The 123,657-nt window shown below is 43.4% G+C and overlaps 2 protein-coding genes across 7 annotated transcripts; one reads left to right on the forward strand and one right to left on the reverse strand.

The window, feature by feature from the left end:
- Positions 1-7,473: 7,473 nt before the first annotated feature.
- Positions 7,474-75,831, reverse strand: LOC139320838 (calcipressin-3-like). 6 transcript variants are annotated; one of them, XM_070949299.1, is made up of 12 exons: positions 75,758-75,831; positions 67,569-67,778; positions 65,407-65,475; positions 65,154-65,325; positions 61,123-61,182; positions 60,116-60,237; positions 54,375-54,471; positions 51,133-51,268; positions 48,614-48,702; positions 47,806-47,869; positions 44,678-44,772; positions 41,875-42,910 (listed from the first exon to the last, which is right to left on the reverse strand). In XM_070949299.1, exons 2-12 carry the CDS (start codon positions 67,659-67,661, stop codon positions 42,732-42,734), a joined length of 1,176 nt encoding a protein of 391 aa, XP_070805400.1. In that variant the 5' UTR covers positions 67,662-67,778; positions 75,758-75,831; the 3' UTR covers positions 41,875-42,731. The 6 variants fall into 6 exon arrangements, with proteins under 6 accessions (XP_070805398.1, XP_070805396.1, XP_070805397.1 ...); XM_070949298.1 differs by having other exon boundaries at positions 60,116-60,261; XM_070949297.1 differs by lacking the exons at positions 41,875-42,910; positions 44,678-44,772; positions 47,806-47,869; positions 48,614-48,702; positions 51,133-51,268 and adding exons at positions 7,474-9,047; positions 10,045-10,216; positions 12,489-12,662; positions 25,260-25,504.
- Positions 75,832-83,554: 7,723 nt separating this feature from the next.
- STPG1 (sperm tail PG-rich repeat containing 1) lies at positions 83,555-120,448 on the forward strand. The gene is made up of 8 exons (XM_070949935.1): positions 83,555-83,627; positions 84,967-85,070; positions 98,563-98,664; positions 101,837-102,010; positions 107,712-107,823; positions 110,320-110,491; positions 113,470-113,660; positions 120,372-120,448. The coding sequence occupies exons 1-8, from the start codon at positions 83,555-83,557 to the stop codon at positions 120,446-120,448; spliced, it is 1,005 nt and encodes a 334-aa protein (XP_070806036.1).
- Positions 120,449-123,657: the final 3,209 nt, after the last annotated feature.

Raw genomic sequence — 123,657 nt, forward strand, 5'->3', positions numbered from 1 at the left:
ACTAAAACGCTGGTAAATAACCGAGGGAATCAGCTTAGGATCCCTTTGGAGGTGGGGGGGGGGGGAGGTCCGCTTTAAAAGATTTGGAAAAGCGGGAAAGCGGGATATTTATTTATTTATTTGTGACGAAGTGGGGAGGTGGGAGGGGGGCTGTGGGGGAAGCCTGTGTGGAGGTTTCTTCAGGGTGAGGCTGCAGGTGTGTCGGGCGTCGCAGTCCAAAGTCCTCCGAGAGTTCTGAATAGGGATGGAAAAGCGGGGGGGGGGGCGAGGGGGGGGGGACCCCGACCCACCTGAGGGACCCAGATGGAGAAGGGCTCCGAGCACCTCTCGCAGAAGGCAGGACGATCCGCCTCGCCCGCGCAGCGCTGGCTGAGGCTGGGCTGAGGGAGCCTCTCAGTCAGGTCCCGCTGCTCCCGCGCCCCTTCTCCGGGAAATCCACCCGCGAAGGGGCGGCGGGGAAGGGAAACGAGGCAGCTCCAAGCGGGCAGCGAGCGCCTGGGCGTTTCGGCAACCGGGGCTGGTCGACGGGCAGGAGGTGGGCGCGCTTCCCTTGGGACCCACGGGGATGCCCGGCCCGATATGCGGCTGGCACTCACCTTCTCCCGGGCAGGACTCTTAGCGGAGCGCCCTGGAGCGGCTTCTGGCACCGCTCGCCGCCATGCTCGGGGTGCGCACCAGCCGACCGGCCCCTCCCCGGGCGTCCTGGTTCAGGTGATGCGGCGGGCTGGGCTGGCCCAGGCGGGGACAAGCCCGCTTCCTCCTCCGCCCCGGCTGCTGGCCCGAGAACGAGCGAGCCTCAGCGCCTGCTTTTGCGCCCAAGAGAAGGACGAGGGAGCTGGTCCTGCGCCCCCTTTTTATCTTCAGGGCGGGGGGCGTGGTGGACAGGGGAAATAGCGCTCTGAAGCATGTGCAGAGTGCGCCTCTCTACCGTTCGCCGTGAGGGTGCACCCCGCCAGGCATCCAGCTGCTGGCGTTTTCCTTCTCTCTCCCCCGGTAGTGTTTTGACTTATTAAAATGTATTCAATTCAAAGCATTTGCTTTTTGAAACTACTAATAACCTATGTATAGGCAGAGAGACAGTAGACGTCGCTGTGTAAAAACTGAGTTTTTATTATTATTATTATTTTTTTTTCATTAAGCATAAAATCACCCAGGTTGCCCCGAAGCCTTATCATCTTGGGTTTTTTTCACCCAAATAGCTTTTTCTGGGTTTTTTTAAAATTATTTTATTTTGCATGTCATCTTGAGGACTAGTCTGTGAATGCCCAGCAAAATTAAAACACATACACCCACACGAGTAAATTTTCCTTTACAAGTTGAGAGCCTAAGAGTTGTGGAGTGGGTGAAGAGGTGAAAGGAGAATATTGGAGTATCTACAAGAGAGTTAGGCACTTTTCTGCTGTAGTTTCTGGGGCAGGAGTTCCCAAATGTTTGCAGCAGAGGAGATAAAAGTCACTTCCGAGTTTCCCAGGTAAACCTGTAAGGCGATAAATCATCTGCTTTTGTCCAACGAACAGGTGGGAGGGAGGAAGCTTCCCTTGCTTCCAGTTCAGGTGTGGCTGGAGGCAAAGTTCCTAGGTAGCCTTGGAAGTTTGGTTGTGCCTGGACAATAGTCCAAATCAGAACATGGCCCGGTAGTTACAGACTGACTTCATATAACTTAAAGAGAAGCCACATTTTCCACATTTATCGAGTGGTACCTAGATAAGTAGGTACCACTTTTTCCATACGCCTCGGCATATAGTCATAGCAATAGCACTTAGCACTTACATCAGTGATGGCGAACCTTTTACACACCAAGTGCCCAAACTGTGTGCGCACGCATGCCCAAACTGAAAGGGTTACATGTAAACGCGTACATGAGTGGCCATGTGCGTGCATGCGCAGCAGAGACCCAAAGACCAGCTGGCTGGCAGGAGGCGAGGCATCCCAACACCGGCAGCGCAGCAAGAGGTAAGATCTTTTTCTTCTGTGAGCTTCTGTTTAGTCATTTGCAGGAAAACAGAAGCTCACGAAAGAATCGCCACGGAGATCTGACCTGGGGCAACGGCGTGCGTGCCAGCAGAGAGGGCTCTGGGTGCCATTAGGTTCGCCATCACGGACTTAAGATTTATATACCACTTCACAGGCTTTACAGCCCTCTCTAAGCAGTTTACAGAGTCAGCCTATTTCCCCCAACAATCTGGGTTCTCATTTTACCGACCTCGAAAGGATGGAAGGCTGAGTCAACCTTGAGCCTGGTGAGATTCGAACTGCCAAACTGCTTGCAGCCATTGATCAGCAGCAGTAGTCTGCAATACTACACTCTAACTACTGTGCCACCACGTTCATGCTGGCCACATGATCACAGAAAGTGTCTTTGGACAATCCTGGCTCCCTCAGCTAAGAAATGGAGAGGAGCACCGCTTCCCCACCCCCCAAATCGGTAACAAGTGGACAGGGCAAATCTTTATCTTTACTCTTACAATCATCTCCAATTTGGTGGGCCCCAGCATTGGTGTCCAGCCCTGACTATGATGAGGCCACATGCATCATGTCATTCATGTGCAACATTCCTGTTGTTGTTTTGTGGGACGATGTCATCTCACCACTGATGCCACTTCCCTTGAGGGGGCCTTGCGCTCTGGAAGGGATTTTAGTAAAGGATGTGTTGGCTAAGAATTCTGGGAATTGAAACCCATACATCGGGAAGGTATTGGTTCCAGTCCCTTTGTGGGAGGTGGGCTTAAAGAGGTCCCAGCTCACGATCTCTTTGCGTGGTGGGAGACTTCATGTTTTTTCTGTTTAGATTATATTCATGATTTGAAAAGATATGTGCAGGTAGCCTTGACTTATGAACAAAAATAGAGCCTGCTCATACGGTGCGATGCTGGTGAAGTGGATCATCATGCGACGGGCTCAATTGTACAACTTTTTGTTGCAGCAGTCGTTAAGCGAATGCGTTGTTCACTGTGGAACATTTTTACCAAACACTGGAAAACGCCATAATTGCCGAGCACCCAAAATGCAAGTCCAATAACCATGGGGTGGGGGTGGTTGGGGCCATCAGAACTTTGGAACCAATCATAGCTACATTTTCGGGGTCCTGCTCACTGCTAGAAGTGACCTGTGGTGAGCATCCATGTTCTTCCTGGTAGCCTTTCAAACATGGCTTCTCTTGGAAACTGACCTTGGTGTTCCTTAAAATTTCTTGGCGCTCAAGCAAGCAGGATCTTCCTCCCCCACTCCCGCCCCATGCCTTGAAGGTCAGAATTGGATTTTCTTTCCTAAAGCAATGGTTAAAATGCACTTTAAAACACTCATACTGGCAATTTTTCTCAGAAACTACATTTTAATGTAGGAGGGGGAGCAGGCTTCCTCGAAAATAAGACCCAACTGGAAAATAAATCCTAACATCATTTTTCAGGATGATCGTAATATAAGCCCTACCCCCCAAAATAAGCCCCAGTTAAGATTGTCAGCCAGATGGATGCATTTAATACCGTATTTCCCCCCCAAAATAAGACCTAACCAGAAAATAAGCCCTAATGCGTCTTTTGGAGCAAAAAATTAATATAAGACTTGGTCTTATTTTCGGGGAAATACGGTATTTATCCAAACATTTGAAGGAGTCTGCTAGCTCCTTTTCAGATGGACAAATCTTATTTAAAAAGCACAAGTTTTGCTTCTGGGTTTCAACATGGGCTCGTTTTGAAACAAGGAAGGGCTGTAGGGCACACAATATTAGTTTCTTCGCCTTCTGACTCCCTCCTACACAAGCCGAGTCCTGCACAAGCAGTTTAACTCTCTGCTGGCATTGCCGCCTTCCACCAAAGGGCCACTTTCTACATTTAGATGAATGGACCTATTGATTGAGTTTCTCTCCTCGGCCTAAAACTGAAGCTGGAGGGACCACATGGCCAAATTCTCTTTTCGTGCATTGCTGAACTAATGCCCCTTCCTGCAGATTTAAAACAAGCATGTTTGCCCACAAGCTATTTTTACTCCCTGCGTAGGGAGCTTTTGCTTTTTCCACACAGGGCTGCATTCCTCATACTGTACCATCTTTCTCTCTCTCTCCCACACCCCCACCACCCCAAAGGCGTCTAATCCAGCAAAAGCTTCTTAGTTGATTTTGTGGAACGTTTATAAAAACGGGATAGGGGTCTGTCTCATTTCAGTTTATTTTTTCATTTTTCTCTTCTTTAATGGAAATGAGAGTTCTCCCGTAAGTCAAGGTCAAAATCCTGTTGTGGACATGTCAATGATTTTTTTTTAACCAACTGATTTGATTTTATTTAGCAAGTTTTTAAGATGTGTGGACCTCCCAGAATTCCCCGATTGGCACAGCAAACACTGGTAGTCTCACACCAACTAAAGAATATTGAAACCTATTGAAAGGTTTCCTCATTGGCATGCAAGTCCAAAGTTTATTCGGAGCTGTGCAGGGGTATTCGATTCTGTTCCTCCTCCAAGTGGCCTGTGCAGCTCCATTTCACAAAAGACTCTTCCACCTTGTTTATTTTCACAAACATGAATACAGCCATTTATTTATTTATTTATTTTTAACTGCAGAAGAGGATTAGCAGTTTGCTGGCAAGATAATAGCATAATACCCTGGAAATGCAACAACAGCTATGCTTGAGTAAACAATAAGTAAATATTTACAGTTCAGGAAGAAAGAACTGTCATAGTAAAAGGGAGCCAAAGTTTGTTAAGATTTATATAAGGCAGAATAGGCCTAAATTAGCCCTGGCTGTTTAATGATTCGCAAGACTGCCGCTCCTTATCCCTTTAATTGAATTGTGTTAACTGGGAAAACAATTATGTTTCACAATGGCAGACTCCACATCCGGATGATTTTGTCATTTGTTCAATCAGATTCTCTTTATATACTTTACTGGCTGTACAACGAAGCCCTACTAACACACAAAAGCAAAGATATGCAATATTATTATTTTTTTTTAAAAAAAACATTTTTTTCCATAGATTGAACATCTTTCCTGCTGCCGTTGTTAAAAGACAGGATTTTATTTATTACCTTATGAAGACTGGATCCCTTCCTTCTATTGACCTTGAAACTTGCAAAATACTGGACTAATTAACCAACTACAGCTTCAAGAGCACTGATAATTCTGTTTCCTGATCAGCCTAAACAGAAATAAAAAAGATCACAGAGTTTTTTGAAAGATAATACAGATCACATCACATCCCCTGGCTGCAAATGTTATGTAATGCAAGCCATGAATATGTTAAGCCCTTACAAAGCACGTGAAGGACAGATAGAGAATATACAAAATTGTGTCAAATCAGTCTCAAGGCCAGTTGTTCTGTTTTCAAAATGGCCCATCAGGTGCCCAAAAGGTTGGGGGTTGCTGCATTAGAAGTTCTGCCATTATGAAGGTATTGAGGAATCTGGTAAGGAATTACTGTATAAGATGCACTTTTTCCCCCCCCTAAAAGGGGGTGAAAATTTAGGTGCGTCTTATACACCGAATGTAGCCCCGCCCACCCGCTGGCCCCCATCCTTTGGCCTCTGCCTTCCAGCAATTCACCTCCTTGCAGCAAGCAGAAGAAACAGCTCATTTCAGCTTCAGCACAGCCTAATTAGCACAAGTTGATTGGATTGGCCTCCCGATTCTCAGCTGTTTTGTGCGGACCTCTGCTACTTGCTGCAAGGAGGTAAATTGCTGGAGCAGATTTTTTTTCCCTTGTGCTAATCAAGCTATGCAGAAAACGAAAATGAAAGTAAAGCAGGCTGTTTGCTGCAAGGAGGCAAAATTGCTGGGAGGCAGAGGCAGATTTTTTTTTCTTGTTTTCCTCACCAAAAAAGGTAGGTGCTTCTTATACTCCGAAAAATATGGTATCTCCAAAACAATGACCCAACTCACTTGTTATCTAGTACCAATTAACATATATAAAAAGCAGACAAAATTAAACCAAATTTCATACTTGGGTATGGCTGCAATGATTTTCTCTGCTTACTTTCCTTTTTCCTGCCCTCAATGGTGTTGAAAATTCTCTGCCATAACAATTTTACAGAGATAACAAGGGAACTCAATGGCCACATATTCTGTTGTCCTCAGAAAAATTCTGCTGATCACCATTAGCCTGGCTAGGTGGCTCAGTAGCTAAGACACTGAGCTTGTTGATCAGAAAGGTCGGCAGTTCGGCGGTTCGAATTCCTAGTATAGGTCTCCTGCAGGAGATTGGACTAGATGACCTCCAAGGTCCTTTCCAACTCTGTTACTGCTACAATCAGTAGGGATAAGCAAATCTCTCTCTCTCTGTGTCTCTGTCTTTCTCTCTCTGTCTCTCTCTTCGTACAGAAGGCATTTGAAAGTAGGTAGAGGACCACATGGCCTCAAATCATATACTACCAAGGTGTGTTGTATCCATTTTCCTGATGGATGAATAAAAGAGCGCACCCAGCATGTTCAGTGTTCTTCAACTGCGACTCCCCACTAGCATGTTAAGAATGTAGGAGGTAATGAAAGGCTGAGATCCCAATCTTCACATTTTACAACAGTAAATAGCAAACCTCACTACTGTGAGTTTCTCATCACATTACCCTATAATCCATCAGCAACAAGAGAACTAAGCACACAACTTCACAAATGCAGAGGGCCAAGGAAATTCCTGGATATCATTTAATGGACTCTTAATTTTGCCCAAATGGTGTTCAGTTCTCCACAATATACCACTGCAGCAGAGACAAAGCAGGGTCCTCACCATTTTACTGTCAATAATCAATAAATCTGTATAGAATAAGTATATTGACTTTTGTTTTGACTTCATATCAGAATTGCCATAAGTCACATTGGGAAACTTCAGCTGGGTTTTTGTTCTTAAAATAACAGTAAAAACTAAGATTTACTCTGGCAGCCTTTAGTCACCTCCTTATAAATTAATACATTTGCACCAAAAGAGTTTAGTCCAATGATCCTTTAGATTATCATATATTAGACGGAGAATTTAACTGCTTCAAGACCATCCTATAAAATTTAGTGATACAGGAGTTTTAAAATGACCAGACATTATTCATCTACTACCAATGCAAAATTCTGCTTAAAATTAAATACTATCCTGAATCACTATAAGCATCATTTGTTGTTTCCTCACTTTTCCTTATGGTAAAAATGCAAAGAATTCAGAGGGATTTTTTTCCCCTGGGAATTGGGCCAAGAAGAGGTTAAAAGATGAGCAGCAGAATTAGAGCTGCTCATTTTTTAATCTCCAATTTTAACTCTGAGATACAAAAAATCAATGACCACTAGGGGCAGGAAAGAGAACAAGAAAACTGTATGTGCTGCCATCTGGTGGTCATCTGCAAATCTAGCAGTTCTAAGAAAAATAAGATAACCATGTCCAACTCTAGGCTGCATCAATAAAAAGAGAGATGAAAAACGGACTGCCTTGAATTCAATCTGGATCACAAAGAATCTGTAGTACTTGATGATTATAGAGATAAAATAGAACCCAACACTTCCTCTATTGGTTTTTCCATTTATTTCAGCCATAAAAAGTATTTACTTTCAGACATGTAGTATTACAGAAATAATTGAATAAAAGTGGTATTTTGCAGAAAGACATTGGGAAGAGAAAGGCAGGCATTGAGAACAATTTGCACAACTGGTCTAACCTTATTTCTCAATAAATAGGGTCACCTTCCTCCTGCACAGCAGAATGCAAATTATCTTGATGTACCTCTTCCTTTCTTCCTCAGAAATAATTAAGCTACATGATTTGATGCCAGGGAGAAAAAGAAAATCAGGCAATAAACAAGCAATTCAACCAGAAGCTCACTGGGAAATGTTGACTTGCATTCTCTATAAGACAGCAGGCTGATTCACATATTGCATAAGACATAATGCAGCTGGTTTCTTTTTGGCTTAGCTTCATCAATAAACCAGATTACTATGGCTTGTAGAACAAACCATGGCTAAACATCTTGGCACAGCATGTGTGACATGATCCTAGAAATGATAAATACATACACAAATGGAAAACAGTTACAGTGACGGGAAAGTGAAGATTGAAAGGGCTACTTGCTTGGCCAACCAGAATATTCTGAAAACAGGCAATGAAGAACAAGCTGCAGGAGAAGACACTCCTTGCTTTGGAAATATCTCATGTAGGACATAACCATAGTAGGTGGAAAACTACGGATTAAGAAGATGTGCTCCAAAGGTAATGAATCCATTCTCCACTGTATCCTTATAGGCATTTCAATTTTTTTAAAAATTTCCTAATTGCAGTGGGCAGAAAAGAACTATTACAACTCCCAATTTGTTTTTGTTTTGTCTTAACATCAATTCACAATAATACCTTGACATTCAACACACACAACTATGGCACCTATAAGAAGGAGAAAAAAAAGCCCAGAAACCACAAAAACAAACCTGCTTGAATATTTGATTCTATCACCTCAAAAACAGTTTGAGATTCTCCTACTGATAACAATGTACATTGTACATTACATGTATAATTTGTCACTAGATTACTTAGAACATCAAGTGAATCAGATTCATGGTATACATCAGCACACAAAAATATGCATGAGAGACTCACATACAAAACCATGTGGTAGCCCATATAAATGGCAGCAGCCAAGTTCCTTCGGCCTTACAAACACCAAGAGGATGGTAACACAGATTACCAGAAATGGCACTCTCCTAGGATTGGCAGCCTAGTGGATTTGCTACATCTTGGAAGTTGACCTTAAAAATTAAAGTGCTCTTCAAAATGTCTTCTTGATGTGAGATGACAGCAGGAGGAGTCTGTTGCTGCTATACAGGATGCAGCAATGCAAATGGGAGTAATCATCCACTGCCATGATTAAAATACTTCGAATCAGTAGTGCATCCCACTTCCTACTTCTAGCATACATTCAAGAGTTTTTGTTTCACTTATTAAGGCGGGTGGTGGGTCCGGGCGCCGAGTTTGCACTATCTTCTGCTTGGGATTTTTCACTTCATCTTCCTCTTCAGTTTCAGTTTCACTTTCACACACATGGACCACGACGCTTGGAGTGGATTCGGTTCCAGCATGAAGCTCGTACTTTTCCCCTAGAGAGTATGACAGGCATGGTAAGCAACCCTTTATACCAGTGTTCCTCAACCCTGATGACTTTAAGATGTATGGACTTCAAGTCCCAGAATTCTCCAGCCAGCTTGCTGTACACTTGCCATAGTGACCATAAATTCCCAAACTGCCTCTAATTCTATGTCCAAGGAAGGCAGAGTCATCCAGAACCATAAACCCGGAGAAGTCTGCTGCCAGTCCAGTCAGGGCACTGAATAGCAAAGGTCTGTTAAGCAGCAAGGAGGCTGGTACAGGGGCAACAATCCCCTTTGAACTCTTATGTCCCATTTCACAAATAGGGTCTCAAATTCAGTACTCTGTGGTGGAACAGCATCTCTTCAAGCCACCAGAATCTCACAGGTAACTATAGCCACTCTGTTTTGTCTCCTCTGCCTGGGATCGAGAGTGGTGCCATAGTCAAAACTTGGGTGGGCACATCATCTCAAGCTCTTGAATGATCATACTTATTGTATACAGATTGATAATTTCTGGGGCCCTCCAGAGATATTAGACATCAATGCCCCATTCTGAAGCTGGAAGAGGCCAAGGTCCTACCAAGACCAACAAATTATGTTGGCCAATTCATGGAGCTCACAAATATGAAATGAAGATTAATTGGTTTATTTTATTATGACTTAAAAGCAGGGGTCTCCAACCTTGGCAACTTTAAGACTTGTGGACTTCAACTCCCAGAGTTCCTCAGCCAGCAAAAAGCTGTGGAGTTAAGTCCACAAGTCTTAATGTTGCCAAGGTTGGAGACCCCTGACTTAAAGGATATTTCAAGACCTTTAACGGTTATTAAACATCCATCAAAGTTCATACTCATTAATAGCCTGAGTCTTCTACAAACATGCCCATTTCCCTTCTGAAACATGTCATCACCATCATCATCTTTGACAGAGGTGAATTACTCTGTACTAGGCCTTGTATAGAGATAGATGCATCAGTACAGAACATGGGAGAAAAATAAAACATTCCTACCAGGCCCCAATTTTGAAACGGCGCAAAGCAAGTCATAGTTTATCATAGGAGTAGCATCTTCACTCTGCTTCCATCCTACGGGTGGGGATGCAGGAGGAGAGATCAGGAACTGTTTGGTAGGTTTGGGGGGCAAAAGGTAAGCTTTGTCTCCCACTTCTCTGGGCACCTGAACCTGAAAGAACAAATGTTGTCAGAACAGTAAGACACATAATATATCAGATTTATTTATTTATTTATTTATTTTACAAAGTCTCTCTAGTCCTGCTTTCTTCTTTAATATTTCCACTAAAAATGCTGGGAGTTGTTGTATAATATATCACATCCAGAGCAGGGGTCACCAACCTTTCAGACCTCAGGAACCACTAAATTCATAATTTTAAATTCCGTGGACCACTATGATCTGCCTAACGACCGGCTGGGTGGTCATGACTGGGTGGGCATGTCCAACTCAATGTCACTCACATCAAGGGGCGTCTTGCCAGCCTCTACTTGCCCCTTCCCTCCCACCCATTCCTCGCCTGCCTGCCCGGGCTCCTTAGAGCCTCAACAGGAAGCAGTTGTTGGAGCTAAGCAGCTACCTTGAGAGTTGGCAAAAGAGCTGGCTCAGTTCAAATTGGATCTGACCGAGAAGGAGGCTCAGCAGAAGCACCTCACTGAGAACTACGAGCATTAAGTTTTCCAAGCAGAGGGAAGACCTGCGGGAGTGCAAGGCCAGATACCAGTGCCTGGAGGCTCAGCGGGCCGAGATGGTCAGCCAGTTCCAGGCCATGATGCAGTCCCACTGGAACAAGGCTCTCTGGCTCTTCGCCACCAGCAGCACTTTCCTCCAGCCTTCGCCCAATAGGCTGAAGCAGACCCCAAGTCAGAATTTCTGCCCTCCTCCTCCCCACACAAAAAGATCCCGAAGGGGGAGATTCTCTGCAACAACACAAATATTCATTGCATGTATCCATCCCAGGGGCCGTAGTTTGAGGACCCCTGATTTAATGCAATATAAAAAATGCAAATAATTCTTCAGCGGACCACCAAAATTTTCTTGCGGACCACCAGTGGTCCATGGACCACCAGCTGGTGACCGCTGATCTAGAGGACACAAAATTGGGAAAGTTATCAAGGTTATTTGGGGTTGCATTTCACCGATTGGACAAGACACTGGATTCCAAGTGCATAGTTAATTTTCTTCTAGCTATTTGAGTTAAACAGTTACCAGGGTAGTTAGTAAATAACCTATTGCTTGAGCCAAATTAAGGGTCTATTTAAGTACCCATCCATTAAGTATCCACTTATTCAGTATTCTAGCAAGAAAGGTCACTCCTATTTTATGCTACAGCTGCGCAAGCTGCTGAAGACTCCCTGCTGAATCAGTGGCTAAGCTAAGATTTTATCTCCAGCCATGGATGAAGTAGAATTTTTTGTGACCTTCCGATATTTTTAATAGCCTGTATAGCCATGTAGACAGGCCTACAGTTTACGGGGAACGTTGTTGAATTCTGAGCAGATGAGAAGGAATCAAAAAGAAGAAGGTGGGAAGATTCCGTGTAGGATTTCATACATTGCAGAGTTACTTGCCTATTTGCAGGACTACCACAGTGGAAATAAAGAAGAGAGACATTCTGTGAAACTGATGCAGGGCACAGAAATCATCATCATCATCTTTTAATGATCCCTTGCGGGGTGGAGTCTGGGCAACTGAATGGAGCAGAGTATCTACTGGATGGATGCCCTTTCTGTCACCAATTTGTATCCTATGACTTATCATTTAAGTGTTGTACCTTATGATTCTTGTCGAATGTATCTTTTTTTTTTATGTACACTGAGAGCATATGCACCAAAGAGAAAGTCCTTGTGTATCCGATCACACTTGGCCAATAAAGAATTCTATTCTATTCAATGTGGAGTTTTGTTCAGCAGATATATTCTCATTGAGGGCACAGAAATAATATCTTGTAAAAAGTAATCTTTTTTTTAATGCAGTGTTCTTTGCCAAGCCCAGAACACTGTGTGTGCTTTGTGTGTGTGCTTGTAGTATCAAGCTGATTTTCTGACCATTGATATATAGCACATCACAGCACATCTGCAAGAAACGTAATGGTCCACATGCAGATGACTTCCCAGTAGACAGGATTTTCTCTAGCCATTTTGTTTGTCAGCTGTCCTGATGAGTTATTCGTGAAGATGCATTTAACTTCTCCAAGCCTGTTTTTGTGGTGAAAGGACTGCAGGCATCCCATGAAAGCAGCTTCTTTTGCCTCAGGGGCATCATAAGGTAGGCAGGGTTTACCAGTAAGGATTTCAAACGTACTTTTAAAAGGCAAGGTAATTATACTAACTAACATGAAAACTGTTGTACTAGTAAATGATATAGAGCAGAAGTGAGGAGGGCCCCTGGGAACTATTTGTATTTTTAATAGAAAGCAGGGGATTCAAATAAGAAACACATATACCTGGGCAAAATATAGCTTCATTTTTTTCCCGTTGAAATCTGCCTCGTGGAGTTCTATCCGTGCTCTGGCTGCTGCTTCTGGATTGCTAAAGTTTATCCTTACTCTTCGGAAGCTTTTAAATAACTGGAATGTAACATGAGCATCGTAGATTGTGAAAAGTGCTTCAAATCTTTCCTAAGGATAGGAGAAAAAAAACACATAACAAAGGTACCTCAAAGCTTACTTCAATAAACAAACTTATCTAGAATATTGCTTAGTTAGTTTTTCTTCTTTTCCTCGGATACCTTTTATTGCAATATCTACAGAAAAACACAGGCTCATGTAATTACAGGTTTTCTTGTATTTAAATAACCTGTATTTAAAAGAGCATATAATGCTCCATTCATACTGCCATCTAGTGGTTGCTATTATCATTATTATTGCTTCTAGAATAAAATATATACAGTAATTGAATAATGTCATCATCGAAATTGACTCCTAGCAACCACATAGATAGACCTTCTCCAGGATGATCAGTCTTGACCTGACCCTTCAGGCCTACCAATGATGCACCCACTATAATCTGCAACTAGCATGATTTTCAAATATATTAGCATCAGTCAGATTTTCATTAAACAACTAACTATAACAATTCACACTTTGAAAGTCTTTTAATTCACTATGGAGTTAACATGGTTGCAGATGAATCATGCATATAGAGAAATTTTATCTGAAAATGCTTTACAGCAGGGGTGTCAAACTCAAGGCCCGCGGGCCGCATCCGGCCTGCAGGGTGCTTAGATCTAGCCCATGGGCCCGCCCTGCAAATAGCAAAGGATTAGCCCGTGGTGCCTCTGCCAGTGAAAACGGAGCTCAGGAGGGCCACGTGCGGGTCTCCTGGGCTCCGTTTTTGGCTGCGACAGCCTCTTGCAGTCGCGGGCTCCATTTTCACCAGCAGATGGCTGCAGGAGGCCGTCGCGGCCAAAAACGGAGCCTCGATGAGTGATGTTGAGCTGGCCACGACCCCCGACCACCACCCCCCCGAGGTCAAACACAACCCCGATGCGGCCCTCAATGAAACTGAGTTTGGCACCCCTGCTTTACAGTGTTATCACAATCATAGGAATCCCATGAAACAAAACACTGGAGTCGAGATATTATGGATTTAAAATGTAATCCAGTGATATTAGCCCAACGAGCATTTGAATCCAAGTTTCAGACTTGCAAAGCTAAAGAGTTACTTGGAGCAGGCTGAATCTGTAACATGAAAAATGCCCTTTATGTTTGCTTCAAGGCAAAGTTGTTGGCTTCTCTCACAGATGACTGGTTTGTGCAAGGCATTAAGCTCATTTAATTTTCATACCTGTACATATTAATAGGTTGGATATTACACGAAGCCCATGATTTTCAAACCACATGCCAAGGTGCCTCAGGCTACCACAGTCAACTCACAGGAGCAATGGAAAATAACACAGTAACAGACTTCTAATGGATACTGCACAAACTTCCAGGAGCGTGGTGAAAAAAATTATTGACACACTAAAGGGCAGGACGAACCAAGAAAGTTTGAGGATTTCCGCATTAAAAATGACGAATCTCAGCATATAACAGCGGAGTTTGCACAACTTGCCCATGGTTGCAAATCTTGCCTTACCAAGATTTGTGAAGCCTTTCAGTGACTGCCTTGGTATGAAAATTGCTTCTCATCATCACAGTTTCCCTCTCCCAGTATTCCAAATTTAGAATTGATGATCCTTCACAGGCAGATAAGAATCACAGTGTAAGCAGAATTCAGTAAGAATTCTTCTGCGTTTATTATTTCTCTAAGTCAGGAAAAAAAGGAGCGGCCTTCATCCTATTATCTTCCAGATACAGTACCATATGCTGCTTCATCCAGATAATGAGTATTAATGTTGTTTTCCCCACAAACAGCCACGCTGCATGCATTTTAGACCGATCCCTGGGTAGTCAGGGCAATCAGAATTGTGCTGTATTTCCAACGGTGACCTGCTAAGCTAAGCATTTCTGTAGCTCTATAGGCAAGATCACATTGACCATGAGAAAAATAAACACAGTACTGTATGTGCATGAAGGCAACACCTTTCTTAAGCCAAGGAAGATTTACTGGAGAATTAACAAAGGTACAGTATGTTCTCCATGTCCAATATTGCTGTACATCTTACTTACAAATGGAAGGTTTTTTATTTCTACAGATTGTTTTTATTTCCAAAAATGAGGGATTAGCGATTATTTTCTTTCTTTCCTGCTTTCTGAAACAATAAATCAGGGGTGAAATGCTCCGGGTTCAGACCGGATCGCCCGATCCGGTAGCGATGGCAGTGGGGGGGGGGGTTTCGGAGAACCGGTAGCAGAAATCCCTGCCCTCCCCCCATGCCCAGATGAGCTGCACGATCATCAGAGGCTTTTTTTTACTTTTAAAAGCATTTTTTTCTACAAATGCTTTTAAAAGTAAAAAAAAAAAAAAAAGGTGGCCGCACCCACCCAGTCACATTATCCCCCCCATCAAGCCACGCCCACAGAACCGGTAGTAACCAATTTTATATTTCACCACTGCAATAAATCCATCAGTGACCTTAGCTCTGGCTTCCTCTCTCAGCCCACACCATCTTACAGGGTTGTTATGAGAATAAACTGGGAGAAGGGAAAAGAGAATCCTATATGCTCCCCTTAACTTTCAGCAAATCAGAGTGGCTTTGGCGTAGTGGCTAAGATGCTGGCCTAGAAACCAGAAGACAGTGAGAGTCTCATCTTGGGCATGAAAACCAGCTGGGTTTCCCACCTCACAGGGCTGTTGTGGTGGGGAAAACAGAAGCAGGAAGGAGTATGTTTGCTGCAGGGGCAGGTTTCAAAACCCGTCGCTACCGGTTTGCTCGTGGGCACGCATAACGCTTCTGCGCATGCACAGAAGAGTCTGGGCGGGTAGGCGGAGCCTCCCTCCGCCGCCGTTACCGATTTGCCTGATCTGGGCCGAACTGGTAGCAACCCACCACTGGTTTGCTGCCCTGAATTATACATTAAAAAAGGTAGATTTTTTTTAAAAAATGGGGTGGGGAAGAGAAATCACCTCTTATTTATTTATTTATTTATTTATTTATTTATTTATTTATTTATTTATTTATTTATTTATTTATTTATTTATTTATTTATTTATTTATTTATTTATTTATCAAATTTCTATACCGCCCTACTCCCGAAGGACTCAGGGCGGTGAACAGCCAAGATAAAATACAGATAATACAAATATTATGATCTAACTCTGAATCCTAGTACAGACATAGCTAAAAATACCCTATATCTATCCTATAGTCTGGGATATCCTAGTTTCCCACTCAGGTACTAACTTGGTTTGAGCCTTGAAAAGTCAAGTACAGCTTAGTGCTGCTACCTGCTACCATCAAATACGGTCAATATTTGCATAGCTACCACTTTTTGTTTACTAACATGCTGGGGGCATCCCTAAAATAATGGAATTTGCGGTCATTTTCATACATATAAAATTACAGGCAATCCTCAAAATCTTGTTAATTCTCTGCCTAATGTTTCCTATATGCAATGTACAAACAGAACAGTGGCAGAAATCACCAGAACCCAGACTGGTGAGATCTACCAAGTCAACTGCCTGTCCTCTGCATAAGCCAAATCTGCCATGTATTGGGGTTCGTTTTTCATTACCATGTAATTTTGAGAGCTAGGAAAGTACAGAGTAGTCTGGATGTTGGCAGTGGACAATCCTGAATAAGATTCGCACCTCACATGTCATCTGCCAGGGCACTCTGTAGAAATGGGGCATAATATCGTCCCCTCAGGGTGACTACAGGGTCTTACGTCAAACTGAAGATCATCATCGTAGCCAGCTATAAGCTGAGGGCATATACCAGCCCAGTAACTGATTTTTTAAAAATATAAACAATGTTGTGCTTCAATGATTAGCTGGCCTAGATATTGGTATTTGAACACAGATCTTTTTAATATTTATATTTTATTGTGTTTTGTCTAATCTAGATGAAATGCTAATATATATTACTAGTCCGTGGGTGATATATCATATGCTAAATAAATAAATAAACTAGTCTACCTTGTTAACCATGCAGTATAATCTACATTTAGAATTCCCCAGTCAGCAAAACTGGAATGCTGGGAGTTGAAGTCCACATATCTTGAAGTTGCTGAGGATGAGAAACATTGGTCTAAATTCTTAACGTTTCCACTTCATGAATCACCAGCACTGAGTACATTTCCTGACTCATTTTTACTAGAGGTTTAGTTTTTCCACACATAGGGCTAAATATGAGGTTTCTAGAAAAAAAAAGGGGGGGATAAAGGGGGGTGTCTGGCATAATCATCCTTCCATTAGTGACATGAGACGGTAATGGCTGTATTGATGATGCCCTTGTAGGTGACTATTGGAGCATGATTAGTGACTGAACAAAAATGTTTAACCCCATACTAACATCACAAATGCAGGTCGTAGGAAATCTCTGGAAATCTCTTTGCCCACAAAGCTTCACGAGAAAGAGGACCCGCTTTTGATTACAGAAATGATGCAGTGAGAAAACATTAAATTTGTTATCTTTATAGCCGATCAACTCCTCTAACTCATTTTACGTGAGTTGTACCGGCCGTAATATTGTACGGCCGGTACAACATTACCCATTAAGTGAATGGAAATACTGGACTATCCTACCTCTGCAGAAAAGAAACCTTATAAAGCCAAGGTCTGCTTCACTCACGCAGACCCCACTCCGCTGACGGAACAAATACACACCAGCCTGTTACATTTCGTGATTTCCCAGCCACCGCCTGGAATGTTATTACATCAGCTATTACATAATTCCCCTCTTCCATCCGAAAGCTGTTAAGTCAACTGCTTTAAAAAGTATACACGTATCTGATTTAGGGCCACATGTTATCAGTCTTTTTCCCAGAGCGCTGGACCAACGCTCAGGCTTTCTCCCGCTCTCCCCCTCATCTATTTTGGAGGTCATCAAGCTAAACAGCCACCTATTACATGTGTCCTTGGCAGAACCACTGAGGCAAAGAAATTCTCATTTATGGATGCCCAGAGCGATGTGCAGCCAAAAATAAAATGCCACCTTCTTTCTCCGTTCACCCTCTTCCCTTTTGGCCCTAGTGCAAGAGGACTCTCCCCACCCTACTGTCAAGGTCAGGGGAGGGGGCCTATGAATTAAAAGAAGTAAGGAGCCCTTGCACGCGCATACACACACACACACACACACACACACACACACACACACACACAGAAGTTCCATAGCACTGCATCATCTCTAGGTAGGCTTGCTCAAGACGACCTCGGGCACCATTTCATTAAGTCACCCTGTTTTTTTGGAACACCGGAGGGAGTATCCTGCAGAGGCAGCCGAGTGAATAAATCAGGATTATGGGGACAACGATCAGGCCAGGCCGTCATTGAGAGGAGATGGAAAGGGTCGCGGGGAACCAGATCAGCATAATCAGAGCAGGTTATTTTTTGCAATGGAACATTCCCAGGATTGGTTGCTGCCTCTTTGCTCCATGCAATGAACAAGGGAAAAAAATAATTATGGGGGGGGGGGGTGTCGGAAGAGAAATGTGCTACACAGGATACAAATCAAAATAAGTATTCTTATGATGGAGGGAGGAGCATCATTCCAGGTATGTATAAATGATATTAGAGTACGGTAGAAACCTTAAACATGGCTATTTCATTTTTAAAAACCCAGTTAGCAGAAAGCACCAGTCAGGCAAGAGATTCTTTAATGTATCTTTTCCTCAAACATAGAAAGATCAGAGGCCACTGATCCCACAATAATTCGACAGGATGTAAGCAAGGCTGCTTTCAGATGGTGGAAGATCAAATCAGATCAAATTCTATTTCTGTCATGGACTATGTACAAAAAGCAAAAAGACGAATACCCGCAACAAGCAGACGACAATATATCACGTAAGGAAACAAATACTACCATCAATGACCAGTATTTAAGAAGTGCAATACTGTATATGTTCAGGAGAAACCTGGCATCTCTCAAAGATATTTCATAACACAGAACAGATATATGGTAATGATCATAAAATGCATTAGATGGGGATATTTTGTTACAGAAGGAAATGCTGGATTTCACTTCATCTGATGATGAAATAATACTTTTAGTAGCTGACTCCCTTCCCACCCTCCCAGACAGTGATTATTGCACAGTCCAACTTCAATATGTTTGGGGGACTATGGGCCAGCCCCTCTCTCTGAACCCAAACCACCTCAAAGGCAGTGGTGGTATTCAGCTGGTTCTATCCAGATCGCACGATCCGGTAGCAGCGGCTGCGGTAGGCTCCGCCCAGCCGCCTGGATGTCATCACCTCCTGTTTGTGACGCTCTGCGCATGCGCGTGCTCACATCTGCGAACCGGTAGCGAAGGTAAGTCAATACCACTCCTGCTCACAGGGTTATTGTGGGGAAAACAGGAGGTGGGAGCATTATGCACACTGGCCTGAGTTGAGCAAATAAAGTCAGAATACAGGTAGTCCTCCACTTATAACAGTTCATTTAATGACCATTCAAAGTACAACAGCACTGGAAAAAATGCTGTTTTTCACATGGCCGTTGCAGTATTCCCAGGGTCACCTGATCAAAACTCAGATGCTTGGCAACTGAGTCATATTTATGACGGTGCCAGTGCCCCAGGGTCACGTGATCAACTTTTGAGACCTTCTTATAAGCAGTCAATGGGGGAAGCCAGATTCACTTAACAACTGTGTTACTAATTCAACAACTGCAGTGGTTCACTTAACAGCAGTGGCAAGAGAGGTCATAAAATGGGATAAAATTCACTTAACAAATGTACATACATTTAACAAATATACATACATACAATATATATATATATATTAAGTTCTGGAGCTCGCAGAATGTCTGCTTCTTTCTTTACTAATATACCTGGAACTCGTAGAATAGAATAGTTTGTAATACATACACACACACACACACACACACACACACACACACGCTTCCACGTATTTGGCTTTTTATTTTGCTCAGCCTTAGAGGCTCTGAGTGGGTTGTTACACAAGCTTTTTAAATTCATCTCCTCTATCCCAATTCCACATTTTTATCCCACCTCAGGAACAGAGAGCGCTGTCTCTGGATCGTAACCCAGTGCAAGGAAACAGGCTGCTCCATCAAAAGCACTTGGCCTCTATGCCACTCCATTCCCAGGCTTTTGTGTCCCACGTGTTAAAGCAGCCTTCTCTTACCTGGGTTGGGACTGCCGGCTGGCCAGTAATTCTGGAAACCACAGCCCATCCCACTGGGCAGCCTCTGGATGGAAACAGGTGCTCGAAAAACACATAGCGTGTCTTCACGTCAGAGCCCTTCCCTAATAAGGTCCGCCTGATTCTCCAGTTGCATCCCTTTCTGGATCGGGACTCCTTACGCACAGTCACTCAGGCACTCGTCACTTCTTGCCTGGACTACTGCAATGCTCTCTACATGGGGCTCCCCTTGAGGAGTACCCGGAGGCTCCAACTGGTGCAGAATGCGGCCGCGCGGGGGATTATGGGAGCGAGGGGGCGCTCCCATGTGACACCTCTCCTGCGTGAGCTGCATTGGCTTCCAGTGGTCTTCTGGGTGAGCTTCAAGGTGTTGGTTACCACCTTTAAAGCGCTCCATGGCATAGGACCTGGGTATTTGCGGGACCGCCTTCTGCCGCCGATAGCCTCCCACCGACCAGTACGCTCCCACAGAGAGGGACTCCTCAGGGTGCCGTCAGCCAGGCAATGTCAGCTGGCGACCCCCAGGGGGAGGGCCTTCTCTGTGGCAGCTTCTGCCCTCTGGAACGATTTGCCCCTGGAGATACGAAGGATATCGGATCTCCGGGTCTTTTGCCGTGCCCTGAAAACTTTTCTTTTCCATCAAGCAGGGCTGGCATGAAACCCCCCCCCCCACTTTTTAAGCTTTTTTAGCTTTTTAAATTGTCAATGGGTTTTAGTTTGAATGTTTTAAATTTGGGCCAAAGTATGTAATTCTTTTAATAATTTTAAATTTTGTACTGGTATGTGTTTTAGTTCTGGCTGTGCACCGCCCTGAGTCCACTAGGAGAAGGGCGGTATACAAATTGAATAAATAATAATAATAATAATAATAATAATAATAATAATAATAATAATGGATTCCTTCTGCTGCCTCTGGGTAAAACCTACCCCATATCAAGCCATTCCTTTTATTCTTTCACTCTGGATCTAGTTTCCATCCCCCCCCCTCCCCCCGCCACACACACTTTCCGTTCAATCATGTCCAATTCTTGAAGAGTGCCTGGACAAGTCTCTGTAGTTTTCTTGGCAACGTTTTTCAGGGGTGGTTTTCCATTGTCTCCTTCCTAGGGCGAAGGGAAAGTGACTGGCCCAAGGTCACCCAGCTGGTTTGTGCCTAAGGCAGGACTAGATCTCCCGGCCTCCCAGTTTCTAGTCTGATGCCTTTATATCAAACTGGCATAGTCCATTCCTTTCCAGAGGGAAATATATCTAATAGAACTATGCTATTCTGTTTCCAATACTGTGTTTAATGTAGTACCTAAAAGGGCCAGGTTCAGTTCCCATACCATTATCTAGCTCTTCTATAAATGTCTAAGAAATAAGCTGCATTTTATTCAATGAACCCGCTTCTAAGTAAACATGCACAAAACTACATTCTGAGATCGATCGGCTCCATAGTCCAGTATTTATCTGCCTGTCTATCTTTCCGATGTAAAACAAGCCCCAAATGGCCATAATTATTTAGTGAAGTTATAGCATGATCAAACAATGTAACAACAATCACTGGCCCAGCAGGCTGGCTCAGGAATTCTGGGAGTTGAAGTCTACAAGACGTAAAAAGGCCACGATTCCCCACCCTGATTTAAAGTATAGTCCTTGGATCTGTGAAAGCTAAATGATTTGCCAGCCTATGTTGAAAAATAATACAATATTTTATCCATTTATTAAATTTATATGCCACCCATCTCATTATCCACAGCGACTATGGGTGGCATATGAATAATTAAAACCCAAGTTTAGGAAACACTGACGTAGTGAACTCCACTATCTAGTGAGGATTCAACCAGTTCTTTCTGGATCCAGTCAGTGGTGGGTTTCAAATTTTTTTACTACCGGTTCGATGGGTGTGGCTTAGTGGGCGTGGCATGGCTTGGTGGGCGTGGCAGGGGAAGGATACTGTAAAATCTCCATTCCGTCCCCAATCCAGGGGAAGGATACTGCAAAATCCCCATTTCCTCCTGATCAGCTGGGACTTGGGAGGCAGAGAAGAGATGTGGGCAGGGCCAGTCGGAATTTTTATTACCGGTTCTCCAGAACTACTCAAAATTTCCGCTACCGGTTCTCCAGAACTGGTCAGAACCTGCTGAAACCCACCTCTGGATCCAGTCCAACTTTCCAACTATTGAATATGACTATTCCCCCATTCATTTAACTTCTATCCTAAGCAACAGCATTTAAAGCAATCTATATCGCAATGAATCATATTTTTAAAAAGACTTTAAATAAGATGTTGGAAGAGTTTATTCCGCTTTCTAAATTTCTTTCATGAATATAAAGGAGCACACAGAACTCCTTTAAAACTGTTATTTCACACCACACTTACAACAAGGAAGAAAAAACATGTTTTGTCACCAAAGTATTATAGACAATTAAGTCCCAGTTTCTTCAGAAACAAATTCAGCCTCAACTAGAGCTGTCATGGAAACATGCCTGCCTACGCATGATTAACCTTGCTTTATGACTGTCAGGACAATGAAAAGTAATAACAGCGTTCCATTTGGCGTTTCAGTCTCTCTCTGTTGCAACAAAAACTTAAATAGTTTACAGAAAGGTGTACGGGGATAGAAAAAAAAACCCTGCCTCTCGATATTTAAATTTCTTAAATTTTGAGAATTATGATATACCTTGGTTCTATGAAAGAGGGCTATTTGTTAATAAAGAATATGTTTCTTTGAAGAACTGAATTCCAAATGAAAAGTTCTGATACTAAGCATGGCTTCAAGGCAGCTTTTATCCAATATCTGAATCAGGCTTTGAAGTATGATGTGGAAGTTAATCTATCTGGATTCTAAGACGTACAAGAAGTTCCTGCAAGAGAGGCCAGCTTACAGTACCCATCCTGTACATAGGAAAATAGCTGTGGGGCCCTGTGCCTTAACTTGGGAGAAGGGAAAGGGCAGACAGGATTATCACAAGAGCGTGGAACTAGGAGAAGGGAGGAAGCATGGCAGGGAACTAAGGGTTGGGACATGGGGGCCACAGCTTGAAAGCAGTTGACCACTTGTCCAGCCCTTGGCTTCCATCCACTATCCTCCTGTATCCTCAGTGGCCCTGGGCTCCAGCTGCTGATCCTGAATGCCAAGTTGGGATGTAACAAAGCTGCCTTCATTCATGATTTACTATGGATAAGGATGCCGACCTGGCTTGTTTAACAGATGCTTGGTTTGGCCTGGGGGGGAGACCCCCTCCAAGAATTGTACTCAACCAGGTTTTGCACCAGTTGAGAGACCCCAAGCAGGGAAGGAGGGTGGTTTTTGTAATCTGAGAGGAAGTGGCAGGTGTGCCCAGGAAGGTATCTGAACAACTTCCTCTAGTGTACTAGTTGTGCCCTTCCCCTGGACTGGGAAGCCCTTCAGACGGTCACTAGTATAATGGTATGTTGGAATGACCTTGGGAGACAGCAGGAAGAGCCACGGCCTGGGGAGCACTCTAATAAAAAGCAGCTAAGCTGGCAAAAGTAATGGCAGCATGGCAAATGTCTCCGAAGGGACCCACCCTAGTTTCTTGGGCTGCAAAGGTGACAAGGGAGAAGTGTACTTTCGAATTTGCAAGATTCTGTTGATATAACATTACAATAAAGTATATTTACTTCACCTGGGCATGTTCCCTGTATGGACTACCTCACAAGGCTAACACCTCATCACTTCACATCTCAACTTCTGCATGCAATTCAAGGTGCTGGTTACGACCTATTGGAGGGACCACTTACTCCATGCTCAGCCCAGCCAGTTCAATCTCGCAAATTTAGCATGTTCCATGTTCCTTCAATTTACAGTAGTGTCATCAATAGGGACCTAAGAAGTGTGCCCTTCTTGTCTAGAATGAAATCTCACTTGATATCTGTCTGGCTACCAGCCTACTGGTACTTCCAAAAAGTCTTAAAACCTGGCAATTCTCCAAGACCTTGGGCTGCTGGATTGGGTGGTATTTATTTATTTGTTTGTTTGTTTGTTTGTCCAATTTATATGCCGCCCTTCTCCGTAGACTCAGGGCGGCTTACAATGCATTATAGCAATAGCCTGCATACTTTTATGTATATACCTGCTTATTAGGGCTTTCGGCCCCCCCCAAGCAGTGTTGTTCTATACAAAGCTGGCTTATTGCCCCCACAATCCGGGTATTACCAGTTCTGCCATTGGTTTTTGTGGGTTGTTGTTTTATTCTCTTATAATTATTGTATTCTGTTTTTATATTATTGTTTTATTGTATGGGACCGGGTGGAATCAGATGGTGTTTCAATTGAATAAATTAAACTACTAGGGAAATGTCTACTGAGTGCCTTAAATTTAAAAAAAAAATCACAATTAGGAGCTTCCCGATTTTGCTTGGAACTGAAAATAACTAATCAGGTTCTCATCATGCTAAGTCATGGTTCCCTTCATCATGATCAATTGTATAGCTGATTGGTTCACTTATAACATTTGTGGGAATGCAAAAATGTTTAAAAAGAAGAAATGGGAATGACGAGCCTCCCATTAAAGTAAAACAAAATTGAAAAAGGTCAAAAATCTTCAATCCTTCCCTTTCTGGGTGATGTTATCATAAGCCTCCAATGGTCCATCAGCTGAGAGGAGAGCAAGTTGCAATTTCTGATCCAGAAAAAGATGCCTGTGCCCGTCGCTAAATTTCACCCATTTTACCATGCCAGCACCAAACTACACAATGGCTACACAACATTTGTGAATCTTTGTAAAAGGAACCGTTTTTGTTTACCTACAGATAACCGATTACATTGAGCTAGGTGGCTCACTCAGATTACACTCTGCACTAGGTGGCAGTGATTTCAAAGAGGAATAGTTTTTTATTAGGTTATCTCTAAAATATCAAGAATTGAACCTGGATTTTTGCTTACAAAGCAGATACTCCACAATGAACTGGAAAGTTTACAACACTTGTTTAAAATATATCTGAGGACGCATGCAGTAATCTACTTCAAATTTCAAATCTTTATTGTCAGTGCACAACATATGTGCAATGAGATTGGTTGAGCTCCCTTAGTGCACCCCCCCCAACACAGTGAAGACAGAAAATCCCATACCCAATAAATCGTATTAACAAAACTCTACTTCTAAGTAGAGTTACAACTCAATACTGGATCCCAAAGCAATCTTCTAGACCAGAGGTCTTTAAACTTGGCAGCTTTAAGACTTGTGGACTTCAACTATGCTGGCTGGAGAATTCTGGGAGTTGAAGTCCACAAGTCTTAAAGCTGCCAAGTTTAAAGACCTCCGGTCTAGACTGTGGTTAGGAGCAGAAATCAGCATTTTTGGGTTTTTTTATACACTATCTAATTATATAATTCACCCATCAGTAGAATTAAATAACTAGTATTAATCTTTTATCCTATGGTAAAAGAAGCATATATTGTTTGAATAAAGCCCCATATTTGATTTTCAATAAATTTTACATTGATTTTAATAAACTGGAACTACATTTGCCAACAGTACTGTTGTTCTTAAAACCCTTTACCTTTTGCTCTTGAGCTTCGAATACTGTTTCATGAACACTGCAAGCAAAGAGTGAGGTAGGAAGATCACTTAAATCCATCATCTCTTCCAAGTCTTCTTCGTTTTCTCCAAAAATCATTTCTTCCTCTTCTTCTAGGTCACTGCTATAAAGGTCTGACTGACTATCACTCCAGGCCTTCATTGTATCATTAATCACTGTCCATTCAAAGCTTCTTTCTGCCTCTGTATTCTGCGCTTGTAGGAAGTCTTTCAAGTGAGCCAAGAGAGGGGGGGGGGGAGAGAGAAAGAGAGAGAACAAAAACAGTAAGGAAGATATTTTTCTATCATTTCTTATTTTGGCTGTTTTTAATGGTTTAGTCATTATGTGCAGAAATAAGGCCTGACCTTAGATGACCTGGCTCATTTTACAACTCGTTGATTCCTAGTGTAGGAAGGAGTCACTGGTTATTCAGATATGAATAATAAGCTTGATGCAATATTCAGTCTTTTATCATGAGACAGGCCTAAATGAGACTCCCATGCACTGGGCTGCATCCAAAGACTTAAACACATTTCCTGTTCCCCCCCCAAAAAAAATCAGTTCTGGAAATAGACCAACCACCTCTATAAGTGCACATTCTGAAAGAGTAAATTGAACCTTCCAGGGAACACATGAAGGTTCTAGGAACAGATTGTACAATTTGATCTCAGGGCATCCAAGAAACAGTAGATCACCCCCTTTTCCATGGTGAGGACGACGACTCATTAGCAACTCCTTTGCTCTGATGGCAGAAAACTCTGCCACTTTCTGATGTGGGGGGAGGGCAAGGAGTAAATGTGGATCAGACTAAAGAATATCTCTGATCCACCAAACAAAGCTCTTCTGAGTTTCCAACTTTCCTTCAGGAAGAAACGACAATTAAGACAGCACTTATGACACAGAGGGGAAAAATTAATAATAGGAATCCTTTTTTCCCTAACTTTTTGCTTTGCTGACAGGAATCTGACAAAGATATCATAGATCCTCCCCAATATCACATGACTCAATCAATTAAATCCAACCAATTTATTTAGAATTTATTTTTGTTTTGTGTCCAAAATAATATTACGGATGAGCAACTGAATTTTCCAGGAAATGACACATGCTCATTTACAAGAAACCGATACTGGACAAAGGAAGACGTCTCTTCTCTTTCTTTCCCATACCCACAAGATCACCACCACCAGCTAGCCTCTGGAAAGGATCTAGAAGCTTCTTGCTTCATGCTTTTCTTTTTCAAGTATTGCTTCTTATTCGTTTATATTCTTTGCATGATGCTTTTGGAGATTATCTTGAAAAACTGCATCTAAAAAATTATAATAAGCTCAGATGGGATTTGCAGATGACACCTAATGGGTCCTGAATTCAGAAGCAAACAGGCTTTAATACAGTTTTCTCAAACATAGCAACTTTAAGATTGTAGACCTCAAGTCCCACAATTCCTCAGCCAGCCTAGAATATGAAGTTCACATGTCTTAAGGTTGCCAATGTTGAGAAACATTGCTCTAACATGTTGGCTTTCTATATGGAGTTAGCCTTTGTCCTGTCTTAAACCTGACATGTAATCTGCTGGAATCCAGAAACCCTAAGACCGTGATGGCGAACCTATGGCACGCGTGCCAGAGGTGGCATGCAACGCCCTCTCTGATGGCACACGAGCCATCGCCCCAGTTTAGCTCTGCTGCGCATGCGCACGTGCTTCCCACTGGCCAGTTGGTCTTCGGGTCTCTGCCATGCATGCGCGGGGCACATGTGGCCCCCCCGCATGCATGCGGGGATAGGGTGCATGCATGGGGGCTGTATGTGCATGTGCGGGGGTGTGTGGGGTACATGCACAGGGGCCATGTGCGCATGTGAGGGGGTGTGTGGGGTGCATGCACAGGGGCTGCGCGCGCATTGCATTTTCAGGTTCAGGTATGTGCACTTTGGGCACTTGGTCTGGAAAAACCTAGCCATCACTGCCCTACGACATTCCAAGGTTGGATGAAGGCCTGTGTAGTTAGGTTGATGTTGTAGCATCAGAAATATGTACTACATCATGATAGGCAAATTGGCAAGCATCCTGACATTCTTTACTATGAGACAAAAGCAAATAGAATCATGGTCTGAAAATTGCTAAATTCTTTAGCAGGACCCAGTATCTGATATTTAAACATTAAATTCCTTTGCAATCTGAATGTTTCCAGCTTAATAAAAGGTGCATAATGGATACCAGTTAAATAGCTTTCAGAAACAGTCAACTTTATTTTCCACATAATCCATTTCTCTAAAAGTACCATATTTTCTATTTACTACTCAGATGTCAATAATGCACATTTAATTATCAGAAATTAGCCAGTTGCATGAACTTTTTATTTTAAAGCCCCTTATATATGATATCTGAGACATTGTGCATAAAAATGAATCACAAGCACTGTTGTACACTATGAGCTTGAAGAGCTTTTAAAGGCAAGGGTTGGCTGGCCCAACAGAGTAGACACAATTTACTTAAGTGTCTGTCTACTACATGTACCAGACTGAAAGGAGAACAGACCTGGCAAATGGTTTCTCTCCTTCCCTCTGCTTGCCCATTGGAAAACACGGTCTCTATAGTGATGGGATTTGATTTGTGCTCGGGAAGAAAGATTACAACAGGTTCATTTTTAATTCCAGAATATTAATATTAGACCATGCTTTTCACACGCCCTTCAAGGAAAGTCACAACTGGATGACAATAGAAGTTTAGTTATATTACTTTAAAGAACGGGTGTAAAACTTGATCGCATCACGTGACGTATCGTGTATTGCGGGGCCAGGGTGGGCGTGGTCTGTGTGTGATGCATCCGGCCTGTGGGCCGCCAGTATGACAGGCCTGTTTTAAAAACATATTTAAAAATAGCCTCAAAGTAGAAATATTACGTTAAAACCAATAACATTACATAACATTTTAAGAGAGAAGTAAAAAGCCCACAATAAAAGTTAAAATCGCTACAGATGGAACACCTAGGTAGGATAACAAAACTTTAGAAGTCAGCAAAAGATGTAAATGTGTAAGGTCAGGTGCATATCTTGTGTATATGTATATATGTATAAACACTGCACTTCCGATGTAAATAGAAATGATATTTAATGTATTTCATAAACTTAATAAAATATAAAAAAAAAAAAAAGAAAATGTGTAAGTTCAAGAAAGGTCCTGCTTGTTAAACATGACGTTCACATCAGACTTAGTAAGACACTAATTGTAACTGAGCAAGGCAGGCATTCAGCAATCAAAGTCTCTGTATTGAGACAGTTCATTCCTGCACAATATCTCAAGTGTCACATTTGAGGGACTTTTAATAAATACAATTTATTATAGGCATATTTGCTAATTCCAATATTCAATTCATTATGCAATCATAAACAATCATTTATTCAATTTATATGTGGCCCAACTCCCAGTGGCTTTGTGCAATTTATGAATTGTTAAATATATTTAAAAACAAGGAGACAAAAGAAAAAGATGGCAGAAATGATGAAACTGGATAGGAGCAAAGGAAAAAAAAGGGTCTTCAAACACCGTCATCAAAGGGTGAGCTAGTTCTTCAGGACCCCTGAAACACTAATAGGATGGAGGCACTTTGAATGTGGGGAGGGGCCCTCACTCCAGAGAGATGGCATAAGGCAGAAATCAAACATGTTGAGTTTTAAAACATCAGAGCAACCTCTGAATTTGGCTTGGATCAAATTCAAGGTGCCGCTTGCTCAGAACAGACATTATATGTTTCCAACAGGCTGTTCCTTTTAGCAAACTAACCAGACAGTGCTACCCATGTTTCAGATTCTGGGCCAGCCTTTAACAATTTCATTGGAGGAAAACACAGCATAATCTGATTTGCAGGTTATCAGGGCCTGGAGCATGACTGATACCTGGTAAACCAGGTCAGTCTGAGGATTGAGGCTCCTGGACACAAAGGCCATCTGTGCTTCTACTGACAGCAAAGGATCTGGAGGAATTGCCAAATGATGACCTTGGGTGTTGCCTATACGCCAAAATTAGCAAAGCAGATGGATGGAAGGAGAAAAAAATTATACAAAGAAATATACAGCAATGTTAAAAATGAAGTTAAGAATCTTCAGAGAACACAAGGGCATTCTGTATTTCTGAAGAAAGAATGAAAATTAACTTGCAGCTATGATCACATTGCGAATTTGATGACTCACAATTCCAAAATATTTCGATTTATAATACCGCAGCATTAACGTTTTTAGAGTGTTCAGTAGCTACAGGAGAAAGATTCTATAGTCAAAATAATTACTGCAAATTAGGCTATTTCTCTACGCAGAGATCACTGAGAAGCCCAGTTGTTAACTGAGTGTTTTAGTGTGAATTTCTATATTCTAACTCCCTAAAAGTGCATTTCATTTTCTCTGAGTGGGAAGGACATTTAAAAAGAGAAGAACATAGAGAACTGAATTAATTTGGTAAACAGATTAAGGCCTTGATTAAAGAGCCATATTTCAACAATCTCCCTTAACAAAAAGGGGATTGCAAACTGACTTTTCTAGCATAAAGATCTTTAACAGAAATAAAATGTTGATTTACCAAGAAATCTACAATGCAAACAAAACACAGTGAATTAGTAGATGAAAAGGAATCTTCAGTTTCAGTCCAGAATGCTGGATTCTTGCTCTGAGGAATTACCAAACTGAGATGACATAAGCCAGCTCCAATAGCCTCTGTTTCAGTTTTTGTATTTGCAAAGAGATTAACATATACCAACAACTGCAAGAGAACCAGAAAGCTTAACAGAATTTAAATTCACTCATGACTGGTCTATTTTAATAACTGAATAAAATGACTAATATATTTGATCAGAAGATTGGGATTTTATACATTTATAGGTTGTTTGTGTTGAGCAGGTACCTCAATGGAAAAACCAAGTTAACATTTTTTCCTACTAGAATTATCAATCAAAGTCAGGTGTAAAACTATGAACTATGCATCATAATTTTTTCATATAAAAACCCTACTTTTCCCCTAGTATCCTTTTCAAGCAAACATATACTGGTAGCACTGTTACCATTAATGCAGGATTACTATTGATCATCATGGATTCCAAAGAAAACCATGTTATATATCCTTGTCTTCCCCATAGATTGTGTTTTTCAGTATTATGCAACAGAAGAAACAAGAAGCTAATAAAAAAATCTTCCAGAATCAATCTGCTATGCTAGGAAAAGTTGCTGAAAGCAACACAAGAAACTTATGTTTTAGCAAAACAAATCTTGTCAAAATAGAGTTTATAGGTTTCAAACCCTAGGTGGCAGCATCTAGCTAAAGTTGCTTATTGTCCAAAACTTAAGCATTGGTGGGCCTGGTAGCATTTGGATGATAGACCAACAGGAGACTCCAGAGTTCAAGGTTAGATGGGAAGTTGAATAAAAACATCTCAGAAAAATAGAATTGAGCTCAACTTGAAGAATTCTAAATTAGAAAGGCACATGCAGCGGAATCAATTACCTAGCACACTCTTCTATATGGCTAAGGGTATATATCTCAATTTGTTGGTTGAACATTGACTCTGAGCATCCTTGATTCTGTGGCAAACTCTGACCCTGTAACATGATTGTGCACAAGATTGTGACTACTACTGTAATCCAATAGAATTATCCAATATTCATGAATCTGAGAAACCAGTTTTGTAAAGTGATGAAACTGAACAATGAAAAAGCTAATTTCTATGCTAATAAACAGATGTTTATCAAAGCCTTAGCCTCAGGGACACATGACTGCACAGAGTTTGATATTAAAGGTAAGTATTTACCTTCTCAAGCCTCAAAATTTGAGGATTAAAGCATTTTAAAAATCACCATCTTTATGACGTACTTGCTTGTGCTGTCAGTTCTCCACACTCATGAATAAGGAAATTATACATCCTGACTAAGGCAGGGCAAGCACTTAATTTTTTCCTAACAGAAGGTCTGTTTATTTTCCCTAGCACACTGTTTCCTCCTTCACCAAGGCTGCTTTGAAAGAGAATGCTAAAGTGTTATTCTGTCAGATGCCCACTACACAGTGGATAAGTCTCACTCTTCCCACATGGCAGGAAAGAAAAACAACAAAAACCTACTTTATGTTAAGTAAGGTTAGTGGATAATGTGAATGTTTCCCTCCAGAAAGTAGGGGATTCATATTGCTCATTCATATTGTGTGAAATCAGTTTCCTGTTTTAATTAAATCAGGCCAATCAATAGATGGGGTAAAAAGAATCAAGTCAAACAATTATTGTAAAAAGAAGAAAGCTATAAAAAATAAATTGGCAATAAACTTGTATCCATGTGGCAGAGGAAGCCACAAAAATAAAGGAAATTTCCTTAAAATGATAAACAGCCCCCTCACCCCTAAAAAGACTAGCTGTGTCTGAAAGTACAAGGACATAAACTGGAGACAGTAAATATAATAAAGAAGAACATAAGGAATCAATGATATGGATATCTTTCATGGAGGGGGGGGGAAGGAACCTTGCTACCAATCCTCACATTTTCCACCTTCAACAGATCTGCAAAGGAAAGGGAAGCCGAGAGCTAAAGGATCAGAAACACAGGGCAGTTTCACTCAATGACCGCTTCACTTAAGAACTGAGTAATCCATCACCATAGTGGTTGCTAAAATAAGGACTACTTGTGTAGCTAGATTCCAGCAATGCTTTGCTTTAGGAGCGGAGAACATGGGAAAGTAAGAAACGCCAAGCAGAAGAAGAGGAAACAGACATTTTAAAAAAAGGAGAAAGTGGAGCAACCCCACTCCCACCCCCCCAAATACTGAAAGAGCAAGAAGGTGGGGGGGAGGGAGCAGTGGTGAAATCCAATTTTTTTTACTACCGGTTCTGTGGGTGTGGCTTGGTGGGCATGGCAGGGGAAGGATACTGCAAAATCCCCATTCCCTCCCACTCCTGGGGGAAGGATACTGCAAAATCCCCATTCCCTCCCCACTCCAGGGGGAAGGATATTGCAAAACCTCCATTCCCTTCCCACCCCTGGAGGAAGGATACTCCAAAATCTCCATTCCCACCCCACTCCTGGGGGAAGGATACTGCAAAATCCCCATTCCCTCTCCACTCCAGGGGGAAGGATATTGCAAAACCTCCATTCCCTTCCCACCCCTGGAGGAAGGATACTCCAAAATCTCCATTCCCACCCCACTCCAGGGGGAAGGATACTGCATAATCCCCATTCCCACCCCATTCCTGGGGGAAGGATACTGCAAATCCCCATTCCCTCCCCACTCCAGGGGGAAGGATACTGCAAAATCCCCATTCCCCACCCCATTCCTGGGGGAAGGATACTGCAAAATCCCCATTCCCACCCCTCTCTGGGGCCAGTCAGAGGTGGCATTTGCCGGTTCTCCGAACTGCTCAAAATTTCCGCTACCGGTTCTCCAGAAACCTGCTGGATTTCACCCCTGGGAGAGAAAGACAGAGAGAAATGAACAAGAGCCCCTAAGAGTAGGAGGAGAGATTTCCTAACTGTGGGAAATGCAGCAGAAGGGCTCATCAACCTCCTGTGGTAATATTGGAGAGGGGTTGGTGGTGGTGACCCACAATCAGCAAAAAAGGCAGCTCTCCCCCTCCCCCCACCCCTCCCCCACTCCCTTCATCTTTTAATGGAAGGAATAAATTCTGGGGCTTGAAAAGATACCGTTTCCTCGGTTAGCTCCACCATGCCTTTCCAAGAGGAAAACTGAAAACCGAAGCAAGGGGGAATAAAAAGAGCTTCAGGTTTGGCGGGGGGGGGGCAGGTCGGCCCTAGAGTCACCGCAGGAGCCCCCCCTCTTCTCCACCCTGGGGCCCTTCAGGAAGCAGCAGCAGCAGCAGCGCAGGGAAGAAGAGAAAAGCCGGGGGGGGGGCGAGGTATACTACTCCTGCCCATGGAGGTTCCCCCCCCTGCCTTGCCACGGGGACTGACTGCTGTGCTCAAGGATGGCGGCGGCGGCTGCGAAGGCGGCTGGAGTTGTCCCCAGCGGAAGCTCCTTAAGAAAGACCCCCGTTCTTGGGCTAGTCATCTCCTCAGCTCCGGCCCACCTCACGGGGTTGTTGTTGTTGTTGTGGGGACGATGGCAAGAGGAGGAGACCCCTCCCCCGCCCTTAAACCTGCCCGGGGTGGGGAGGGCGGCCACAGCCAAAGGAGAAGGGCCCCCCGCCCCCACCCCCACATCCCCCTCAGGAACGGCGGGGGTCGCGAAGGGCAAAGCCGGCGAGGTCACCGGGATTGCGTCCCTCCCGTTCTTCTCACCTTCGGGCCGCGGCCACCTTCTCCCGGCCCAAGAAGTCGAGCCAGCCACGGGGAAGCGCCAGCGCCTCACGAATCACCTGCCTCAGCTCTTCTTCTGCTGCTGCGGCCGACTCGCCCGCCTTCCTTTGCGGGGCTGACGGAGGACTCGGCGAGCGCGGCGCGAGCGCGCGCGCGCCCGACCTCGAGCCCGAGCCCGGCCAACCGCGCTCGCGCCTCCCTCGTCGCCCCTAGCAACCGCCGACGCCCCGCTTAGCCCCTCTTCCGGTCGTGGATCTCTAACCCGGAAGTGCCTCTCTCTCTCTCTCTCTCTCTCGAGTGCAGGAAGCCCGGCGGCGGAATGACAGGTGGGGGTTGGGGGTGGAGGGGGGTGGGGTGGAAAAGCCTCTATTCCAATTGGAAGAATGGCATCTCGGGCTGTAAAAAAAACTCTACACGACCTCTAGGTGGCAGGCAAGAGTTGGGCAGCTCTATTTAATTGAAGCCGCCAACTTCTCTCTCAAGCCGTAATGTGGCTAATTTTGGCGCCCTGAATAGAATAGAATAGAATAGAATAGAATAGAATAGAATAGAATAGAATAGAATAGAATAGAATAGAATAGAATTTTTATTGGCCAAGTGTGATTGGACACACAAGGAATTTGTCTTGGTGCATATGAATAGAATAGAATAGAATAGAATAGAATAGAATAGAATAGAATAGAATAGAATAGAATAGAATAGAATAGAATTTTTATTGGCCAAGTGTGATTGGACACACAAGGAATTTGTCTTGGTGCATATGAATAGAATAGAATAGAATAGAATAGAATAGAATAGAATAGAATAGAATAGAATAGAATAGAATAGAATAGAATAGAAAATATGGAATGGAATATAGAATAGAATAGAATAGAATAGAATAGAATAGAATAGAAAATATGGAATGGAATATAGAATAGGAAATTAGAATAGAATAGAATAGAATAGAATAGAATAGAATAGAATAGAATAGAATAGAATAGAATAGAATAGAATCAGGGTTTCTCAATGTTGGCAGTCCCAAAACTAGATAAAGGGAACCCAATGAAAGAAAGGATGGATGAATCGATAATATATGGTATCTATTTATTGAATTATTGACCAAAAATGAGCCAAAGTGACAGATACGTGTCTAGCAAAAGAAGCTTTCCTTTCAGTACCTGGGGTGCCCCCTTGGGCAAATGTAAAGGTTAAAGTTCCCCTCGCACATATGTGCTAGTTTAAGGTGACCAGATTTTAACATTGGTAAGAGGGACACCATTGTGGGCGTGGCTTATTGTGTGGGCGTGGCTTGGAGGCCATGTGACTGGGTGGGCATGGCTAGCTGGTCATGTGACCGGGTGGCCATGGCTATGTGTATAGGGACTACTCAGAGGGCTGGAAAGTCATTTCTGACAGGTCCTCACACTTTTGACTGGTCCTCACACTTATGACCATCCTCACATTTATGCCCATGCAGCATTCTTAACAACCATGTCACTCATTTCACAACTGCTTCTCTTCAACAAGGTGACAAGATAGGGCAAAAATGTAAAATGTGAGGACAGTCATAAGTTCGAGGACTGGTCAAAAGTGTGAGGACCAGTCAAAAATAACTTTTTCAGCCCTCTGAGTAGTCCATATGCATTAAAGGATTACAGCAATAGAGAGGGATGAAGGAATGGAAATTAGAGTAGGAGTGAGGGTAAGAGAGGGAGGAAGAGAGGAGGAGAAGGAGAAAGAAAGAGGAAGTAGGGAGGAGAAAAAGAGGGTGGGGGGAAGAGAAAGTAAGAAGGAAAGAAAAGAGAGAGGTGGTAGGTTTGAGGAGAAAGATTGCTGTACAATAAAAAAGATGAAAGGGAAGAAAGCCAACCCCAAGCAAATATAAAGATATTAAGATAAAGAATGAATTGTTAAACTTTAAAGAATAAAAGAGAACAAATATGAATAAATAGCAATAATTAGAAACACACATACAAACATACAATGTATTTTCTTTGAACAGAATATTTGGCTGGTTCACAAATTTAAACAGCGTTTAGTCATTTCAATTAAATTTACAATTTCTATATTTCCTTTTTGCCATATTTATTCCTCATCTATTTTTTAAAAAAACCAATATTACCCTTCATCCTCATCTCTAATCTTAATCAAATTCAATTTTTCCCTTCTATTCTATATTATACCCCTTCCCATTGTCATCTATTTTTATATCCATCCTCACATTGTTTAATTATGTAATTATGTAATACAGTTGTTTAATACAAATTCAACATTTTAATATAAATCAATTAGTTATATAACTATCTTTTTTGTATATTAATCAATATGAACATGAATATTCCAATTATTTCCATGCAATCCAATTTCTTACAAATCAATTAATTATATTTACCAATAATAATAAACCAAATAATTTCTCCCATATATTCCTCCGAACCACAACTTAACCATTTCTGCTTTCAACACAATATACAATTAATAGTATCTCAATTATTACAATTCCCTAGTTAAATACAGCTTTTTTTCCTTTGTGTTTTAAAATCTTGAACTCTCCTCCTAAATGTCCCATTGTTTGCAGTTTTTCACCTACCTTTTTTGGGGAGGAAAAATAAAAATAAAAATAAATCTCTCTCTGCCTCATTTTGTCACGCTGCACCAAAGACCCTGGTTTCGTTTTCGTTTCTGAAGCTTAGCTAGGGGAAAAAAAAACTGCTTTACACTGATTGCCTGTAGGGCGGCCCTTTGAAGCCCCGGGCAAGAGTTTAAACAGTTTTTTTTTCTTCTAGCCATCAGCTGGGGCTCAAGAAAAATCGGGACTTTTTTGAAACGCCGCGGGACGCGGGACAAATTGCTCAAAAGCGGGACTGTCCCGCCAAAAGCGGGACGTCTGGTCACCTTATGCTAGTTGTTCCCGACTCTAGGGGACAGTGCTGATCTCCGTTTCAAAGCCGAAGAGCCAGCACTGTCCGAAGACGTCTCCGTGGTCATGTGGCCAGCATGACTAAATGGCAAAGGCACATGGAACGCTGTTACCTTCCCACCAAAGGTGGTCCCTATTTTTCTACTTGCATTTTTTAACGTGCTTTCGAACTGCTAGGTTGGCAGAAGTTGGGACAAGTAACGGGAGCTCACCCCATTACGTGGCACTAGGGATTTGAACCGCTGAACTGCTGACCTTTCGATCAGCAAGCTCTTAGCCACTGAGCCACCGCGTCCCCAATAACAATAACTGCCGCTAAATATTTCCAACAGCCATTGATCCATCAGCCGGGAGGAATTTGAGCCTATTCTTCCTTGCAGATCAGCTTCAACTCAGCGATGTTGGTGGGTTCCCTGGCATAAACTGCCTGCTTCTGCTCTGTCCACAACATTTATTTGTCTAGGATTAAGGTCAGGATTTCAACTTGTCAGGTCCACAACGTTAATTTCCCTCTGCTCAAACCCATTCGTGCATGTTTTGGGTCATTTGCCTTGTTGCATGACCCACTTTCTCTGGAACTTCAGTTCAGGGCAGATATTGACATGCTGGCTGTGAGAATTCTGGGAGTTGAATTCCACCCATCTGAAAACTCCCAAGCTTAAGATACACTGGCTTAATGCATTGGACCGAGAATAGGGAGCTTCAGTTTCCCCTTCAACTTGTTGTTAGTTGGGAAGTCGTGTCCAACCCATCGCAACCCCATGGACAACGTTCCTCCAGGCCTTCCTGTCCTCTACCATCCTCTGGAGTCCATTTAAGCTCACACCTAATGCTTCAGTGACTCCATCCAGCCACCTCCTTCTCTGTTGTCCCCTTATTCTTTGCCCTCAATCGTTCCCAGCATTAGGCTTTTCTCCAGTGAGTCCTTCCTTCTCATTAGGTGGGCCAAAGTATTTGAGTTTCATCTTCAGGATCTGGCCTTCTAAAGAGCAGTCAGGGTTGATCTCCTCTAGGACGGACCAGTTTGATCGCCTTACAATCCAAGGGATTCGCAGGAGTCTTCTCCAATACCAAAATTCAAAGGCCTCAATTCTTTGGCGCTCAGCCTTTCTTATGGTCCAACTTTCACAGCCATACATTGCAACTGGGAAAACCATAGCCTTGACTATACGCACTTTTGTTGGCAGGGTGATGTCCCCTTCAACTACTGGGGACGCCTCCCAGTCCAAAAACTTGTATGTGTAATTGGTGAAACATTGGCTAAGGGGCAGGGAGACCTAAATACTAGTCCTCACTCAGCCACAAAAGCTTTGTCTCTCTCAGCCCAACCACCCTCTCACAGTTCTAGTGGGGAAAAATAGGGAAGCTGTGCTAACTTGGGCTCCTGGAAGAGTTGGGACATGAAGTTAATAAATAAATAAATAAATAAATAAATAAATAAATAAATAAATGAAGCTACATTAGATTGTATACAGAAGGTAATACATCCAGTTCCTAAGGAGGATTAAATTTAACCCATGACCTTTTAATTGGATTACCAGATCTATTGCAGCAATCTCAGTGCTGCTTTTCAGGACTGTCGGCTCTAAATGTGATTTGATCCAACGGATTCCTATTCACAATGGCTGGGCTTTCAATTTTCTAGGATAGCTCAGCATGCTGTTTGAAACCAGTCTTCGTTCAACAAACCATATTCTTTTTTTTCCTCCGTGCATGAAAATGGCTAAATTCACCTGCAGGCAGGTTTTTTTTTTGGGGGGGTTAATTTGTACAATTTGTCAGTTGTAACAAGCATAATTGACTTGTTACACGTTTTAATGTAGAAAGATATTGGTCTACGCATGCCCTATTTTATGTAATAATTTCTTCTCCGATTCCTGTATTTTTCCATTCATATCCAGCTCGTTGCCTCTCTCAGCAAATCAAGTCCATAATCAGACAGTTGGCTTCCGCTGCCTTTCCCCCCCCCCAGTGGTAATTCAGTACCCAAATATAAATGTTCTCAAAGTTAATTTCTATTTGCTTCCATGGAATAAAATCCATAGAATGTTAATTACGTTGGCAAGTATTTCACTGGCAGATTCGAGTCAACAGCTCAACTGCATTAAAAAATATTAGCTGTAAGCCTTCCAATCTGCATGCTTTTAGTGTTGAACAAGACGGACCTGACAAAACTTCTATTTTAAAAATCTCCCTTAACAACTGCTTAGCTCAAGCATCTGTCAGTACCATCATCAGTTTCATTAGCATGTCAGCCACATCTTACATTTTGCATTCATTCAAAGGATGAAGGCTTAGTATGTTTCCAAACCTGTATCTGCTGTGATAAGACGATTAGAAATGCAAGACAAGGCTAATCGGTGCATTCAATAAATCTTGATTTAATAAACTGTATTCAGGCTTGCTATTTAAATTAGGTAACAGCCAGTTCTGGAGTAGTAGGAGGCAGAACGAGCATGCCCCACGTGTTCTACCCATTGCATAGATAGAGTACTACCCCTCCTCTTGGACATTTTGGGTGGGAATGGCCAATATGCTTCCCCTCCCTTCCCCTGAAAATGCCAGGTGCCTTTAGCAGGGCTGGGCAGCTACCCCTCTCTCTTTATGTAGGGTGTTGATTGCCACTTATAGGCAAAAAAGGACATGGCTCATCCTTTGTGGGAAATGGATGAAAATACTGTACTTCCTCTTTCTAGGCTGTGATAGATGTTTGATCTGTACTCTAGACTTCATTGCTTCATGCAAGCTGCCTCTGTAAGATCTTTGGTGCTATTGATTGGGATCATATCCTCCGGGTATGAGTTACAACGAGCCATACGCAGTCAAGATTGATAAATGTTTAAAATTCCTTCCATCTCAAGGCTGTGTGTGTCAAAATTACAGATATGGAATACAACATTCGTATGTTGATCTGCTTCCATTAAGCAGCAAGGTTAAGCAGCAACCTCGGCGAAGAGGTTGTAAAAATGCTTTCAAAAGGCTCTGACGATCCCAGCTGAGTTGCCTGATCGTCAGAGACTTTTTTTCTTTTAAGTGCCTCTGCCGATCAGGCAACTCAGCTTGGATCGTCAGGCATTGTCTTGGATCGTCAGGTTGGATGTCAGTTTGGATCGTCAAACTCAGCTTGACGATCAGGCAACTCAGCTTGGATCGTCAGAGACATTTAAAAGAAAAAAAGCCTCTGATGATCGCACGGCTCACCTGGGCATGGGGGTGAGGCAGGGATTTTTGCTACCGGTTCTCCGAACCACCCAGCGCCATCACTACCGGATCGGGAGATCTGGTCCGAACCGGGAGCATTTCACCCCTGCTTACAATGAATCCTCGCATTTATATCTTCTGCAGCAGCATCCCACGCTCACATGACCAAATTTGGGTGCTTGGCTACCAGCATGCATTTACAATGATATCAGGCTGTCAGGGTCCTATGATCGCCGTTTCTGACCTTCCCAGGCAGCTTCCAACAAACAGTCAATGGGAAAAGCTGGATTCATCTAATGACTGCACGATTCACTTAACAGCAATGATTAAAAAAGTGGTAAAATCTGGTGCAACTTCCTTAACAACCACCTTGATTAGCAATGGAAATTTTGGACCGTTATTAACTACAGTATTTTTTGGAGTATAAGACGCACCGGACTATAAGACGCACCTACCTTTTTTGGTGAAAACAAGAAAAAGAAATCTGCCTCTGCCTCTCAGCAATTTTGTCTCGTTGCAGCAAACAGCAAACAGCCTGTTTTACTTTCATTTTTGTTTTCAGCATAGCTTGATTAGCACAAGGAAAAAAAATCTGCTCCAGCAATTTACCTCCTTGCAGCAAGCAGCTGAGGCCCCGCAAAACAGCTAAGATCAAAACAGCTGAGAGTCGGGAGGCCCATCCAATCAACTTGTGCTAATTAGGCTGTCCTGAAGCTGAAACGAGCTGTTTCTTCTTGCTGCTTGCTGCAAGGAGATAAACTGCTGGGAGGCAGAGGCCAAAGGGCAGGGGCCAGTGGATTGGCGGGGCTACATTCGGTGTATAAGATGCACCTAAATTTTCACCCCATTTTAGGGGGGAAAAAGGTGCATCGTATAGTCTGAAAAATACAGTAATTATTTCATTAAATACCTGTAGTCTGCCTTTCTACCCAAATGGTCTTCACGGCGGCTTCTTATTCAATTTATTTGCCCGCCCACCCAACGCAATACTTGCTTTGAACAAAATATGCCATTCTCCATCTTCGTGTCATAAAGCTTTGTTTATTTACACATACCATGGTCAATACAGTACTCTCAGTCAACAAACACGTTAGTCATTCTAGAAATCAATGAGGCAAGAACGTTAGCTATCATTCTGAAAAGGACCATGACTGTCTCCTCAAGAAGAATTTAAGAGAAATTTCCAAACAGTCTTATGCTTGTAAAACGATTCCCAGATCAATAACCCAGGAAGTTTTCTTTTTTCCTTTGCAGTTACGCCTAAATATTTGCTTAATATTAGGGAAGATGTGATGGCATGGGAAGAAATTCAGTTTCCTACAGATATCTCCAGAAGATATCAAAGCAATAATCTAAAAGGAAGCTGGAGATTTTGAAGATGTTTAGAGAGATGCTTTTCAAACTTGGGCACCTTAAGATGTGGCCTTCAACTCCTAGAATTCCCTAACCAGCTGGGGAATTCTGGGAGTTGAAGGCCACATGTCTTCAAGCTGCCAAGGTTGAGAAATACGGCTTTATTTCATATTGCCCAGGGACCTTTATGGATCTTAAGTGCAAATTCGCTCTGTGAAAGTGGGCCAAAATACCTGAGTATCCTCCATTCAGACTCCACAGAGCCATTGAAAACTGCAGAGAGGTTGACATTCATGTTAATTCTTCCACAAAACCAGGGTTAAAATCTTATTCATTTCTACTGGCAGCCACCAGAAACCTGAAAAGGCTAGGGACTGTATTTTCTGAGATGCTTTTTACATTTCCCAGTACACCCTACAACTGGGGATTTTCTGCTGGTCATCCATCCTCAATACAAAACCCACATCTAACAGAGCTTAGCTTTTTAAGATCAGCCAAGGTTGTCGAAGTGTTGTCATCTGCTGGGGAGAAGGAGCAGATAGAATCTTGATACAGTACAAATTAAAAACAAAAAACTTGCAGGAAATCAATGTCTTTATCTAACGGGCAAAATGGCCAGAGATAGCTAAATAGGTTGCAGTTGAAGCACCAGGATATTTTTAAATGCTCCTCCATTTAAATAATTCCTGCACATTTAAACATAAATATCACACACAGGAAAGGAAGGAAGGAAGGAGGTTTTGGTCACAACTCAGTGACATCTGCAAAAGCTGGCTTTCTTTCTATTTGCAGGGAAGTATTTTTAATCCACAAAAAAAAAAAAAAAAAAAAAAAGAAACCATTCCATTGCAGTCTCCAAACATTATTATGAAATGATGCAATTCATCCTGTATTACCCAAACCTGCTAAATATGAAAACCAGGCCTAATGCAAAGGACATTACAACCTAGAATTTCATTGTTGGAACAATTATTAAAAGCACAAACATTATGATTTCAAGATGGTGGTCTTTCGATTAGCAAAACATGTGTCATCACATTCTCAACACCTGGGGTTGCAGATCAACGTCGGGACACTAAACTTAAATCATGGTGCGTTGATCTGAAAGGTATAAGTTCTCAGCGGCGATATGTCTTCAATTGCATAGTTTTCATGGGAAAAAATGTTGAACTGTTGACTAAACCCTGTGACCAGGGTAACAGAATACTAGAATGTATCCTGCCTCCCAATTCCCAGGTTTGGGAGAACAAGATATACTAAATAAAACAGAGGACACACTAGTGAACTGCATCAATATATCTCTGGTTAACCATGCCTACCAGAAAAAGGGGAAATAATTAGTTTTCAGTATGGGGAATCCCTAATACATATCTCTTGGAGAATGCCATTCTTCCAGTTTTTAAAAGACACACAATCCCTGGTTAACCCAAGGAAATCACTGCTTCTGTTATAACAGAGCGTCGGTACAGTCTGTTTAGCTACTCAAATGCCTTCTGCGTTTGCAATGCTGGAGCTGTTCGGATCCCAATGCAATTCATCTTACCGTGGAATACTTTTGTATCTGCAGGTACGTTGATCCTTAATCAGTAATTATTTTTTTTTTTAGAATTATTATATGAGTTCATCCCTACTTCATCTGCCTTCTGGGCTCAATGAGTGAAATAACAGAAAGGGAGGGGTAATAAATAAGACAACCACACCTACAGTATTCCTTCAATGAGCATTCACTCGTTTTTGCTGTGTGACATGATCCGACAAGAAGCATGTTCTTCCTGGACAACGGTTAAGGTAGCAGGAGTATAAATTTCAGAGATGCTATCGTTGTTTTCCAGGGCGCCGTAGGAAAAAGAAGACTTCAGTTCAGGTTGAACTGCAGTTCCGTTGTCGTGCAGATTCTGCATGCCTGAAGGACAAAGGTGGAGGGGTTTGAAATGTAGGGGTTTGAAAACAGAGAGAAATTCAATTGCTCTCTTTTAACTTGTCACTTCCGTTAACCCAACCAAACTCTAATTTCATCTTCTAAAGGAGGGCTGCCTGGGGAATTCTGGGAGATGGAGTCCATCCATCATAAAGCTACCAAGATTGTTCTAAAGCAGGGGTCTGCAACCTTAAACACTCAAAAGAGCCATTTGGACCTGTTTCCCACAGAAAAGAAAACACCGGGAGCCACAAAAACCCTTCCCGTGCCTGACTATTTCTTGAGCGGCCACAAAACTAGCATATGTAGTTGAATTAAACCTTATGTTTTCTTCTGAAACTTTTCTTTTCTTGGATTTATCCATGGTTGGCCTACCCAGGGTTGAAAAGCTCAATAAATCGCGTGCTGGCGGGTGTCGCACATTGGCGATTGTGACGCATATTTTGAGTGACAAGGAGCCGCAGCAGAGGGGTGAAAGAGCCACATGCGGCTCCAGAGCCACAGGTTGCTGACCCCTGTTCTAAAGTTTTGATCTCAAAGCCTACATTCTGGGACTTGGCTGGTCTGGGAACCACAGTTGCATCACATTGGATGGCAGCAGGATTGGATTACCTCAGGATGGTGTTTCTCAGCCTTGGACATTTGAAGACACAGAATTCTGGGAGTTGAAGTCCGCATATCTTCAAGGGAGTGAGGTTGAGAAACACTGCTATTGAAATATCCAAAATATGGATCCCCTTCTCAAGTTAGAATGCTACGTTTGGTCCTCAGTGCCATATTTGCAATTCTATGACTGAACTGATATTTGGATGATATAGTATGCGAGATGGCTGACAAACAAATATAACCAATCAATCAATCAATCAATTATTATTATTGTCATCGTCATCTCCACATTGAATGGGGACAATGTCCAAATCTTTGAGGTTTTTCAAGGTTCTTGAAGGGTAAATTAATGTTTTAATCCTCTACAAGACCTAAAGGAAATTTTTGCCTTAAATTTCTCCCTCAGTACTCCAAAATTAAATCTAAAATGGATGAAAGTGGATTCTGAAAAATTACTTATTTAATACCCTCATTTCTAGGATGCCCATCTCAATATATGAGATTCTCGGCAGCTGTTAAAATAGGAGAAAAGCAGAATAAACCAGGGACCAACATTATAAATAACATAAATAGAAGCCAAGAACATTCATGACATTACACTTCCAATATAACCACGGTCAAGATACAGGTTCTTTCACATTGCTTAAATGCCAGAGGTGGTATTCAGTAGGTTCTGACCAGTTCTGGAGAATCACTAGTGGAAATGTTGAGTAGTTTGGAGAACCAGTAAATACCATCTCTGACTGGCCCTGCCCCCATCTATTCTCTGCCTCCCAAATCCCAGCTGATCAGGAGGAAACGGGGATTTTACAGTATCCTTCCCCTGGAGTCGGGTGGGAATGGGGATTTTGCAGTATCTTTCCCGTGGAGTGGGGTGGGAATGGAGATTTTACAGTATTCTTCCCCTGCCATGCCACCAAGCCACGCCCACCAAACCATGCCACACCCACCAAGCCATGCCCACAGAACCAGTGGTAAATTTTTTTGAATCCCATCACTGTTAAATGCCCGGTTTTTATACCTGACCTGCAGCAAGTGGTACAACTAAATAATAAAGCGGGGTGAGGTTTGGGGGTAGACTAACTTTTCCAAAAGCCTGTCAGTTTTTACCAGCTTATCAAAAAAGGTACTAGATTTTAAGATTACTTGGCATGGCATCCATGGAGATGTACGGCTCAAAAAAGATGCATTTCCTCTTGTTTCTAGTGATCAGAAAGACCCCTAAAAAGGCAATGAGGCACCTGAAAGAGATTTTAAAAGGACAAGGTAAAGAAGTTTGAAACATAGGTAAGAGAAAAACGTGGCTGACAGCTAAAAGTCTTAGCGACACATTTGACCTCACAGAAAGTGAGTCATCGGTCTACATGCTGCTTCAGTTCATGGGGCAAAGTAAACATTTCCAGACACTTTTGAAGTGAAACATCTCTGACGAGCAGGAACATCAAAAAACAGTTCTAACTAAATTTAGTTCTTTCCAAAGCCATAGGGAGAGCTGAAGTGCCCTTCTAACCGTCTGAGAAATTTACCCAGACCTTGTTTACTCACTTAAAGTAGTTGTGCATGAGCCTTCTCTACCTCAACATAAATTCTTAAGGGAAAGAACAGCGTCAGGAGGCTTTGCAGGAATGAGGACGTTGTTGTTATTATGGTTAACTGCACAGTCAGCCAGATGCTTAGGCTAGATTTGGCATTTTTATCTGCCTCTTGAGTCCTTTCTATGGAGCTGATTAATAGTATTAAGTGCTGTTAATAGTATTAAGAGTATCATCCCAGGATGTCAGCTGTTCCAAGTAAAGCTGCCTTTTGCAACTGATGGATGGTGAACTTGTCAATGACGATGGCATTCAAGTGGTGCTCTGGTTGTTTTGGGATTGCACCAGGGCTGAAATGCTCCTGGATCGGACCGGATCACCCGATCTGGTAGCGATCTTGGCCGGTGGTTCAGCGATCCAGTAACGACGGCGGAGCATAGCTCCACCCACCCGGCCGGGTGTCATTATTTCCTGGTTGTAACCAGGAAGTAATGTATTTTTTAGCTTCTGCGCATGCGCAGAATGTCTTCTGAACCGGTAAGGAAGGTAAGTAGATTTCACCCCTGGATTGCACCCAAGACTCCTTTTACCATCGGTACTATTTTCACTTTCTTATTTTTAAGAGCAGTGGAAACTGATGCAGGCAGAATAGAAGGAGAGGAAAGAAGGGTGAAGAGATGATACTCTGATTTTCTTGAAAGGAATCCACTGCTCCCATGGATTCTCTCCAGGAAGAAGGGCTCCTAGGCATCTCCACCCCCTAAGCAGTCCCTTCGACATCCCAGTTCTGAACTGACAACCTTTTCCATATCTAGTGGTGTCCAGCAATACAGCATAAGTCCTGCCCCATGCATTGCACAATGCATGCACCAAAAGGATGAGACTTCTGTCCTGACACTCTTTCCTTTATCAGTCTGTCCTCACAATTTCCCCCTTCTGCAGACACCGCTCCCCATAAGTTCTCAGGACTGTCCTAGCAAATATAAGAATTGAACTTTTCGGTCAAGAGGATGGGACTCTTCTTCTGAGTCCCATCCTCGAGGGAGATACACCTGATGGGACCCAGAAGAAGGGCCTTCATTGTGGTGGCTCCCTCTCTCTGGAACATCATTCCCCCAGAAATTAGAATGGCCCCCACTCTAACACTCTTCCGGAAGGCACTGAAGACCTGGTTCTGCCAGTGGGTCTGGGGAACCCAGAGTGGGATGGAGCCCACTAAATGGCTCATGTGATCTGCTGTCGCTGGGGCGGGAGATAGGGGGTGATTTTATTATATTATTCTATATTGATTTATTTGATTCCTTTTATTAGTTTTATTGTTTTAAATGTGGTTTAATATTCTGTAAACCTCCTTGAGTTGCCATGGGTGAATAGGCAGCAATATAAATTTTACAGTATATTATCAAATTTATATTTTGCTGATAAAGAAATAAAGGGAGACTAGTATAGATCTATTTCAAGCTATTTAGCTCTCATCAGCTAGCCATACCCTTACTCGGATTCGAACTTGTGAATGTGACTGCTTGAGGGCTCCTGGATTGGAGCTGAAAAGCGAAAGGGAAGCAGGATGCTCCCTCCCATATTGGGGTAGACCAGGTGCTTCAACAGAAAAACACTTTATACACACACACACACACACACACACACACACACACACACACGGAAAGAAAGAAAAAGAAGGAAGGACGGGAGGAAGGAAGGAAGGAAGGAAGGAAGGAAAGAAGGAAGGAAGGAAAGAAAGAAAGAAAGAAAGAAAGAAAGAAAGAAAGAAAGAAAGAAAGAAAGAAAGAAAGAAAGAAAGAAAGAAAGAAAGAAAGAAAGAAAGAAAGAAAGATGGCATTAACTCCTAAGATTCTCCTCAGATTCTTTGATTACGGACAAATTAAGCTTTAATTACTGACAAACACTACATTGATTTGGTTTCCAAGAAAGGCAAAATACAGTTAGCCCTTGCTTAACGACCATTCATTCAGCGAACATTCAAAGTTATGCTGGCACTGAACAAGGAGACTCATGCCTCAAACTTGCAGCTGTTACAACCTCCCTGCAGTCACACAATCACAATTTGAGAGCTTGGCAACAGGCACGCAATTATAATGGTTGCAGTGGTCACACAGGATCACCGCTTGCAACCTTCACTGGCAGATTCTAACCAGCAACGGCAATAGGGAAGCTGGCAGGAAGCTGCAAGTTGTGATCATGTGATGTTGCGTTTAATGCCCGCACAGATGTTGCATAGCAACAGCAACCAGAATTGCCATTGTAAGTTGGCACGCTCGTGATTTTTCAATTTACAACTGTGTTGTCTAGTTTCCAGCCCAATTAGGGCTATTACCTGAAGACTACCTGTACGTATTTACGATTGTATAAGGCACTGCAATATGGGCAGGGATTGGGATAGCGTTTCCCAGTTCAGCAAACTCCAGACAGGGTTGTGAGTGAGAATAAGATCAGCTATCAAATGGTTTCATTAGATGCTTTTCAGGCAACCAAGAATCCATCCTCAAATGTTCCCAAACTATTAGCAAAGAGTGGGCAACTAACAGCCCTCAGACTCTGTTTTCAGTAAGCTGAAAACGACTGATAGTGTTTCCCACCATTCTGAGATAGAAGATGCTCAAAGCAGCCTTCCAATAGCCATCATACATTAAAAAGAACCAACTTGCCAAGCAGAGAAAAAGGAAATGCAAGAGACACAGGTTTACCAGAAGCCAACGAGTTAGATCAATATTGTAAACTTACCCCAAACAAAACATACAAATATGGAGAACATCCTCTGCAATAAAGTCCAAATAAAAAGTTGCACCTGAAGAGAAAAGAAGCCTTTTCAAATAGAAAAAAGGTTTCTATTTTTTTTAATTTTTATTTTCCATTCTTCCAATTTATATAACAATAAGCATTTTTAACAGTACTGTCTCCCATAGCTCTTACAGTTACCTACATTTATTTCTATACATTTTTGTTTCTCTGTTCTAACCACTTATACCACTTATCCCAAACCTCGTAAAATTCTGTTTCTTCCTTGCCTTTTATTTCTAATGTGAGCTTATACATCTCAGCACATTCTAATATCTTATGAATAATCCTCTCATTGGCTGGTATATTTTCAAGTTTCCAACCTTGGGCATAAACAATTCGTGCTGCTGTTACTATATGTAAAATGATATGTTGGAGTTGCTTCTTTATCTTTTGATTAATTATTCCTAATAAAAGTAATTCATGTTTAAATTCAATTTGTTCTCCTGTTATCTCCTGTAACCGTCTCCTTATCTGTTCCCAATATTTCTTTGCTTTGGGGCATTGCCACCACATTGATAAAATGTTCCGTCCTTATATTTACACTTCCAAATAGAAAAACAGTTTCTAAAGGGAGGCACAGAATCTTGTTATCAATGCAAGGGATTTCATTTTAAGCATTAAAATATATATATTTCAAGGTAAGCATTAGGTTAGGGATTCTCTCCCAGGGATGGAAAAGAAGGCAAAATCCATTTCAGGTTATTTGCGGATCAGCTCCTTTCATGATTTTAATGCACCAATATACGCCTACCTGCTGTAATTCCTATCACAGTAGACAGGATATAACCCACACTGGCAATTTGGGATACATCATACAAGTGGGAAGCTTGGGTTAAAAACCTAGGAGAAAAATAAATACAGTGGAAGAAAAAATAATCAGACAACACTACCCATAAATAAATAACAAAACATTTCAGGAAAAGCCAAAGATGTTTCAGCACAAAAAAAGGGGAAACTTACAAATCATGAACCAAAAACAGGATCACCAGTCAGAGATTCAGCTGCTGATCTCAGTGGCAAAACAATGCTTGATTTGCCTGGTGAAATTTCAGCTCATTCCAAAATGTCTAGATAATGTTTTACAATGCGGGGTCCTTGGTGCTCTCTGAGCTTGGTGGACTTTTCTGTAGGCATTTCATTACCCAAACTATATAACATTATCAGTGCTGCTGGCGTTGCTTAGTTTGGGTAATTACAAATCACAAATAGAATAACAGAGTTGGAAGGGACTTTGAAGGTCTTCTAGTCCAACCCCCTGCTTAGGAAGGAAACCCTATACCATTTCAGACAAATGGTTGTCCAATCTCTTCTTAAAAACTTCCAATGTTGGAGCATTCACAACTTCTGGAGGCAAGTTGTTCCACTGATTAATTGTTCTAATTAAATGTCTGCAAGAAAACAACAAATCTCAGAAATCCCCAAGGACCCTTAATTTCAATCCTGAGCTACAAATATTTTCCCCTTTTTGGTAGTACACATGGACGTCAAATGCTCTAGAAAGCACGCAAATGGGAAAAATGTTTTTCAATCTTCATAAGTTTAAGATGTGTGGACTTCAACCCCCCAGAATTCCCCAGCCAGTCATGGGACCAGAATTTCCATTGCTAAGCAAGGTGATTAAGTGACGTGCACTTGATTTTATGACTTTTTTGTCCCAGTTGTTAAGCAAATCACTGTAGCTATTTAAAGAGAATCTTGTGGTTGTTAATTGAATCTGACATCCCCCACTGACTTTGCTTGCTTCCCCGTTGGGAAAATTGCAAAGGAGGATCCATGACCCATAGACTGCAAGTATTGTAAACACACTGCCGTTTGTCAAATTTTGATTCCCATGCAATAGTTGTAAGTGTGAGCACTGGTCATAAGTCACTGTTTTGACTTTTTGACTCATGAATAGAATAAAATTCTATTTGAGCCACCAGGAAGGGCCTGGTGGCTCAGCAGACTAAAAGCATTGTGATTAACACCAGCTGTCTGCAATGACTGTAAGTTCGAACCTCACCAGGCTCAAGGTCGACTCAGCCTTCCATCCTTTCTAAGGCAGGTAAAATGAGGACCCAGTTTGTGGGGGCAATAAGCTGACTTTGTATAAAATATACAAAAGTATGAAGGCTATTGCTTAACACATTGTAAGCCGCCCTGAGTCTCCGGAGAAGGGCGGCATATAAATCAAATTTTAAAAAAATATATAGAAGAGAAGAGAAGAGAAGAATAGGAGAAAATAGAATAATAGATTAGAATAGAATGTAGAATGGAAGGGAAGGGAAGGGAAGGGAAGGGAAGGGAAAGGAAGAGAAGAGAATGGGAGAAAATAGAAGAATAGAATAGAATAGAATAGAATAGAATAGAATAGAATAGAATAGAATGGAATGGAATGGAATGGAATGGAATGGAATGGAATGGAATGGAATGGAATAGGGATAGGGATAGGGATAGGGATAGGGATAGGGATAGGGATAGGATAGGATAGGATAGGATAGGATAGGATAGGATAGGATAGGATAGGATAGAATAGAGCAGAGCAGAGCAGAGCAGAGCAGAGCAGAGCAGAGCAGAGCAGAGCAGAGCAGAGCAGAGCTATGGGAGTTAAGTGTTCAGCAGAATGATGGCATGGGAAAAATATGCCTCTGTGTCTAGTTGTTTTGGCATGCAATGCCCCATAGCAATGTCCTGAGGGGAGAAGTTGAAACAGGTTGTGTCCAGGATGTGAGGGATCTGCAAATATTTTCTCAGCCCTCCTTCTGACCCATGCAACACACAGGTCTTCTATGAAAGGCAGGCGGGTTGCAATTGTTTTCTTTTTTTGTTTTTGGTTGTGTACCGAAGTATAGCTTTGGCTACCAACGATGATGTTTCCAAATGGAACCTTAAGACCCAGCAAAAAAAACATCTCTTCTTATATGTAAAAGGAAGGCTGCTCTCCATCCCTCTGAGCACACTCCCAGCAATCCACGCAAGATGCACCGAGTGTGGGAAGCTGGCCTTTAGCTGTGTTGTTCCCAAATGACCCCCCCCCCCTTCACCCTCCCCCAAAGTCTCTTTTAGAACAGGAAATTATTCAAATGGTTACTAAAAGGCCTTATCTCCGGTCAGAAACAGCAAGAAGAATCCAATTACCTCATTTCCCAGTACTACCTGCCACACAGGCTCTATTTTTGATCTATAATTCATTTTAATTAAATTTGAATTACCTTGACATTTGGCGGCGAGCTGCAGGAAGAAAATACACATTTGGGGAGAAAGGAAGAGAGGAAGCGCGGCTGCACTTACTCTGCCTGAAAGGCTGTTGTCGCCACCATGCACACCGCCATGATGTAGAAGATGGGGTAGCCCAGCTGCATATTTCCCCGGATGGAAACCGCGACCATGCCCACAACGGCTTTGACTGTAACGACAGTCATGGAACCTGGAAAACCGGCAAGGTAACCACCAGTGGTGAAATCTAAAATTTGTTACTACCGGTTCTGTGGGCGTGGCTTGGGGGGGGGTTTAATGTGATTGGGTGGGCGTGACCTTTTTTTTTTTTTTAACTTTTAAAACCATTTAACCATTCGGCGAAGAGGTTGTAAAAAAATGCTTTCAAAAGGCTTTGACGATCCCATCTGAGTTGCCTGATCGGCAGAGGGTTTTTTCCTTTTAAATGCCTCTGACGATCAGGCAACTCAGCTTGGATCGTCAGAGGCATTTAAAAGGAAAAAAAAAGGGTTTTTTTCTTTTAAAAGCCTTTGACGATCCCAGCTGAGCCGTGCGATCATCAGAGGCTTTTTTTTTTACTTTTAAAACCATTTTTTCTACAACCTCTTCAGCGAAGAGGTTGTAAAAAATGCTTTCAAAAGGCTTTGACTATCCCATCTGAGTTGCCTGATCAGTAGAGGCTTTTTTTCTTTTAAATGCCTCTGACGATCAGGCAACTCAGCTTGGATCGTCAGAGGCATTTAAAAGGAAAAAAAAAGGGTTTTTTTCTTTTAAAAGCCTTTGACGATCCCAGCTGAGCCGCGCGATCATCAGAGGCTTTTTACTTTTAAAAGCATTTTTTCGTCGGAAGAGGTTGTAGAAAAAATGCTTTTAAAAGTAAAAAAAAAGCCTCTGATGATTGTGTGGCTCAGCTGGGCATGGGGGTGGGCAGGGATTTTTGCTACCGGTTCTCTGAACCACCTGTCTCCATCGCTACCGGATCGGGTGATCCGGTCCGAACCGGGAGCATTTCACCCCCGGTAACAACCCTCGTTTTGCTCAAGAGCAACACCTAACAACGGCGAGCGAAAAACAGTACAGGTGGTCTTTGGCTTACGGCCGCAATTGAGCCCAAAATTTCTGCGACTAAGTGAGACATCTGTTAACGTGAGTTTTGCCTCGTCTTACGACTTTTCTTGCCATAGCTGTTAAGTGAACCACTGCAGTTATTAGTAAGACGGTGTCAGCATTCCAGAAAAAAACCCAACTCCAAGTAAAGACTCTGAAGCAAGCATTTTTCAAAGTTCTATTTACTAGAATAGGTAAACTGGCACACCTGGGAAAACCTGAATCTGAGAGGTCCTGGTTTTCCCTCAGTAAATCAAAGCCCCCAAAACCATCCCCTCACTCCTCAGTCCATCACATGCTCCAATCAACCACCATCCCATCTTGAGACAGCACTCCCACCATTCCTTCTCCAGATGCAGGACGGGCCTGACCTTGACCGACAGGAAGAATGCTATTATGTCTACAGACAACCCCTCTACTAAATCCCCCCCTCCTACTTTCCCACACATGAGAAGGTGGCAGCAAGGAAGCTTCCGGCCTAATATGGCTTCCACAGCTGACACATGGTTGTTAAGTGAATCTGATTTTCCCCGTTAACTTTGTTTTTCAGAAAGTCTCAAAAGGGGATCCCATGACCTCGGGACCCTGCAACCGTCATAAATAGGAGTCAGTTGCCAAGAGTCTGAATTTTGATCATGTGACCATGGGGAAGCTGCAACCTATGTGCAGGTGGTCCTCGACTTACAACAGTTCGTTTAGTGATGGTTTGAAGTTACAACAGCACTGAAAAAGTGACTTATGATCATTTTTCACACTTACGACCGTTGCAGCATCCCCACTGATCAGAATTTGGACACTTGGCAACTGACTCATATTAATGACGGTTGCAGTGTCCCGGGGTCATGAAAATCACCCTTTTGTAACCTTTTGAGAAGCAAAGTCAATGGGGAAGCCGGATTCACTTAACAATTGTGTTACTAACTTAACAACTGCAGTGCTTCACTTAACAACAGTGGCAAGAAAAGTCACACCACAGGCTGAAATTCACTTAACAAATGTTTCACCTAGCAACAGAAATTTTGGGCTCAATTGTGGTCGTAAGTCGATGACTACCTGTAATGGGAATTGCCGAGACCCCATCAACAGGAAAAAAGAACTTAACATACTCAGCTCTCTCCAACAACTCAAACCTTGATGAATTTATTTTTATCTGGATATTCTTCATGGGGCTTTGTCTAAGGCAGACATCTTCCGGGTGTCTCAGAGTCTTTTTGGAGCCAGCCTTGAAACCCAATAAATAAATACCTTATTTTTCAGTGTATAAGACACACTTCCCCCCACCCCCAAAAAGTGGGTGGAAATGTCTGTGCGTCTTATACAGTGAATGTTAACGAAGCCCTGCCCACCCGCCGGTCCCCACCCACCGGCCTCTACTCCCAGCAATTTGCCTCCTTGCAGCAAACAGACTGGTCAGCTTCAGCACAGCCTAATTTAGCACAAGCAGCTGATTGGCAGTTGGATATGCCTCCCAAAATACCACCTATCAGCTGTTCCAGGCTGCGGGGATTTCCACCGCCCATCACCACTGTCATCACCTATCACCACTGCCGCCTATTGCTGCCTCTGCGCATTCCATTTTTGGCTTCTACGCACCCCATTTTCAGCCTGTTCCAGGCGGCGGCAATCGCTGCCACTACCACTAATCCCACCGCCTGGACCGGGCTGAAAATGGGACGTGCTGAGGCCAAAAATGGGGCATGCTCAGGCCGAAAACGGGAAGCACAGAGGCCAAACATGGGGCGCGCGGAGGCGGTAATAAGTGGTGGTGATCCTCACAGCCTGGAACAGCTGATAGGCAGTATTCTGGGAGGCACATCCAACCACCAATCAGCTGCTTGTGCTAAATAAGGCTGTGCTGAAGCTGACCAGGCTGTTTGTTGCAAGGAGGCGAATTGCTGGTAGGCAGAGGCAGATTTTTTTTTCTTGTTTTCCTCCCCAAAAGCTAGGTGCGTCTTATAGTCCGGAAAGCATCTTATAGTCTGAAAAATAAGGTAAATACATAAAATTTGACTCCTCCGGGGGTCTTGGATCAGGATTTCTGGAAAATGCAGACCACAAAAGGAACTACCTTTGGGAAAGCTGAAGGGAGATTAAACCTCACACCCATCCCGCATGCATGAACTTGCTTCTTTGCTAATCAGAGGCTGAGGTTTAACAATCCAGTTTGTGAAACTGACCTTACGTAAAGAGGAAGAGGAGAAGAAACTTACCAAGGAGGGCTACCAGAAGCAGAATCACCACAATATAGTTTGCTTTCTTCTCCTTGTAGAAATATAAAAGCAGGCAGAACAGAATGATCTCCACCAGCTAAAGAACGAGAACAGAGAAATGACACTGGGTTTGAAATATGGCTGGGTTTTCAGGGTCCCCCCCCCATTCTTGCCTTTGCAGGCTGAAGAGACAGACACCCCCCCCCTTTGGAAATGAAATGAAAAAGGGGGTCTCTCCTGCCTTAGTTCCCCAGAAATCTGGGAGCTGGAGTTTGCATTCCAAGGACATATAGTCCTCGAATTACAACCATATTGGAAGATGCCTATTAGGGTCACAAGTTGTAATGGTGGTAAAAGGATTTTACTTTTTTGTGACGGTCATTAAGTGAACACGGTGGTCATAAGTGTAAGCCATTGTTCGCCATGGGCCGGAAGTGCCCGTTTTTAGCAAAACCGCCACAAAATGCAGTCACGTGACTACAGGACACTGCAGATGGCCGTAAATACAGGTAGTCCTCCACTTACGACTGCAATTGAGCTCCAAATTTCTGTGGCTAGGGGAGACAATTGTTAAGTGAATTTTGCTCCATTCTACAACCTTTCTTGCCACAGTTGTTAAGTTAGTAACACGGTTGTAAAATGAATCGGGCTTCCCCATTGACTTTGCTTCTCAAAAGGTCGCAAAAGGTGTTGATATAGCCCCCAAGACAATGCAACCGTCATAATATGAGTCAGTTGCCAAGTATCTGAATTTTGATCACGTGGCCATGGGGATGCTACAATAGTCGTAAGTGCAAAAAAAATGGTCATAAGTCACCTTTTTCAGTGACGTAACTTCGGTCACTAAATGAACTGTTGTAAGTCGAGCACTACCTGTATGCGTTGCCTAGTGCCCCAAATAGAGTCACGTGACTGTAGGGATTGTTCAAAGTTTCGGCCTACCTGAAAAAGAGGACTTATGAGCTGTGGTGGCGCAGTGGTTAGAGTGCAGTACTGCAGGCTACTTCTGCTGACTGCCGGCTGCCAGCACTTTGGCTGTTCGAGTCTCACCAGGCTCAAGATTGATTCAGCCTTTCATCCTTCCAAGGTCGGTAAAATGAGGACCCAGATTGTTGGGGGCAATAGGATGACTCTGTAAACCGCTTAGAGAAGGCTGTAAGGCACCATGAAGTGGTATATAAGTCTAAGTGCTATTGCTATTATGATCCAGCTCTGAGAAGGGGAATTCCCCCCAATGACCATTAGGACTTCAGATCTGGGTCATAAGTTCCCTTTTTCAGGTAGGTCATAACTTTGAACAGTCACTACTGTTATCAGCTTAGGAGGCCTGAATTATAGATTAGGTTTCACACATTGCACTAAACATGGCTGTTGTGGTCCGCCAGCAGCCTGCGGAGCTGGCAGCGGAGTCGGACAGCGATGAGGCTGAGGAAGAACATGGGCCAGTCCTGGAGGCTGGGGACGGCCCGGATGAGGGCTCTGCATCGGAGGCAGAGATGGGGCCAGGACTATCGGGGAGTGATTTGCGGACTCCGGAGCCTCCAGAGGCTGACAGCAGAGAGGCAGAGGAACAGGAGGAGCCTATTCCTAGTGCACGCATGAGAAGAGCTGCCAGAAGGCAAGAGCAGTTAAAGCAAAGAGGACGATTCAGGAATAGGGCCAAGAGATGATCGGCCCCTCTCATAAGGCTTAAAAGACCAGCATCGGCTCTTGGGCTCTTTGTTGGAAAACAATGTTGATAGGCTTGTTCTTGTCTTGCTGCACTTATCTCTTGTCGGCATCTTCTGCTTCTGAACTTTTGCCAAGAGAAGCCTTTGGCAGTTTGCCTAATTATACCAAGGTTGGTGATTAGATTGAAGAATTTGTGCTATGAAGACTTTGTTTTGATTTAGTTTGGACTACGCTGAGAATGAGTTAATTCTCAGCTGTTCTAATAAAGTCTGTTTGTTTTGGAACTGTTTGCCTCGAATACTACCTACTTGGGCGTGGGTCATAAAAATGGCTGGCTGGGGAATTCTGGGAGTTGAAGTCCACAGGTCTCAAGATTGGACACCCCTGGCATAGGTGGAGTGCAGTTTATTTTATCTATTTGTTAAAAGCTGATCCTGCCTTTTCTGCAGGAACTCAGGGCCACGCATTCAACACTCCCTGAGCTAAGCTTCACCCACCACGACAGCACAGCTAAATAGACTGGGCTTAGGGAAAAGGATTGGCTCTAAGTCACCCAGGGAGCTCTCATGGCCGAGAGTAGCTTTGAACCTGGGTTCGAAGCTGCAGCCGGTCCACATGCCATCTTATTCAAACCCTGAAACAGAGGAAGTGGGGAGCATGTTTGGGCTGGCATTGCTGTGTCTGCCATCTTGTTCATGAACATGTAAACATAACTCTATGAGGTATTAGGCAGTGCCTCAGTTCCTGAGCAATTATTGTTTAAATTATATTCTTACAATTGTGTGTAATTATTATTTTAATTATATTATCTTGTGTAATTGTTATTTTAATTATATACTTCATTTATGGAGGTTTTATTACATTGAGGTTTGATTAAAACTGTTTATTCAAAATGGATGACCATACACATTTTTTTTAAAAAAATCAGTAAAATCTTCTGGGGCCACACCTATTTGCTGAGCTGCTTCTTTCTGCTGGCAGATTCCTCATTTTTGGCTGTTTTGCTCAGAAAAGTGAAAACCAGCTTCTCTCAATAACACAAAAACTGATCCTCTGTAGTTTGTAAACCCTAGAACAGGGGTCTGCAACCTTGAACACTCAAAGAGCCATTTGGACCCGTTTCCCACAGAAAAGAAAACACCAGGAGCCACAAAACCCTTCCCGTGCCTGACAATTTCTGGAGCGGCCACAAAACTAGCATACGTAGTCGAATTAAACGTTCTGTTTTCTTCTGAAACTTTACTTTTCTTGGATTTATCCATGGTTGGCCTACCCGAGGTTGAAAAGCTCAATAAATCGTGTGCTGGCGGGTGTCGCACATTGGCGGTCATGACACATATTTTGAGTGACAAGGAGCCGCAGCAGAGGTGAAAGGTGAAAGAGACACATGCGGCTCCAGAGCCGCAGGTTGCTGACCCCCGCTCTACATTATTACAATGAGTTGGCCAACTTGCCTTGTTTAACATACTAGAACAGGGCTGTCAAACTTCCGGCCCATGGGCCAGATGCATCATGTGCTGGCCATGCCCGGTTTAGCGAAGGGGGGAAAAGTTCCGATGCGTCACGTGATACCACCGTGACAATGTGAGTTTGACACCCCTGCACTAGAGCTACCAGTAAAATAACCCAAGAGCTTGTGTTTAAACACAACTATCTAGGCTGGATATTGGGTAAGGATAGCAATAGCAATAGCCATAGAACGTAGACTTATATACCACTTCACAGTGCTTTACAGCCCTGTCTAAGTGGTTTACAGAGTCAGCATACTGCCCCAGCAATCTGGGTCCTCATTTTACCAATCTCGAAAGGATGGAAGGCTGAGTCAACCTTGAGCTGGTCAGGATCGAACTGCTGGCAGTGGGCAGAGGGAAGGAAGGAAGGAAGGAAGGAAGGAAGGAAGGAAGGAAGGAAGGAAGGAAGGAAGGACAATAGCAATAGACTTAAGACCTATATACCGCTTAGATTTATATAGCACTTAGACTTATATACTGCTCTCTAAGCGGTTTACAGTATCAGCCTATTGCCCCCAGCAATCTGGGTCCTCATTTTACCAATCTTGAAAGGATGGAAGGCTGAGTCAACCTTGAGCCACTCAGGATATCTAGAGATATCTAGGGATCCATTGTAACTGCAGGTCTAAAACTCAATTTGGGATCACATCATGTTAAATCATAATGTTACCTAATTGGTTTGACTTACCGTATTTTTCAGAGTATAAGATACACTTTTTTCCCTCCTAAAAGAGGATGAAAATTTGGGTGTGTCTTATACTCCAAATGTAACCCCACGTGGTGCCCAAAATGGTTACCCTGAACAGCTGCTGCCTTCTCTTACTCCTTCCGCGCTTTGCCTGCTTTAGTCACTGGAGCTCCCTCCAAGGATCAGCTGTGCTTTTCAAGCTGTTTTTCAGCCCCAACGCAAGAGAAGCGATCTTCCATGCTTTGCCTGCTTTTCTAATTTGCTGCTCCCTCCGAGGATCAGCTGTGTTTTTGAAGCTATTTTTCAACCCCAACGCAAGCGAAGCGATCTTCCATGCTTTGCCTGCTTTTCTAATTTGTTGCTCCCTCCGAGGATCAGCTGTGCTTTTGAAGCTGTTTTTCAGCCCCAACGCGAGAGAAGCGATCTTCCGTGCTTTGCCTGCTTTTCTAATTGCTGCTCCCTCCGATGATCAGCTGTGCTTTAGAAGCTGTTTTTTAGCCCCAACCTCAAAACCGGTGAGCGAACTAATGTGCTGAAACTGACCATGCTAAGGACTAGCCAGATGAATACCTGGTAGGCAGAATTTTTTTCCCCCTATTTTCCTCCCCAAAAACTAAGGTGCGTCTTATACTCTGAAAAATACGGTAATACAATCTATTCATATATCATTGCGATTTGCAATTCATAATTTATGGCAAGGGGGCAGTCAACTTTTTGATGCCTGAGAAACACTCTTAACAAAACTGAAGCTGACAGTGGCAGTATTGTGGGGGGGGTTGTTTTGTTTCCTAAAAGCATTGGGGCAGATTCTTGATTATTTTAAACTACAGTCATCCCGTTTCAGAATTTATCTTTCTGAGGATAAGAAACCTGTCTGGTTTTTTTTTGCCAGCACCAGATTGCATACAGCTCTGAAGCTGCCCATCCTTGCTTTATGGCTCAATTTGATATATGAACTCGGCTCTTCTGACCCACCCGCCCTACAAACCAATTAAAACGAAAGCTCTAGATCAGCATTTTTCAAACTTGGCAACTTTAAGACGCAGGGAAGCCTGCTCCCCAAATTCCCCAGGCAGCCGGCAATTCTGAGAATCAAAAGCCCACGCCTCTTCAAGTTGCCAAGATTTGAGAAACCCTCATCTAGATCAAGGAACCACAGAGCAAGCACAAAACATCACTTATTGGCTTTAGGCCAGTGGTGAAATCCATTTTTTTTTACTACCGGTTCTGTGAGTGTGGCAGGGGAAGGATACTGTAAAATCCCCATTCCCTTCCCACTCCAGGGGAAAGGATACTGTAAAATCTCCATTCCCACCCCACTCCAGGGGAAGGATATTGCAAAATCTCCATTCCCTTCCCACTCCAGGGGAAAGGATACTGCAAAATCCCCATTCCCTTCCCACTCCAGGGGAAGGATACTGCAAAATCCCCATGCCCTTCCCACTCCAGGGGAAAGGATACTGCAAAATCCCCATTCCCTCCCCACTCCAGGGGAAAGGATACTGCAAAATCCCCATTCCCTCCCTGCTCCTGGGGGAAGGATATTGCAAAATCTCCATTCCCACCCCACTCCAGGGGAAGGATGCTGCAAAATCTCCAGTCCCACCCCACTCCAGGGGGAAGGATACTGCAAAATCCCCATTCCCACCCCACTCCAGGGGGAAGGATACTGCAAAATCCCCATTCCCTCCCCACTCTGGGGCCAGCCAGAGGTGGCATTTGCCGGTTCTCTGAATTACTTAAAATTTCCGCTACCGGTTCTCCAGAACCTCTCAGAACCTGCTGGATTTCACCCCTGGCTTAGGCCTCTAAATGAAACGAAGCTGAGGAAGAAGAGCACAGATTAGACTCGATTAAATGGGTCACTTTACCATATACAGAAGGAATGGCCAGCTGACCAAGTGCTTTCTGATGTTCTCTCCTGTCATGACTTCATGATTGTTCGGTCCAAAGGTGATCAGCAGGTACGTCCCAACAATGGCTAAGGCGCAGCCTATGAAGGACAAAACATAACGCCCTTTGGCAGGATGAAGACAGGAAAAGCTGTGTTAGTGCATTAATACAACCGCTCTGAGTTATACACATGCATAGCAGTGCCGAAATACAATTTTTTTTTACTACCGGTTCTGTGGGCGTGGCTTGATGGGCGTGGCTTGATGGGCGTGGCAAGGGAAGGATACTGCAAAATCTCCATTCCCTCCCCACTCCTGGGGGAAGGATACTGCAAAATCTCCATTCCCACCCCACTCCTGGGGGAAGGATACTGCAAAATCCCTATTCCCTCCCCACTCCTGAGGGAAGGATACTGCAAAATCTCCATTCCCACCCCACTCTGGGGCCAGCCAGAGGTGGCATTTGCCGGTTCTCCGAACTGCTCAAAATTTCCGCTACCGGTTCTGCAGAACCTGTCAGAACCTGCTGGATTTCACCCCTGATGCATTTGGGGACCCCTGCACTAAATAAATGGCTGTAACTTGAGGGCTACCTGTGTGTTATAATTAAAACAATTAGCAAAAAAAAAAAAAAAGGAAAATGGAAGAAGGAAAACGGAAGAAGGAATGCATCCCAGGGATCCGGATGTAAATTAATAAGGAAAGTGCTGCCCCCTTTTCTTCTGGCTATCCAAGATGAGAAACCAACATAACCCTCCAACCTATCCTTCTGAAATAATGAAAAAGTAGCCAGCTACCTCCAAGCCGGTCCTAACAAATTAGCAGGTACGAAAAAAGCTAAAATAATAATTGCAATTTTAAGGGAGAGAGGAGAGAGTGCCAGAAATCAATTCTTGTTGATTTGTACAATCCAAGCAAGGGAAGCAAAGGTAAAAAGAAACGTGCTGAAGACGGGCAGTTCTGAAAAAATGCATCCAGCCACTTACTCAAGAAGTCTTTAGGTTTCCATTTTTCCCTGATGAATATGACACCGATGATTGCACTTGCTGCATGAGAAAATAGCAAGCAATGAGTTTTGCCGATGCTAGAGACAGCTGGTCTGATTAGTTCAAGCTGGGGTATGTGTCAGTGGTGGGTTTCAAAATTTGTTACTACCAGTTCTGTGGGTGTGGCTTGGTGGGCGTGACATGGCTTGGTGGGCGTGGCTTGGTGGGCATGGTAGGGGAAGGATACTGTAAAATCTCCATTCCCACCCCACTCCAGGGGAAGGTTACTGCAAAATCCCCATTTCCTCCCGATCAGCTGGGACTCGGGAGGCAGAGAACGGGGGGGGGGGGGGGCAGGACCAGTCAGAATTTTTACTACCGGTTCTCCAAACTACTCAAAATTTCCGCTACCGGTTCTCCAGAACTGGTCAGAACCTGCTGAAACCCACCTCTGGTATGCATGTATTTTCACTTGTGGAAATGTTTGATTGAATATTAGGGTTTCCCTCCTCCCTCTTTTATTTTTGAGTAAATCAGCATAACTGGAGAACATCTGGCCTACATATCAAAGCTTCCTGGATCTGGGAGGATGTAAGACTATGGATCTTGCCAGCATCTTGAAGATTTGCTACCTGCACCGCCATCTGACCTTATTTACATAGGAAGCAATTTTATATGGATTGTCAACTATTTCAGTTGTTGAGATACGTCTGATACTAGAAATATCAATAAAGGAGAATATTTGTAGCTCAGGGTTGACATGAGGGGTCCCTGGTGCTCTTTGAGCTTTCTTGCCTTCTTGCAGGCGTTTCATTACCCTAGTAGCATCATCAGTGCTAGTAAGGAATGCTGTTTGCTACCGTATCAGTTTATTTTTTAATTTCACAACATATAGATAGATTTAACCATAGTTTCAATTGGGAAAACGTGACAATCCTAGACCAGGCCAAATCCAAAAATGCCAGGGAATGTCTAGAAGCCTGGCACTCTGACAAATCAGCCATCAATAGACACATAGACATTAACAACATCTATACACTATACACTTTATTATTTAATATCTACTCTGAGTCAATTTTCAACGAAGCACTGGAGAAGATTGATGCTGGCCTCAAAGTGTTCCGACCAACAATTTAAGATATGCTGATGATACAGTTTTGTTTGTCAGTAAGCATGAAGACCCTTCAGCTCCTCAACAACAGAATCTCAGAAATATCTGAAAAATATGGCTTGAAGCTTTACACCTCAAAAACCAAGAACATGGTCGTCAGCAAACAACCCATTAATTACCACTGATAAATTCGGAAGGAATACCATTAGAAAAAGTTGAAAGGATCACGTACCTCGGTTTTAATTGACATGAAAGCTGGGACATGATCAGTGAAGTAAAGACAAGGATAGAGAAAGCTCGAACAGCATTCCTCAAAATGAAAAAAGTCTTCTGCAGTCACGACATAAGCCTAAGACTGAAAATCAGGCTTGTCAGATGTTACATCTTTTCTATCCTGCTCTATGGAATAGAGAGTTGGTCTCTGACAGAAAACCACTTGAAGAGACTAGAAGCGTTTGAAATGTGGATTTACAGACGACTGTTACGTATAAACTGGGTTAACAAAATCACAAATGAGGAGGTGACAAGCCGCCTGGGAAAGCAAAGGGAAATCATCAAAACCATAAAAAAGCGAAAGTTAGAATATTTTGGACATGTGATGAGACACCCAGAAAAATACGACATCCTTCAACTTAATCCTCCAGGGAAAGATTGAAGGCAAATGAGGTCCAGGCAGAAGAAGAAAATCATAGCTTCCAAATCTAAGGGACTGGTTTGGACAAAACTCAGCAGCACTTTTTCATGCAGCTGTTGACAAAAATAGGATCGCCAACATGATCGCCAACGTCCAATGATGGATATGGCACAACAAGAAGAAGAATACACTATGCAAAAGAGACAATCAACTACCCCAAAAGAGAACAAAAAAAGACTCCAGCATCTCTCCACCAGGAATCAGCACCCAGATCAGCATAGATTAACACTAGGGTGGATAAAAATCAATGATTTTTTAAAAAAAAATCAGATTTTTTTTTTGGTTTAAATCGGATTTTTTTGATTTAAATCGGATTTTTTTTTATTTTTATCGAATTTATTTTAATAAAAAACTTTTGGGGTAAAAATCTATCGTAGGATAGTTTTCTATTTAAGATACATAAATAATTTAGTTTATTCAGCATGAAATGGAGCTTAGTTATGTAGCATGAGGCTGTATATTCTGCAACACTGGGACTATCGGTGAGTCAACAGTGGGTCAAAGGAGTAGCAGAGATGACAGTTGCTCTTTAAAAATTATGATTTAAATCGAGTTGATTTAAATCAAGCCTTTTTGCTAGTGATTTAAATCATGATTTAAATTGTGATTTAAATCAACTCGATTTAAATCAAATCCACCCTGATTAACACCAAGGTCAACTTCAGACCAACAATCAAGTAAGCAATACCCCCAATAAAGAAACTGCCAAAGAGCCATCAGTAAACAGCCCAAGCAAAGAATCCCTAAGACTGTTTCCACCTCCCCAACACAAAGAGGCAAGACACCAGAATATAAACTGATGGCAAACAGCATTCCTTACTAGCACTGATGATGTTACCTAGTTAGGGTAACGAAACTTGTCTGCAAGAAAACAAGCAAGCTCAGAGAGCACCAAGGACCCTTTTGCTAGAAATATCATCGGGCCTAAATCGTACAGCATTGTGGGAGGCGTCTGCAGGCGCAAGTCTTATCTGCATGGCAGAAGGAATAACCTTGAGAAACCGGAGGAAGAGGGCCAACGAATATACAATGGTCAGATAAAAGAAATCTATGTCCCAGCCAGAATTGTTACCTGAGGTAAACATCTCAGACAAACCCTCCCTGGTTCTCCTGAAGGTAAAGGAAAGGAAGGGAAAGGCACAAACTTTCAAGACTCTCGTGACTTATAACTTTGTAATTAAAGTTGGCTGCACTGTTAATTATCGTATGCCTTGCTTGTGCTCTTCCCTCAAATTAAGTTTTAACTGTTTCAATTGTTGTTTTTTAAATGGTTTTAATTTTAGTTGCTCATTTGTAATTACAGGTAGTCCTCCTCTTACAACGGTTCATTTAGTGACCATTCAAAGTTACAATGGCACTAAAAAACCTGACCATTTTTCACACTTGACTGTTGCAACACCCTGATAGTCATGGGATCAAAATTCGGGTGCTTGGTAACTGACTCGTATTTTATGACGGTTACAGTATCGTGAGGGTCACGTGATCCCCTTTTACGACCGTTTGACAAGCAAAGTGCATGGGGAAGACAGATTCACTGAACAACCGTGTATGAATTTAACAGCTGCAGTGATTCACTTAACAGCTGTGGCAAAGAAGGTCGTAAAATGGGGCAAAATTCACTTAACAAGTGTTTCACTTAGAAACAAAAATTTTGTGCTCAGTTGTGATCGTAAGTGGAGGACTACCTGTGTTTTACTTGCGAGCCACTTAAAGAGTAACAATTGCTAGATGGGTAGCTACATAAATTGAATGAACGAATAAACAAATCCACTTAATAACAGTCTGTCCGAGTTTGTTGCAAAAATCAAATCCAGAAGCACGCGCAGATAAACTGATGCAGCAGGATCCACTAACTTCTTTATATTCACAATTATACATGAAGTAAGTTTACAATACCAACAGCAGATTCACAGTTTCATTTCAGCTCAGAAGAGCAGACAAGTTCAGACATACAGCTGCACAGCTCAGAGCTTAACATACACTGGTTTCAGTTTCGTTTCTCTGCACAGAATCAGAAGCTGCAGACTAAGACACTCCCTGGGCTTCAGTATGCCTCAGCAGCACCCAATTGGCTGACTTAGTTGCTATGCCTATTCATTGGCTGACCTTGTTCCCGTGTCTTCCCAGTCATGAATATTCTGACGCAGTCCTATCAGCATTCATGGGCTTGGTTTCCTAGCCTGCTCTACTACGAAGAGAAGCTCTGACATGTATTGAGGGACTTACCTATGACAGAGACAGCTCCCAGAGGCACTATCAGAGACAGGGGGGCAAAAGCGTAGGCGGAGAAGACCCCCAATTCTCCCAGGCAGAGAAGGAACAAACCGCACCACCATGTCTTGGTCCTAAAATAAGCCTTTGTCTCTTTGCAACTCACCAACCGGATATGACTGTATTTCTAGAGGAAGAAAAGGAGGATGAGAAAGTGCATTGGGGTTTCTATGGCTCTGGAATCCTTTTGCTCCTTCTCTCAACTCACCTGGAGGTTGAGAGCAATGCTGATCATCAGATGCCCAAAAATGGCCAGCAAGGCACCAATCAGATTTTCCTGCAATGAAAGGAAAAAAGCACAGCGATTAAACTTCGCAGCTTCTGTCAATGCAAGACGGACCTACAGGTAGTCCTCGACTTACAACAGTGGTGAAAACTGAACCAGTTTGCCACCGGTTCTCTGGCTGTGCATGCACAGTGCGCGCCAAATGCACGCATGCACATTACACACCAAAAGGAGACTTGGGAAGGTAAGTAGAACAGCGAGGGAGGGGGGATCAGCTGTGCCACACAATTTAGATTCACTAGAAAGCAGGTTTTTAGAGATTTTAAATCATGTGGCACAGCTGGTCGTTGGAAAAATGGTTGGGAGGAACCAGTAGCTTTTTAAAAAACTTTTTATCACTACCGGTTTGCCCGAACCGGTGCGAACCGGTAGCATTTCACCACTGATTTACAACCTTTCATTTAGCAACGGATCGAACATTATAATGGCATTGAAAGAAGTGTCTTTATCACCAGTCCTCAGACTTACAATATTCAAGTAAAAGTCATGCAAGGAGGACTTATGTCCAGGCAAACATAAAATCCATGTCAGCTTTCTCCAAATCGATGCTCTCAAAAGATACATTGAATGGGCCTGAACCGAACTCATCCCCAAGTTCAACACTACGTAGGTCACTGTATTAAGAGGAATCTGGTCCGTTGCATTTCCAAACTCATTCATGCAAGAATTCTCAGGCCAAAAGCACCCCTGGACAGGTAATCCTCGACTTACAACCATTCAGAAATGATTTATGATCGGTCTTCACACTTATGACTATTGCAATACCCTCACAGTCACATGATCAAAATTTGGAATGCTTGACACCCAGGATGTATTTCTGACAGTCGCAGCATTCTCAGGATTCTGTGATCACCATTTGCAACCTTCCCAGCTGTCTTCCAACAAGCGAAATCAAAGGGAGAAGCCGGATTTGCTTAATGACCGTGTGACTCACTTAACAACCATAGTGATTCTTTTAAGGTCATAAAATTGGGTGCGTCTCACTTGCTTTCTGACTTTCCCAAAAATTACGGTAGATTATTTGGCAATATTATAACATTATCAGAAGAGCAGCTCATCCCCATTAGGTGGACCAGACCAGAAAATCAATTCCACAGGAAGATCCGAACTACCGTATTTTTCGGAGTATAAGACGCACCGAAGTATAAGACGCAGCTTAGTTTTTGAGGAGGAAAATAGGGGGGAAAAAATCTGCCTACCAGTTATTCATCTGGCTAGCATTCTTAGTCTGGTCAGCTTCAGCACATTAGTTCATTGGTTTTGAGTGTGTGCTTTTTATCCCTGCTTGGGGATAAAAAATAGCTTCTAAAACACAGCTGATCTTTGGAGAGAGAAGCAATGAGAAAAGCAGGCGAAGCTCAAAAGATCAGCTTCACTGGCTGGCGCCTCGTTAGTGCTGAAAAAAAGCTTCTAAAGCACAGCTGAGAGTCGGAAGGAGCAGGCAAAGCACAGAAGATCAGCTTCACTCGCTAGTGCCTCATTAGGGCTGAAAAAAAGCTTCAAAAAAGCTACATTCGGAGTATAAGATGCACCCAAATTTTCAGCCTCTTTTAGGGGGGGAAAAAGTGCGTCTGAAAAATACGGTATATTTTATTGAGGTTGGCTATAATAACCGAATCTGTTTGAACTGTACCTTCCCTCCTTATAACTCCAATAAATAGGAGAGTGACTGCTTGAGTCACTTTTGAATACAAATAGTTGTGTACTCAAATTTACAGCCTCTTTTGCCATGGTTGTTTTAAAAAAATCACTGTGGTTGTTAAGTGAGACAGGCATGACTGTATTTATGTATCTATACCGTCACCCATTTCATGTCTCTTTCTCCAGCCACTGATCCCGAGGTCCACGTTTCTGAGCTACACCCTTTGTGTCTTTACATTTTTGGAGCACTTTATTCCTATAGTATTATTATTTTTTTATATACATATTGTAAGTTGCCCAGAATTACCCGTGGTAAGATGGCTAGCCAATACATTTAATAAATATTTAAAAATATATTATTAAAATATTAAGCCTCTTTTTGTGCTACCTCGGGCCCCTGTGGTGAATCTCAGAAACAAAAACTTGAGGATAAAAGAAATTACCTTGTAAGAGAAGGCATCTTCGTGGACTGCCACAGGGACTGGCTGAGTCACTAGCTGCTCTAGTTGCAAGCTGGGGTTGTTTGCTTTCTCCATTTTAGGTTATCTGTACATTTCCGGTGTTTAAATTCAGCACCACTTTAAATCCAGGAAGTGGCCAGACGGTCTCCCTGGTTCCTTCCCCATCTGCCTCCTCTAGAGAATAGCCGTAATCTGATTGAACAAAGAAAGCAGATTCATTAACTGTTCTCCAAAGTAAAGTTAAATAGAAGAGGAGAAACCAGAGGATGTATTGGGGGGGGGGGGGAGGGAGGGAGAGAGAATGAGAATGAATGAGTTTTGTTGTTGTTAGTCACGAAGTTGTGTGTTACCCATCGCGACCCCATGGACAATGTTCCCCCAGGCCTTCCTGTCCTCTATCATCCTCTGGAGTCCATTTAAGCTCACACCTAATGCTTCAGTGACTCCATCCAGCCACCTCGTTCTCTGCCGTCCCCTTCTTCTTTTGCCCTCCATCTTTCCCAGCATTGGGCTCTTCTCCAGCGAGTCCTTCCTTCTCATTAGGTGGCCAAAGTATTTGAGTTTCATCTTCAGGATCTGGCCTTCTAAAGAGCCGTCAGGGTTGATCTCCTCTAGGAGTGACCGGTTGGATCGCCTTGCAGTCCAAGGGACTCGCAGGAATTTTCTCCAGCACCAGAGTTCAAAGGCCTCCATTCTTTGGCGCTCAGCCTTTCTTATGGTCCAACTTAAATGAGTTTACTTTAGATAAATGCCCATCTCCATCCTATTTATGTATCAGTCCCTGAGAGATCCTTGGTGCTCTCTGAGGTTGGTTGTTTTCTTGGCAGACGTTTCATTACCCAACTAGGTAACATTATCAGTGCTTTGCTAATGAGCCTTCATGACTTACCTAGTCAGGTAATGAAATGTCTGAGAGCACCAAGGATCCCTCTCATTTCAACCCTGAGCTACAAATATTCTCCTTGATCGGTACTGATCCCTTTTATCCAGTTTCTTTTTAATGCTTAATGTTTGTAAGCCTTGAATTATTTTATATTATGTTTTACGATGCTGTAAGCCTCCCAGAGTTGCCTGACAGTGAGATGGGCCGCATATACATCTAATAAATAAAAATGTATCAATGTTATTTGCCATGAGTTGATATTCCCAGACTGATTGTCAGAGAGCTTTGAAAGAGTATGGAAGTCCATTAAATATGAATCAATGTTAAGTCTACATCCCACTTTTGGTGCAGCCTCTGGAAGTGGCATACTCTCCCCTACTACGGGTAGTCCTTGACTTACAACCATTTATTTAGTGACCATTTGAAGTTACAAAAAAAAATGACTTGCAACTGGTCCTCACATAAGTCACAGCATCCTCGTGGTCACATGATCAGAATCCACATGCTTGGCAACCAGTATATATTTACCAGCAGCATCCCAGGGTCACGTGATCGCCATCCAGCCAGCTCCCAACAAGCTAAGTCTATGGGGGAAACTGTTGTGACCCAGGCCCAAGTAGGTATTATCAGACGCAATGAGTTCAAAAACAGACTTTATTAGAACAGCTGAGAATTAACTCATTCTCAGCGTAGTCTAAACTAAATCAAAACAAATTCTTCATTACACAATCCTTCGGCCTTATCACCAACCTTAGTCTAATTAAGCAACCTGCCAAAGGCTTTTCTTGGCAAACGTTCAGAAGCAGAAGACCCCGACAAGAAATAAATGCAGCAAGACAAAAAGCAAATCTATCAACGTTGTTTTCTGACAAAGAGCCCAAGAGCCGTTGCTGGTCTTTTAAGCCTTATGGGAGGGGCCAATCATCTCTTGGCCTTACTCCCGAGTCGTCCTTTTAGCTTTAGCTGCTCTTGCCTTCTGGCAGCTCTTCTCATGCGTGCGCTAGGAACAGGCTCCTCCTGTTCCTCTGCCTCTCTGCTGTCAACATCTGGGGGCTCCGGAGTCTGCACATCACTCTCAGATGGCCCTGGCCCCATCTCTGCCTCTGATGCAGAGCCCTCGTCCGGGCCTTCCGCTGACTCCAGGACTGGCCCATGTTCCTCCCCAGCCTCCTCACTGTCCGACTCTGCTGCCAGCTCTGCAGGCTGCTGGCGGACCACAACAGAAACTCCATTTGTTTAACAACAACCATGTGATTCACATCCATGGCAAAAAAAGGTTCTAAAACCAGGTGTTACTCACTTAACAATTGCCTTGCTTAGCAAAGGAAATTCCGGTCCCAAGTTGAGGGCTACTACTTGTCTTTTTCAACGCAATAACAATCCTGAGAAAGTAGTTGGGTTGAAAGAGAAGGACTGGGCCTAAGATCGATAGGAAGCTTCTGTGGCTGAATAAGAACCCGGGTCTCCGTGCCCGTCACTCCAGCACCTTCACCAATGCACCATAGTGGCACTTAGGCTGAAAGGGAGGAACTGGCCCAGATTCACTTTAAAGAACTTTCCAAGGCTGGGAGTCGACTTCAATCTTGGTGCCTTCGTGTCTAGCCCACTACAGGATCGTGGCTTTCCAAAGTACTTAAGAACTGCAGAAAAAACAATGGCTACCAACCTGCCTTCCATTGAGGACTTGTATACTGCATGAGTCAAAAAGAGGGCTGTGAAAATATCTACAGACCCCTCACATCCTGGACATAAACTGTTTCAACTCCTACCCTCAGAATGACACCAGAACAACTAGACACAAGGACAGTTTTTTCCCCGAATGCCATCACTCTGCTAAACAACTAACTCCCACAACAGTCTAATTATTTACTAAGGCTGCATTACTATTATTCTTCTCGTCCTTCCTAGTACCTATCTCTTCCCACTTATGACTATGAGCATGTTGCTTGAATCTTTACAATTTATATTGTTTTATTTGTTTTCCAGTACGATTTGATTGCTTATTAGTAACCTATGACTATCACTAAGTGTTGTATCTTATGATTCTTGATGAATGTATTTTATTTTTCTTTATGTACACCGAGAGCGTATGCTCCAAGACAAATTCCTTGCGTCTCCAATCACACTTGGCCAATAAAGTATTCTATTCTATTCTATTCTATTCTATTCTATTCTATTCTATTCTATTCTATTCTATTCTATTCTATTCTATTCTATTCTATTCTTCTATTCCATTCCATTCCATTCCATTCCATCCTTATATTCTTCTTCTCCTTCCTCTTCTTCCTCTTCCTCTTCCTCCTCTTCTTCTTCTTCTTCTTCTTCTTCTTCTTCTTCTTCTTCTTCTTCTTCTTCTTCTTCACTCTACTCTACTCTACTCTACTCTACTCTACTCTACTCTACTCTACTCTACTCTACTCTACTCTGCTGTCCTGTCTATCTGGATGTGGAATGTACGTAGATATATGTATCACTCCTTCCACAATTTCCATAGAGCAAAGCAATGGGTCAGGTTAAGATGGGATGGAATGGCCCAAAGTTGGCCAGTGGACTTCCAGGGCTCAGAATGGACTTAAATATAGATTTTCTCCTTCCTAGTCCAGCACCTTCTTCACTACTCCATTCTGTCTCAGGAGAAACCTCCCTAAGGTATTAGGCTATACAGGTGACAGCGGGAGAATTATGCTTTTAAACTAACAGGATTGATATCAGACTCAACAGGTAGAGAGGAAAAACAATCAGAGAAGCATATTTTACTTTATTGTAAAGTTGTATTAACAGAGCCTTGTAGAGGCAATCCTTGACTCACAACCACAATTGAGCCTAAAATGAGTTGCTAAACAAGACAGTTGTTAAGTGAGTTTTGCCCCATTTTACGTTTCTTGCCATAGTTGTCATGTTTCTTACTATAGTCATTAAATTGGTAACACAGTTGTTAAGTGAATCTGGCTTCCTCATTGTCTTTGCTTGTCAGATGGCTGCAAAAGGTGATCACACGACCCCGGGACACTGCAACCGTCATAAATACGTTCCAGTTACCAAGAATTTTGATCATGTGACCATGGGGGATGCTGCAGTGGTCATAAGTGTGAAAAAAGGTTGTAAGTACCATATTTTTCAGAGTATAAGATGCACCTTTTTCCCCCCAAAAAAGAGGGTGAAAATATAGGTGTGTCAAACGGAGGTTTCAGAGACTGAAAAAAGCATCAGCAACGAAGCTTCAGAAAAGAAGCCCTCAAACAGAGCTTCAGAAAAAAAGCCTCCAAACAGAGCTTCAGAGGCTTTTTTTCTAAAGCTCTGTTTCAGAGGCTTTCAGAGGCAGGAAAAAAAGTTTTTTCTGAAACAGAGTTTCAGAAGTTTCAGAGGCCAAAAAAAAGCCCCCCCCCCCCAAAAAAAAAGCAAGGCACAGAGCTCACAACCAAAGAACCTGTTGCTAAAATTCATCTCTGGGAACAGCTGATCGGGGGCATTCCGGGAGGCTAATCCACCTGCCAATCAGCTTTTTTCCTATTTTCCTCCCCAAAAACTAAGGTGTATTTTATACTCCGAAAAAGACGGTAACTTTTTTTCAGTGCTGCTGTAATTTTGAACAGTCACTAAACAAACAGTTGTAACTTGAGGACTGACAACTTGTGTCTTGCTGTCGCCTTTACAGCGTGAAAAACTAGGGAAGGTGTCTTCTGAGCCAGTTGCTCTGCTCATTATACAGCCCTGGGCCATGCTGTCTCATATCTGACCATTCCCTAGGCACCACCATCTCTTTGCTGGTCTCCCCCCAACGTCATTCACACATATGTTTCAATGAGAATATGCTCGTAGGTCTACGTCTCAGACACGAGAGTGAAGTTGTGTCTTCTCTCCTCATCTTCCACCACAGCCCTTTTTCAGTTATAGGAGTGCAGAAGGCCGGGCTGCAGGATAAACAGGTGTTTGGCCTTTCCCTGGAGCTTCAGTTGCTACCTTGTAAATCCCACTAGATCCAAAGCAGCACTCTGCATTCTCCTATTAAAACATCCTGTTTCAAAGGCTAGCCTTGTCTCCTATTGCCTCTGTAAGGCCATTCAGAGTTTCTCTGTGGTAAGATAGATGGCCAATAAAGTTAATTGAACAAAAATAAAATAAAATAATAAAATAAAATAAAATAAAAATAAAATAAATAAAATAAAATAATAAAGTAAAAAATAAAAAAATAAAATAAAATAAAATAAAATAATAAAATAATAAAATAAAATAAAATAATAAAATAAAATAAAATAAAATAAAATAAAATAAAATAAAATAAAATAAAATAAAATAAAATAAAATAAAATAAAATAAAATAAAATAGCACAACCATCACAGATCAAATCCTAAGGATTTGCCTATGGGCAAAATCTCTATGGGTCTCTAGAGCAGAGGTCCAGCTATGCTGGCCAGAGAATTCTGGGAGTTGAAGTCCACAAGTCTTAAAGCTGCCAAGTTTGGGGACCCCTGCTCTAGAGAGTGACTGAACCTTATCCAGCTGGACACGATCGGAGTGCAGAAATTTCCAGCTGCTGTTCTTGGCATCTGCCTTGTCTAGAACGCACTGGCTAAACCGGAAGAGGAGACGGTTGAGAAGATTTGATGGCTATCTCGAAACTTCCACAGAGTGGTCATGCTGAAAATAGAGATTTGTTTGTTTTGCTCCAAAGGACAGTACACCAGGGTCAGGAGACAAAAACGGCAGGGAAACAGGTTTTGGAGAGAAACATCTTAAGGGTAAACATACGTTATTTGATAAGAACAGGTGAGTTTTTCTTCTCTGGAGGTGCTTAGGCCACAGCATACAGATAGGCCTCGACTTATGATCACAATTGGAAACCCCAATTTCTGTTGCTAAGTGAGTCATTTATTAAATGAATTTTGCCCCACGTTATGACTGTTTTTGCCAGACTTGTTAAATGAATCACTGCAGTTCTTAAGTCGCATTTTTTGCCAATTTTTGGCCTTTTGGCTGATTTCCAGCAAAAAATACCCATAAGAATACATTTGATTTGTTTAACATTAGAGTTAGGTTCAGCTAGCCTCTAGCTGTTAGAGGTTATTGTTATGGTTCACTTAATGACCACCACACTCATTTAATGACCACAGCAAAAAAAGTCATAAAATCACGTCCAGTCATGTAGGTGGCTTGACTTATGTCTGTTATGACTTACGGTGGAAATTCCAGGCTCTATTACAATCATAAATTAGGATACCTGTATGTATTTATTTATTTGTAAAATTTATTAACCAATAAAAGACCAAGACAAAAGATGAAGTTCCAAAAAGAAAGAAAAATAGAAAAAGAATGATTTCTGACTTTCTTTGATATGATAAATAGTTAAATAATATGTCAAACGCTTACTCTAAGGTTACATTTGTCTACATTATTTTTATAACCCCAGATAATTAATACAACAACAGAGAATAACAGTTAGAAGGGACTTTGGAGCAGTGGTGAAATCCAAATTTTTTTACTACCGGTTCTGTGGGCAAGGCTTGGTGGGCGTGGTGTGGCTTGGTGGCATGGCAGGGGAAGGATACTGCAAAATCTCCATTCCCACCCCACTCTGGGGCCAGCCAGAGGTGGTATTTGCTGGTTCTCCAAACTACTCAAAATTTCCGCTACCAGTTCTCCAGAACCTGTCAGAACCTGGTGGATTTCACCCCCTGCTTTGGAGGTCTTCTTATCCAACCCCCTGCTCAAGCAGGAGACCCTATACCATTTCAGACAAATGGCTGTAATACTAACCATCACACCCCAAAACAACATTTCATTTCTTTCCCTTTCTCACAAAAGCCCCATAATTGGTTTCCAAGTAAAAATAAAATCAGCCTAAAGTCTTTTCTTTAATCAAAGTGGTCAGTTTTGCCATCTCTGCCAATTTCATATCAGTACTGTACCCAACTTTCAACCCTGCAGTTCCCATTTCTGGGGGAGGGCAGGGGGGTGTCTGTGAAGTAAAATAAATATTACAACATCTTAACATTTCTCAGTTTTAAATTCTAACACATCACACACATGAACAGCTATAACCTCACATAATCTCTTTGGGTTCCTCCATCATTTTTAGACTGTAAAGGGAGGAGGGGGAGGGGGCGCAAGACCAAAACGTTTGAAAACTGCAGTTTTAGAATACTCCTTTACAAAAACACGAATGCATCAAGTTTAAGAAACCTCCATCCATCCAACCTCCCTTCGTCTCAACTTTTTCCATTCTAAGAATCAGGGTTAATACACATCACTGATTGTCCCTTCTTGTAATTTTGTTGCTTGTATCCTTACCATTTATATTGATATTGTTTCCTGATTGCTAATTTGTACCCTATGACTATCCTTAAGTGTTGTACCTTATGATTCTTGACGAATGTATCTTGTCTTTTTATGTACACTGAGAGCTTATGCACCAAAGACAAATTCCTTGTGTGTTCAATAACACTTGGACAATAAAGAATTCTATTCTATTTATTTCTATTTCTATTTCTATTTCTATTTCTATTATTTCTATTTCTATTTCTATTTCTATTTCTATTATTTCTATTTCTATTTCTATTTCTATTCCTATTCTATTCTTGTACACAAGTACCCAATTTTATTTTTCCTCCTTGCTACACCTCTTTTCTCTTTCCAACTTTTTGTTTGTCCTTTTCTAGATAGATAGATAGATAGATAGATATAGATATAGATATATAGATATAGATATAGTTATAGTTATAGTTATAGATATAGATATAGATATAGATATATATAGATATAGATATAGATATAGATATAGATATAGATATAGATAAACACACACACACAGAGTATATTCGAGGTCCTTTTGAAGTTTCCCCGTGCACCTATAAACACAACCCACCCTTTCTGCAACATTTTACAAAGGAGCTTGCCTCACCTGAAATCCCTCCTCTGGAGTCCTGTAGGAAACCTTCGCTAAAGCCCGGGATCAGGGACCGGTCGGTCAAAGTTTCCTACGAGGATTTCCCTCCGCTTTTTATCTCGAGGACTTTCCCACTGCAGCTTCGGCTCACCAGCCGAAGGGGTGGGCTGGAAATCGCTTTTTTTTTTTTTTTTTACAGTAATCACCCAGGTGGCCTCTGCCGGGTCGCACAGGTGAGTCAAAAATCCTAAATAAACGCAATCTAAATAAATGCAGCTCCTGGCTCCGGGGCTGCTAGATCAGCATAACCCACCCCTCTTTTTCCCCCCCCCCCACCACCCCGCCCATCTTTCAGACCACAAAGTCTTCACTCCGGTCGTCTGACAACCACCTAGCACTCTCACCTGCTTCCGCTTTTCAGCTGCTGCTGCTCCTGCCTTTGCAGCCCAGGAGAGAAAACAGGCAGCCGGTTTCTGGCTCTCCCAAGCAAAACAAGCGTCCGATTGGATCCGGAAGCCGCCACTCCTCCGCCCCGGATATCTCTGGCTTCTGCAAAGGCCGGCTGGCCTGGGTTGGTGCCAGCCGGGGAGGTGATGGTTTGGCAAGCAGATCCAAAGACCAAAGACCAAAGATGGATAGGCAGGGCCGGCGCAACTGTGTAACACAGAGGTCTTCAAACTTGGCCGCTTTAAGACTTGTGGACTTCAACTCCCAGAATTCTCCAGCCAGCTGTGCTTAAAGCTATGCTGGCTGGAGAATTCTGGGAGTTGAAGTCCACAAGTCTTAAAGCGGCCAAGTTTGGGGACCCCCCCTGGTGTAACATGTTCACGCTGGTGCAATAGGACCGGTGGGGTGGGTGGGTTGTTAATATGATTTATTGGGTATGGGATTTTCTGTCTTCGCTGTTGTGTTGTGTTGTGTTGTGTTGTGCACTGAGGGACCAATCTCATTGTACCTATGTTGTGCACTGAGGATAAAGATTTGAATTGAATTTGAATTGCCTTTTTAGGTCAGGGGGTCTCCAACCTTGGCAACTTTTAAGACTTGTGGACTTCAACTTCCAGGATTCCTCAGCCAGCTTTGCATATGTTGGGCACGGACAATAAAGATTTGAATTGAATTTGAATTGCCTTTTAGATCAGGAGTCCCCAACCTTGGCAACTTTAAAACCCCAACCTGGAGGCCCCTTTGGGAAAAGGGCAAAACAGCCATTTGGGAATGTCTGTGGAGATTCTCAATCCTCCAGGTCAGGGGTCTCCAACCTTGGCAACTTTAAGACTTGTGGACTTCAACTCCCAGGATTCCTCAGCCAGCAAAGCTGGCTGAGGAATCCTGGGAGTTGAAGTCCACAAGTCTTAAAGTTGCCAAGGTTGGAGACCCCTGCTTTAGATTATGTGTTTATTCAGGGGCCCCTCTAACAGAGAGGAAGACCCGAACACACACACACACACACACACACACACACACACACACACACACACACAGATTCGTATATTTATACCTTTCTTTATACTCCACCCAGCAAGGCTGGCACATCAGAGATACAGGAATCATCCAGAAAATCTGGCACACAGTAGATATCAAGATGTTCTTGGTGCACAGGGAGGTTCTTGGGGGGTGGCGGTGGCATTAGGCGTTCTCCTGGGGACTTTCCACTGCCGTGCAGGTGCTTAGAGATAAGGGTACCATCTGTACATACCCATTCTCCAGGTTCTCCCCTAAGTCGGGGTCAACGCTGGAGAAGGAAAAGGGAAGCAAAGCGGGCGGAAGCTGGTGCGGCTCCTCTGTCATCACTGCAGCCGGCTCGGAGAGGGTGAGATGCTGGGAGTGGGGTGGGGGGCTGGACGCAGGTAGCGCCTTCCTTTGAGTTGGGCGGCCTCTAGTGGGCACGGGGGCAAATGTCTGGCAGCAGGTGGTCAAACCTGACTGAGGTTTAGCAGTAGGGTCTTTGGTTCTGCTCAAGGAGGAGACCCTATGCCGTTTCAGACGAATGGCTGTCCCAGTCTCTACTTAAAAGCCTCCAGTGATGGGAGCACCCACAACTTCTGAAGGCAAGGCGTTCCACTGATTGATTTTTCTCACTGTCAGGAAATTTCTCCTTAATTCTAGGTTGGGTCTTCCTTTAATGAGCTTCTGTCTGTTACTTCTTGTCCTGCCCTCAGGTGCTTTGAAGAATAGGCTGACTCTTCTGTGTGACAACCCTTCAAATATTGCAGCGGTTTCATTGTCCAACATCATCAGTGCAATATCTGGAAAAAAACCCACTAAGTTCAAAGAGCACCAAGGACTCCATACTTGAAGCCTGAATGACAAATTTTCTCTTCTGTTGAGTTTAGAATTTTACATCAACCTGCTTTGATGTAAAATCACTAGTAGGAAGCACCTTAGTTGTATATCATAATGTGTCATCAAGTCATTTTTCGACTCCTAATAACCACAAAGGTAGATTTTCTCTTTTTATTAAAGCTTATTATAATATAAAATATAAATAGAAAAAAGGTAATCAGGGAACAGGGGAGGGAAAAGAAAGGGGAAGGGAGTACAAAGTAAAGCCACTTCTATAACAACAAACTAACCTAATTATTTAATTATCCATATTACTACAGCAGCAAGAATAATCTACGCTCAGAATTGGAAAAATGATGATATACCATCCAAAGATAATCTGAAAATTTTTGGAATGTGCGGAGATGGACAAATTAACAAAGGAGATACAAGAAAAAGAGGAAACAGAATATTAGTTAGTGTGGGAGAAATGATATGAATGGTTGGAGGAGAGAGATAAAAGAAAGGGAAAAATTAAATAATGGTCGAAATAGGAGTTGAAGTATAATTGCTAATATGAGGAAACAAAAACTTTAGAAATAGAAGTGGGTACACGGGTATTATGTATATATGTAAATAAATAAATATTAGAAGTATAAAATATAGTAGGAATAAGGGAGGAAAAAATGTATAAGTATGAAATTCTTGACTGATGCAAAACTCTTGAAACAGAAAAAGGGTTAAAACTTTCTTTTTGTTTTTAAAAAATGTTTAATAAAAAAAAAAACCTAACCTAATAATCAAAACTCAAAATCAAAGTTTCATATCTTTCAGTTTTGGATATAAAGTCCAGAGCAGATTTCCAAGGAGAAACAAAACTGGATATCTTCTTTTCTTTAATTAAAGCTGATAATTTTGTCATTTCTGCCAACTCCATCATTTTTTCCATCCATTTTTCCATCTTGGAAATTGATATTTTTTTTCCATATAGCTAGATTTTTTCCATGACAATCTGTCCCTAACCTGATTTTTTTTCAGATCTTCCAATATTGTACCCATGGTCACTCTTGAGTCCATCCATCTTGCTCCTGATTGTCCTCTTCTGTTTCCTTCCATCTTTCTCAGCACTTCAGTTTTCTCCAGAGAACTGGATCCTCTAACTTAGTAACAATTCTATGCAGCACAAAAGGGAGAAAGTCAGAAATCGTTTCCCCCCAATATCTTTGCACTTAGGCAACGAAAGGATATATTGCTGGCATTTATTCTTATCTCAAGCAAGATACATCATTATTCTATAACGTATTGGAGGGCTTATAGTCAAAATGGGCCTTTTTCTGGGTTTGGTAGAAATACAATAAAATCTTAAAAATATTGGAGGGAATATTTAACAATTTGTTAAACAAAGAAAAGCATCATTAAACCGATGCACCTCTGAAGGAGGGAATAAAAGTTATAAAATAAACTTGCTTTGAGCAGTAAAGTCTATCTTTACTCACCCACCACAGAAAATACCTGGGTCATCTGGCACGTAAAAAAACCCAACCAGTTCCATAAGATTTGAGCTGATCACCCAGCTTGAGAAAGTCTAGGATCAAATACACATGATTAAAAATGAGCACCCAGATTGTTGGGGGCAATGGGCTGACTCTTGTAAGCCGCTTAGAGAAGGCTGTAAAGCACTCTGAAGTGGTAAATAAATCTAAATGCTATTGCTATATGATATGAATTTTTTAAAAAAACTTTATTACGGTCATCGACCAGCAATAGACATACAATAAATTAAAAATAATATTGACATTAATCATGAATAACATCCCTGTTATGAAAATACATAATCTCAAACCGTTAGGGTCACTCCCTGATTTACATGAGTGAAGAGCCGATAAGTATGTGAGTAAATATATTTTTCCAATAATTGTTATAGATATCTCCAAAAAATTGGCACCAGTTGACATCTATAATTCTGTAATCAGTTTTTTTGCTGTCTCTTCTGCATTCTCGCTATATGATATGAAATTATACAATATATCATCATCATATATATATATGTATATATATATATATATATCATATATATATATATCTATAATATATAGAATAGAATAAAATAGAATTCTTTATTGGCCAAGTGTGATTGGACACACAAGCAATTTGTCTTTGGTGCATATGCTCTCAGTGTACATAAAAAGAAAAGATACATTTGTCAAGAATCCTAAGGTACAACACTTAATGATAGTCACAGGGAACAAAAAGTAATCAATCATACTAGGAAACAATATAAATTGTAAGGATACAGCAATAAGTTACAGTCAATAAGTTAAGTGGGAGGAGATGGGTGATAGGAATGATGAGAAGGCTAATAGTAATAATAATGCAGACTTAGTGAATAATTTGACAGCGTTGAGGGAATTATTTGTTTAGCAGAGTGATGGTGTTCGGGAAAAAAATGTTCTTATGTGTAGTTGTTCTGGTGTGTAGTGCTCTATAGCTAGGAGTTGAAACAGTTTATGTCCAGGATGTGAGGGGTCTGTAAATATTTTCACAGCCCTCCTTTTGACTCGTGCAGTATACAGGTCCTCAGTGGAAGGCAGGTTGGTAGTAATTGTTTTTTCTGCAGTTCTAATTATCCTCTGAAGTCTGTGTCTGTCTTGTTGGGTTGCAGAGCCAAACCAGACAATTATTGAGGTGCAGATGACAGACTCAATAATTCCTCTGTAGAACTGGATCAGCAGCTCCTTGGGCACTTTTGAGCTTTCTGAGTTGGTACAGAAAGAACATTCTTTGTTGTGCTTTTTTTGGTGATGTTTTTGATGTTAACTGTTCATTTTAGATCTTGAGATACCGTATCATAGGAAAGCTGCAATGTATGGGCGCCTTTTAAAAATCGCTGTTTTGCTGCTTTCCCAAGAGAGCATCCCAACCCAAGCAGCTGAGTCTGGAAGAAAATATTTCTCCAGAGTCCTGCTCTGTGATTGGTCCATTTGGAAACTAGCGGAAGTAGGAGTGGAACGAATTGGAGGAGCTGCCTTTGTTCTCCGGTTGCCTAGGGCAACAGGTGGTATACATGCTCCAGTGTCTCGCCTAGAGGTAGCCCTGGGAACCAGGTAAGCAATTGGCAGCAGGGAGGGGGCCTTTTCTAGGTAAACCTGTCCATGCAGAGATGGTGAGCATATTGCCCACAGATGGAGTCTTAAGACAGGGGTGGGCAACCTACAACCCCACCACCCAAGGCAGCCCCCAAGATCCTTTTCCGCAGGGCTTACAAAACCCTTCTGACATAAGTGTGGCCCAAATATTTAAACAACCCCCCTCCCCAAAAAAACACAATTACAAATCAGACACAATCCCCATTCCAAAATCAGAGAAAATGTGTCACCTCTTCAAGGAAAGCCAAGTCAAGAAAATGGCAGGGAAGGAATTGAATCACAGTATCTGAGAAAACCTGTTGGATTTTGTCTCTGCCCCAGAGGTGAAATCCAGCAGGTTCTGACAGGTTCTGGAGAACCGGTAGCGGAAATTTTGAGTAGTTTGGAGAACCGGCAAATACCACCTCCGGCTGGCCCCAGAGTATGGTGGGAATGGAGGAGGGGTGGGTTCTACTTACCTTTACTACTGGTTTGCAACGGGGCTGCGTGCATGCTCTCGCTTTGCTCGTGCGCAAGCGCAGAAGCTTCTGCGCATGCACAGAAATGTTTTGATGACATCAGGGTCGGTGGGCAGAGCCTCTCGCTGGTTTTACTACCAGTTCTATAGAACCAGTGCAAACCAGGGGCAACCCACCACTGGCGCGCATGCTTCTGCACATGCGCAGAAGCTTCCTGATGACACCCGGGTTGGTGAGTGGAGCCTCCCACCGGTTTTGCTACCGGTTCTTGCGAACTGGTCTGAACCAGTGGCAAACCACCACTGAAATGGAGATTTTGCAATATCCTTCCCCTGGAGTTGGGTGGGAATGCAGATTTTGCAGTATCCTTCCCCTGCCACGCCCACCAAGCAACACCATGCCCACCAAGCCACGCCCACAGAACCGGTAGTAAAAAAAAATTGGATTTCACCATTGCTCTGTCCTATTGTTGCCTTTAAAACTCAGGCTCCAAGTTTGGCATGGAACTGATAAAAATGCAATCCCTGAATTTGGGAGAGAGATTAATTTTTGCAAAGATGGCTTTTTTTTCCCCCTCCCGAAAACAAGAGTTATGAATCCTCCAGGCAAAGCGAAAAGCTTTATTAAGGTGAGGGGGGAATGTCTAGTCTTTTTATAGGGTGCAGAAACAAACGATACGTTTCTTTCTTTATTAAATTTATATGTTGTCCATCTCGCTCTCAGATGACTGGGTCGTTTACAACATTGTAAAAGCAAAAACATTAAAAAACAAAATATTAAAAATAATAGAAATTAAATACGTTAGATCCATTCATTTATATGTGAAGCTTCTGAAAGCAACAAATTGAACAATCGGAGACATTAATTAGATGTGAGAGTTGGACAGTAGAGATCTTTGATAACATTGCACAATTGGCAAATTTATGGATTATGTCACCCCCCTTTCTAGTTGAGCTTGTATCTTTCTTAATATTTGCAAATGTATTGAAGGACTTCCAGAATATGCTCCCTTTTATTTAACTGTTGTAAAGACAAGTTCTTGCATACCAGGGGTGGGTTTTACTTACCTTTACTACTGGTTCACAATGGGAGCTTCTGCGCATGCGCAGATCGTCAATTATGACATCTGGGCAGGTGGGCGGTGCCTCACGGCTCTTTTACTACTGGTTCTAAAGAACTGGACAGAACTGGGAGCAACCCACCACTGTTGCATACCAAAAGAAGAAATGCCTTTTTTTTTTGGTTAAAAGGAAACCATGGTTTCCTGAACTTCAAGAAAAAAAGGCAGGGACGTCAAGCTAAAATGCTAATATCTCCTTTATTAAAAAGCCAATAACGAAGTCTAAAATTCCAGGTAACACCATCTTAGGCCAAACAAAATCAAGGGAGGGTATATTGAAAAGTATTCCCTCAGCTGCAGCCCTCACTCCTTTATCTGCCAAGGAAGATAAATTAATCACGTATTTTAGAAATGGGTCTAAAAAACAATTTTATTGGCGTGACTATTCAGTTTTCTTAGCTATCATTTCCAAGTTTGTTGTCACTGGAATATTTTTTTTTTGGCTTGCAATCAGGCCTACAGTTGGGAGACTTCTGAGTGGGCTCCCATCCAAGAACTAACCATGCCCAGCCCTGCTTTAGTCCACACATCTAACATTACCAAGGTTGAGAAACCCTGTAATAGGATGAAGTAGGAAGGGAACCTTTGTAGATGGTGCCACCACCCAGACTGAAAATGCATCCTGCCGTTGACGCATTGTCTTAGTTTTGTCCAACAAAGTTGGCAAAATGGTTGATTTCCAAATAGCAAGCAGATATCATTTTTCCCCCCATTGGCAAAAACTGGGCCAGTGAAATGGTTCTGTGTTTCTAGTCAGTGGTGGAATTCAATTTTTTTTTACTACCAGTTCTGTGGGCGTAGCTTAGTGGGTGTGGTGTCACTTGGTGGGTGTAGCAGGGGAAGGATACTGCAAAATCTCCATTCCCTCCCCACTCCCGGGGGAAGGATATTGCAAAAACTCCATTCCCTCCCCACTCCTGGGGGAAGGATATTGCAAAATCCCCATTCCCATCCCACTCTGGGGCCAGCCAGAGGTGGTATTTGCTGGTTCTCCGAACTACTCAAAATTTCCGTTACTGGTTCTCCAGAACCTGTCAGAACCGGCTGAATAGCACCCCTGCTTCTAGTGGCTATAAAATGCTCCCTTTCTGACCTTACCTGGTTGTAATAACGTGATGTGTGCGCTCAGTTTTTAGAAGCATGATGATGGAGTGAAGAAGGATCCACTCACCAAGTTTGCAATAATTGTCTGTCATAGAGACCAACTTTGACATGAGTTCGGCGTCTCAGGCCTTCGTAACTAAACCTGCTAATCTGAATCCAACTCCTGACAATACAGAAAGAGGTAAGACATGGAATCTAAATACTGCCCTGGTAGAAGCCAAACCAGAGAATGGGAAGTTTGGAAATAGCTTAATCCAGGGGTGTCAAACTTGCGGCCTGCAGGCTAGATGCGTCACGTGCTGGCCACGCCCACCCCCGGTTTAGCGAAGGGGGGAAAAGTCATGATACATCACGTGACGACAATGCGATGCCATGAGTTTGACACCCCTGGCTTAATCCATTGCCCCAAGATTATTTCTGCCCTAACAAAATATTTTTACTATCTGAAGAGAAACCAGAGTAGTATATGTTACATTTCTATTATAGTGATGTGGTGCTAGTGCAGGGAATCCATGATTAACACCAGATGTTTAGTGACCGTTCAAAGTTAAATGGCTTTGAAAAAAGGGATAACCAATCCTTTTTTAATCACTTTGTTTTCCTTTTTATTCGGTTTATAATATGAAATAAAAAAAAATACAAAAGCAAATAATAGGAAAAATAGGAGAGGGAAAAAGTAAGGGAAAAGTGTAGAAATAAAGAGAAAAAGAAAGAAAAGGCATTGACTTCCAACTCTCTTTGGTGCTGTAGAATAAGATAGTAACATAAAACCTCAGCTTTTTACTTTTACATAATAGTATAAACTAGCCAGAGGGACACGGTGGCTCAGTGGCTAAGACACTGAGCTAGTCGATCGAAAAGTCAGCAGTTCAGTGGTTCGAATCCCTAGTGCCGTGTAACGGGGTGAGCTCCCGTTCCTTGTCCCAGCTTCTGCCAACCTAGCAGTTTGAAAGCACTTAAAAAATGCAAGTAGAAAAATAGGGACCACCTTTGGTGGGAAGGTAACAGCGTTCCGTGCGCCTTTGGCGTTTAGTCCTGCCGGCCACATGACCACGGAGACGTCTTCGGACAGCGCTGGCTCTTCGGCTTTGAAATGGAGATGAGCACCGCCCCCTAGAGTTGGGAACGACTAGCACATATGTGTGAGGGGAACCTTTACCTTTACCTTTAAAAGTAGTCATTTCTATAACAACAAATCTATCTAATCGGTAAAACCCAAAATCAAAGTTACATTTTTTTCCACTTGAAGCACAAAGTCCAGAAGCGGTTTCCAAGTAGAAATAAAAGTAATTGTGTTTTGTTTGTTTTCTTAAAGCCATGTTAACTTCGAACAGTCACTGAATGAATAGTTGTAAATCAAGGACTACCTGTAGGCAGGTATCCCAAAATACTGCGGTTCCTTGGCAATGCTGAAATTGAACGGCAAAGCTATACCCATTCAATGGGTTTCATGGCTGAGCAGAAATTTGAACCTGGCTTTGCTCCATCCTCACCTGATGCTCATCGATTTTCTTTCTTAGGTGCACCCTATTCTTCCATCCCTCTCAAATGCTATGCCAAAGTGATTTCCAACACTGAAAAAATAGGCTTCAATTCTCAGGCAAAGAGATTTCAATATACTGAGGTAAGAGATGTTTCATTTTCGTGACTTTTGCCCATCTCTTCGAGTCTGGAGATTATGAAGGGACTTATTAGGGTTGTGATGGCGAACCTGTGGCACGCGTGCCACAGGTGGCACGTGTAGCCATATCAGTGGGCACACGAGCTCAGCTCCGGTGCGCATGTGTGCACTGGCCAGCTGATTTTCAGGCCTTTTGGGCCCAACAGAAGTAGGGAAACAGGTTGTTTCCTGCCTCTGGAGGGCCTCGGGTGGTGGTGGGGAAGGCCCATTTTTCTCTCTCACCTGGCTCCAGAGCCTTTCTAGGAGTCTGGGGAGGGCGAAAATGGCCTTTCCCAACCCCCTGGAGGCCCTCCAGAGGCCAGAAATGGCCCGTTTGCCAACTTCCGGTGGGACCAGAAGGCCCGTTTTTTGTTGTCCCCAGCCTCCAGAGCCTCTCTAGGAGTCTGGGGACGGTGAAAACGGCCTTCTCCACCCCTTTGGAGATCCTCCAGAGGCTGAAAATGGCCTGTTTGCCAATTTCTGGTCCCACCAGAAGTTGGCAAACGGGCCGTTTCTGGCCTTTGGAGGGCCTCCAGGGGGATGGGGAAGGCCATTTTCGCCCTCCCCAGACTCCTAGAGAGGCTCTGGAGCCAGGTGAGAGAGAAAAATGGGCCCACTGGACCATTGCGTGCCAGGAGTAGTGGGGGAGGAGTTCATGTGTGTATGCACGGGGACGGGGCGCATAGAATTATGGCTGTGGGCACGTGTGTGTGCGCCTCCCCGCCCCTCTCCTGGCACACGATGGCAAAAAGGTTAGCCATCACTGTATTAGGGAATGTAACCTGGTTGCAAAGCTGTGTAGCTGAGGGTTGCAATGTTGTATCATCGGTGTTTTTGGAGCCTGGATTTTGTGCTGTAGAGTTTTCATTATTCTAGTACATGGCTGTCCAACATTGGCAACTTTAAGACTTGTGGACGTCAACTCCCAGAATTCCCTAGTCAGCCAATCATGGCTGGTCGGGGAATTCTGGGAGTTGAAATCCATAAGTCTTAAAGTTGCCAAGGTTGGACACTCCTGTTCTAGTAGGTAACTCCATCAGACCAGAAGTTGGTTGATTAGTTGATCAGTTGATATATTTCAGGGTGATGGTTCTGTGAGCGGTGTTGTTTTGTCAGTGACTAGTATCTTGCAATCGGGGAATTATTTATTTGGCTGATGATGTGGTAGTTGATTCATATCTAGATTTTGGTTGCTTCCTGTGTGAAATTGATGTTGACAATTATGGAATGGGCAGCAAATTGGGGACCTGCTGTTCTTTTCCCGTGCCCATTGAACTTCCTGTTGGTGAACAGTTGGTGATTTATTGTTTGTTGATAACTATATGTTCCCTTTAAGTGAAGTCATGGTTGATTGCTGTGTAACGCTGGAGGGAAATGATGCCGTTCGTTGTTGCAGTGTTTCTCAACCTTGGCAACTGTAAGATGTGTGGACTTCAATACCCAGAATTCCCCAGTCAGTATAGGAATACTGCAGTGGTGAAATCCCGAATTTTTTTACTACCAGTTATGTGGGTGTGGCTTGGTAGGCATGGTGTGACTTGGTGAGCATGGCTTGGTGGGCGTGGCAGAGGAAGAATACTGCAAAATCTCCATTCCCTCCCCACTCTAGGGGAAAGATACTGCAAAATCTCCATTCCCACCCCACCCCAGGGGAAGGATATTGCAAAATCTCCATTCCCACCCCACTCCAGGGAAAAATACTGCAAAATCTCCATTCCCTCCCCACTCCAGGGGAAGGATACGGCAAAATCTCCATTCCCACCCCACTCCAGGGGAAGGATACTGCAAAATCTCCATTCCCTCCCCACTCCAGGAGAAGGATACGGCAAAATCTCCATTCCCACCCCACTCCAGGGGAAGGATACTGCAAAATCTCCATTCCCTCCCCACTCCAGGGGAAGGATACTGCAAAATCCCCATTCCCACCCCACTCCTGGGGGAAGGATATTGCAAAATCCCCATTCCCACCCCACTCCAGGGGAAGGATACTGCAAAATCCCCATTCCCTCCGGTAGTAAAACCAGTGGGAGGCTCCGCCCACTGACCTGGACGTCATCATAGGTGATCTGTGCATGCTCAGAAGCTTCTGCGCATGTGCAGAAGAGTGGGTGCGGACGCGATGCGAACCAGTAGTAAAGGTAAGTAGAACCCACCCCTGCTGTCCAACCTCTTCTTAAATCCACTAGTGATGGAGCACCCACGTTTTCTATTATAAACAGATCTCCAAATTGATTTTTATTTCAAGTGAATGGTCATAGGTGAAACCAAGAATCCGGGAAACAATCATTTGGAAAAGAAGCTGAAACTGATAAGATAGTTAAAGCAAGATTCTTTTATTTTGCCATTATAATTTTTCCTTTTGACCAGTAGAGGACAGTAGAACTTCACAAAAGAGGAGAGCCAAGCGGTTCAAAACTGCATTGAAAGCAGGACACATACTGTATTTTGGGTATGTGTGAATATGTATGTCTCTGTGTGCTTCAAAGTGCAGTTTTCCACAACGGTGCTTCCATGAGTTAAAAAAGATTAAAAACCTAATCCTACGTCATTGCCATTATTTCTCATAAGAATGCAAGAGAAGATTCAAAGACATTTTTTAAACCTTGAATTTTAGTGCAAAACCCCATCACCTTCCTGAGGAACAGACTACCAGCATCCCATAGGCCAGGACTGTCAAACTCGTGGCCCGCAGGGTGGATGCGTCACTGCTGGCCATGCCCATGCCTGGTTTAGCAAAGGGGGGAAAAAGTCACGATACATCACGTGACGCTACCGTGACGCCGTGTGTTTGACACCCCTGCCATAAGCCAAGATCTTCATTCTCTTTCTTTTTTCTTTATATTTTTATTATACATTTTTCTTTATAATGCATCACATTTCCAGTTTTGCAATGGTAGTGTACTGGCTGTATCCAGTCCTTTTTAAGTATACATAGTATTATACACCCTGATTATAACCAGTATTCTTTTAAAGGGCCACCATCAGTGAGTTGTTGGACAGCATTACTTGGTCTGTTGTGTTGTGTTTTTTTTTTAATGTCTGTGTCTCTAAAAAGAGGCTATTTTATATTACCTTTGTGGTGATCGTGTGCAAAGCGCATGCGTGAAGCGAACCGGTGGTAACACCGGTTAGAACCCATCACTGTTCTTAACACATGGAATACAAATAAATTATTTTATTTTGAAGTTATACACTGCCAGCTACCGAGGTCTCTAGGAGGTTGCCATAAAGGGCTTACAAACCAGTTAAAATCAAGAAAGATTTGCTCAGTAACTTAAGTCTGTTTGGTCTAATGTTAAGTCAGCAACCTGCGGCTCTGGTCTAATGGTTAATTCAGCAAGTTAGAAGTCTGAAGGTTGTGAGTTCTAGTCCCATTTTAGGCATGAAAGCCAGAGGGATGACTTTGGGCCAATCTTCTGCTCTCAACCCAACCCACCTCACAGGGTTTTGTTATGGGGAAAACAGGAGAAGGAAAGAGTATTAGGTATGTTTGCCACCTTGAGTTATTTATAAAAGCAATGAAGGTAGGATTAAAAAAAAAAAAATCTAAAAAAGCTCCAAACCTTGAGATGTGCTAAAAGAGAAAGGCAATGGTATTAGTAGATATTAGACAACACCACAAGCAGGCAAAACAGCAGAAGGAGCAGGAGAAGCTTCTGACTTCCTGACGGCTTCCCCATTGACTTGGCTTTTGGGAAGCCGTCAGGGAGTATCAACTCTCCCAGGGAAACTGGACGACAGGAAACAGTAAAATAGATGAGCTAAATCTACATTATTATAATTAGACTACAGAATCTTGCAAGTCTGAAGCTACAAACTTCCTGCCATCATCATTAACCAGCTGATCCATTAGGGTGGGTCCTTCCTAAATTTCTTCCTTTGACCATTAAGCTGCTGGGGGCTCCTCCCTCTCTTATCATTGTTTCCTAAGTAGCCCCCCCCCCCCCCCGGGCCCTTGAGCTCGTTTCTACATACCATTACAGGGAGTATTGGAAATCATCACATGCCCACAGGGATTGCTGCAATGGCCACAACTTTGCACATAAAACCGGACTGAACATTGTGAAAATTTCAATTCCACCAGGTTGTGATGTTCCTGATTTTTTTTATGTACAGGTATTCCTCAATGTACGACCACAACAGAGCCTAAAATTTCTGTTGTTAAATGAGACGTTTGTTAAGTGAGTTTTACCCCATTTTACGGACTTTCATGCCTCAGTTGTTAAGTGAATTACTGCAGCTGATAAATTGGTAACCTGGGTTGTTAAGTGAATCTGGCTTCCCCGTGGACTTTGCTTGTCAGAAGGTTTGCAAAAGGGGATCGATCACATGACCGCGGGACACTGCAACTGTCATAAGTACGATTCAGTTGCCGAGCATCTAAATTTTGATTACATGATCATGGGGACGCTGCAAAGATTGTAACTATGTAAAAGGGTTGTAAGTCACATTTTTCACTGCCGTTGTCACTAAACGAATTGTAAATCGAGAACTATCTGTATTCTTTTAAGTGAGTGGATTTAAGATAACATTACTCAAAATTTATCATGGTACAATGTACCGTTTGGGCTATCTTGAGGGTACAAAGAGACAAACAGAATGAGAGTTGTAGTAGTATATAGTTTTAGTAGTAAGTAGATGTGCTAAAGCAGGGGTCACCAGCCTTTCGGACCTCAGGGACCACTAAATTCATAATTTTAACCCTACGGACCAATAATATGATCTGCCTAATGACCGGCTGGGTGGGCGTGGCCAATTCAATGTCACTTATGTGGGGGGGGGGGCGCCTCGCCAGCCTCTACTTGCCCCTCCTCTCCCTGCCACTCCTCGCCTTCCCAGGCTTCTTAGGGCCCCAACAGGGAGCAGTTGTTGGAGCTAAGCAGCCACCACGAGAAAGAGTTGGCAAAACAGCTCAGTTCAAATTGGATCTGACCGAGAAGGAGGCTCAGCAGAAGCACCTCACTCAGGATTACGAGCATAGGCTTTCCAAGCAGAGGGAAGACCTGCAGGAGTGCAAGGCCAGGTACCGGCGCCTGGAGGCTCAGCGGGCTGAGATGATCAGCCAGTTCCAGGCCATGATGCAATCCCACTGGAACAAGGCCCTCCGGCTCCTTGCCACCAGCGGTGCTTCTCTCCAGCCTTCGCCCAAAACCCCACACCAGGAGGCTGAAGCAGACCCCGAGTTGGAATTTCTGCCCCCCTCTGACCCACACAAAAAGACCCCAAAGGGGGAGACTCTCTGCAGCAACACAACCATTCATTGCACATATCCAGCCCAGGGAGCGTAGTTTGAGTACCCCTGATTTAGTGCAATATAAAAAATGCAAATAATTTTTCTGCGGACCACCAAAATTTTCTCACGGACCAGCGGACCACAGCAGTTGGTGACTGTTGTGCTAAAGGAAGCTGCCATGCTTGTTCATTAATCCATGTTCCCCATTTGTTTATAATGAGATTCTTTATCTTACCTTCCTGATTTCTCTCAGCCGTTTCCATACATAACCCTTTCCTGACCAGGCGTCTTTAGCCTAATTCAGCCCTTACTACTGTATAAAGATTACGTCTTGCTGACAGAATAAATCTGCTGCCTGATTTTGGTTGCTGTCCTTGTGGTTAGTAAAATGTATTGTCCTGATTAGCGATGCCAAGAATAGTTCAAATATGCTGAACGGCTGATGAATAGGCAAGGATTTGTATTCCTCCCCCCCCCCTTTTGAAACACCTCCCAGAAAACCTACCAACGATTGATCAAGTTTGGTCAAGTCACGTGACCATGCATGCCCTAAAGTCAGCGGTGAAATCCAAATTTTTTTATTACCGGTTCTGTGGGCGTGGCTTGGTGGGCATGGTGTGGCTTGATGGGCATGGCAGGGGAAGGATACTGCAAAATCACCATTCCCTCCTCACTCCTGTGGGAAGGATATTGCAAAATCCCCATTCCCTCCCCACTCTGGGGCCAGCCAGAGGTGGTATTTGCCGGTTCTCCAAACTACTCAAAATTTCCGCTACCGGTTCTCCGAACTACTCAAAAGTTCCGCTACCGGTTCTCCAGAACCTGTCAGAACCTGCTGGATTTCACCCCTGCCTAAAGTGTTTGTATATTGGGGAGTGTGGGGGGGGGTGAGGGAAGCCTCACAATGTTAATTCACCATGGCTCAGATTTAGATTACGCGGGAAAGACAAATTACTTTCCAGAATGAAAAGTTCCAAACTGAACTTGTTTAAAGCAGAGGTGTCCAACTTTGGCAACTTTACGACTTGTTGACTTCTTCCTTGACTTCCAAGGGCCCAACCTTGGCAACTTTGAGACTTGTGGGGAATTCTGGGAGCTGAAGTCCATAAGTTTTAGGTTGAAGGTCGCCAAGGTTGGACACACCTGCTTGAAAGCACGAGCTAGGAATAGACAAAGTCGGTATCCTGTGAACAGGTGTGGCAGTGAACGTCAAGACTGCCTTGTGTCCTGGCGGGTCATACTTTTCCAGCTTTCAAACATGCTGGCTGGGGGAATTCTGAGCGTTGAAGTCCACCCATCCTCAAGCTGCCAAGTTCGAAAAATAAACAAATACCTATTTAAATGATTGGCCGGGAGAAAGGAGCAGATGGGAAGAAGAACGGTTAGCAAGAATGCCTCTCTCACACCTCCAGTTTTCAGCCACTGTCAGAGGCCCCACCTGCCTTTCCTCCCTCCTTCTCCTCCACCATCAAAAACATGCAGCTTTCCAGCCCGTTCCTTCCTCACAAATAGGTGGCTGAGGTGCACCCCTCGCCGAGCCAACCTCGCCGAGCCAAGGAAAGCATCTCACCTGGATGGACATCTTGGCTGGACAACCAAAGAACCCATGCCCGAGGCTCAGTTCTCAAAGCCCAACAAGCAAGCCGTCTTTGAAAAAGCTTGAAAATAGCTCTACAAAGTGCCCCTTTCTCCTCCCAGGAATTTCCTGCTTCATAACACTCGCAGGCAGTGAGCCAAGCCACAAGGAATACAAAGTTTTGGCAGGCTCTTGACTATCCCTAGAGAACATTCGCTTCTTCCCAGGTTTCAGGGAGAGAGAGCAGGTGGCATTCTGACTTTTCTCTAGGGAGATATATAGGGCAGTTAAACTCCCCCTGTTTTTTAGGATGAATGCTTTGCTCATAAAAAAAAAAAGAGATCAAGCAGAGCATTGATCTCACCATTGGGGGGGCGCCTCTTGATTTATTTATTTTTAACCATAACATGCATCTCCCCTTGAACAGCATAGGGACAGCATAGAGGCAGAAACTGCAGGTGGACATCTAACATTTTCGGGGACTCGGAGGCAGGGAGGGAGGGATCGAGAGGTGGTATTCTGGAGAACAGGTAGTGGAAATTTTGAGCAGTTCGGAGAACCGGTAAATACCATGTCTAACTGGCCCCACCCCCATCTATTCTCTGCCTCCCGAGTCCCAGCTGATTGGGAGGAAATGGGGATTTTGCAGTAACCTTCCCCTGCCACACCCACCAAGCCACGCCCACAGAACCGGTAGTAAAAAATTTTGAATCCCACCATTGGAGGGATCATTAGAAAACCACTGGAAAGAACAAGAGAAACCCTAAATATATATATATATATTTGCTCCTAGAAGCACGAAGCCGAGAACACCAGCCTGAAGATGACAAATGAGACTTCGTCGAAACGTTGCCAAGAAACCTCCAATTTTACGCGGGAGAAAACCCGAATAACCAAAGACCTACATACAAACACCCGCGAAAACCTCAGAAAACAAATATATATATATATATATATATATATATATATATATATATATATATATATATATATATATATATATATATAACATATATATATGTTTTCTGAGGTTTTCGCGGTGTTTGTATGTAGGTCTTTGGTTATTCGGGTCTTCTCCCGCGTAAAATTGGAAGTGTCTTGGCGACGTTTCGACGAAGTCTCATTCGTCATCTTCAGGCTGGTGTTCTCGGCTTCGTGCTTCCAGGAGCAATGTGAGATCGCAGCTGTCTCTTCCTTTTAACTGCTAGTGGGGGTGTGAGCTGATTGGGTGGGAACTTGGCTGTGTTCTGATTGGGTGGAGGTGTGTTCTGATTGGTTAGAGGCTTGGCTGTGCTCTGATTGGATGGGGGCTTGGTTGTGCTCTGATTGGCTGGGTGTGTGTTCTGTTTGGGTGGGGGCTTGGTTGTGCTCAGCTTAGTCTGAGTTGTAGGGGGATTTGAGCTGGTGAGCTGCGTTGTTGTTGTTGTGGTTCCTTAGGATGGTGGATATTTTTCGGTTTGTGCAGAATGCTGTCTTGATGTTATGTTTGTGGAGGATTTTGCTTATTCTGTCTGTGGTGCCTTTTATGTATGGGAGGAGGGCTTTGCCCTTTTCTTGTTCTCTGTCTTGGATTTTAGTGGGGGTTTCTTTTTGGATTAGGTTGGTGATCTTATTTCTTTGAAATCCATTGGATGTTAGTATGTTAGTGAGAGTGTGTAGTTCGGTTTTTAGGTGTTGTTCGTCAGCAAAATCCTCCACAAACATAACATCAAGACAGCATTCTGCACAAACCGAAAAATATCCACCATCCTAAGGAACCCCAAAGACAAAATTGAGTTAGAAAATCAAGAAGTATATGAAATCCCATGCACCGCTTGCCCCACCACATACATCGGACAAACCAACAGACGCATAAGTGCACGCATAGAAGAACACAAGAACTCAGTCAGAAAAGAGGAACCAACTTCTTCCCTGGTCCAACACCTTAAAGCCACAGGACATGATATTGACTTTAAAAAGACCAGAACTATCGCCAAAACTGAACACTTTAACAACAGAATAATCAGAGAAGCCATCGAGATAGAAAAACGCCCACACAGCATGAACAAACGAGACGATACCTCCTGCCTACCAGCCATTTGGAAACCCGCCCTTATTGACAAACGAGTCCCTAACACGACGAATGACACCAGACCCACTCTCACGAGAGCCACACAGGATGTCACCACCACACATCCACGCAGAAAGCAGACTCAAACCCACACTGATAATGAGCCACGACCAAGGACCAGAAGCCAGACCACAGCTGCATTATTAGCCACTTTAAACCCCTCCAATCCATACATGAAGCAGACTGACACCCAACATGAAGAGCTCACACGGCCACAAACACGAAGCCAAACAACAACAACGCAGCTCACCAGCTCAAATCCCCCTACAACTCAGACTAAGCTGCTCTCTAGACTTTTTTTTGACATTCCAGACTGCCCTGGCGAGACCCATGCATTGTGCCAAGTTAGGGATTGGTAGTGTGTGGTCCTGAGTCTGGCAAGACTGCAACAGCAAAATTCATCAGCAAAAAAGTATGGCTTTCTGAGATCTCGCCCTCCGTTTCCTATTCTTAAAACCTTGGGAAAATTGGGGATCAGAAGAGGCTCTCTTTCTGGTGATCTGTTGGTCTCCTGTCTCCCTCCAGAAAGTTGAATTGAATCATAGCCCAGACTCATCAAACATTGCCACAATATGATGCATTTTACAATCTGATCAAACATTGCCACAATATGATGCCGACCCAGGGGTGGGCTGCTGGGGGTTCGCAGGGGTTCGGGAGAACCTCTAGCTAAGATTCTGTGCAGTTCAGAGAACCCCCAAATCCCACTCCTGGCTGGCCCCACCCACCTCACCCCTCCCAGGAGTCCCCACATGGCCCGTTTTGGATGCAGGTAAGTGCAGGGTGCGCACGGAGGCTCAGGAGATGGGGTGGGGGGGGTGGGGGGAAATGGGCCTACCGGAAGTTCAGGAAGGCTGGAAACGGGCCCATTCCAGATGGCCTCTGGAACCTGGTGAGATCGTTTTGGCCCTCCCAGAAGCTCGACAAAAGACTCCAGAGCCTGGGGAGAGCAAAAACGCCTCCCCCCTGCCCAGGGGTGGGATTCAAATAATTTAACAATCGGTTCTCTGCCCTAATGATTTCTTCCAACAACCAGTTCACCAAACTGCTCAGAAAGTTAACAACCGGTTCTCCCAAAGTGGTGCGAACTGGCTGAATCCCACCACTGCCCCTGCCATGGTGCTGGAGGCCGACTAGGCCATGCCCACCACGTCCATGTCCACCCAGCAACCAGGCAGAGAACCCCTTGCTAAAATTTGTGAAGCCCACCCCTGCTCAGACCCCTGCTCAGAACCAAAAATCATGGTTCCCAACCTTTTCTATGCGCCACAGCCCTAGAAAAGGTTCAATCAATGCTCGCACCCTCTACAGAAGTCATTGTGACTTGTGACTCATCACTTAGGCACACAAGCCACTCTTTGTTGCTTCTTCTGAAATACTATCTTGTACTCCAGGTTGGGAATTCCTGTTCTAGACCATGATCTGTGGCTTTCTGAGTTGTGGTTGTTCGACAAACCACGATTGAACCTACCACAGTTTGGTGCAGGCTGTGAACCAGGTCTGAATTCTCTAGATCAGGGGTGTCCAACCTTGGCAACTTTAAGCCTGGCGGGCTTCAACTCCCAGAATTCACCCAGCCAGCTTTGCTTTGCCAGCTTTGCTGGCTGGGGAATTCTGGGAGTTGAAGTCCGCCAGGCTTAAAGTTGCCAAGGTTGGACACCCCTGATCTAGATGCCACCTTGGCCAGTTTCACTGTTTTGCTTGACTGTGTGACATTTTTGCAAAACCTTTCAGGCCATTTTTGGATGAAACTCTCTGCAGAAGACCGAAAGTGTTGTTCAGGACAACTTGAATTTTGCTGTTTTGCTTTCTTTCTTTCTTTCTATAAATAGCAAACCCACCCAGCACTCTTTGAGGAATAAAAGAAATGTCGTTCTGGATGGAAATTGAGTCAGGAGAGGTGTGGCTCCTTAAAATAATACATTCTGCCCACACGCTTAAACAATTCAGGGCAAATCAGATGTCTAGGTGGGATTAGGCATGCAATGGATTTTGCGCTCCTTGAGTCTCTCTAGGCCCTTGCGCAGACACTGGAGAAACCTAATCTTCTGCTTGAGGCCTGCTTTGCCGTGTAACTTGAGATATGCTCCATTAAAACGAGATTATTCTGATTTTGAAACAACCAAAGAAGAACCTGCTTAGAGCACAAGGACAATTGACCAGAAATGAAAACACAAGCCACAAGAGATTGAGTGGCTTATGAAAATGGAATAGTTGTTCACATTTTCATGCCATTGTGTGTCTCCACCCATGAGGTCAAGCTCATGTCAGGTAAACCCTCCACGGGGGAAGGCCCATGCCCTTATTTTGGCACCAAGGGCACAACGGTTCCCAAGCGCGGGGGGGGGGGGGGGCTTCTGAGAGTTTGCAGGGGTTCAGGAGAATCTCTAGCTAAGATTCTGTGCAGTTCGGAGAACCCCAAAATCCCAATTCTGGCTGGCCCCGCCCACCCTTTCCCTCCCAGGAGTCCCTACGCGGCCCGTTTTGGATGCAGGTAAGTGCAGGGTGCGCATGGAGGCTCAGAGAAGGTGAAAAACGGGCCTACCGGAAGTTCAGGAAGGCTGGAAACAGGCCTGTTTCTGGCCTCAAGAGGGCCTCTGGAGCCTGGGGAGGCTGTTTTTGGCCTCCCGGAGGCTCGGAGAAAGCCTCCGGAGCCCAGGGAGGGCAAAAATGCCCCCCTTATTGTGGTGCAGGAGGCTGACTAGGCCACGCCCACCATGGCCACGCCCACCCAGCAACTGGGCAGAGAACCCCTTGCTAAGCCCACCCCTATTCCCAAGTAGAGCAGTGGGTTCTTTTTTTGTCAATTTTTTTTTGGTCAATTTAATAAACTGCCCTATTTTAGAATAAACACAAAGAATCTTTGTTTACCAGCAATGTGCTTAAGTAGCAAAACCGGCCCCTGGTTCTTTTTTTTTTTTTTTTTTTTTTTTTTTACAGAGGAGCAAAAAAAAAGAGTATGTTTTGACATAAGGTCATCAATTGTACTGTCATTAAGAATAGCAGGGGTGAAATCCAGCAGGTTCTGACAGGTTCTGGAGAACCGGTAGCGGAAATTTTGAGTAGTTTGGAGAACTGGCAAATACCACCTCTGGCTGGCCCCAGAGTGGGGTGGGAATGGAGATTTTGCAATATCCTTCCCCCAGGAGTGGGGGGGGGGGGAAATGGGGATTTTGCAGTATCCTTCCCCTGGAATGGGTGGGAATGGAGATTTTACAGTATCCTTCCCCTGCTACGCCCACCAAGCCACACCACGCCCACCAAGCCACGCCCACAGAACCAGTAGTAAAAAAATTTGGATTTCACCAGTGAAAAATAGCCTATTTTTTAATCTGCAGATCAGCTCATTGCTGGCAATATGGCATCTGAGAGCAGATTGCATAGATGGGATCCCAAAAAGAAATTATTGTAAAAAGTTTTTTTTTTTAAATTATAATGGCCAAAATCTTACAAGATCACTACATCTCAGTAAGAGTTTGGTTTTCCCAGGTGAAATCTAGTGAGTTTTGAAGAGAGAAGGACAAAACTCTCAAATTTTGAGATTCGGCGATGCTCCAAGATTTTGACCTTGTAGAACAGAGATCCTCAAACTTTTTAAACAGGGGACCAATTCACGGTCCCTCAGACTGTTGGGGGGCTGGACCTGCTGGGTGGGCATGGCTAGGGGGTCATGTGACTGGGTGGGCATGGCTAGGTGGTCATGTGACTGGGTGGGTGTGACTATGTGGTAATGTGACTGGGTGGGTGTGGCCAATTTAGCAGTCCATTAAACAATACACACAAATTAAACTTTAATTCGTTAGGCTCCTGGGGGTGGAAAGCAGGTTAATGAACGGATGTGGCTGCCTTGGAGGGGCGGTATGAGGGACTTCTGTTTGTGTGTTTGTATGTCTCTCTCCTCCCCCCTCATTTTCTCTCTCAGCTGGAGAGGCAAAAAATGGGCCTGTTTTTGCCCTCCAGGGGCCTCCGCGCGTCCCATTTTTGGCGTCCTTGGCCTCCAGAAGGCAGGTGGGGGCCAGCGGGTAGGTGGGGTGATGTGGGTGGAGCAGCCCCGTAGTCCCGCACAGGCTGGATTAATGGCTTCAGTGGGCCATATCCGTCCCGTGGGCCATAGTTTGAGGATTCCTGTTAAGTAGTGGGATTCAAATCCTGTCACTACTGGTTCACTTGTGGGCACGCCCGTGCTTGTGTGCGTACAACACTTCTGCACATGCAGAAAAGCTTCTGTGCGTGCACAGAGACATCCAGTCTGGTGGGTGGAGCCTCCCGCTGCTGCCACTACCGATTTGCACGATCCGGGGCGAACCGGTAGCAACCCACCAGTGGATGTTGGAGCACATATAAGGAACCCTTGCTTTACAGCATGCAAGACAATTTCAAGAAATCTAATTATTAAGGAACAAAATATATTACCACATACTGGGAACCCCTCCATGTTCCTTCTGTTAATAGCTATTTTATTGATCAAGGTCATTTCGTGAGTATTGGCAGGCAGGTCATTGTGACATCTTCCAAATGATTCTTGTGTTTTTTCCAGAATGAAAATCCAGGGCCCGGACTTTATAATATCATCCATCAATCTATGTTCCTCAACAACGTCTCCCAGTCTCGGAAAGGAACCTGTTTTTTCCCTTCCTTGGTAAGGAAAATAGTTTATGGAAATCGTATTTATGTGCTGAGGAAAAAGTGACAGAAATAAGGTCATACTATCACACTTTCTAGCTCACAGTTTTGTTTTCCTGCTGTTTAAAAGCATTGTATTAACTCCCTGTGAGAGATAAAAAGTGCCTTCACCTGCTGGCAGAGATTGCTCTATTTCAGCTTGGCTTTGATCATTAAAAGTAACCTACAAAAGAGATGCCTTTAAAATGTAGCGGAATCAACTTTTTCTAACCCTGATCATAACCTTAACTCCAAAAGATGTATCCTTGCTTGTCCAAAACTGGATTTGTACATCATAGAAAACTAAAATATGGATTCTTCAGTTTTGCAAGTATTTATTTGGAAAAGTATGTACTGTATATGCCACAGTGGCGCAGTGGTTAGAGTGCAGTACTGCAGGCTATTTCTGCTGCCTGCCAGCTGCCTGCAATATGGCAGTTCAAATCTCACCAGGGTTAAGGTTGACTCAGCTTCCATCCTTCCGAAGTCGGTAAAATGAGGACCCAGATTGTTGACTCTGTAAACCGCTTAGAGAGGGCTGTAACGCACTATAAAGCAGTATATACTGTATTTTTTGGAGTATAAGACGCACCGGAGTATAAGACATACCTTAATATTTGGGGAATTTTTTTCAGTCTCTGAAACTTCTGAAACTCTGTTTCAGAAAAAAACTTTTTTTTCTACCTCTGAAAGCCTCTGAAACAGAGCTTCAGAAAAAAAGCCTCTGAAGCTCTGATTCTGAGGCTTTTTTTCTGAAGCTCTGTTTGGGACCTTTTTTTCTGAAGCTCTGTTTGGAGGCTTTTTTTAATGAAGCTTCGTTTCTGATGCGTTTTTCAGCCTTGGAAACCTCTGTTTGAGAAGCTGGGCGGGGCTACATTTGGAGTATAAGATGCACCCAGATTTTCACCCTCTTTTTGGGGGAAAATGGTCCGTCTTATACTCCTAAAAATATGGCAAGTCTAAGTGCTATGGCTATTTATTAACTACATTTATACACCACCCATGTCACTGTCTAAGTGATTCAGGGTGGTTTACAAGTTTGGGGAAGTCAGCCATGCGGCCCTCCCAAGCTCCGTTTTTTCTGGCAGAGTGCTCGGCCCGCCACAGGCACCACCGACATGAGTGACATTGAGCTGGCCACATCCACCCTGACCACGCCCACCCAGCCCCCAAGGTCAAATACAACCCTGATGCGGCCCTCAATGAAATCGAGTTTGACACCCCTGCTGTAATATATCTGAGCTGACATTTAAGCCAGACTCATGTCTGTCTTAAATGTCTTGGCGTTCATGTTCTTAACCAACTCGGTATACCAGTTTGTTTAATTCTGAGAAGATTTTAATCACAGGATACATTTTAATCCTGACTAATGTGATGCGAGCTTATATTTACGTCATCACGGAGACAATATGTCCAAACTGTCACTGGAGTGGCAAATAAATACCAGCTGTCATCACACCGAGCCCTGTCCAAGAAAAAAGAGTTGCCATGTGAAAATGATGCCATAAATCAACTTGCAGTGATGTTACCACTCTAGCGAGGAGTTTAAGAGGGTTCTCATTGGGATGAAAATTCTTGTTCAGATGGCAATCGCATCATAAAAATGTGGGTGGGGAATCAAAAGGAAATATGATACTCTCACAACCCTCCCATGAAAATGAACACAAAATTTTGCCCTTAGCTTTTCTGGAGATAACCTTTTTCTGGACCTTTTGGCACTACATTTCCTGAAATTCTTAGTAAGATACATAGAACGCAGCACTGTCGTGAAAAGATTACCTTCCCCTGTCTTAGATTTAACTGGTAATGTAGAAAAATCAGAGATACATAGGGGTTTTTTTTTGTGTATATATATATATATATATAAATTATGAATAAGCATTTTTGAATACAATGTATGGATGCAGGATGTGTCAGTTACACAAACAATGACCAGAATAAAAAAAAAAAATTCACATGAACTCATAACAGTAATTAGTAACAGTAACAATAATATGATAACACTTGTATTAGGTATAATTGTAATAGTATGACGTGGTGGCTCAGTGACTAAGTCGCTGAGCTTGTCGATCGAAAGGTCGGCAGTTCAGCTGTTCGAATCCCTAGTGCTGCGTAATGGGGTGAACTCCCGTGACTTGTCCCAGCTTCTTCCTAACAGTTCGAACCTATCAGTTCAAAAGCACGTAAAAAATGCAAGTAGAAAAAATAGGGACCACCTTTGGTGGGAAGGTAACAGCATTCCGTGCGTCTTTAGTGTTTAGTCATGCTGGCCACATGACCACGGAGACATCTTCAGACAGTGCTGGCTCTTCAGCTTTGAAACGGTGATGAGCATCACTCCCTAGAGTCAGGAACGACTAGCACATATGTGCGAGGGGAGCCTTTACCTTTTATGACCAAATAGTTTAAACTGGGTTTTCTTATATCTTGACCTATTTACATTTTGTAGATCATCATACTTATAGTTGAAAACCATCCCTATTTTAATACAGACATTCCTAGTCTTTTTTCCTCTAATTCCCACCCATTTTCTCTAGCCACTCAAAAACTGTTCCATATCCGGTAATATTCTGAGTCTTCTTTATCTTTAATTTTAAAAGTTAACCTATCCATTTCAGCACATTCTAAAATTTTCCGAATCACTTCTCTGTCTGGCGGAGATGCATTGTCTTATAGAAGAGAGTCCATGACGCTCTCTGAATTTAGTTCTTTGGTTGCAGACCAGAGGTGGGTTTCAACAGGTTCTGACCAGTTCTGGAGAACTGGTAGCAGAAATTTTGAGTAGTTCGGAGAACCGGTAGTAAAAATTCTGACTGGCCCCACCCCCATCTATTCTCTGCCTCCCAAGTCCCAGCTGATCGGGAGGAAATGGGGATTTTGCAGTAACCTTCCCCTGGAGTGGGGTGGGAATGGAGATTTTGCAGTATCCTTCCCCTGCTACACCCACCAAGCCACACCCACAGAACCAATAGTAAAATAATTTGAAACCCATCACCGGTTGGGTAAGGAACATTTCCAAGCAAACAGCCAAGCTCAAGAGTGCATCAAGGACTCCATAAATGAACTTTTTTGGGATAGGGATGGTGGTAAAGCTGACCCAATGGTATATCTAAAAATTATTCAGCTTCTCTTCTTTATAACCTTTGCAGGATGTCCGGATCGCTCACCAGAGAATTCCCAACTATCCTGCTTCAAATGCCTATGACATCTCACCTACTGTCCATGCCAAGAAAGACTTCAGCTTGGGATACTCTAGCATGTTTCATCCACCATTTGCCAGGAAGATTGCCAAAAAGACCGGGCCAGCCCCCAACGAATACAATGTAAGAAATGACATATCGCCCCAAGGGAAGGGTGGTGGAGAATGGAAGGCCGATCGGGACTTCAAAAGTTTCAAGCGTAGGAAAATCCGTAGTCCAGGAGAATATGTATGTATGTATGTATGTATGTATGCGTGTGTGTGTGTGTGTTTGTGTGTGTGTATTCAACGTGGCTGGACTTAGATCTCTTGTGGGTGTGAAGCAGGGGTGAAATTCAGCAGGTTCTGACAGGTTCTGGAGAACCGGTAGCGGAAATTTTGAGTAGTTTGGAGAACCAGCAAATGCCACCTCTGGCTGGCCCCAGAGTGGGGTGGGAATGGAGATTTTGCAATATCCTTCCCCCAGGAGTGGAGAGGCAATGGGGATTTTGCAGTATCCTTCCCCTGCCATGCCCACCAAGCAACACCATGGCCACCAAGCCACGCCCACAGAACCGGTAGTAAAAAAAACTGGTGTGAAGGGACTTTGTTGATGCATTTGACCCCACTCTCGGGCTCAGCCTAATCATCTTCTACGCCAAGGTTGGAAAGAGGCAAGTTGGGGGAAACGATGGAAGAGGATGAAATTGAATTGAAGCACACCAAGTGAGCTGCTAGCTTCTACCTTATTGAAGGCGTGGTTTTGTTAAAGCAGTGTTTATCAACCCCACCATCTTAAAGTTTCTAAGGTTAATAAACATTGCATTGGCTCCCTACTGCAGGAGATAGGAAATTAATCTATTGAATCACATTCAGAAACAAACAAATAATTAGAAACAGCATTCTCCAAAAAAAAAAAAAGAAAAAAAAAAGCAAAGTAGAACTGCAGGTCTGAAATTGGAATGGGTGGCTCTGTTTTTTTTTATATCAAATACAGTGTAGTAAAGAGCTGAGACAGAGGTGAATTATAGGAAATAGATATATCAGGCCATGAATGGATCAGTTAAGCTGGATCCCTCCCGATTTCGCAGACCTTGAAAGCTCAGCTAATGTTTTTGGTGTTGTGGTTGATCTTAAGAAAAAGTTTTGACCAACAGTGGAACAGAAGAGTGTACAGTACAATACTGTATAGTTCAAGAATAGTTTGTGTGAAGTCTTAATGTAGAGGGCATATAGGGAATGGCCTTGAAGATAAGAGGAGGACTTGCTACTAAGGCAATGGTAGAGATACAGAAGATTCCGGATCTGCGCACTTTCCGCCGTGCCCTCAAAACATTCCTGTTTCAGCAGGCCGGCCTGGCCTAACTTTCCCTTTATATTGCTTTTTGATTTTATTTTAAACTGGGATGTCTTGAATTATCTAGGACCAGAATGTTTAGTATATTTTAATTGGTTTTTTATTATTAACGTTTGTATTACATGTATTTTTATCGTTCGCTGTTCACCGCCCTGAGTCCCTTAGGAATAGGGCGGTATATAAATTTAATAAATAAATAAATAAATAAATAAATAAATAAATAAATGGTCAGATAAGAGGGGCTTGAGCCCAGACCAAGAAAAGCACTTGAGAAAAAAGACAAGTCCCTCCTTAAGTCACATGAGGATAAAGAGAGGTAAGGGCAAGCATATCCAGACTTCCAAGGTTCTTTTACTACAGCTGGCCTATAGCTAGGGGTGGGCTTCAGGGGTGGGTGGTACTTACCTTTATTACCAGTTTGCGGTGGGGCCGTGCGCTCTTTTGCACATGCGCAGAAACATTTTGATGATGTCGGGGTCAGTGGGCGGAGCCTCCCACCGGTTTTACTACCGGTTCTATAGAACCGGTGCGAACCGGGGGCAACCCCACCATTGGTGGGCTTCAAAAATTTTAACAAGGGGTTCTCTGCCTGGTTGCTGGGTTCTGGAGGCTTTCCTTTGAGCCTCCGGGAGGGTGAAAACAGCCTCCCCAGGCTCCGGAGGCCCTCTGGAGGCTGGAAGCCTTCCTGAACTTCCGGTAGACCCATTTTTCACCCTCCTTGAGCCTCCGTGTACACCCTGCACTTACCTGCATCCAAAACGGGCTGCATGGGGACTCCTGGGAGGGGTGGGGAGGGGTGGGAGGGGCCAGCCAGGAGTGGGATATGTGGGTTCTCCGAACTGCACAGAATCTTAGCTAGAGGTTCTCTCAAACCCCTGAGAACCCCCAGCATCCACCCCACCGTCTACTGAAGCAAATCTGATCTATATGGCATGAGTTTCATAGTCTGGTCTACCTTGTGGCTTTCACCCATCAGCTGGTGAGAAGCATGCAAAAATGAATGACTGGTGGAAGGATACTGAAGAAAAAGCCACTGATCTCTCTGATGCACCTCTCAATTTTTGCCCCAAAGCCATTCCCTGCAATTCATTGCTGCCTTATCATCAGCCCACCCTAATAAAAATATTAACTGAAACTGAATATTATAGAGAAGATTTCTCCTGGGAGGAAGAAATCCTCCTTGAGTTAATCACTAACCCATGATTTACTCTTAGACTTAACTGTAACGCATAACCTTTGGAGAAGCCAAACAGGAAATGATCTATTTAAAAAAATAGGTAAGCACAATAATTTATGGCCGTGGGTGAGGAGACCAAACGGGAAGAAATGAAGGACTCATATTTGCAGCATGCATTCAGGCAGAGTTCAGCCTGAGAAGATAAAGGGAGAGAATTAGATTACAACTCCAGAGTGGGCTGGAAGGTAAAAAAAGTAAGCTTGAACAACAGAAGAAAAACACATCAAAATATTTTCTTTGGAGTTTCTCTCTATTGTCCAATTTATTTGTTTGGTTTTGGGCTTGGAAGGGACCTTGGAGGTCTTCTAGTCCAACCCCCTGCTCAGGCAGGAAAGCTTATATCATGTCAGACAAATGGTTGTCCAAACTCTTCTTAATATCTTCCAGTGTTGGAGAATTCACAACTTCTGGAGACAAGCTGTTCCACTGTAATTGTTCTAACTGTTAGCAAGTTTCTCCTTACTTCTGGGTTGCTTCTCTCCTTGATTAGTTTCCACCCATTGCTTCTTGTCCTACCCTCAGGTGCTTTGGAGAATAGTTTGACCCCCTCTTCTTTGTGGCAACCCCTGAGATATCAGAACACTGCTATCATGTCACCCCTAGTCCTTCTTTTCATTAAATTAGACATACCCAATCCCAGTTACTGTTCTTTGTACGTTTTAGCCTCCAGTCCACTGATCATCTTTGTTGCTCTTCATTGCACCCTTTATTCACTCTTTATTCATTAGACAGAACACTGTTTCATTTTTCCTACCAGAACAATCTTGTAGGGTAGGCTATGCTGAGAAAGATGGCCTGGCCCAAGATCCTTTACTGAGCATGCACAGCTGAAGGTGGGTTTAAACCTGGGTTGTGCTTTGGCTGGGAATCAGCACCTTTTGGGTCACCTCAGCAGGTAATTATCAAACAGCATCATCAGATACTCCAATGTCTTAGCTCCCTCCCTCTTCCATTTCCGCAGGCCAGCTGCATAGAGAGGAGAGCCGAGGTCCAACCAAGCAGAAGAGCACTGGACTAATAAAAAAGGCTGCTTTGGTTGTCTCCAAAGACACTGGTTGATATGAGAGTCCAATGCTGCTGATTCACTTTGGATCAGATTGGCCTTTATCATATTTTTTGGGCATCTGCAATGGACCCAGATCAAGCTAGGATTTATGGCAGTGTAAAGTTTGTTATTACCGGTTCTGTGGGCGTGGCTTGGTGGTGGTGGGTTATGTGACTGGGTGGGCGTGGCCAACTTTTTTTCTTTTTTCTTTTACTTTTAAAAGCATTTTTTCTACAATCTCTTCTGCCGAAGAGGTTGTAAAAAATGCTTTTAAAAGGCTGTGACGATCCCAGCTGAGTTGCCTGATCGTCAGAGGCTTTTTTTTTCTTTTAAAAACATTTTTTCTACAACCTCTACTATGAAAATAAAATAAAAAAGCCTCTGATGATTGTGCGGCTCAGCTGGGCATGTGGGATGGGGGCAGGGATTTTTGCTACAGGTTCTCCAAACCACCCGCTGCCATTGCTACCGGATCAGGTGATCCGGTCCGAACTGGGAGCATTTCACCCCTGATTTGTGGGATTGTCTCTCTCTTTTGACAAGTGTAGAAGATGTTACTAGCTTGCACCAAAGATTACCATAAGAGACCAGGAGTGATGGGAGGTGCAGTCTAGCAGGGATGCTTACTGCCACATAGAGAAGACTGCTGGGAAGAATCTGCATTCTGATGTTCTCCAGGTGAATTGGATTACCATCCCTATCTTTCTAATCTCTGGAGGGCACCAGGTTGGCGGAAGCTTCTCCAGGCTTTGAAGTCCCAATTATGTCATCAGTTTCCCAATACACGATCTTTTATTTGTAGGCTAATTTGTTGCCTGAGTCTTTTATGGATTAGAAAGGGTAATTAGTTTTCAGATAAAGAATTCCTTACAAAGTAGATCCAGCAGTTACATCTTTCCCTCAGGGTTGTGCAAAATTCACCATAGGATAATGAGCCCTTAATTTATCTATTTATACTCACTAAAAAAAACAGGTTTACGTGAACTGGGGGAAAAACAAGCTTCAGTTCAGCAGGTATTGTTTCTGCCCTCGACATCTGTTAATAAAGACTATGGAGATCATGTAGGCCAGGGGTATCAAACTCAAGGCCCATGGGCCGAATCCGGTCTGCAATGTGGTTGGATCTAGCCCGCGGGGCCGTCTTGGTCTACCCAATGCAATGAGGAAAGATCAGGCCAGCGTGGCTTCGGTCAACCCAATGTGAAGAGAAAACATGCCAGCAGTTTGGGAAGTGGCATCAAGCTGACCACGCCCACCCAGTTGGCCACACCCACCCAGTTGGTCACCCACACCTGGTTGGCCATGCCCACCTGGCTGGCCACACCCGACCGCCCCCCCCAGAGTCAACCACAGCCCCGATGCAGCCCTCAATGAAACTGAGTTTGACACCCCTGATGTAGACCAAAACAAATCCTTTAAAGCAGTGTTTTTCAACCTTGTCAAACTGAAGATGTGTGGATTTCAGTTCCCAGAATTCCGTAGCCAGCCGCTTGCTAGAGAATTCTGGGAGCTGAAGTCCACACATTGTCAACTTCACTGCCAAGGTTGAGAAACACTGCTTTAAAGAATAAAAAACACAGATCATCATACCTGATTCTGGACAACTTCATTCCTCCGTGCAGAATTTTGTATTTTAATAAAATTGTGGAGTACATTATTATTTTTTTTTAAAAAAAGTACAAGCGAGAGTTTTATCCAACAGTGACCAAAGGCCATGCCATAAAGATGGATCTTCGTGCTAGTTATTGAAGTTTACTCTAAAATAATAGCATTCACACATTTTAGCAGACTGACACGCTTGTAATACTTCAGGTGGAGAAATTGTATAACGAGCGCCACTGCTGGGGAAGTATTTTAATTTTATTTATTTATTTATTTTTGTCAAGCATGTATAAGATAACAGATATAACTATAAACGTGATTATGAATACATGAAATGGATACAAATAAAAGGGAACATTAGGAAAAAGGACAGTAAGCATGCTGGTGCTCTTATGCACGCCCCTTACAGACCTCTTAGGAATGGGATGAGGTCAACAGTAGGCAGTCTAAGGTTAACGTTTGAGGGGTTTGGGGAAGAAACCACAGAGTCAGGTAGTGCATTCCAGGCATTGACAACTCTGTTACTGATTTAATGTCCAATTAAAAAGCAATCCAATGGCATTTGAAAGATCAGCTTGTTGCAAAACACAGATTTGCATTTCCAGGTTTCAGTGGATCTTTGCAAACAGACCTACAAACTTGGCGCCAAGTCTGTCTTCTCATCAAAAACAAAACGGACCATGTCATGCAGCAGCAGGGAACGAGTGCCTTCTCCATGTAAGCAAAAACGTGCTTTAGTTTATAATATTCAAAAGGACAACAGAAATAAAATGCACTCCGTAAAGAGGGCAGTTCATCCTTGCGAAGTGCATAAAAATGCTGTGCATAACCAGCCTTTGGTCAAAATTATTTGTTGTTCACCTATAAATTTAACAAAGAAATGAAATGCTCTATTTTCCTAACATTTTTCTACTTGACTGGGTATAATGCTTAGCTTTCCATGGACAGTCTGTTATTTAGAAACGGAAATAATTCTTTGAAAGAATGGCATACCTTTTCCCCCACCCACCCACCCACCCGTAATCCAATTGTTTGGCAGATATAGTCCTAAAAGAAAAACATTTTGCCCAAGAAGCTGGAAGATTTCACTCTTATTCCAAGTAATGGATGTGTTGTGACCTAGGCTTACTGAGTCATTACAAGACACAATTAGTCCCAAATAAACCTATTTTATTGTAACAGCTGAGAATTACGTTCATTCCCAGCTGAGTCCCAATTAGTTGCAAAACAAGTCCTTCGGAAGAAGTCCTTCGGGATAATCACCAACCTTTATTTTCTTTGACACCCTGCCAAAGGCCTTACTTAGCAAAGCCCCATGTGGTTCAGAAACAAACAAGAGACACCGACTGGAAACAGAGTTAGCAATGTTGCTTTCCTGCAAAAAGGCCCAAGTGCCTCTGTTTCTCTTTTAAGCCTTATGGGAGGGGCCAATCATCTCCTGGCCTTACTCCTGAGTCGTCCTTTTTGCTTTAGCTGCTCTTGCCTTCTGGCAGCTCTGTGCTTGCGTGCACTAGGAACAGGCTACTCCTGTTCCTCTGCCTCTCTGCTGTCCGACTCTGGGGGCTCTGGAGTCCACGCATCACTCCCAGATGGCCCTGGCCTCATCTCTGCCTTTGACGCAGAGCCCTCGTCCGGGCCTTCCCCTGACTCCAGGACTGGCCATGTTCCTCCCCAGCCTCCTCACTGTCCAACTCTGCTGCCAGTTCCACAGGCTACTGGCGGACCACAACAGGATGTTTGTTCAAAGGTACCTTTCACTGGGGGCAAAACATAGCAACCAATGCTTCTTTGATCTATGAAAAAAAAAAAAACAGAAGACTTTCTTGGGCAAGAAATGGAAGGAAGGCCAAGGATATAGGCCAGATGTTTCAAACATGCTACTCACTTTTGCATCCAGTTTCTTCTCCAGCCTCAATTTGATGGTCAGGAAAAGATCTGAAGAACTCAAAAAGTTCATGTGCATCTTTGCATAATTTCTATTGGTCCTAATAAAAAGTATTAGCTAACTGTAAATATAGGTAGTCCTCGACTTACGACGCTTCATTTAGTGACCGTTTGAAGTTACAACGGCACTGAAAAAAAGTGTCTGATGACCATTTTTCACATCCCCAGGGTCATGGGATCAAAATTCAGACACTTGCCAACCAGCATGTATTTATGACGGTTGCAATATCCCGGGGTCAAGTGATCACCTTTTGCGACCTTCTGACAAGCAAAGTCAATGGGGAATCCAGATTCATTTAACAACCATGCCACTAACTTAACAACTGCAAGTGATTCACTTAACAACTGTGGCAAGAAAGGCTGTAAAATAGGGCAAAGCTCACTTAGCAGACCTTTCACTTAACAAAAGAAATGTTGTGCTCAATTGTGATCATACGTCAAGGACTACTTATATTTATTATTATGGTGCATCACACAGTCAGCCAGATGTTTAGACCAGTGGTGAAATCCTCCAAGGATCGCCACCAGTTCGCTGCCCGTGCATGCACGGCGTGAGCCAAATGCGTGCCTCACGCGGAAAAAGAAGACTTAACTAGGTAAGTAAAACAGTGGGGGGGCGGGAACAGCTGTGCCGCGCAATTTAGCTTCGCTAGAAAGCAGGATTTCCTGCTTTCTAGCAAATATAAACCGTGCGGCACAGCTGATTGTCAGAAATACCAGTTCGGGTGAATCAGTAGCTTTTTTTAACTACTGGTTCGCCCAAACTGGTAGCTTTTTAACTACTGATTCGCCTGAACCGGTAGCTTTTTTTTTTTTACTACCGGTTTGCCCGTACTGGTATTTTTTATCACTACTGATTCAGCTGAACCAGGGCAAACCAGTAGCATTTCACCCCTGGTTTAGACTGGATTTGGCGTTTTTATCCAACTATCGGTCCTTCCCAAGGGCCTGGCATAGGCAGATGTTATTTGATGGTATTAAAGGCATCGCTGCAGGATGTAAGCTACTTTTTTTTTTTGCAATTGACTGATGGTAATTTTGTCAATGCCGGTGGTGAGCAAGGGGTATCCAGATACTGTGGGATTGGACCCACGGCACCTATTATCCTTGGTACTTTCTTTGCTTCCTTTTCCCATCGTCATTATTTGATTTGTGTGGCTGCCCATCTCAAGTAAACAATTATGGGCAGCTCGCAAAAGGGAATAATACCTGGCTGTATCATTTGGAAAGTTGTTTTTTCCATATTTTATTTTATTTTATTAAATTTAGGTCACTACCGAATTAAAGACTCCCTGATCAGAGTGTCTCCTCCAGTGCTGGTGTCCTGCTTTAGATCCAAAACAGGCCGTACAACCGATCCAGAAACGCTGAGCCCAGGACCAGCAGCCTATCAGCAGGCGGTTGAAACCACAATTGGACCATCAAAGAGATTCTCTGGACTGTGAGTCCTGAAAAGACGTTTGCCAATCCTCTCCAGCTCCTTTTCTTAAATAGCAAATCAATTGGCATTTCTCTAAACCAGTGCTTCTCAACCTTGGTCAACTTTAAGACGTGTGGACTTCAACTCCCAGAATTCCCCAGCTGGGGAATTCTGGGAGTTGAAGTCCACACGTCTTAAAGTTGACCAAGGTTGAGAAGCACTGCTCTGAACTCTTTCTCTGGGCACATATCCTTGGACCAGTGGTGGGATTCAAAATTTTTTAATATCAGTTCTGTGGCCGTGGCTTGGTGGGCGTGACATGGCTTGGTGGGCATGGCTTGGTGGACGTGGCAGGGGAAGGATACTGTAAAATCTCCATTCCCTCCCCACTCCAGGGGAAGGATAGTGCAAAATCCCCATTTCCTCCCGATCAGCTGGGACTCGGGAGGCAGAGAATAGATGAAGGCGGGGCCAGTCAGAGGTGGTATTTACCGGTTCTCTGAACTACTCAAAATTTCCCCTATGGGTTCTCCAGAACTGGTCAGAACCTGCCAAATACCACCTCTGCCTTGGACCCTTTGCAAAAAGAACATTCCAGGCAGACAGTGATGTTGGTAGCGTGACCCCCAAATAATCAAAGAAAAGCAAAATAAAATAAAAGTTGCTCTCAAAGCAGTTGGACTAGCAAATTCCCAGGCTCATCTTATGAAAAGGACTGTTAACCCACCTTCTTTGAACTAATCAGCATGCAAGGAATAGGCCAGGATCCATTTCTTTCTTAATTCCAGATGTGACAACTTAATAGCAAATATTGCTCAGGGTGCGTAGAGCAGTAAATATATTATGGTATGTATAACTGAGTAGATTTCTGGATTGGAAGAGACTGGACTACAGAACTCATTTTTCAATCTAATCTAAACCCAGTTTGGCATCGATGAATTTTGACCTTCTCTTTAACAATCTCTAGGGAACCAAAGGTGCTTTCATACTTCCCGCTCGTAAGTGACCCAAGGACTAATAAAAGTATTAGCCAGTTGCTCAACCAAGTCAATTTAATAGCGACTGTCCTGCAAACAGCGGAGACATTTTGCTAGAGATAAGATTAAGATCTACCCCCTACATTCTTGCCCAAATACTTCCCAGAGCTCACTCTTCCTCCTCTCCTAATACAAATCGGCTACTCTCTGCACACGGTCAGAGTATCTTTACTACATCTCATGCCTTTTTAATGCAGGGGGAACAGGCAGTGGGTAATAATAGCGATAAACCAACCAAACAGGGAAGAAGTAGATCAAACCTGGTGAGTAAAGGACATCTCTGCTGGCAGAATATACTAGAACATTCCAGAGGCCATTTCAATTCCCATTGATGTCAAGGTGACATTAGAGTAACGGCTGATACGTGTCTCCCATATTTCTAATGAGAAGAACAACTTTTTGCTCTTCTTTTCAAGAAGTCTTTAAAAAGTGCTCTAGAATTACCATGCAGAATTTCTATGAAAGGTATTCTAGAGCAGGGGTCCCCAACCTTTCGGACCTCAGGGACCACTAAATTCATAATTTAGTAAATCCCACGGACCATTAATATGATCTGCCTAATGACCAGCTGGGGGGGCGTGGCTAGGTGGGCATGTGACTGGGGGGGGCGTGGCCAACTGGATGTCACGTCAAGGGGCGCCTCGCCGGCCTCTACTCACTCCTCCCCTCCCAGCCACTCCTTGGCTGCCTGCCCGGGTTACTTAGGGTCCTAACAGGAAGCAGTTGTTGGAGCTAAACAGCCACCACGAGAAAGAGTTGGCAAAACAGCTGGCTCAATTCAGATTGGATCTGACCGAGAAGGAGGCTCAGCAGAAGCACCTCACTCAGGATTACGAGCATAGGCTTTCCAAACAGAGGGAAGACCTGCAGGAGTGCAAGGCCAGGTACTGGCGCCTGGAGGCTCAGCGGGCTGAGATGATCAGCCAGTTCCAGGCCATGATGCAATCCCACTGGAACAAGGCCCTCCAGCTTCTTGCCACCAGCAGCACTTCTCTCCAGCCTTTGCCCAAAGCCCCGCACCAGGAGGCTGAAGTAGACCCCAAGTTGGAATTTCTGCCCCCCTCCAACCCGCACAAAAAGATCCCTGCAGCAACAGAAAAGTTCATTGCACATATCCGTCCCAGGGGCCGTAGTTTGAGGACCCCTGATTTAGTGCAATATAAAAAAAATGCAAGTAATTTTTCTGCGGACCACCAAAATTTTCTCGTGGACCACTAGTTGGTGACCACTGTTCTAGAGTAAGAATGTGTCGTGTTTCTGATTCGAAGGGATAGCGGCTGAGCACCCAGGGTGCTCATGCAAAACCAGCTTTGCAACTTCTTAGCACAATCCTAGGAAAATAAATGTTGGATTTAAGGCAGTGTTACTTAACCTTGGCAACTTTAAGCTGCCAGAAATACCCCAAGCCAGAAGGTTTAGAATGCATCTTAAAAGTTGTCCCAGGTTGAGAAACACTGCTGGAAAGAATGGCAGCCAGGTTTTACGGTGGCACAATTTTGTACATTTTGAAGCAATTGACTCCAAAGTGTTATGCACACTATCCTGGTGGGTCTTGAAATACCAAGAACTTTGAAAGCCAAGATGATGTCATGCAGATGTCCCTACAAAGTAAGAGCCAACCTAGAATTGTTCTAAACTTAGTTCTAATTTGTTCTAATCTCAACTTAGATTTGTTACCCTGTTTCCCCCAAAATAAGACATCCCCTGATAATAAGCCCAATTGGGCTTTTGAGTGCATGGCAATAAGGCCAAGTGCTTATTTCAGGGTTCAAAAAATATAAGACAGGGTCTTATTTTTGGGGAAACACGGTATTAGGCCATGTAGACTAGGGAACTATTGAAGTTGTAGTAGTCCCTAAATCTCTAGCTGGAGGATTTGCCATAGGTTACCACTCCAATTAAAATAATCCCCGTTTTGCTTGAAACCACAGAGAATTTAAGACTATGTTTTGTTTTTAATAGGAGGAAATGCATCTTGAATTTCTCAGCCCCCGCTGTCCCTCCCCCCCAAAATCCACCTTTACCAGGGCCTGGCCAATATGACATAGTGGACTACAGAGGACCTCCTAAGCACTACATCTCCAGTGCTGTATTTGTTTCGAACACAAAACGCTGGACAGGTGATAAATTCCACAAAGGCATACCTGGACCAGGTGAGAACATAACTGTTATTAAACGCCCCTATAGCAGACCAGACAGTCGTCCATTTGAGAAGAGTGAAAGTGAAACTCCAAAAAGGTCAGCTGGCTGGCTGGAGAGGCCAAGAGCAAGTGAAAAAGAAAATCAGAAGGGAAGATTGACAAATGGAAATTACGAGAATGTAGTTGGGGTGTCAGGGCAGCGGTGAAACCCGGCCGGATCCATCTGGCTCACATGAGCTGGTAGGGCTGGCAGTGGGAGGCTCTGTCCACCCACTGGGACATCATTACGTCCCATTTTTGACCCTCTGTGCATGCACAGAAGAGGTGAGCGCTCACATTTCCGAACCGGTAGCGAAGGTAAGTGCATTTCACTGCTGTTGTCAGGGTATCTTCAGGGCATGGTCAAAAAAGTGAAGATGGCAGCCCTGACGATGCAGTCAAAGCTCCAACTGTTTTTGTTTATCGTCGTGTTCCCCATCTTGACTTTTTTTGTCTATAATTTGAAGACAGCCCTGAGGGGTATCAACAGCAGCAAAGCAGAAAATAACAATGGGGCTGACCTATTACAGTCCAGCTCTTGGTCTTCCTCTGAGAAGTATTTTTGGCTGAGACTTCTTTTTGAAAGCATCTGTCTGTCTTGACACAAAATGGGACTTTCATAACCTGTTGCCAAACCTCAAGAAAGGTGGCATATTGGGCACCAATTAATCAAAAAGGTTAATTAGCAGGACCTGTGGCTTCCATGTCATTCGGTACAAGAGTTTGTAAACAGGTTGTATCATGAATTACCTTTGGAAAAACATCCTTCGGTTTCCTGCATTGGCAAGTGCACTATTCGGTCATTGATGACCTTGTGGTGGAGCTTGTAGGGTGTGCCACTACAGAAGGTAGATGATGAATGCGTGATTCTTTAGTCCTGTAATGCTTGCCTTGCCCAGCCGGGAAATGACTATCATAGCTAGAGTTGTATATTGTGAACTGCCCCGAGGCTATCTTCCTATTTATTATTGTTGGTCGTGGATGTTTAGACTGGATTTGGCATTTTCATGCACCTACTAAGTCCTTCTTTTGGACATGGGATAGGCAGATGTTGTGTTTAATGGTGTTAAAGGCATTGTTTCAGGATGTAAGCTCTTCCAAGTAAAGCTGCCTTTTGCAATTGACTGATGGTGCTTTCGACAATGCCAATAATGTTCAAGTGGTGCTCCACATGTTTTCAGATTGCACCCAAGGTCCTTATTACTATTGGTACTATCTTTATTATGAATGGCTGCACAGTCCGCCAGAGGTTTAGATTGGATTTGACATTTGTATCCACGTATCGAGTCCTCCCCAAGGACCTGGGATAGCAGATGTTTTGTTTGATGGTGTTAAAGGTGCTGTGGCAGGATATAAGCTGATCCTAGTAACACTGCCTTTAGCAATTGACTGAATATGATGTTGTCAATGTCAATGGTGATTTGGTTTTTTAAAAGAAAGATTTCTAATCCACTGTTATCCGCAGAAATTAGGTCAAGTAATGGCTTTTAAAAAGCCAAATATCAGCCAAAGCTTGGATCACAGAAAACATCCTCAGCCATGGTGGTGCAGTGGTTAGAATGCAGTACTGCAGGCTACTTCTGCTGACTGCCGGCTGCCAGCAGTTTGGCAGTTCAATTCTCACCGGCTCAAAGTTGACTCAGCCTTCCATCCTTCCAAGGTCGGTAAAACGAGGACCCAGATTGTTGGGGGCAAGAGGCTGATTCTGTAAACAGCTTAGAGAGGGTTGTAAAACACTATGAAGTTTAAGTGCTATTGCTACTGCTATCCTGTCATTTCCTTGTCTCATTTTTTCCCTCACACTTTAATCTTTTCTCCTTACTCTTTCCCCTTGGCCTTTGAATGTATGATAAAGGATATTCAGCTTTATTAGTCGGAGTGACATTTTTGTCTTCTGCTGCAGTACAGTTAGTCCTTGAATTAAAAAATGTTTGTTTAATGACCGAAGTTATGATAGCACTGAAAAAAGTGACTTACAACCAGTCCTCACGCTTGCTATATGATTGTCGCGGCATCCCCATGTGATTAAAACTTGGGCACTTGGCAACCAACGTGGATTTATGATGGTTGCAGCATCCCAGGGTCACATGATCACCAGTTGCAATCTTCCCAGTCCACTTATGACAAGCAAAGTCGTAACTATCAAGTGATTCACCTAACTCAGGGGTGGGCAACTGTGGCCCTTTTACAACCTGTGGACTTCAACTCCCAGAATTCCTGAGACAGCTGTCTCAGGAATTCTGGGAGTTGAAGTCCACAGGTTGGGACTTCAGTTGCCCATCCCTGACCTAACTGCATTGATTTGCTTCGCGGTCATGGCAAAAAAAAAAAAAAAAGTTGTAAAATCTGCTGTCACTTACTTAACAACCATCTTGCTTAGCAATGGAAATTCTGGTCACAATTGGTGTCATAAGTCAAGGACATCCTGCATTTGCAGAAGGGCAGTATACAATGTTTTTCAAGATCCTACCCACTTCCTTGTCCTTTTAACCAGTTCTGAATATTCCTTCACATAGGAACAAGACATCACCTGGGGGGAAAAAACCCACAAGAGTTGATATTGGCTAAAGCATGCTTGAGATTTGTGAGCAATCAGTCCCAAGTGGTAACATAATATTTCCTTCAGCCGTTAAAGGAAGTAAAGGACACCAAAAATCTCTTAAGTCCTTCTGACAGATGAATGTGGAGTCTGAGATGAAGACAATGGCAATGTTGCCTTTGATTTATGAAAAGTGGTCATTAATCACTGGTAATAGAGTTTCTAGGCTGAATATTTGGAATTATCAGGATAAACTACACATCCTAAAATATGAGAAGGGCTTAAATGGATTTTTAAAAACTTTTCAAAGTCCATGGAAAGCCAAATAGTTTTTTTTTAAAGGGACAATTATGGCTTTCCTTTAAGAAAGGAACCCCCCCCCAAAAAAAAATTAGAAGGAATTTTTAAACATCTTTATTAATACTTGTTTTCCTTTATAGTTTATAAATCTTATCAGAGGTACAAGTTGAAGTAAATTGCTTCAACTCTGGAGGGTTATTGCTTAAATCTTACTACCAGCATAATATCGTCTTTGTTTTGAGTGTATTTTCACAAAAATGGGTTGAAGGGTCAGATCAGTTCAAAAGTCTGCTGGAAATCAAGACTGCTGGCTTAACCTTCTTGATCCACTTCATGGATGCCCCTGCCTTCACATTTTTCAAAAGAGACCCCTCAGTGTTTCTTTTCAATGTTACGATTTTATGAACTTCAGTGGTCTTGATAGTACAGAAATGTGCAAAAGTTGTAGAATTGATCAAGTAGAATCACAACCCCCTAATTCAGTGAGTCTCAACCTTCCTAATGCCGCGACCCTTTAATACAGTTCCTCATGTTGTGGTGACCCTCAACCATAAAATTATTCCATTGACCATTGAAAATATGTGTTTTCGGATGGTCTTAGGCGATCCCTGTGAAAGGATTGTTCGACCCCCAAAGGGGTCCCGACCCACAGGTTGAGAACCACTGCCCTAATTGCAAACCTGAAAAGACTCCCACCTTTGTCTTTTCAATGGCCTCATGGCCCCTCCCAGGACCAGGGAAATCGGGAGATCCAGACAGTTCAAATGAGTATAAAGATTTACTGCAAGCTTAAGCTCTCTATGAGAATCTGAACTACTAACAGTCAAGGGGAATTAGCGGGGGATAAGAATAGAAAGGAATTCAAGGTAGGCAGGACTTAGAACTCTTGTGGGAGTGAAGGGACTCTTGACTGATGACACGTTTGACCCCTCCCTTGGGCTCAGCCTGGTCATCTCCTACAGCCTCCCTGTTTTTTTCCCTCCTCCCATAACCTTTCACTTCATACTGAATACAGTCTTTGCCAATCAAGGCACCTTCCTACAGGTAATCGTTGACTTATGACCGGTCTCTTAGTGACCATTCAAAGTTACAATGGATCCCCCCAACACCAAAAGAAAGAAAGAAAGAAAAGTACTTAAGACTCAGATTCAACTACAGCATTTGCGATGTCCGTGGTCATGTGACTACAATTTATGACATTTTTGTTTGCGGGAAACTGGCATTTACTTCTAATTTCTGACCAAAAACAATGACCATTGTGGACATCGTGTTCACTTCACTGCCACCGAAAAATTTATTTATTTATTTATTTATTTGTTAGTTTGATTTATATGCCGCCCTTCTCCGGAGACTCAGGGCGGCTTACAATGCGTTAAGCAATAGCCTTCATACTTTTGTATATACCTGCTTAGTAGGGCTTTCGGGTCCCCCCCCCAAGCGGTGTTCTTTTTTTATACAAAGTCAGCTTATTGCCCCCACAAACCGGGTCCTCATTTTACCTATCTCAGAAGGATGGAAGGCTGAGTCAACCTTGAGCCTGGTGAGAATTGAACTCGCAGTAATTGCAGTAATTGCAGGCTGCTGGCAGCTAAGTGCTACTTTAACAGCAGTTTAGTCCGCTGCGCCACCAAGGCTCCTAAAAGTCTTAAAATTGATTGGTTGCATGATGACCCGCTTAATTATCGGCATGACTTCAAATTGTAATCCCGAGCTCAATTACGGTTGTAAATCGAGGACTACCTGTACTGAGCTGGACTACAGCTCACATCATCCCTAGCCAACAAGACCCTTTATGTGTGTTATGAACCTTAGCCAGTGTTAGTTTTTTCCACAAACCCTGCATTAGTGCAAGCTGTGAATCTGATCATAACGCTGCTTGGTTGGCCTTGGACTGGATGTTTAGATTGTGTTAAATTCCATGATGGCTTAGCACAGGGGTATCACACTCGATTTTATTGAGGGCCGCATCATGGTTGTGTTTGACCTTGGGGGCAGTGGTGGTGGCGGGAGGCTCCGCCCACCCGCCCACCCGTCATCAAAAACACTCTGCACATGTGCAGAACTTTCTGTGCATGTGCAGAAGTGCTGCGCGCTTGCGTTCCTGATAGCAAACCGGTAGTGCCGGGATTTGAAACCCACTACTGCTTGGCGGGGGGGCAGGGCTGCCATGGCCAGGTTGATGTCACTCGTGTCGGGGGCGCCTGTGGTGGCTTGAGCTCTCTGCCAGCAAAAACAGGTTCCCAAGCTCCGTTTTTGGCTGCAATGGTCTCCTGCAACCCTCTGCCAATGAAAACGAATCTCCGTTTTCACTGGCAGAGGCACCGCGGGCTGGCCCTTCGCTGTTTCCAGAGCAGACCTGCGGACCAGACCTAACCACCCTGTGGGCCGGATCCTACCCACGAGCCTTGAGTTTGACACCCTTGGCTTAGCGGGATGTGTGAAGACAGCCTGCCTGGGAACCATTTTATGGAGCTTCTGCAGCAAAAGGAGGTGGAGGAAAATGCTGCTTCGTCGTTGCCGCTTGCGCTTCCTTCTAGTCCCAACTTGTGGTTGCACACACAGATTCATCGGTAGTTATTTTCTTTCCTGGCAGCACATCTGTGCCGGGAAGTGCAGAGAAAGGAGGAATTTGCTAGACATTGCTCCGCCCGACATGCAGATGCAGCTGTGCCTGCTGAATTTCTGTTTTTCATGCATCTGATCTGGAGAACCTGTTGCTTGGAAGAAAAAAAAAGAAAGAAAGAAGGAAAGAAGTAACCCAGCCCATAGCTGAACTGTTTCCTCTGCAGTTCTGTTGGCTGCTGGCATCTGATCAACTACGATAACTAAGCTTTTTTTTTCCCCCTTGCATTTGCCGAGCAGGGAGAAAGCTTCCTAAAATAAGTAGGTTGTTATTTTAATATAGGTAGTCCTCAGCTTGCAACCATTTGTTTAGGGACTGCTCGAAGTTACAACAGCCCTGAAAAAAATGGGCATGACTGTTTTTCACACTTATGACCATGTCAGCATCCCCATGGCCAAGGGATCAAAATTCAGATGCTTACTTACTTTACTTTATTTGATTTATATACCGCCCTACTCCCGAAGGACTCAGGATGGTGAACAGCCAAACAGTAAAAATACATAGATACAAAATTTAAAAACAAAGTAAAATCGAATTAAACAATTTGGCCCAGACAGATTAAAACACCCCAATTATTTAAAAACCGATTAAAATTTGCATAATTAAAAAGAGGGAAAAGATTAGGCCAGGCCCGCCTGGTGGAATAAAAACGTCTTAAGAGCGCGGTGGAAGGTGCACAGATCCGGGATCCTCCGTATCTCCGAGGGGAGCTCGTTCCAGATAGTAGGTGCCCCCACAGAGAAGGCCCTCCCCCTAGGGGCCGCCAGTCGACATTATTTGGCCGACGGCACCCGGAGGAGCCCCTCTCTATGAGAGCGTACTGGCCGGTGGGAGGCTATTGGTGGTAATAGGCGGTCCCGTAAATAACCAGGTCCTAAGCTATGCTTGACAACTGGCATGTATTTATGATGGTTGCAGTGCCCCTGGGACACGCGATTACCTTTTGTGACCCTCTGACAGGCATAATCCAAGGGGAGCCCAGATTCATTAAACAGCTGCAGTGATTCACTGAACAATTGTGGGAAGAAAAGTCGTAAAAGGGGGGCAAAACTCACTTAACAACTGTCTTGCTTAACAACAGAAATTTGGGGCTTAGCTGTGGTTGTAAGTCAAGGACTATATATAATGCAGAAAGCAAGGGGTATGAGAGAAACATAATGATGCGAAGGAGCACCCACATCCTGCAAGCTGATCCCTTAAAATTCTGTGTTTCTCCTTCCAGGCACTTACAACATCCCTATTCCACAGAAACAATCCTTCATGTACAACATCAGCAACAAATGGGTGCCCGTATTATAAAGCGAGAGTTTCCACAAGGTTGGTTTTGGCGGAGTCTGTTTTTAGATCATTTGAAAATCCTGTCTCTCTTTTGAATGGTGGAAAACATTCGGTTTTCATTGGTGCTGTAGGGTAGGATTGAAAAAGTTTTGGACAGAAAGCAGTGATGAAATGTAAAATTTGTTACTACCGGTTCTGTGGACGTAGCTTGGTGGTGGGGGGGGTGTAATGTGACGGTGGGCGTGGCCAACTTTTAAAAAAAAACTTTTAAAAGCATTTTTTCTACAACCTTTTCGGCTGAAGCAATTGTAGAAAAAATGCTTTGATGCTCTGACAATCCCAGCTGAGTTGCCTGATCCTCAGAGGCTTTTGTTTTCTTTTAAAAGCTTTTTTTTTTTTTTGCTTTTAAAAGAAAAAAAAAGCCTCTGACGATCAGGCAACTCAGCTGGGATTGTCAGAGCATCAAAGCATTTTTTCTACAATTGCTTCGGCAGGAGAGATTGTAAAAAAATGCTTTTAAAAGGCTCTGACGATCCCAGCTGAGCCATGTGATCATCAGAGGCTTTTTTTTTTTTTTACTTTTAAAAACATTTTTTCGGCCGAAGAAAAAATGCTTTTAAAAGTAAAAAAAAAAAAAGCCTCAGATGATTGCACGGCTCAGCTGGGCTTGGGGGATGGGCAGAGATTTTTGCTACCAGTTCTCTGAACCACCCGCCGTCATCGCTACCGGATCGGACGATCGGGTCCGAACCGGGAGCATTTCACCGCTGACAGAAAGTCATTATTGTTTCACTACTGATTTTCAGGTCAGGGACTAATCTTTCTTGGCAGTAATTCTGGGCCAAAATGAAAAATTCTGACATGGTTTAGATTTACTTCTTGACTGTGGGAAACCCAACTGCTGGGGAAAATGTTTGTGGCTGAGGGAACGATACAAAAACATTTACACAGTTATAGGTATGGAGAAGATGGACACAGAACTCTTGCTCTCATAACAGTGTCAGAAATTAAGTTGGTGCTAATTCAAGGAGATTTATTGTCAGCCACGAACTAAGCAGATGGACCTGTTTCACAAAGCACATTTGGCTCAATAAATCAAACAGAGCACGTTGGACAAATCCTCCTATTAGAATTGGACTTACTGTACTTTTCAGAGTATAAGACGCACTTCCCCCCCCCAAAAGAGGATAAAAATTTGGGTGTGTCTTATACACTGAATGTAGCCCCAGTTTGCCTCCTTGCAGCAAACAGCAAACAGCCCGTTTCAGTTTCAGCTTCAGCACAGCCTGATTAGCACAAGCAGCTGATTGTTGGTTGGATCAGCCTCCCGACCATCAGCTGTTTCAGGCAGCAGGGATTGCCATTGCCTATTGCCGCATCTGCACACCCCATTTTCAGCCTCCACTGTTTGCTGAAAAGAGGCAAATTGCTGGGAGGCAGAGGCAGATTTTTTTTTCTTGTGCTAATCAGGTTGTGCTGAAAATGAAACTGAAACTGAAACAGGCTGTTTGCTGTTTGCTGCAAGGAGGCAAATTGCTGGGAGGCAGAGGCAGATTTTTTTTTTCTTGTTTTCCTCCCCAAAAAAGGTAGGTGCATCTTATAGTCCGGAGCGTCCTATACTTGTGTGAAGGAAACTAGGAGCAGATTCAGAAGATAGATATGAAAACACAAAAAGCTCCTACAGCAGTGTTCCTCAACATAGCTATGGCTAGCGGTGGATAGTTTAACTTTTCATCCATAAAACTTTTTGGAGGCCTCTGTGGACCAAGCCTGAGAAGTTGGAAGATCAGGGGTGAGCCTGGCAGTGCAAAGATGGACCTTGCTTGTTGAGTGAATTGCGATCTTCCCATACTGCAGAAGATCATAATTCACTCAACAAGCAATGCCCATTTTTGCATTGCCAGGCTCACCCCTGACCCTCCAACGTCTCAGGCTTCGTCCACAGAGGCCTCCAAAAGTTCATATCAAATCGTAATTTTTCATATGATAAAAAGGGATAACCTTAAAATAGATGACCGGACTGTAATTATAAGAGCTAATTCAATGGAGACCAAACCTTACGAAGAACAGTTGCAAGAATTGGGCATGTCTGGTTTAACTAAGGACTAGGGGTGACATGATAGCAGCCTTCCAATATCTCAGGGGCTGCCACAGAGAAGAGGGGCTCAACCTATTCTCCAAAGCACCTGAAGGCAGGACAAGAAACAATGGATGCAAACTAATTGAGGGGAGAAGCCACCTAGAACTAAAGAGAAATTATCTGACAGAACAATTAACCAGTGGAACAACTTGCCTCCAGAAGTTGTGGCTATTCCAACACTGGAAATTTTGAAGAGGTGATTGGATAAACATTTGTCTGAAATGGTATAGAGCAGGGATGGTGAATCTTTTAGACACCGGGTGCCCAAACCGCCCGTGCACGTGCCCAAACTGAAAGGTGCGTGTGCACGTGCAAATGTGTGCATGTACCAACATGTGCGCGAACATGCATGTACATGGCAGACATGCACGCGCATACACAGCAGAAACCCGAAGACCAGCGGGCTGGCAGGAGGCGGGGCATCCCAACACCGGCAGTGCAGCAAGAAGTAAGATCTTTTTCTTTCGTGAGCTTCTGTTTCGTCGTTTGCAGGGAAACAGAAGCTCACGAAAGAAACACCACGGAGATCTGACCTGAGACGACGGTGTGTGTGTGTGTGTGTGTGTGTGTGTGTGTGTGTGTGTGTGCTCTATGTGCCACCTCTGGCACGCGCATGCGGTAGGTTTGCCATCATGGGTATAGGGTTTCCTGTTTGAGCAGGGGGGTTGGACTAGAACAGGGGTCAGCAACCTGTGGCTCTGGAGCCGCATGTGGCTCTTTCACCCCTCTGCTGTGGCTCCCTGTCACTCAAAATATCACTCCCAGCCGCCAATGTGCGACACTTGCCGGCATGCAATTTATTGAGCTTTTCAACCTCCGGTAGGCCAACCATGGATAAATCCAAGAAAAGAAAAGTTTCAGAAGAAAACAGAACGTTTAATTCAACTACATATGCTAGTTTTGTGGCCGCTCAAGAAATAGTCAGGCACGGGAAGGGTTTTGTGGCTCCCGGTGTTTTCTTTTCTGTGGGAAATGGGTCCAAATGGCTTTTTGAGTGTTTAAGGTTGCAGGCCCCTGGACTAGAAGATTTCAAGGTCCCTTCCAACTCTGTTATTCTATTTTAAAAAATCTAGCTTAACTTCTGTTGCCT

This window comes from Pituophis catenifer, unplaced genomic scaffold (genome assembly GCF_029215685.1).
Source record: "Pituophis catenifer annectens isolate HBS135680 unplaced genomic scaffold, rPitCat1.0.hap2 SCAF_9, whole genome shotgun sequence".
Lineage (NCBI taxonomy): Eukaryota > Metazoa > Chordata > Lepidosauria > Squamata > Colubridae > Pituophis > Pituophis catenifer.

Excerpts from the sequence above, each read along its gene's own strand:
- LOC139320838 (XM_070949295.1), bottom strand. The coding sequence starts at position 67,661 with ATGGAGAAAGCAAACAACCCCAGCTTGCAACTAGAGCAGCTAGTGACT. Across the intron at positions 10,217-12,488 it reads TGAAGCTATATTTTGCCCAG|GTTCAGGTGCCCAGAGAAGT; the intron begins GTATATGTGTTT and ends TTGTTCTTTCAG. Across the intron at positions 9,048-10,044 it reads CGTTTCAAAATTGGGGCCTG|GGGAAAAGTACGAGCTTCAT; the intron begins GTAGGAATGTTT and ends CATACTCTCTAG.
- STPG1 (XM_070949935.1), top strand. The coding sequence starts at position 83,555 with ATGAGTTCGGCGTCTCAGGCCTTCGTAACTAAACCTGCTAATCTGAAT. Across the intron at positions 85,071-98,562 it reads AGAGATTTCAATATACTGAG|AATGAAAATCCAGGGCCCGG; the intron begins GTAAGAGATGTT and ends TGTTTTTTCCAG. Across the intron at positions 102,011-107,711 it reads CAGCCCCCAACGAATACAAT|GTTTCAGTGGATCTTTGCAA; the intron begins GTAAGAAATGAC and ends TTGCATTTCCAG.